Genomic DNA, 144,179 nt, shown 5'->3' on the forward strand with positions numbered 1-144,179 from the left:
ATAGTTTACTGTCAAATAATGCAAAGAGTACGCGACACGTCTTTCCCCCTTATTCTTGGCTCCTCAGACGTACACACTCACTGCACTCGCTTACGGTAATCGAACCTCGGACGTCAGCGCTAGAGGGGCTTCGCAGTGGTGAAGTATTGCTTTTAAATTTTAATTAAGAAGAAAAGAAAACCTTTTTAAATTAAGTCTTAAAAAGAGGTGTAAAGATATTGACAATAAGCTACGCAAACCCACCAAGAAATGCAATCGTTTAAATCAAGGCGCGAGTCGAAAAACACCATCCCATAATATTAGTTAACGATTAACACATTTCTATATGTATTGTAAGCATACTATACAACTGATAATATGTTGCGCTTATTTATCTGGTGTACCGACATTTTTGCGCGTTTAACGTCTGAAATCTAACATGGTTTGTGCCCTTCAGAATGAAAACAGTTTGCATTTACCTTTTTAATAAAAGGCGAGCTTTTAAGCCTGAGAAATCACCCCGTAAATGCACACGTTTAATTGCACATGTGTTAATATGTATGCTTACACAGTATTAAAAGACACTCAAAAATTAACGTCATTTACCTTCGTTCCCGCGTTTGACTCGTGCTGTAAATCTCTTCCTTGTTTTTAGTTCACGTGATTACGTAGGAGGCGTGATGACGCGATACGTGACTCCGCCTCCTCCATTAGAGTATATGGACAAAAAACAGGTTCCAGTTATGACCATTACGCGTAGAATTTCGAAATGAAACCTGACTAACTTTTGTAAGTAAGCTGTAAGGAATGAGCCTGCCAAATTTCAGCCTTCCACCTACACGGGAAGTTGGAGAATTAGTGATGAGTCAGTCAGTCAGTGAGTCAGTGAGGGCTTTGCCTTTTATTAATTAGTATAGATGTAATTCATTTTGAGATATCTCAAAGTGAATTTTTAAGATAGTAATTTGCCTTGCTTTTCGGTGGGCAATGTACTTAGACGTCTCTCAAACAAGGTATACAACGCAAAATCACAGTACTGAGCCTCTCATGGAGTACCACGTTTTGAATGACTACTATACCATATTGTTTTTTAAGCCTGCATAATCCTGAGCGGAGTCCAGCTGGAAAGCTTGAGTCTTAGCGATTTGTTTTTTAGCGACACCACCAGAATAACGAACTAATGAAAGAAACGCTCAGTGTACCTCATATCTACATCCTCTTCATCGCCTTGTCCTCCCCAAGACTACCACATTCGCTCATCACGGCAACAACCCTGGATTTTAAAATGTCAGTTTTCATCTCCGGGAAATCTGCCTATTGTCATTGCCATAATCCTTGGACATTTTTAATATAAGCCAGCAAATTTTGCCACAATACCTTAAAAAGTGTAAGTCATACTCATTTTCTTAAATGTTTGGGCGGCTGTTGGGAGGAGTCAGAAGTTTTCAGAGTTCATTTACTTAAATATAGAAAATGAATCGCGTATCTTAAAATAGCCGTTTATTACAGAGCTGTTGACATCTATCATGTATCATCATTGGAGGAAAATGATTAGACATACAGGGAAAAAAAGGTAATATAAAGCAAACGAGAAAGGGGGCTGTAAGAGGGGTGGATTAGTAAGGTGGGGTTCAGAGGGTGTTATTCTTGAAGTATTTTTTTTATTTGAATGTTATTCTTTTTAAACCTGCATATGATGGGTTCATGTCAAAGTGTCTGTTAATGACGTTTTCCTTTGATAGCCACAATTCTGCCACCTCTCTGATGCTTAGTGTTTGCCTTGAAGCTCATGTGCATTGTGACCCAGTTAAACGTGCATCCAGTTTAATTGATATGTGCAAATATCAGAGACCATGGATCATTCCTTCAAACATGAACAGAGGCTTAAGCCCCAATCTGTTGTGCCCAGCCCTTTTCTTTTTCTCGATGATATACGTACATGATCAATAGCAGTAAACCACTGATCTTTTTTTCCATTGTATGCAATATAGCCCCTGAACAATGTTACACTATTGTATGAACATGCGTGAAAATCCAGAGACTCCCCCTTGCTACTCTTCAGTTTTATATGCATTTAAGAACATGCATGACAATCATGGGGGCTAAGACCCTGATACCTGAAAATCCTAGAAATGATCCTAGACCAGGAGTTTTCAAACTCTGTCCTGGGGACCCACTGTGGCTTCAGGCTTTTGTTCCAAGCAGATTCATTATCAGTGATAACACTGATCTTGTTTAATTAGCTGGTATTTTTTGTCGTCTTCTACATTCAGAAAAGCACAGCAGCATGATTTTTACATTTATAAGACATTTAGACATTTTTCTGTTTTTGTTTTAGATTTAAATGCTTATATCTCTTTTGTCTATTTCATTATATTTTTTTTGGGGGGGAGGCATTGCCACTGTTTCTAAAAGTATGTTCTTTTGCTGGAGCCTAACAAGGGGTTTAGTAGCTTTGAACTGCAACTTTTCAAAGTGTGTAGCTCTTCCTTTTTGCTGTGTGCTGTAGTTTATAGGCCTCCTGAAAATTAATGATACATTCATTTCTGAATTCTCTGATCTCCTGGTGGATATTACACTCTCCTGTGATAAAATACTTATTGTTGGCAATTTTAACTTACATATTTTTTGTCAATCTAAACATTTGGTTAATGGATTTTATTGTTATTGGACTCATTTGATTTTATCCAGTATAATAACGCTCCAGCTCATGCTCTTGGTCACACCTTTGATCTCGTTTTTACACATGGTATTTCATTTAAAAACATTGATATATGTGGTGTTCCTTTAACTGATCATTTTTCTCTAACGATGGATTTGAATATTGCTGATGACTTTAATACTACAAGCTGTGCCCCACGCTATTCTTGCTTTTTAAATTCTTCTATTATAACTGATTTTAAAACCATATTCTCCAGTCTTGATATACAAGGCCAGTGTGATAGTATTGATGATTCTGTCTTATGTTTAAATTCATCATGTAAAACGATTTTAGACTCAATTGCTTCCCTTAGGATATGCTACAAATAAGGAAGACCTGCTTCTTGGTTTAATGACACTACACAGCCGCTGCGCCACGTCTGTAGAATTGCTGAATGGTGTTGGAAGAAAGATAGGTTGACTGTATCTAAGCAGATTTTAGGGCTACTCTATTCAACCTCCAGGATACAGTTAAGAAATCTAAACATGATTACTTCGCTGATTTGGTATCCTCTCATTCTGATAAACTTAGGGTCTTATTTAATGCAATTAATGCAGCCACAGACATATACTTCCTGTTGTTAATCATGGCATTGTCTTGGAATCTTTTGATGTTGTTTCACTTTCACAGCTAAAAAGTACTATTGACACACTTAAACTTACTTTTAGTCCTCTTGATGTTATTCCATCATGCCTCCTAGTTGAAGCTTTTGATGTTCTGGGTCCATTTTTGTTAGCTATTATCAATGTTTCTATTAGTGAGGGGGTTGTGCCCTCATTTTTTTTAAACATGTGTTGTTGCGACCTTGTCTAAAAAAGGTAGATTTAGATCCTGGAGTGTTAACTAATTTTTGCCTGATTTCCCAATCGCCATTTCTGGATAAAATATTAGAATTATTTATAATCAATTAGTTGATCATATTAACTCCAATACTTTATTTGAGATCTACCAATCTGACTTTTGGCATTTTCATGGTGTTGAGACCGCCCTCCTGAAAGTATTTAATGACATCTGTCTCATTACTGACTCAGGTGGGACTGCAGTCGTTGTTTTCCTTGACATTTCTGCAGCTTTTGACACTATTGACCATGAGATCTTGCTGTTACGGCTTGAACATCCTGGGGCTTAAAGGGACTGCTCTTAACTGGTTCAGGTCATATCTTACTGATAGACACTTTTCAGTGTCTTTCAATTCCTCTTTCTCTTCTACTGCTCCTGTTAAATGTTGTGTTTTTCAGGGATCTGTTTTGAGTTCTATTTTATTTTCTATACAGCTAATTTCAGGAAATTTAATATTTCTTTTCACTGTTATGCTGATGATACACAGGTTTATATTCCTGTTTGTAACTCTGCAATTAATCTGCTGCACAATTGTCTTTTTGACATAAGATCCTGGATGGCCGACAGTTTTCTTGATCTCAATCAAAATAAAACAGAAGTGCTGATAGCTGGTTTTCCTGCCAAAGCTCAGATTGGTTTTGAACTTCGTGGCTGTTTCGCTGACTTTCTGCAAACCTAAAGTCTGTAAGCTTAGTGTCATTTTTTACAGTAACCTCTCTTTTGAGAAACAGATCAACTCTGTAGTCAAGAGTTGCTTTTTCCAGCTTCATCTTTTAGCTAAGGTCAGACCTTTTTTTATCTCCTATGGAGAAAGCTACCCATGCTTTTATGTTTTTTTTTCGGCTTGATTACTGTAACTCTCTGTATGCTGGGATCAGCAAATCCCTGATACGGTTGCAGCTGGTTCAGAATACTGCTGCCTGCTTTTTTGGTCGAGGCAAAAAAGTTTGATTCTGTTTCTCCAATATTAGCTTCTTTACACTGGCTGCCTGTTGGTTCCAGAATTGACTTTACAATTTTGTTGGTAGTTTTTTTTAAATCATTACATGGGTATGCTCCTGCCCATTTATCTGAATTATGTATTTTACACCAGCCATACAAAGAGCTTAGATCTACTGGTCAGTTGCCTCTTACGGTCCCTCGCACTAAGTGTAAAACTAAGGGGGCAGGGCTTTTGCAGCTGCTGCACCTCGTCTGTGGAACTCTTTACCTAATTACATTAAAACTAGATTGAAGACTCATTTCTATTCTCAAGGTTTCAGTGACCTTCACTGATACTGATTGTTGCTCTACTCTTAGTCATCTTCTTTCTTTTTCTTTAATTCTCTGCTGGCTGTATTATGTTTAATTGTACTTTATTTCTATTAATGTTTATTGTATGTTTTAATGTAAAGAACTTCGGCTACAACATTACTGATTTTGTTTCCAATGTGCTCTATAAATAATTAAAATGGCAGAGAAGCATATGGTAGTTATTATGGGGAAGGAGAAAGGTAAACCTACTTTTAATGTGGCTGGGATTAAATGTGTCAGAATGTGTATGATAAGGGTGTGTATGTGGGGTTATGGATTATGTAAAGCAGGTCAGGATCAGCATATTGTAAGCATTAATAGAAAGAATATAGTGTTGTTGGAAAGAGGTTTGCACAAACTGGTCTGAATACAAATGGGGCCACTCTTAGGAAAAATGACAGTAGCAAGTGTGCATTTGTAAGTGAACAAGAACTGTAAAATAGTTCCATACTCTGTAGAATGTGAGAAGATATTTAGAAGTGTAATACAAGGTGTAGAAGTACTGCCATTGACAGACAGGAGTAAATGAAGTGTGTAACTGAGTATGTAGGGCTGTAGTTAAATGTTTCATTAAGACATGTATGTGGTAGAACCTGATTTTTGCCACTTCATACTCCTTTAAAGAAGATGGTGGTATTGCAAGCTACCATAATTACTCCTTTTCTTCCTTCTTTGTAGAGTACATATCTCACAAGATCCCAGGAGCCTGATGCTTGTAGTAAAAAAGTAACAAATGTTCACACTACCATTTGAAAAACCCATCAGCCAAATGTAACTAATTTGAAATTTAAATAGTGAAGCACTACAAATGGTCCAAGAGCCAACATAAGGTCTCTTTGGCATCACCTAAATGCTATTTGGCTTGCTTTTCAGCTATCACAAAACTGCCATTCACTTGTCAAAAACATTGATCTGGCACACATGGCTTGGAAATGTTTTTTTTTATTTTTTCTCAGATTTAAAGCAAATTTGATACACAATTTTTAGTGAAACATAATAAATTTACTCAGTCATTATTTTAATTTTAAAGGAAGAGGTAGCCTCTGTAGAAGTGTGTGCTTGGTGTGCTTTAACATTTGTTGTTGCCAGTCCATGAAGTTCTGTTTAATAGTGTACTTGAGATAATCCACAGCTGCCAACTACTGGTAGTTATAATGTAATGTATTCAAGGGGCTGCTTTGACCATGCAGAGTAATCTGGACCAAATATTTTGATTTTGTCACATAATACACCAATTAATGTACCAGCGTGCAAAGTCTGAGCCTGTTCAGTGATTTAGATCTTGAGCTATGTACTGAAATTTGATGAAAAAAATGATGCCAGCTAAAAATTGATCCAACGACCCCTCTCCCACCCCTTGGTAAACTGGCTGTATCTTGGAAAGTATTGATCTTACATCAAAAACATTTTACAGGGTGTCTCCTGATTAACATGGATACCACTGTTAATTTTTCCAGAATTTTTTGAATCCAAAGTGTATGGGCCATTTGGTTGATTTTTCTGTATGTTTAGCATTCGTTTGCTCAGAGGTTGATGCGTTTGCTGTTTCCTGAGCAGCTCTTCTTTTCTCCACACTAGCACTCCACTTCTTCTCTTTCTTTCGTCGGCATCTTTTTGCATTAAAACTGATTAAGTCAGTGTTTGTGTTGAAATTACTTAGTATGTTTTCTTTAATTTTTCACTTAAGCTGGCACTTAAGTCTTCAATCTGCCTCAGGAATGATTTAAGATATGAAGAGGTAGGGGAAGAGACAGTTAAGGTGGAAGGGATGAGAATGATGCCGTATGCATGCGCCGCACGGCCGTCCTGCTGGCTGCTGCCGAGAGTTGATTCTACAATAAATATAAAAAGAAAATTAAAAATAACCTTGGAGGTCAATCATCACCCTGAAAGATAGTAGACATCATGTAGTATATGTGTACCAAATTTCAGGTCAATAGCTCAAACGGTTTGTGAGCTACAGGTGATTTAAAATCCTTTACAGTCAAACGAACAGCCACGGTAGTGTATTATATATAAAGATGGTTATTTATGGAGCTTATTACTAAATTAAATAAATAAAGGATTTTTCTGGGCCATTTATATGGATGGCTTTTTTAGGAACCAAAAATGATTCTATTCTGGTATTGCTCCAAATAATCCCTCTGGCACCATTATTTTTAAGAGTGTAGAATAGAAGTGGGTCCCTACCTTGCTTATGTTCTTATTTTTAGATGGTATTGCTGCTGAAAATATTTACTTTATAGAAGGGTGGATATATATGCTGTGCGTACATATTATTTTCAGTTATTTTGTGCTTGTGTTGTTTTATATTATTCTATTTTATATTTAGTCATATTTATTTTAATTAGTAGTTATAATTATATTGACTCCTTAACACATTACTGAACTGTGCTCATTATTTTCATGAGTTTTGTACTCCAAAAACTGTTCTACATTGTAGGACCAAATATTGTGAAATGCTGAATAATGATAAAACTGTTTGCTAAACTAAGGTTTAATTATTGATTATTAGTTGCATTCTTTGTATAGCTGTAACTGAATTATGCAATGACAGGTTATAGCTTTATTGGCCATCTCTAAGCTATCAGTAACAATTTTGAAGGGACAATGTTTATTCTTCAAATGTAGCACCATAGTGTATTGTGCAAATCTTTGAAAACTCTGTTTTGGATGACTGGATTGGCTTATTGCAGGGTCAGCTAAAAAAAGATAAGAAAAGTAAAACATTTATCCCATCTTTATTCCTCATCTCAGGTGAACCATGCATGGTGTGTAAACTAAGTTTACTTGTGTTTCTACACAGAAAGATGCACTTATATGACTTTTAATTTACATGATAAAAAAGTTTAAATCTTTGGAAACTGTCTAGCACTTCAGCTGACCCCATTACTGATGTAAAACTCATAAAGATCACTGGTCATGCTAGTATAACAAATATTGGAAATTTTGCAACTGGTACTGGTGGCTTTTGATTTTATATACTGTATTTTGTCAGACATGCAGTGATCTTCCATCCATCCATTTTCCAACCTGCTGAATCCAAACACAGGGTCACGGGGGTCTGCTGGAGCCAATCCCAGCCAACACAGGGCACAAGGCAGAAAACAATCCTGGGCAGGGTGCCAAGCACACATTACAGCCAATTTAGAATCGCCAATCCACCTAACCTGCATATCTTTGGACTGTGGGAGGAAACCGGAGCGCCCGGAGAAAACCCACGCAGACACGGGGAGCACATGCAAACTCCACGCAGGGAGGACCTGGGAAGTGAACCCAGGTCCCCAGATCTCCCAACTGCGAGGCAGCAGCGCTACCCACTGCGCCACCGTGCCGCCATGCAGTGATCTTTGTGGAATAATTTGTTCTCATATGTTGTAACAGAAGAGGAAGCATATAACAAATTACATTATGACACTGAGCAATATGGTTTATAACCATTGCTATAGTACATGTTAGAGACTTTCTTCTCTTTTACAGTTTTTTCTTTGATTGTTATTTATGCCGAAACAGAACATTTATAGTCTGTTCTAGAATATAAATGGACAAATGCATGTGAAGAAGCACATTGTAAATGGCTATAAGAACTAATGCATGCATACTTTACACAATGGATGGAGTTTTTTAGTACTTATGTAGTGCATCACCCATGCTTGATGTCCAGAGGCATGCTGATCCAGTATTCGTCACTCAGATTGTGTCAGAATACTGCACATTCAAGTTATTATGTGCTCAGTCTTTACTCCTACTTGTGCATCTGTGTTTGAAACAGTTCAACAGTATGCTAGTATGGGGAAAAGAAAGCTACCAGTAGCTTTCACTAAACAACAATTTGATGCCACATGCCACATGTGGAGGTCACATGGACAGGTCATTTAGCCAATAATGCAGAAAGCATAACCAGATGTGAAAACGTAGTCCCAAGGGTATACCAAAAGGTGGAGAAACAAAGCACTGAGTGTGACAAAAGTAATTGTTTTGCTATGAGAACACACTTTAAAATTTGAGAAAACAAAGACACCAAAAATAGCTTGAAGCAAAAGATATACTGATAAGAAAAGAATGGGTGCAATTATAAAGAAATGCTTAACTCCTAAATGTAAAAAGCTTAAACAAGGTACTGCTTTTTGTGAATGAAGAGTGTTGCCCCTGTCCTCCACTGAAATGCAGTAGTTCTTTATTTTTACTTTGGAAGGGTTTATGCTGTTTGTTCAGCTGCACAGGAACATGTGAAGGGGAGGGGTAGCCATCTAATGGGATTTGCAGTAACTTTTACAGTGTGTGCAGGCACAGTACACAGAAAAAAGTTAAACAATTCATCAACATGCTCACCTCTTCATCTAAAATGTGAGTGCAAATCCATAGAAAGAAGAAAAGATGGTAAAAACATACTTGATAAATCGCTTACAGCTTGTATAAAACTGGCGAGTGTTTATACTGCACAGACCAACATATTTCATCAAGTGTAGTGTAGGTGGCAGCATTTGTGCTAGGAAGTAAGAGGGTGCAAAGTATTATAAGATACACCACTATATCCAATGTCTCAAGCTATTGAATTTGAACAGAGGAAAATTTAGGAAGCATTCCATGAAAGGAACAACAGTTGGATGCATGGCTATTACCCAGAGTCCATGCAGTGAAATGATGGCAAGAAAGGTCATGTGGCAAGAAAAATCATGCACATACATTTTTATCACGTTGAGGATGCAGTCCATTTTGATTACATGTCTCAAAGGGCTCATAGTACCGGCAAGTATTACTCAGATCTGTTTTGGCCTTTGCCAAATTAGGGAAAAGTGTTAAGGAAAGCTGTCAACCTTCTCCTTTCTATGGCATGACGATTTACTCGAATTAGAAACTTTGGGTCCTAACAGATATCACATCTGCCCTACTCCCCAGGCCTGGCCCATTATGACTACCATCTCTTCTTCATTCTGAAGAACTCCCTCAGTTGGATATCATATGCCAGTGACTAATTCACACGTAAGGGATGAGTATCTTCCTCAAGTAGAAGAGTTCAAGCACCTTGGGGTCTCCTCCTCTTCTTGATATCCAACGTCATCCTACACACCACCATCCTGTATCATCTAATTACACTTTCCCATCCCACCACTTTGCAGTTTCCAATCTCCTCCAGATTGACCCTCCTGCATAGGATATAATCTACCTGTGTACATCTTCCTTTACTCTTACACGTCACCCTATGTTCCTCCCTCTTTTTATAATATGTATTCACCACAGCCATGTCCATCCTTTTCGCAAAATCCGCTATCATCTGACCTTCTTCATCCCTCTCCATGACACTGTATCTACCCATCACCTCCTTATCCCCTCTGTTCCCTTCACCAACATGTCCATTGAAATCTTCTCCAATCACCACTCCCACTCCCTTGGGTACACTCTTCACCACTTCATCCAACTCACTCCAGAAATATACTTTTTCATCCATCGCACACCCTTGGGTCATGTGCACTAACAACATTCATCATCACACCTTCAGTTTCCAGGTTCATAATCATCACTGTCTGACACTCTTTCCACTTCCACAACACTCTTGACATACTGTTCCTTCAGGATAACCCCTATCCACAATTTGAACCCACGTCTGATACACCTGGCCTTTCTCCCCTTCCATCTGGTCTCTTGTACACACAATAAGTCAACCTTCCTTCTCTCCATCATATCAGCTATCTCTCTCCCCTTACCAGTCATACTGCTAACATTCAAAGTTCCCACCCTCACTTCCACTGCCTTTACCTTCATAAGTTTACAGATCTGTGAAGCATCTATTGCTCAAACTACAGACTCTGATGTGCTTATCTCCTTATGCCATTGTTCAACTGGGCCATCCCCTTCTTTTTCTCTCCTGGTTACATCCCGTTTTCTCTCTTCTCTCAGGACAATAATAAACACCTTTACATGAAATCTTCAATTTCGTGGCAGTTTGACACATGGAATAGCCGTAATTCTGCAGAAGAACAAAAGAGGGACATGTTTCTTGAGAAAGCTTTCATTTTGGCCATTTTTGAACTGAGAACTAAACATTAGGAATGTCAGTGCATTGTAAACCAATTGCACAGAATATCAGATTTCAGCAGTGCTAATGCAATTAGAAAGGTTTCTCTAACCAATTAGCATTTATGCATGACTAAGGATGAGGGAGTTTACCATTAGGACACTGAAGGAATAGCTGCTGAAAATGTGTCTTTCTAGTCATATGTGAAAAAAAAACCAAAAACAAACTATAAATCAGTAATTCAAGCAGTAATAGCCATTAGCAACTCTAATAATGTCTTGGCTGTATTTTTAAAGCAATTAATGATAAAAAAAGATATGTACATTTCTAGGTGTGCCTTTTGAATGGTAGTGTGTGTTTGTGTGTGTGTATATATATATATATTGTCGCAAACCTGACCACAAGTCATAGCAAGGTTTGGGGCAGCCACCCGTATAATTGGTATCCTGGCTGCAAAATCGTAAAAATGTTACACAGCACTGATGTGCAGAAAACTGAGTCCAAAACAGAACTGAGGGAATAGAGAAAAGGTGGAGGCTTTTAAAGGGGAATACAGGAAGTGAGGTCAGAGGGGTCGGGCTCATGAGGGTCTTCAACCATAGGCTCTAGCCCGGATGTGACATCACAGGGGCCGGAGCCAGCAAGGTCTTCTTCCATAGGCTTGGTCCCGGAAGTGACGTCAAGAGGACTAGGTGGAATCTCCCGTGACTGGTCTGCAGGAAAGGGAGAAAAAGAGTCAGTGCACTCTGCCACATCCCGGTCTGATTCGGTATTGCCCTTACTCAAGCCCTTTAGCTGCCTCCCATGCGCACATGTGTGACATATATATATATATATATATATATATATAATATTTTTTTTGGTTTGTTTTTTATACTTATGTGTGTACTCTGACTGGTGATGGGTGTGCATCCATGCGTCTCGATCTAAGACAGTAGACTATGAAGGAAGTCGCATGATGAACTTTACTCCAACAATATATTTTTTTTAATTAAAGTAGTCTTAGTTGGTTCTCTTTTAGCAGTTTTCTTAGTGAAAATCTTAGGGAGAATAAACACTTACCATAGCAGGATAAGAGTTCAGTGTTGCTCCTCATCTGGTGTTGGTGTTTTACTTATCTTAAGTATTTCACCTAGACATTTTTCCCCTTACATCCTCTTTTATATATGTCTAGGGCCACACAATCAGAAAGTGCAGTTCTCCTGCCTTTCCTCTGAACATCTGGTGTTGGACTCAATCCCTGATGTATGTGGTCATCCCTAAGGGGTGTGTCTCCTTCCTGACATACTTCTGGTCTGTTCTTGCAAGGTTAAGAGAACAAGCTTTGAGTCCAATTCCCTGTGTTCCCAACTTGGTTTGTGGCTATAGGTATACAGTAGTTATAGATGGATTTTACTTTACACCCTTTATTTTCTTCATGAACCTAGCCATTTTTTCAGTCGATTACATTAAGAAAGGAGATTATTATTATGGCACAACTACCTTTCACTGTATTTTGGAGAGTCTACCTGCCCTTAATTTCCCTTCACATCCTACAGATATGCAGTTTAGAGTAATTTGTGATTCTAATTTAGTGAGTGAGTGAGGGTATCCTTCAATGGACTGGTTTACATACAGCTAGTGTTTTGTAGTTACAGTGGTTAGATTCTTTTGGTATTAAACTAGCATGTTTATCAGGTTGGCACTTTATTGCAGTGCACTGAAGAGTCCTGTGATTTCAGTTTACTTTACATCAGGAGTTTCATGTTAAAGATATAACACTTTCATGTTTTCCCTACAGTTTAATTCTGAGACACTAAATTAGCCCACTGAAAGAATGTAATTTGAGAACATCGGAAAAAGTAATAAAACAACTGTAATCAAAAGTAACCTCTAATAATGGAATTGGGTTCTGTAAAACTACAGTCCTTCAGAATTTCAGTTTGAGGCTGTGGCTTTATAGGAAGGCTTATTTATTTGTTAGCAAGTTACGGAAAAGAAGCTCTTTTATTTATCTTGATGTTTCATTGCCCAGTACAATTGCAACATACCTATCCTTCTATTGGCTGACACAGATAAAGAGCCGACTGTCTGAGTTATAAATACAAAGTGCTGCTCCCAGGAGTAGCATTCATCCAGCTTCTACAACTGGTCAAAAATGATAAAGTTTAACCAGTGTTTGATTTTGATGTTAATTTTTGCCAGCACAGCTTATGGTGTAACAAGGAAATATTATTTAGGAATTGAGGAGATAGAGTGGGATTATGCTCCAAGCAAAATAAATCTGATTTTGAACAAACCTGTGGCAGAAGATGAGTGAGTATCACTGATTTTAATTTATAAAGAACAGATTGTTAATGTTGCTTGTGTTTATTTATTTTAAAATAGAACCAGTAAAGTAATATGTAATACTCTAAAGATAAAATATTTGATCATCCATCCATCCATTTTCCAACCCGCTGAATACGAACACAGTGTCACAGGGGTCTGCTGGAGCCAATCCCAGGGCACAAGGCAGGAACCAATCCCGGGCAGGGTGCCAACCCACCGCAGGACACACACACACACACACTAGGGCCAATTTAGAATCGCAAATCCACTTAACCTGCATGTCTTTGGACTGTGGGAGGAAACCGGAGCACCTGGAGGACACCCACGCAGACACGGGGAGAACATGCAAACTCCACGCAGCGAGGACCTGGGAAGCGAACCCGGGTCTCCTAACTGTGAGGCAGCAGTTCTACCACTGCGCCACCGTGCCGCCCTCAAAACTCTGTTACATGGCTGCCTCGGCATCCATCCACCCATCCATTTTCCAGCCCGCTGAATCTGAACACAGGGTCACAGGGGGTCTGCTGGAGCCAATCCCGGCCAACACAAGCAGGAACCTATCCCGGGCAGGATGCCAACCCACTGCAGGACACACACAAACACACCAACACACTAGGGCCAATTTAGAATCGCCAATCCACCTAACCAGCATGTCTTTGGACTGTGGGAGGAAACTAGAGCACTCAAAGGAAACCCACGCAGACACGGGGAGAACATGCAAACTCCATGCAGGGAGGACCTGGGAATCGAACCCGGGTCTCCTAACTGCAAGGCAGCAGCGCTACCACTGCGCCACCGTGCCGCTATTTGATCATTCATTTTTTAATTCATTTTTTAACTTTAGCATTATGTCCAACTGTGGCTTATTAAACCATGTAAAATAATATTCAAACTGCAAATTATAGAGTTACATTTATTTAAAAAAAAATCCCTCCTGGAGTGATTCTCTGTTTCTTGCCTGGTCAGGATGCCAAGATAGTGAGTGGACAGGAAAAAATTCAGGAAAGTTTAGCAGGAGACACCAACATAGAAATGGATATACTGGCAGTCTGGTGGGGATGGATGGAAGGTCCTTACCCGACCAGGAGGTCAATTTAATAGAGGGACGGGGGAGGCAACCTACCAGGACTATATGTCCCCCAAACACCCTAGATGGCAGCTTTCTTGGATCGTGGTACCCTTACACACACCCATAGGGATATCCTGGGAACTGTAGTACCATTTGCTTGCCTTGCTGTGTGCCATGGGTGCTCTAGGAATTAGCAGCCCCAACTTTGTAAGGCTTGCACCTGACCCAAATGTGCTTCCTACGTGCAACATCCTAAGCACCAAAAGTACTCCCAGGTCTTGTATAATCTTAAGTTTTATTCTGCTTCACCCGGGCGAGTTGGAGTTGGGTGAAAGAGGACTAAGTTCGTCTGGGAGGGAGTGAGGGAAAAGAGTGTATTTAATTGTGATGTACAAGAAGCTGTTTAAAGGTATTTTGTTAAAATAAACCTTTCACTTGAATTGGGAACATGTCTGTGAAAGTTGGGGTTTGGGGCTTTGTTGTGCCCCCCCTACATGTTTGTCTGTCTGTCTGCCTGTCTGTCTATAGACAGATATAGAGATAGCAATATAGATATAAATATAGAGATGGAAAGAGAGAGAATAAAAGTTAATGAATACACAAAGAAAAGAGTTTGAGAACAGCTTTTTGACTGAGAATCTCATTCACAATTTCAATGGTTAGAAAGTTTTGTAAATGCTGTGTACTGCTCTAATTTTTATAAACTACTTACCAGCCAAGCAGTGACATATAGTTACAATGGTATACAGTAATGTGTATCAATTGCCATTTTAGCTATTTACAACTATATTTTCCATAACATAAGGAATAAAATAATCAAAAAGGAATCCATGTATTTATTATTGCCCATTTTAAGTCACTGCATATAATGTAATTGTATGGTTGCAAAAGTAACAGAGCTTCCATGTCATGAATCCAGCTTTTAACATTCTGATCTTGCTCCTGGTGGTGGGCTGTTTTGACCTTGAATTGTTATTAGTGAAGTTGAGAACATTATGTATATAAATGTTTAGATAATGTAAGTGTAGCTTCCTCAGCCTATCAGTATTACTTTTTGTTATAATTCTATAGAATTTCATGTTTCTTCATGGTGAACAAATTAACAAAAATGTAATCACAAAAAAGATAAATAAAAATGCAGTGACATTTGGCTTGATTATCAAATTAAAATCAGTCAATGTTGAAAAGAATCCTGTATAGCATTACTTATGATGTCAGAGAATTCATTCATAGTAAAGATAACTGTTTAAGTTTAGTTAACTGGTTGGATTTTTATTATATTGCAGATTTGCCGGCAGCAAAATAGTTTTCTGACATCTGCCACCTGAGCATTGTTAGATGCTCACATTTTTGTTATATGCATATCAGAAAACATTTCCAGTCTGTCTCATCTGTGAATGGCCTGTTTATTCCAACCAGATGTTTCAAGAGTATGACTTTACACATAATAAAGGCTCTTTAGAATTTCATGTAATAAAAGAGGTAGTCTGTTCACTCAAGAGGCAAGTATTTGCAAATATTAATAAAATTATAAAGGATGTTTTCCAGGATCTGTTACTGCCTCTTAATCAGTTTGGTCCACGTTTAAGACTTCAGACCTCAGTAAACCTCCCTTCCTTCAGACACCTAAACTGTACTATCAAAATTGGAAGACTTTGTGGATGCAGGGCTTATTTCTGATTACAGTTTTAATTATTTATACATTTAAGACTCTGGTTGATATAATATGTGCATATGAATATTTTACTAGATATGATAACTTTTCTTTATGTTAAAAGCAATAATGGATTCTAACATATAGTATCTTGTTTTACTTTTGCTAGTTTTAGTTTTGCTGGTTTAGTTCTTATCTACAAGATTTAGGAATTTTTCCCTTTTGGCTTAATTCAGATACTCCACTTTGTTGTTGCATCTTAAAAGACATTCCTGTTAAATGAACTTAGTCTGAATTACACTGCTTCATATCTTCTTTCTGATGCCATAACCATAGATCTCATAGATCATAGATCCATATAATACAAGTCCAAAAGAGAGTATATGAAGAAGTAAATGTAAACTAAATGTTTGTAATATACAAAACTCACCACAATTAAAATATGAATAATATACAACAAATGTCATTTTCTGTCCTGCCTAATCAAGACAAGGGTCACAGAGAGGGGAACTGGAGCCTACCCCAGAGAGCATAGAACACAACGCAGGAACAAACCCTCTACAGGGCGACAGAGTTTATACTTCACATGACTTGACACATGCTGCAGCGGACGTTCCTGCTATGCAAGCGTTTTACTGTTTATACTTGGGCGCACATTTTACATAAATCTGGAAGAATCCACCAGGTGGCAGTGCAAGATATTATCATGGTGAGAACTGGTTCAGCTTCGCTGTGTTATGAATTACCTGGAACACCCATTAAATTCCGATGACACCTTACCGCAATATCTCTGAAAAGGATGTTTAATGATTAAATCCACCAATCCAGGGATGTGCCCATTCCAGTTGGCATTGGGCACGAGGCAGAAACAATCCTATCGCAAGGTGAATACCAGCACACACACACACACACACACTAGTGTCATTTTAGCGTTACCAAATCTGCATATCTTTGGAAGGAAACCAGAGCACTCTGTGGAAACCCAGCAGGAAAACATGCAAACTCCAGGCAGGGAATACCAGCAATGCGACTCCCTGCGAGACAGCACTGCTACCGCTCCGCCACCGTGTCACCGCCATGTGTGTAATTATTAACAGTATTCATTATTTAAACGAAATTAACGATTTATCTATAAAATGTAACATACATACGTTAATGCATTCCATCATGAAAATTGTATCAAATATAAATCTAAGAGTTCTAAATGTGCAGAGAGTTGGAATGTCATATACTAGCCAACCCGTGGGGTTCCATGTGCCGCATAATCAGGCCGCTTTTTTAATGGTTTTTAAGCACCGGGAGAAAATTAACATTTGAAAAATCGGTAATGTAATAAATCACCAAGAAAAGTAACATGGGCACGGAGGGTGGAACGGGAGGAGAGGGGAAGGACGCCCATTCCGCCCCCTCCGTCATGCTAGTCTGCACTATGCTCTGCCTGCTCATGTGCCCACCCCCAACTTGTCACCTGAGTCGTTTTCCTCTTTGCACTGTCCACATGCACCTTTGAGTCACGTAGACTTTTCATTGTTGTTTGCGGTTTTGGCTGCTTTTCTATATATAATCCACCAAGTCATCCGACCACGGTAGTAGCGAGGGGTGGGAGGGGAGTGTGTACAAAGGGCAGGGACGTAATCAGTGCGAGCGTATGACTCGCACTTACTGGGAATTCCCCGGTTTGCAGCACGAATGGGGTTCAACGGCTTACCCATGCCCCTCTGCGCCGGGTAGACACACGTTGATCCATTCAGTGTAGCGCGCGTGCAGTTACTTGATGCAGGAATCTGTATAACATTGAAAGAAGTGTTGTTTCCATGAAATACATTTGAAGCGGTGGCCATGGAAGGCAAATGAACAGTCAACGCGGCTTACAGCTGGATTGACGCTGTGTTTTGTGTCACCTGACCATGGTAGTAGCGAGGTTGTCACTAGAAGGTTATCACGTGTGTATTTGAGAGGCATGAGAACCTTGTAATGCCCATGATCCAAAGGACCACTAAAGAGCAGGGATATGGAGAGACGCTGGGCTGGATTGTAAACTCGAGGAGAGGCATGAGGACGGTCTTGGAAGTAAATACTGATAGTAGCTGGAAGGATTTGGGACATTGCCACAATTTCTGCCTCGCCACCATAGACTCTGGACGTATTCATGTAGTCAGTGTATTGTTGAGCAGACTGTATAACAATGCCTCTGTGACTAACAACAATGGACACCACATCGCCGAAGTTATCCCAATGTTGGCAAACAAAGCCAGCAGCCATGTTGTGAAGTTTGAGAGCAACAGTTCCGTCAATGACATTTTTCCAAAAAAACCCGACTGATAGAAACAAACAGTTACCTGATGCAGGAATTTCTATAACATTGAAAGAAGTGTTGTTTCCATGAAATACATTTGAAGCGGTAGCCATGGAGGGCAAAAGAACAGTCAATGTGGCTCACAGCTGGATTTGGACAGCAGCACAGAGCAAAGTGAGTGAGTATGTGTTTGATGAGCTGTTCGAGTTGGGGGGCAGTGCTCTGAGGTGCGTTCCCGATCACGTGGGAGGAGGGGTAGAGTTTCTGGGCGGGGCTTCGTTGTTCCTTTCCCAAGGTTTTCGATGGTGGACGCGGTCGGGTGTTGTAACCGAAAAGAATAATGAAAAGTCAACGTGGCTCAGAGGTGCATGTGGACTCCTAACACAGACGAAAGGGACTAACTGGGTGGTCGGTGAGTTTTTGCGTCCGGGCACATGAGCAGGCAGTGTGAATGCCTAGAGAGCGAGGGTAGACGCGGACCGTGGAAAAAGGAGTGTTGGTGGGCGGGGAAACGTCTTCCGTGTTCCTGCAGGACCATCTAAGAAGACGCATGTTTGTCGCAGATGTGAATTGCTGTATGTAGCGTGTAAAACAGTTTGCTATGGTGCACGCGGTCGTGCGTCGTAACCAAAAAGTCAACGTGGCTCAGAGGTGCATGTGTACTGTAGCACAGACGAACATAAATGACGGCGTTTTTTCCCAGTCGTCGCGTCCGAGTTGGTGGCCGTGGCTCTGCGAATTGTCGTCGTATCCAATGGTCTTAGAGTTGTCGGCGGCTTAGTGAATCCACGCCCCTTCCGGCATGCTTTCCATGGATGGCTACTTGTCGGCGGCTTAGTGAATTATATATATAGATTTAATGTGTTCTGTGTTGTGATCTATTGATGTTTGCCGCTCCTGTCAGGTCAGGAGGAAGCTTCAGAAAAAAAGACGGCACAAAAGATGGAATTTGAGACTTTTAAAATGTATGGTGTCATTACAATCGGGAATATGCAACGCTTGAATATAAAAGAACCATGAATGCATCTGAATGTCCGCATTTAGCTTCACCACATCGAACCATTCATCAAACATCGAAGTGCGGACATCGATCCCATAGGATCCGCAAAGCGGCTTTCTGTCACATGTAGATAGTAAACAGAGACTCTGATGTCACATTCCAACTTTTATCACACTGCGCCCCCCAACTTTTTGCTGGTACTGCGTTCATTTCTGAGGACCTGCTCTGAGAACGTGTCAAATGAATGCTGGGAACACGTGGCAGCCATGATGTGTGCACATACGCATTCTGAGCGTGAAGTATAAATGAGCCCTAAGTCAGTACAAACACACACACACACACACACACATTAGTATCAATTTAGCCTTGCCAGTTCATTTAACTTGTATGTCTTTGGACAATGGGAGTAAACTGGAGGACACCCACACAGACGTGGGGAGAACATGCAAACTCCACATAGGGAGGACAAAGGACATGAAAAACAAACATTTTGATTATTGTTTAAAATAAAATGAATTAATAACAGAACATAGGTATAGCATTATGGCTGGAAAATGACAAGATAAACAAAAATGTATGTTCAGAAACAAACAGCAAGTTATTAAGCTTAGGTAGTAAACACAGTATCAAGGCTTATAAAATACAATACCCAAATGCTGTACATATAAAAAGATTATGGAATGACTCGTAGGAACATATTTTAACACTTTTAATGTTTATTGCAAAAAATTAAAAAGGATCCCTGACATTCATTGGCCAACATAATTAAACCTTTTGTAGAGGAGTTAGAAGAAATCATGTTCACTATTAATAATTGCCAGTATAAAGTGTGAAAGTAAAATGGGCAAATAACTGAGTCTCTGGAATTTATTCTATACAATTTTCAAAAAAGCAGTTGAAGCACACCAATTTGCCAAAAGACAACAATATACTATACAGGTATATCCCAACAGAGTAAAGGTAAAGATGGATTTGGGTTGTTTCCATCCTGTCTTGGAGCAGTAGCCATTGCTGAACATACAGAACAAAAAAAAATGGTACAAGCTAAATCTACTGGAAAAACAAAGAGAGAAGTTATTTTAATAATTGACTTGTTTGGTCAAAAGCCTTGCATTTGATAAAGTAGCCGTAAATGACAAGACAATATAAGACAATTGTCAGATAGTATTATGTAATGCCAAAAAATATTATTTGCTTTTTGTAAGATAGAAAAATGTCTGGAAAATAATTTTTATAGTATTTTGTCAGAACGAAAGACAAATTAAGCCTTATAAAGCAAAGTTAAAAACATCCTGATACATTGGCGCAGGTAGATTGTCAAGGACTAGCTTGAGAATGTCATGTACATATTTGTTTTAATTTCATGCAATGTTGATAACTTAATTTCTGTTACAGCTTAATTTTACCATTATTTTGGTAACATTATTCTATCTTTTTGTCATTGATTGTTTTGGCACACTTGGCAATTTCTACATTCTTTCCATAGGCAACACAATATTACAATTTGTAATGTTATGTTGCTGGAATTATAAAAGTTGGTTGTGTGTGCAAATGAAACAGTTTATCTCAAGTATGGTTAAGAAAAGAGTAATAGTTAGAATTAGGACATGTGGTTAGTTTTAGTTTACACAATAGATTTAAAACAATAGTTCTTTTTTGTTTTTGACATCTTCACAATTGAAGACTATTCTGTTCAGCATTCCTCATAAAAGCCCTTCATTTCTCAGTAACCTTTTTTTAATGAATTAGTTGGACTTGCTGTTTATCATCTTGGCCTTGATAAAGATGAAGAAACAAATGACTTTTTTTTTATCTGATGCCTTTCTGTAGAGAAAAGTAAAGAACTTTAAAAGTACATAACTATAGTAAAATTGTTCATGAACCGCATGTTTTAAAGACAAGGTCAAACAGTGAGTCAGGACTGAATCAGCAACATTTTGGTTTACAGTTCAATACACTATTTGCATCCAAGGGCTAACTCACCATTTTTTGTAAATTTTATGAAATTCTAGCAAATAGAGGGTATATTTACACCTTGTTCTGGTGTGTTGACTCACAGGTATCCCACTTCAGAGATCATGGCCAGATTTATAAAGCCCTGAGGACCACTAGGTCAGTGCTCTCTGATGCCCTGTCAGAGAAAATGTACCACTTTTCACCTATAGTCAGGTTTTCCTAAGTCTGTAATTTAAAATATGCCAGTATATAGTGTACATATAGTTGGCAAGCAGCAGCAGAAATAGTGATCTGATGGTGTGGAACTCTGTTCCATTAGCCTATTTTTGTCTCGGCTTAACAGTAACAATAGACAATTATCAACACCATACCCCCAAGCTTTCCGTCTCATATTCTAGTTTAGAAAGAATTTACCCTGAGAAAGAAAATAAAGGAACTCTAAAAGCCAATGGGCCAATGCCTTTCACCAGTATCTTCCACTATGGATCAGCTATCATCTCTTTATGCAGCATATAAAAAGCTTTTATTTATCTTTGTGTATGAATTGCCTTTTTGTACAAAAAAAAGTGGTGGTGGAGTAGTTCTTTTTGTGCGTTTTTTTTAATTGTTGTCTTTATATATTAAAGGCATGCTGCCATTTTTCTTCTGCCTGGACCAGACAGGATTGGAAGCATTTACAAAAAAGCAGTGTTCCAGCAATTCACCAATAGTTCTTACAAAGAAAAAATCCAAAAGCAAGAATGGCTGGGCTTTCTAGGACCAATTCTAGCTGCCGAAGAAGGAGACACTGTCATCGTGCATTTGAAAAATTTTGCTTCCAGGCCTTACAGTCTTCACAGTCATGGAGTGAAATATGACAAGAAAAATGAAGGTAAAGGGAGGGCAATTTTCTTGAGTAGGAGTGAGGGCTGTTCTAATTTTTGCAGTTTTATCTGTTTTCTAAGTAGGCATCTCAATTGAGGCCTAAATTTTAACCATGCACTACTCTGGCCTGCCAGTCAGTCCTTTTTCCTCTCTGTCTCAAGTTTTCTTGCTGCATCCCAAACATGTGAATGTTAGGCTAATTGGTGACTCCAAACTGGCACAGTAGGAGTGAGAGTGGGTGTGTATATAAATGGTGACCTGCAGTGGACTTTAATCCCATGGAGGTTTGGTTCCCACTTTTTGCTCAGTGCTGCCACAACTCTGAACTGGATAATGAACACAAAATGTTTGAATATATGAATGGATGTTCTGTTAAAAAATGTATTTCTAGATTTATCCTGATGTCATTTATTTCAAAATAATGCCAATTCATAACTTTTTCTTCATATTTCTTCATGTGTTTTTCTTCTTTCTTAGCCATGACCCAAGTGAAACATAAAATGGGTAGCCAGCCTGCATTTATTTTGTAGTTTCTAAATCTGGGCCAGGTGAAATGATGGTACAATGGATGGAGCTTCATCTTTATAGCTTCATGGACCAAGATTCATATTTGGGCCTAGTCATTTTCTCTATAAATGGCATGCATTCTATAGTGTCTGTGTGGGCATTCTCTGGTGCTTTTGTTTCTCTCATTGTTCCAAAGATGTGCATGTTGGATGATGTGGCTTTGAAGGAGTGAATGTGCTCTGTGCTGTAGTGGCATCCACCTCACAGTAGATACCTGACTTGCTGTGACTCTGTGGTGGAATACATGAGTTCAGAGAATGAATAAAGGAGTGTAGCACATTTACTTATGTACCCACCACTCAGATGGACTTCTTTCAGATTCATTACTTACATGATCTAGATCTAAAAGTTGTATGTTTATTACAACATGCATTTAAATTCAGTGTCAATTAAACGCTATTGGTCTCTATGTGGTCTCTGTTGACACAGGAGTTTTGCTGTATATTCACTTTTTTATAATACTACAATCCAGTATTTTGTTGTCTTTTTCTTTTTGGAAATTTTAGCATGCCAAGGTATGCTAAGTGAGTTGTGATTTAAAAGTGAGTAGTAAAAATGGCTGCAGCATACTTGTCAACTGACTTATACTTCTTTAAACTTTGTATTGGTGAATTGATCATCTACTACTTTAAAATATGCTGTATTTCAAAACAGAACATTAAATAGGTTCTCAAATGTAAACATGGTATCCACAAGCAATTTCTGCTCTTTTATATCACATATTACATTAATTTGTTTTTTCTGTCCTCCCTGGCCATCGGACCTTACTTTTTTGTCAATTATCCATCCATCCATCCTCTTCCGCTTATCCGAGGTCGGGTCGCGGGGGCAGCAGCTTGAGCAAAGATGCCCAGACTTCCCTCTCCCCGGCCACTTCTTCTAGCTCTTCCGGGAGAATCCTGAGGCATTCCCAGGCCAGCCGGGAGACATAGTCCCTCCAGCGTGTTCTGGGTCTTCCCCGGGGCCTCCTCCCGGTTGGACGTGCCTGGAACACCTCACCAGGGAGGCGTCCAGGAGGCATCCTGATCAGATGCCCGAGCCACCTCATCTGACTCCTCTCAATGCGGAGGAGCAGCGGCTCTACTCTGAGTCCCTCCTGGATGACTGAGCTTCTCACCCTATCTTTAAGGGAAAGCCCAGACACCCTGCGGAGGAAACTCATTTCAGCCGCTTGTATTCGCAATCTCGTTCTTTCGGTCACTACCCATAGCTCATGACCATAGGTGAGGGTAGGAACATAGATCGACCGGTAAATTGAGAGCTTTGCCTTATGGCTCAGCTCCTTTTTCACCACGACAGATCGATGCAGAGCCCGCATCACTGCGGACGCCGCACCGATCCGCCTGTCGATCTCACGCTCCATTCTTCCCTCACTCGTGAACAAGACCCCGAGATACTTGAACTCCTCCACTTGAGGCAGGATCTCGCTCCCAACCCTGAGAGGGCACTCCACCCTTTTCCGGCTGAGGACCATGGTCTCGGATTTGGAGGTGCTGATTCCCATCCCAGCCGCTTCACACAGCTGCGAACCGATCCAGAGAGAGCTGAAGATCATGGCCTGATGAAGCAAACAGGACAACATCATCTGCAAAAAGCAGTGACCCAATCCTGAGTCCACCAAACCGGACCCCCTCAACACCTTGGCTGCACCTAGAAATTCTGTCCATAAAAGTTATGAACAGAATCGGTGACAATGGGCAGCCCTGGCGGAGTCCAACTCTCACTGGAAACGGGTTCGACTTACTGCCGGCAATGCGGACCAAGCTCTGACACCGGTTGTACAGGGACCGAACCGCCCTTATCAGGGGGTCCGGTACTCCATACTCCCGGAGCACCCCCCACAGGATTCCCCGAGGGACACGGTCGAACACCTTTTCCAAGTCCACAAAACACATGTAGACTGGTTGGGCGAACTCCCATGCACCCTCCAGGACCCTGCTAAGGGTGTAGAGCTGGTCCACTGTTCCGCAACCAGGACGAAAACCACATTGTTCCTCCTGAATCCGAGGTTCTACTATCCGATGGACCCTCCTCTCCAGAACCCCTGAATAGACTTTTCCAGGGAGGCTGAGGAGTGTGATCCCTCTGTAGTTGGAACACAACCTCCGGTCCCCCTTCTTAAAGAGGGGGACCACCACCCTGGTCTGCCAATCCAGAGGCACTGTCCCTGATGTCCATGCGATGTTGTAGAGACGTGTCAACCAAGACAGCCCTACAACATCCAGAGCCTTTAGGAACTCTGGGCGTATCTCATCCACCCCCGGGGCCCTGCCACCAAGGAGTTTTTTGACCACCTCGGTGACCTCAGTCCTAGAGATGGGGAAGCCCACCTCCGAGTCCCCAGGCTCTGCTTCCTCATTGGAAGGCATGTTATTGGGATTGAGGAGGTCTTCGAAGTACTTTTTGTCAATTAGAGTTTCCTAATTCTGTTTTCTTATTTATTTTGTCTTTTTTGTCTTTCTTCATCATGTAAAGCACTTTGAGCTACATCATTTGTATGAAAATGTGCTATATAAATAAATGTTGTTGTTGTTGTTAATTCATTTATTTATTTACATACCTTTTTATTTACCAATATTTAGGTGCATTTTATCCTGATAATACCACAAATGAACAAAAGCAAGATGATCACATTTACCCTGGACAGAACTTCACATATACTTGGGAGGTATCTGAAAGTCATGCACCTACCACAGACGACGACAACTGTATGACCTGGATATATCACTCACACATTGATGCTCCAAAAGATATATCATCAGGGCTTATTGGACCTCTGATTACCTGCAAGAAAGGTAATGACATTTTATAATTATGGTTGAAAACATGTCAGCCTGTTTCAGTGGGAACATAATTAAAATAAGTATATTAACATTGGTGGATTTTTCTCTTGACATCCAATGCTGCAAGTTCATTCACGTCCACAAAAAAATTGAGTGTGGAAATATGACTTTCAAATTAAAGACTGCTACCTCTAATTTAATGTGACTTGTCACTGATTCTGCATCTGTTCCATCACTATATGAAAGAGGCTAAGCCTCATGAGTCTAGTTATTCTGGTACTTTACTTTGACAGCTCGATAAGTATTTGTTTCATTTCAGGGTATCTGGACATATTTGGGGAAAAAGAGGCAGACTACATGTTCGCCTTGATGTTTTCTGTAGTTGATGAAAATTTAAGCTGGTATTTAGATGATAACATTAAAAAGTACTGTTCTTCTCCTGACAAAGTGGACAAAGACAATGAGGATTTTCAAGAGAGCAACAAGATGCATTGTGAGTAAATTATACCAACTCATATAAAGTGCAGACTTCAGCATGGGGTTGCGTTTCTATTACACATGTTTTGCAGTGTGCACAGATCTAAATTACTTTCACTTTTAAAATCATCCATCCATCTAATGACTATACATCTTACTAGCATAACATTTGATTTCAATGCAAACATCAACCCTTGTAGGGATGTTCGTCCATTACAGGGCACACATATCACACTAAGCAAGTTTAGAGAGTATGGGGTGTGGGAGGAAACTGGAGTACTTAAACAAAACAGATGTAGGTGCCAAGAAAACACCTCAACTCTGCAGAGACAGGAACTGAGCCCAAAACTCTTGAAGGTAATGTTGCATGCATTAAGCACGATACCACTGCGTCACCTTCTTTAAAATCAATCAGTATATTATACAACTTAAGTCATTTGTACCTGATCACTTAAGACAGTTCTGAAAGGAAAAAATCATAAATTCATATTCATGTACAAGAACAGGAAACAACATAGAATCTGAAATTGAATGAAACAAATAAAGGATAAAAATACTAACTGAGAAAGATCCTGCTGTGAGATCCTTGCGATGAACTGCTTTAATTTCCAGTTGTCTTCTATATTTTTCCCCATGAGTCCAGGTTTGCAAAATGGACTAGATGAGTAGACCATATATAGTTGTAAATGTTTACGTAATCTGTCAAAAAGAAGTTAATTAAAACCGTTCTTCAGTAATGATTTACTGTTACAAATCTAGAACTTTGAGGTAATGAGAATAGTTTTGGTATTTTACATTAGTTACAAATAGGTAATTCAATTTTATACAATAACTAAAAATATTTAGCACAGAATCTTATTCATTGAGTGCTGTCATCTTTATTTGATAATTATTGGTTAATCATGTCTTTTGGAACAGCAATAAATGGTTATGTCTATGGAAATTTGCCTGGATTGGCCATGTGCTCTGGAAGCAAAATCCGTTGGCACCTCTTTGGCATGGGTAATGAAGTTGATGTTCACTCTGCCTTCTTCCACGGACAAATCCTTACAGACAGAAACCATCATGTGGATACCATCAGTCTGTTTCCAGCCACATTTGTTAGTGCAAAAATGGTCCCTCGGAACCCAGGGAAATGGCTACTTAGCTGTCAAGTCAATGATCATGTTGAAGGTAAGAAATGGACGGAGTATTTTGTAGAATTGTTCACAACTTCTATTACAAAGCAATCAATAATGCATTTCAAAGCAACATTACAAGCTCCACTAGAAAATAGACTACTGTAAAATCAAAATAAATTTTATCCAGATAGATATAGACAATTTTTATTATTTCATAATATTTTTCTTGTATAATAATGCATCTTTTTAACAATTCACACTACCCACAATATTTAGTTACAATCAAAGAGTCCCCTCTCCCTTAGTTTTCCACCAAACTATATTTGTCTGACATGACTCCAGTGATAATTACATGTTCCAGATATACATGAGACTGAATCATGTTAAATTTTTGAAAGAGATGGGGTGATGTAGTGAACAGAGAAGGCCAATACAAGCTTGGACTTTGAGACACCCAAAGATTCTGACCTTGAGACATGCAAACAGGAAAATTCCTTCAGGTTTCCTCTATCTCAAATTTGCTTAGAATAATATGTATATATTATGTGACTGGTTTGTATCCTGCTTCTAGTGATTGGTAAGGTGCTAATCTGGGTGTGTGGTCTTACTTACAGTGCATCCAGAAAGTATTCACAGCGCATCACTTTTTCCACATTTTTTTATGTTACAGCCTTATTCCAAAATGGATTAAATTCATTTTTTTCCTCAGAATTCTACACACAATACCCCATAATGACAACGTGAAAACGTTTACTTGAGGTTTTTGCAAAGTTATTAAAAATAAAAAAACTGAGAAATCACATGTACATAAGTATTCATAGCCTTTGCTCAATACTTTGTCGATGCACCTTTGGCAGCAATTACAGCCTCAAGTCTTTTTGAATATGATGCCACAAGCTTGGCACACCTATCTATCCTTGGCCAGTTTCGCCCATTCCTCTTTGCAGCACCTCTCAAGCTCCATCAGGTTGGATGGGAAGCATCGGTGCACAGCCATTTTAAGATCTCTCCAGAGATGTTCAATCGGATTCAAGTCTGGGCTCTGGCTGGGCCATTCAAGGACATTCACAGAGTTGTCCTGAAGCCACTCCTTTGATATCTTGGCTGTGTGCTTAGGGTCGTTGTCCTGCTGAAAGATGAACCGTTGCCACAGTCTGAGGTCAAGAGCACTCTGGAGCAGGTTTTCATCCAGGATGTCTCTGTACATTGCTGCAGTCATCTTTCCCTTTATCCTGACTAGTCTCCCAGTCCCTGCCGCTGAAAAACATCCCCACAGCATGATGCTGCCACCACCATGCTTCACTGTAGGGATGGTATTGGCCTGGTGATGAGCGATGCCTGGTTTCCGCCAAACGTGACGTCTGGCATTCACACCAAAGAGTTCAATCTTTGTCTCATCAGACCAGAGAATTTTCTTCAGGTGCCTTTTGGCAAACTCCAGGTGGGCTGCCATGTTCCTTTTACTAAGGAGTGGCTTCCATCTGGCCACTCTACCATACAGGTCTGATTGGTGGATTGCTGCAGAGATGGTTGTCCTTCTGGAAGGTTCTCCTCTCTCCACAGAGGACCTCTGGAGCTCTGACAGAGTGATCATCGGGTTCTTGGTCACCTCCCTGACTAAGGCCCTTCTCCCCCGATCGCTCAGTTTAGATGGCCGGCCAGCTCTAGGAAGAGTCCTGGTGGTTTTGAACTTCTTCCACTTACGGATGATGGAGGCCACTGTGCTCATTGGGACCTTCAAAGCAGCAGAAATTTTTCTGTAACCTTCCCCAGATTTGTGCCTCGAAACAATCCTGTCTCGGAGGTCTACAGACAATTCCTTTGACTTCATGCTTGGCTTGTGCTCTGACATGAACTGTCAACTGTGGGACCTTATATAGACAGGTGTGTGCTTTTCCAAATCATGTCCAATCAACTGAATTTACCACAGGTGGACTCCAATTAAGCTGCAGAAACATCTCAAGGATGATCAGGGGAAATAGGATGCACCTGAGCTCAATTTTGAGCTTCATGGCAAAGGCTGTAAATACTTATGTACATGTGCTTTCTCAATTTTTTTATTTTTAATAAATTTACAAAAATCTCAAGTAAACTTTTTTTACGTTGTCATTATGGGGTGTTGCGTGTAGAATTCTGAGGAAAAAAATTAATTTAATCCATTTTGGAATAAGGCTGTAACATAACAAAATGTGGAAAAAGTGATGCGCTGTGAATACTTTCCGGATGCACTGTATACTAGGTCTCAATGCTAAAGCCAGCTTCATTTTATTCTTTTCTTGCATAGCATATGTGATCCCAGCTCATGTTTAAACTAATCTACTAGGTGTGCTCACACCAGTAAGGTGTCTTTTCAGTGCCAGTTGTACCCCAGTTTCTTATTAGGTAATTAGTCAAGTACTTCAATGAATTTAATGAAGGTCCAAGCAAAGCAGCTAAGAACTTCTCTGGCGTAGATCTTGTAATGTAAAGGTAAATAATGGTTTCTTCAGAATATTATTATCTGATTATATGATTGTCTTATGGTGTGCATGTCCCTGAGGATTCAACTCCCTTATTACTTGCAACCTGCCCACCAAAACATGGTTTTCTAGAATGGCTGAAGCAGATGCAGTCGTAATTACCCCTACTCCGAACTCTCCTTTTGGAACAGGCAGTCCAGCAGGCTGTTTTTCTGTTTCAAACCCCATATCAATATATTTTTAAGTGTCAGCCTACTGACATGTTTAATCTCTTGTCAAGTAAAAGAGGCAGCAGAACAGTTATTGCCTCTTCCATTCCTGCCTTAAGTCTCTTATCACCAAAAGGCCTTATGACACAGGTTTATGCTGAAAGCAAATAGATGCCTGTGTGGAAATGTGAGACTTTAAGCATGATTTCTGGATACCTAATTGGAGTCCTCCGAAATCAGGTAATCTATAGTGAGTCTGTATGTGGGCCAATTTACTTTGTCTGCCTTGGAGGTTGACACCAGCCATTCATTCTATTCATTCTCTTTATTTAAAATGTAGCCAGCCAGTCTGGAATGTTTGCTTTCTTCATTTATTTCATAAACACTTCTTCTCACCTTTCCCATTAGAGGATTAATGACAGCGAATGTTCTATTTACATATGCTGTTTCATTTATTATAGTAAACATTTGAAGATTACTATGTATAGTATATCACAGGTGCCTCCATCTCTGGTCCTGGAGCACTACTATGGCTGCAGGTTTTCATTCTAATTCTTTTCTTTATTAGTGAGCCATTTTTGCTGCTAATTAACTTTTCCCTTTATTTTAATTGACTTTTTTTTTAATTCATTCTTCTAAGTTGCTTTATTTTAATTAAATGACACCCAGACAGAATGATATGAAGTGAGCCAACAGATGACCAGCTAAACCGGGGCCCTCAAACTCCAAATTAATTTCACGCCAACCAGTTTCTTAATTAGGTGATTCTTGTTGTTAATTAAACCAGTTATTTAATGTAATGGCTTGTTGGTGCATTCGTTTTGTCACAGTAGGCATTTCTAAAACTATTAATTTTCTTTATTCTAAGAACACCATCAAAATATTTTGTGGACCTGAGTAGACCAACATTACTGAGATCTTCACCTTTGTTTATTTTGTTTATTTTCATGTGTTTAGCTCATTTTGTTTCTCATTATTGTCTGGGCGCTAATTAAGGAAAAAAATAAATAATTAAGGGGCCTGAGTCTAGAATTGGTTAAAATTAAGGAAAAAGAGTTAATTAGCGGCAAAAACTAGTCACTAATTAAGAACAGGGATAGAGTGAAAACCTGCAGCCACTGTGGCCCTCCAGGACCAGAGTTGGATACCCCTGATGTATAGCGTATTGTGATCCAATTTTTGTTATTAAAATTGTTTTACTATCCTATGTATTTGGAATTTAGAATTTTGGTACGCCTATTTAATTATACTTACAAAAATGCAGACCACCGCTAAAATGCACACATAAGTAAAACTAAGGGTTATTACATTGTGCTCTGTGCATTATTTAAAACTAGCAGATTATTCAGTAACTAAAAGAAATTCAATCCAAGTGTTTCTAAGTGTTTACTATTATGAAAGCTTGTATGATAAAGCATTTTGTGTAAAAATTGAAAGTGTTTACAATTTTTTTTTCAGCTGGGATGCAGGCATATTTTCAAGTAAACCAGTGTTTCCCTCCATGGCAACAAGCCAAAATCAATGGGGTAGAAAGGAGGTATTTCATTGCTGCTGAAGAGGTCCTATGGGATTATGGGCCAACTGGGAAAAACCTCTTCACTGGAGATCCATTGACTGTCGATAGGTAAAACAACAACAGTCGAACATTTAAAATGTTAGAATCATAATTTAAAGTGCCACTTGGGTCATTCCACTATTTCAGCACATTTATCTCTAAGCCCTGCTATAACTAATATTCGTTCATGGCCTAGTAACCACCAACATAAGATAATTTAAATCTGGAAAGACTGTAACATACGGCTCCATAACACACATCATGTATACAGTGTGAGCAATGACTATATGAAGGACATGTGTTCCAGCTCCGCATTCCCCATTTAACGATAAAAGAAAAATATAAATGACTAAAAAAGACAGTCTACAATTACCTGTATTTCTCATTCTCATCCTCTCTTTAACTTGGATCAGACCTTTTCCCTCCAGCGGGACCCTCAGATTGAGTGACTTTCTCAGCCGAAATTTATAGAGGCTGGCCCAGAAGGGTCAGGGCTTCCTGAGCCCAGGGCACAGTCACAGATCCTCTGGGATTTGTCCCTCAGGGCTGCATTCAAAAGGAAAGAAGTGATTAGTGCCCTCTCTAGTCCCAAGGTGGAACCTCTTACCTCAACAGAGTTGTGAAAATTTGTCCTAAGTACACATTTCTGACAAAAGTATGAGAATACACCTGGCATTTTACATCTCCGCACAGTAAGGTAGTTCTTTAGTGTGAAGTGCGCGGTTCACAAAGACAATAAGATGCCAATAGAAAGGAGTTCACCCTAAAAGTAAGATGCACAAGAGTGACAAAATTGGTGAGAAAGTCAGAGAAATCTGTTTGTAAAATTTGGCATTTTAAGAGGAAATCAAAGAAAGATGCTGATCTCGCTTCCTGTATTTCAGAGAGACTAAGGAGAACATTTTTTTTCAACAAGATATAGGTGTAAAAGTGAAGAAAGCCTGTTCATGTCTTATGTTTGGCACTGGCCAGACACGCAGATTCCTTTTCAGTGCTGGGTAAACATTCTCTCTATATTGTCCAGACAGATGTTGTATTCTGATGCCACAAGGTGGATCTTTGAACTTTTGTTTTAAACCAATACATAACCAGTTCCATGTTATCTGCATAGATTGCTAGCCTGTTATGCTCATGGGTGCTCCAGATACTCACATTGAGTTATATAAATGAAATAATGTCAAACATACTGATCGTTGTTTCAAACTGTGTCTTAAGAAGCAAAGTGTGAGGCAAATGCATTACAAAAGATTAAGCATTTTCCATTTAAAGACTTAAACGTATTTAAGACTTAAGACTTTAAGAAAGCAATAACCTAAAATATTATTCATAAGTCAATGTCAATTTAATACCAAGGATGGTAAATGAAATGCAGTAAAACAGATCAAGTTTTTAAAAAGTATCTTTGTTTGTAACATTTCTTTGAAATTTTAAAGTTTTCATTGTGCCATAATATGATTTACTTTTATATTTTAAACTGAACATATTTTGCTTTTTTTACCACATGCTTGTGTAATCAATTTTAATACAGATACACATATTTAATACAAAGCTACAGATATAGTAGTAGTTGTAGTATTCTCACAAGTACAGAAAAAGGTAGAATTCTTACTTGCTAGTCAACCAATATGCAACATGTTGCCCCTCTTTGGTGCCACAATATACATTATGTTATTAAACAGAAAACACAAATAAGATAATCTGATCTGTGAGCAAAACTCCAGTATAGTTAGTGGGTGGCAGAGCTAATAACAAAGTTGAGGCTGAGGTAACAACAAAAAAGTAATTATTCTGCAATAAGCCTAAAGTGATGTGTGCAAATTTCTTATTCGTCTTACACATGTGATTGACATTCATTGTGACAGGATTAGGATGAGTTTATGGCTTAAGATTTATTATTTGTGATGTAATGGTTTGGGTTCTGCTTCACAGTATCATGGCATGGATTTGAATGGCTGTTGCACTTTTTATGGCATAGAGTCAAACTATACTTTATTGCTGATATATTAATTTATTAATGGAGCATGTAGTACTTCGGGGCGGAGTGGTGGCTCTGAGGCTAAGGATCTGCACTGGTATCCCGAAGGTTGCTGATTCAAATCCCCGTCGCTGCCAAAAAAGAGATCCTACTCTGCTGGGCCCTTGAGCAAGGCCCTTAACCTGTAATTGCTTCAGGGGTGCTGTACAATGTCTGACCCAAAGGGGTATGCGAAAACTACCAAATTCCTAACACAAGAAATTGTATAAGGCGAAATAAATAAAAAAAAAATCCAGAATAAAAGGACATTTTTTTTAAAAAACCCATTCACACATATTTATGTGATATTATAAGGCACACAGAACACCAAAATATTCAGGTTGTGAAATAATAAAAGTTTTCAAATTAGGCAGATACTTCTAAACATTGAACAAAACATCAGTTTCAGGGTTGTTATATTCTGTCTACTGGCACCATACTGTGTGTTTCATGTTGTTGATTATGGCTCACTTAGTGCAGATAACAACAATTTTCTGTCTGCCTCAATTTTCTTATTCAGCCATTAGTTTTCAGGCATAGCTCAGCAATACAGCATCTTGATAGTCATGATCATTACCTATTTTTGCTGCATGATGAAATTGTAGCTCAGGAAGAGTCAGACCATCAGGCTTCTACATCAACTAGTTCACAGAAGATTATAAAACGGGTCAGGAAGTGTTATTGAAGTGAAAGATTGTAAATCATGCTGACAGCTTCTTAATCGGCCAATGGTCCTTTTCAGTTATGATCAGCCACACATTTTGTGTGTTGTTGAAAGCTTGAGTTAAAAAAGAAAAACATTTCATTTGGGGTTGAAAATGGAGAGAACAGTGTTGCAAGGTCCTCTTCAAAAGGACAAAGAAGATTTAAAAGATTTAGGTATTCAGATCAAAAGTGTCATTAAAAATACAAAAAATCCGAATACACTTCTAGAGAAGCATTCATTTACAGACTTCCAATAACTCACTTATGTGCTGACATTAATACACTATATTGTGGTGCAGTTTCAACTCACTTATCATATGCTGAGGTTCTGCTCCATCGACTTTGAGCAGCAGAGATTGAAACGAACTGGAATTGTAGCAGGATTCATTTGTCAAGTAAAGTGAGTGAGTGTCCATACTTGTTTAGCCTCATATGAGTGTATATACAGTACATATTCATTTAGTTAAACTACCTTTAGTAGCACCAAATTTGTAGTTTTTCACTTGTTTAAGGAAAATAAAACATATGTTACTCTCTTATACAAATATATATTTTTACCATGTTACTTTTTATCTCCAGTGAAGCACAAATATTTTTTGAAAACGGACCCCATAGAATTGGAGGAAAATACAAAAAGGCTGTTTTCACAGAGTATACTGATGAATCATTTAAAGCACGGAAGAAACGGAATAGTTCAGAAGAGCATCTTGGGATTCTGGGTAATTGAAATTTGGGCACTAGCCCCTATAAAAATGTACCATTCCATTGTGTATAATGTTATATGGTACCAGATTGCCATGCTATTATGGGTACTCTAATTGAATGTTAGATCTGTGCTATTGGATTTTAGAATGAATATCAAGATGCTAAATTACTATTGGGTTCATTTACCTGTTAGAAGACATACTGTACCATGGAACATTTACAATGGTTATCCTTATTGTATAGTCTATTAGAATACGATTACAGTGCTTGTTATATAATTTGCAATACCTCTTTATATTCAGTAACAAAGAGAGAATTTTCCTGCCATTTTCTCCACAATGAAGATAATGCCAAATATGATCTCAGAAATGTTTATAATGTGTTTATTTTGAAAAGTACACATAAAAGGAAAGGCAAATTAAGGGAGCAATCATTGTAATAAAAGTTGCATCAATGCAAGAATCACTGCTGCCCCTATGTACCTCCAGACATAGACATGAATTTCTTTTTGTCTGGTTGGGTGGTTCCCTCTTTTTCCACCTTTCAGGTGCCACCACAGTTATGTGTCATTTCACATTTCTGTCTTTCTTTCTGTGCCTCTCCTCTTCCCACCCTCTTACTCTCTAAACTCACAATTTTCTTGGCTTTCACCCAGACCCTTCTCCTAACTGGAAGTATTGACTATTAAACCCTGTTTTCACACTGCTGCTCAATTCTGATTGTTCACTCATAGGTCCAATGCTTTAGAGAAATGTGAACAGGCAAAATATATGGAATGATATATTTACAGATAGGATATGGACTACTTACTTACATGGAACTAAATCTAGTACAGACATATGAGATTTTAATATGACTTGAATTTGAATGCTTCAGTCTAGAAATTTACACTGTCCCAACTAATTTTACATGAACGTATATGTGACTTTTGTCATACCACTGCTTTGAAAATCAAACATCAACTCCAATGCTCCTAAGGATAAAAAGTGAGATGTCAGACTTAATAAACACTTGGGGCATCTGTCACCCTCTAATACAGCCAAATTTCTACATGTTTTGGAATGACACTGATATTTTACTAAGAGAATATTGTGGCCAAACACTGACATAAGTAATAAAACATCTCATCATTCTGAAATTGTCAAACCACTGTTTTGTATTAAAACCTCCACAAGTCCTGGATCTTGTCTTGTGTCCATGGGTTTCTACATACAGTACAGTTGCAGTGGTGATAATTGTACTGTAAGGAACAGCTATGAGTTTTCATTTTTTATTTTACCTCCTTGGGCATCATTAGCTGACAAATTTGCATACCCCTTGCAAAGGAGTGGTCTACGTAATATGAAGGCCATAAGTGCACATAAAAGCTAGCACATAAACCATACTGTCAGATTAAAAGTTTAAAGCAACACTTTTTATAATCAATAGAACAGCCTGATGGCAAAACACACAGAAAGCTGTTAAAGTGGAAAAGAACATTTATTATAATCAATAGAAGAATAGGTTACAGTCATGGCCGAAATTATCGGCACCCCTGGAATTTTCCTTGAAAATGCACCATTTCTCTCAGAAAATTGTTGCAATTACAAATGTTTTGGTATACACATGTTTATTTCCTTTATGTGCATTGGAACAACACAAAAAAACAGAGAAAAAAAGCCAAATCTGACATAATTTCACACAAAACTCAAAAACCGGGCTGGACAAAATTATTGGCACCCTCTACTTAATATTTGGTCGCACGCCCTTTGGAAAAAATAACTGAAATCAAGCGCTTCCTATAACCATCAACAAGCTTGTTACACCTCTCAACTGGAATTTCTGACCACTCTTCTTTTGCAAACTGCTCAAGGTCTCTCAGGTTTGAAGGGCGCCTTCTCCCAACAGCAACTTTGAGATCTCTCCATAAGTGTTCAAACGGATTTAGATCCAGACTCCTTGCTGGTCACTTCAGAACTCTCCAGCAATTTGTCTTCAACCATTTCTGAGTGCTTTTAGAGGAACTACTGGAACACCCATGACCTCTGACGCAGACCCAACTTTCTGACACTGTGCCATACATTGCGCCCCAATATCTTTTGGTAGTCTTCAGATTTCATGATGCCTTGTACACAGTCAAGGCATCCAGGGCCAGAGGCAGCAAAACATCCCCAAAACATCTTAGAATCTCCACCATGTTTGACTGTAGGTACTGTGTTCTTTTCTTCGTAGGCCTCTTTCCATTTTCTGTAAACAGTAGAATGATGAGTTTTACCAAAAAGCCCTACCTTGGTCTCATCTGTCCACAAGACGTTCGCCCAGAAGGATTTTGGCTTCCTCAAGTACATGTTGGCAAACTCCAGTCTGGCTTTTTTATGTTTCTGTGTCAGCAGTGGGGTCCTCCTGGCTCTCCTGCCATAGCTTTTCATTTCGTTCAGATGTCGAGCTGACACTATTGCACCCTGAGTCTGCAGAACAGCTTGAATATATTTTGAAGTTGATTGGGGTTGTTTATCCACCATTCCGACTATCCTTCGTTGCAGTCTTTTATCAATTTTTCTCTTCCGTCCACATCCGGGGAGATTAGCTACAGTGCCATGTGTTGTGAACTTCTTGATTATGTTGCGCACAGTGGACAAAGAAACATGAAGATCTCTGGAGATGGACTTGTAGCCTTGAGATTGTTGATATTTTTCCACAATTTTTGTTCTCAAGTCCTCAGACAATTCTCTGCTCTTCTTTCTGTTCTCCATGCTTAGTGTGGCACACTCAGACACACAACAGAACGGTTGAGTCAACTTTTCTCCATTTTAACTGGCTTCAGCTATGATTGCTATATTGCCAGCACCTGTTTCTTGCCACAGGTGAGTTCAAACGAGCATCATATGCTTGAAATAAAATGATTTACAGTACCCACAATTTTGAAAGGGTGCCAATAATTTTGTCCGGCCCATTTTTGGAGTTCTGTGTGACATGTCAGATTTGGCTTTTTTTCTCTGTTTTTTTGTGTTGTTCCAACGCACATAAAGGAAATAAACATGTGTATACCAAAACATTTGTAATTACAATACTTTTCTGAGAGAAATGGTGCATTTTCTGGGAAAATTCCAGGGGTTCCGATAATTTCAGCCATGACTGTAACTGCAAAACTCTAAGTTTTAGTGAAAATAAAAAGAGAAAAGAAATTGTGGATTATAAAACTTCATTAAAACAGTAGATAAGTGTGTGGGCATGTGAGACTGAAGAGCTGACTAAGCTTGCGCTTAGCCTCTCTGAGCCAGCCAGCGATATCAGAGATCCTGATTCTTTAATTGACAGTAAATTTCTCCAATTTCAAAAACTGCAAAAGAAGCGCCCCACACTGTCATTTTTCTCACTTGCCTATCCTTTTTCATTTGTATACAGTGATTAGTATTTACAGTATAAACTTTATTTTTCACCTGAACTGGCCCTCTCCTCCCCGGAGAACAGTGGTCTTTATTTGATAGCTGCTTTGGCCAGCGAAGAGCAAGGTTATCGTTCGTAATGGCAGTGATGCCGTTTTGGAGGGGATGAGGCTCACCAATATTTTCATCTGTTTTTTCACTGTTGCTAAGGAGAGGTGTACTGGTAATGTCAGTGTAAGCATTTTCACATTCTTCTGCATCTGACACTGCAGGAGAGGTGGCTGCTAGGGCTGCACATGCAGCACTTGTGGTACCACTTTGCGGGGTACACTCAGGAGCATGGAAGAAGGTGGTATGTTGCAGACGTTTCTCCATGAATTTCATCGTTTCCTATTTTTTTCTTCCATTTCTCTGAGTCACGGGGATAGCTACATTTAATTTTGTTGTAAGTCCATGCTATTAGCCTTTAGGTTTCAATGTTTGGTTTATGTGGTTGCTTTTCAAGTTCTTGCGATTTCCTTGCAACCAGGGTTGCCAGGTCCTAGAAATGTATCTCAAGCCCAATGACTGCTGAAAATGCCTAATTGCACTGTGGGCCAGCCCAGTGAATGACACTGTTGATGACTAGGGAGAGTTTGGGGGCTGTCAGTATCCCAGTTGAGTCCCCCTTGCAGTTGAAAACCTCTTTTGGGGGTCCCTTGGAGTTTTGCCGTTTGTACCTTTTGAAAATAGCACAAAAACACGCAGACCACCAAATCAAAATTTTTCACTGAAAAACAATTTCAGAAGTAGCCCAATTTGGTGTGGAAACCACATATCTGGCAACCCAAGGTCCAGGAATGATAAAACAATGTATTTTGTACACAAGGAAGGGGGTGTACATTCAAACCAGAGCTTAAACATGCTCTGTTGTTTATTTTTTTATTAATAAATCCAAGAAACATAAACAATAATAACCAGCTGATGTGTAACTTTCCTTGGCATTAATGCCTTTTGGTGGGGCCACTAATAGCACGGTGCCCTGAAAAAGGTGTTTACCTCATTCATATGTTAAGTCCCTTGCAATGAAAACAATGTTAAGAAATACTCAAGTCATAAAGCTGTCGATGTTCATGGTGGACTATTAGGTTGTATCTGTCTAACAAATTTGTACTTAGTTAATTTGTGAACGGGGCCACATTGAGGGTAGACATTAGAGGATGTTTGTATAAAACGTGTATTGGGTTTGGATTACTTACAGTTCAACATAAAAAGTAGATATGACCCAATAATCAGAATTTACTTTTAGCTGCATTGTAAACTTATCTGTGGTCACTTGGTTCTCATTGTGAGCTTTTTTTGTTTAGAGGGACACCAAACTAGTAGTCTCAGATGGTTTCTACGTTTCTTGACTTAAATAAGTAGCACAGTCACTCTTGTTAGTGACCCGCAAACTCTACTGAATTTGCTTCACCTCGACTTTGTCAAAACCACCAAAATAATTCAAGCACTTCTCCAAAATTAGCAAAATGCATTTAAGTCAATGGGGAAGGAGAAACTGAACTAGTTTTTGAGTGTATTATAATGGCGCAGTGGTCTTTTAAGTGTCCCTGAAGGCTAGAGAAATATCTGTCAACTATGCTAAATCAATTATTGTTGGCAAAAATGTGACTTGAGCTGTGAGGCAGCAGTGCTGACCACTTTGGCAACATGGCAAAAGAAGCAGGAAGCAGGAATTCACTGAGGCTTGGTTCCCACAGAGTCCATAGTAGGTACTTACCTCTCTCAAGCCGAAAAGTGCAGTTTGTACTCATCCACCCCTCCGCCCAATTCGCTTACATACTGCCAGTGCTAACAAATAAGCACAATGCTTAAGTATGTGGATTTTCACTCCTTCCAGTTTGTATGAACCCCACAGCAGTTGGGGCTATTCTATTAAGCAATGAAAAGTCAGTCAGTCATTGTCCAACCTGCTATATCCTAACACAGGGTCACAGGGGTCTGCTGGAGCCAATCACAGCCAACACAGGGCGCAAGGCAGGAACAAACCCCGGGCAGGGCGCCAGCCCACCACAGGGCAGACACACACACACACACCAAGCACACACGGGACAATTTAGGGTCGATAATGCACCTAACCTGCATGTCTTTGGACTGTGGGAGGAAACCGGAGCACCGCAATGAAAAGTGTTACTTTACAAAAAAATAGCACAGTGAAGACTTTTAACAGAGGTGAAAAGAAAAGTAGTATGTTATATTTGTAAAGAAAATGACGGTCTTCAAGCATTACAGTATACTTGGGCATTTTCAGGAAAGAAAAACATGCTCACAGTATTTCAGTAATTTCAGGTAAGGAATGAGAGAAAATCTAATGAACATAAGGAAACATGTCTCATAGTCTACATGGGTGAAAGGTTGAGTGTGTATTCTAATATAGGCATTATAATCATTGTGGCAGAGAATTGGAAAATATGCTGAAGTGTACATACAAATCAAGCGAAACCCAGCTGTACATCCCACTTCCACCTCTGTCCAGTATTAGTTTACAGAGAATCTCATCACTCTAATTAAAATCTAAGTTCTGAAATTTGAAAGGTAGAGGATTACACAGGACTGAGTTATAAGACACATTGAAGACCAGGTTCAGAAGTAAAGCATCACTTATTTTTTCCTTTAAGACATTCATATCCCAATCATTCTGTCTTCCTCAAATTTCTCTCTAATGAATTGCAGGCACTTAAAAACCTTTAAAAAGAATACCAAATGCTTAGAACAGAAGCCAACTCTGAATTGTGTGCCTAACCCTTTCTTTAGTTTTAAACACATTTTAAAATGTTGTGTTTTAATTTGCTGAATATTTTTCTGTATCAAGTACTGTATCAAATCATTTAGCATGTTACCTGGGGAGTAACATTTCAGTTGTAACTTCATGTTGAAAGACAAATTATTTTACTGGTAAAGAACCACATATAGGGAAATATTAAATAAACGAGCTTTCCAAGTGTTAAGATAATAAACTGATATTGCATTCATCAGATGGAGTAGTGCACAATGTTACAGAACTCAACATTGAACACCAACACAAGGAAGAGTGCAGTAGAACACTGAGAAACACTTAATTATTCAATCATTATACTTTTGCAAAGAATTTCAAAGGAAATTATTTCATATCAAATTTCAAGACATAGGTCTGTAGGTCATTAAGTTTTGAGAAAATGAGAAGATGCATACTTTAGTCTCGATTTTCAATGTTACTCTTTCAGGGCCAGTCATAAGAGCAGAAGTTGGAGACACCATCCATGTGACATTCTGGAATAATGCAAGCTATCCTTTTAGCATTCAGCCTCATGGAGTGCAGTATACCAAGAACAATGAGGGTGCTTTCTACAGCATTATTCCGGGGCGTAAGTACAGAATGATTCTGTCAATTCATTTCATTTGTTGTTTTGCATATTGACTTTGTAACAGATGTAACCAAATTACGATGCACACAAAAATACTGTATGAAGTCAAGAAAGTGCAATCTATATATATAAAATGCAAAGATGACTCATAATCAAGTTTGCAAAGCACAGTCAGGTGTGAAATGGAAAGAGAAAATTTGGCAAAACACAATGGTTAGCAAAGGCAATGAAGTTTGAATGCAGGTGGTGGACACTATTGCTGTGAACACTGATTTTGCTTCACTAGAAGCATAAAGGCAGGAAGAGAGAAGCAGAAGTAGAAGTGGCATCCTTGGATCCAGGACAAGGAGGACATAAGGCATAAGTTTAAACTTTTACTATTTCTCAGCAAAGTACTCCTATTGAAATATTCATTCGCATCTATGTACTTTGAATGGGGACCAACGATCGTTTTGGAAGCCTCCAAAACATGTAGTACCAGCAGTTATTTTCTTCAACTTAAAGTATTAGAGGAAATTACCTTAAAAGTAAAATCATTTAATTCATTGCATTAGCCCCATAAATGTACAACCTATAAATGTCACTGCTGTTTGTAATAAGTTAAAGTAAAATGCTATTCAGTGTTAGAACTTTATTGTCTGGCTATGGCAAAAAAAAATATCCAAAGCTTGAACGTACAACTGATTAAAGACAGAAAAATAAATACTTTAGTGAATGATATAAACAAATGAAAATAATAATATACTCAAATTTCACATTATTCCTACTTTTTAACCGTTGCAATTCAAAAGAATACACTTCATGTAAAATTTGTGTTTTGCAGTGACCATCAACAAAAGTCATTAGGAAAAGCAGAAATGAATCAAATGCAGGAGTTTTTCACTTTTCCTGTGCAATTGTCCATACTATGTTCAAGAGTGAGTAGCTCCAGTGACTTAATATTATTATTAAACTGTCACCTTTATCCAAGGTGATTTATAACATTTGAGATACAATTTCCAGTTGGAGGATAGGCAGGTGAAGTGACTTGCTCATGGTCACACAGTGTGACAACTAGGATTTGAACCCACAACCTCAAGGTCTGAAGTCCTAGGCCTTAACCACTGTACCGCCTGCCAACAATATTAGCCCTTGCTTAAAAAAAACTACAAATATTGTATGCAGAAAAGTACTTAGTTATATAGTACTTCGGATACATCTGATTAACTGATGGCACTACAACTGACACCCATTGTCTTATGAAATTTCCCAGGCAAAGCCAGGTAACACAGCAAGTCAATTAAAATTTAGTTTTGCCATAAACCCTATATTAGTTATATAAATAGTGGGGACAGCACACAAAACTAAATTTGAATTCATGGCCCATAGTAGAAGGTTGTAGAAGATTCAAAGGCTGATGCACAGCACAGCATGGTATACATGAGTATAGTAAATACAAAGAAATTTAGTCATAGAATAAAATGTCTACAGGTTTTTATGAGAGCGAATATGGAGTTCAAGGGAATTCAATGTGTTTGAGTACCTCTTACCTGTTTACTATGCAGTTTAGCAACTTTGTTTAAATGTAGATTCATAATATTTTCTTTTCATTAACAAAACATCCTTTGATGAGCAAATATATTAAATTGGAACCATTGATTAAAAGTCATTCTTCAGCTACTTGCCACTTCTATTAGTGGATTGAAAATATACATATTATGAAATAATGGAATAAATCAGAAAGAAATGACCTAGCACTGACATGGTTATCAATGGAGAAATAATCCTGCACTGATTCATCTATGTGCACTGTGCAACAATTAATACTTTTGCTTGGATTTGAGACCTTTACAAATTTGTATAGTGACAATACATTAGCATCCTTTGCAAATCCCACAAATATAACATTCGGATTAAATCATTTATTTTACCTAATGAAACGATAAAAAACTTTGCTGAAAGAAACTTGACTAACTTTTGTAACTGTCCCTCAATACAGTAGAAATAACACTTTCTAGTTACTGTAAGAAATGTAGGTAATATCTCAAGGCTATATCAGTACTTTAAAAAAAAAAAAACTACATTTATAGACAACTTAAGACAGCTTTGGGAACAGAACCTTAAAATTACAATTTATGGATACTGTATTAAAGTAAGGCCTTGGTAAAACAGTCTGCATCAGATTCTGTAAAACATGATCTATGTAAAAGTAATCCCTAATCCTCTACTGGCAGTGTTTGGAGTAATACCTGATGCCACATAACTGCTAAATAAGCAGTCTATTGTAACAGCTTATACTAAAATTCAATCTATTTACTGATTTCAGATCATTCAACGATACTATCAACACAAAAAATAATGATATAAAAATATGTATATGAGTAAATTACTATAGCATTTGATTGGTGCCTGGCTAATGAATCATATAATTCTGCTATTGTGACCACAATTCCAAATTTGTATATACAGGACACGAGACCCTGTCTCCTGCCTCCCATGTTCTTCCTGGAGAGAATTTTACTTATGAATGGACAGTCCCTGAAGACACCGGACCAATGCTTGATGATCCAGACTGCATCACTTGGTTCTATTATTCAGCAGTGGATTCAATTAAAGATACCAACTCTGGCCTTGTTGGACCTTTGTTAGTGTGCAAGAAAAGGACTCTGGTATCAGGCAAGCAGGTACAACAATGATGCTTTTAATCAAATCCAGAAATTAAACCTTTTTTAGGTGTTAAAATTACCTCCTGTCATTGACTCTGTTTACAGTATATACTATAAGCCTGTGGTACAATGGTTGGTGCATATTGCTTTCTGTTACCAGTTTTCTTGGATTAAAACCCAACCTGGCCATTACCTATGTGGTGCTTCTACAGGAATACAAAGATTTGGAAAAATAATTAATTCTTGTTTATATAAAGTGTGTTGAGATGGTATTCATCCTGCAAGGTAATATATGTGTGGATCTGAGTGTAAGTGTGAAAATATTAAATGAAACTTTACAGCAAATAAAATAGCAGAGTAATACAGAGCCATATCAGAGCAGTTATATTTTTATCATGTACTGGCCATCAAAACTGACTAACTGATATTGTTTGTGAGCATTTTCTGGATCATTGTTATGCATGAAATTGTACAAAAAAGAAGGAATTAGTTTTTTGAGGGAAAATGTGCAGTTTTGTGTAATTTGTATGCAGCTTTGAGTTTGTCAAAGTAGAGCTTTTTACTGAAGGATTCAGTGAGGCAATCATTATAACACTACTTCAAAAACCTTTTAGACTTTTTACACATATACTAAAAATCACTAACTTCTTTCAAATTTCAAATATAGTAAGCAATAGAAAATTGAGCATCTTTTTAAATTACATTGTAATATCTATATGTGATATTTGGTCATTGGGAATCACTTGACTCCTGATTGTGTTGGATTAAATTAATATTTTTATATATACATAATAGAGAATATATAAATCATTTCATATGCAATATTTTTAGATAATGTTCTCCAAGCTGGATGCATATTGTTCAGATGAATTACATGCATTGCAGACACACACCTGTTTGGAGTTGCACTGTTCTCAGGCTTCTCACCATGGGCCACTCCTTGTGTCTTTGTATATGCACCTTTAGGGTTCATTTTTAGATGGTATGGTATTTTCAAAGCTTTGTAGATGGTAGGCACATTTACTTATGCTTGAAGCACAGTAGTACAAATTATTTAAAACTTTTACTGGACTGCCCTGAAGATGTAAAAGCTTGAATGGCTATAAAATTTTTAAAACTCAGGCTCTGATGTTTGGGCCAATTAGTATCAATGGTGCTCCTCATATGGACTTGAGTTCCCTAAAAACTGTATGTAAGATCCATTGTAAAAAATTCTGGGTGTAATAATGGATAGTGATTTTAAACTAGATAAACTCGACAATTAAAGCTAGTTTCTTTCAACACAGGCTTTTATCTAAAGTAAAGCCCTTCTCATCATTTCATGAATTGGAGAGGGTTATTATACATGCTTTTATTTCATCCTGACTTGAATACGTCAATGCTCTTTATGTTGGTGTCAGCCAAGCTTCTATCTCACGTTTACAGTTAGTCCAAAATGCGGCAGCTTGCCATTAATTTATTTATATATTTTTTACATTTTTTATTGATTTTATTGAAATCACACAACATTCCATACAAATAGATCAATTTTACAAGAATAGGATTGAAAACAAATCGACCCCCACCCCTGAGAAAGAGAGCATGGGCAGCAGAATAAAACTTAAACCTAGTAAAAATAAGCAAATAGATAAATTAATAAGTGAATATAGATAAATGGAGAAGAAAAAGAAAAAAAAAGAATAGGGAGAGAATCTGCTTCCTCAGTGCTTTAAAAGCTTATTCTAACATGTTATTGATTAGATCCTGCCAGGTTTGGAAAAATTTCTGCACAGATACTCTAAGTGAGAATTTTATTTTTTCCAATTTCAAATACAGTAATATAAAACATCAGTTACCCACTGACTTAAAAGGGGAGAGTTAGGATTCTTCCAGTTGAGCATGATAAGTCTATGTGCCAATAGTGTAGTGAAGGCAATCACAGTTTGTTTGTCCTTCTCCACTTTAAGCCCATCTGGAAGTACTGTACACCAAACACAGCTGTTAGTGGATTAGGAGGGATTGTGACACCAAGGCTGTCTGAAAGGCATTTGGCAGCTCGCCATTTAACAGGAACACAAAAGTGAGAGCACATTTTTACTGTGCTAGCCTCTCAGTACTGACTTCCCTTTCATTTTAGGATTGATTTGAAGATTTTATTGTTTGCTTATAAAGTACTAAATGGCCTAACTCCCCATCCCCTCTCTCTGACCACTTACATATTCCATCAAGGTCACTCAGGTCTACTGATCAGTTCATCCGGTGGCCCCTAAATAAAGACTAATGTGTAGGGGATATTGTGCTTTTGCAGTTGTAGCCTCCAGACACTGGAATGGGTTACCACTTCATGCTAGACTGGCCCCTACTTTGCCTATTTTAAAATCACTTTGGCTTTTAGTTAATTACACAAGCTGAATTTGTCTATTTTATTATGTTATTGCTTATTGTATTTTGTACTGTGTTATTCTTGGATGTACAACACTTTGGACAGCAATTGTTGTTTTTAAATGTACTATATACATACATTTGGTATTGATATTGTCACGAAAGACAGTGAATTAAATAAGGGTGAATAATTATTAAGATTCAAATGTTTTGGTTTTACTATTGCAGAAAAATGTAGGGAAAGAATTCCATTTGCTCAGCACTGTATTCGATGAGAACCTCAGTTGGTATTTGGATGACAATATAAAGATATTTGCCCAGAGTCCCAATGATGTAGACAAGGAAAATGAAGACTTTCAAGAGTCAAACAAGATGCACTGTAAGTATCAATTGTTACAACAAAAATTGTTTGTCTGGTACTTAGCTTGTTTTTCACCGTCATACATCAACTTGTTATCCTGAAATAGAGTAGGAGCATCAGAAAGTGGGAATGTCTGAACAGAACATATTATTACCAGTCTTTAAAACAATTCCTCCAAATTTCTAATGCCTGGTAAAAAAGAAGAACTAGGAAAAAGTATAGTCATGACTCTATGTATTAGAAAATGGCACACAACCACATTGCGTTGTTCAGAACGTTGCCAGGAATATGCTCAGCTTAAGTACACTTTCAGTTTGTCCTGGCATGTGTTTTTCTACTTGTTCCTCATGTTCTAAATGACTTTTGAGCGCCCCCTGTTTTTATATGAACACAGTCATTTTTTCCTCCCACTCTCCAACTTGAATCCTTCAATACAGATTTATCCACAAATTTTAATGACTATCTAGTCACTAAACTGGCACAAACTCACAGTGTCGATTGCCTAACCAGAGGAGAAAAGTGATAACACGAGAGAAAGTGAAGATGCAGCCCAGTATGTGAGTAGCTGCATGTAGTTACCATCTATATTTCCTTGTTTGTTAAACAGCAATCAACGGATACATGTTTGGTAACCTGCCAGGGCTGAACATGTGCAAAGGGGAGAAGGTTTCCTGGCATATCACTGGCTTAGGAACAGAAGTGGACATCCACAGCATATTCTTCCAGGGCAACACTTTCTTGATGAAGGGAATGAGAAGAGATGTAGTCAGTGTCTTTCCTCATACATCTGAAACTGTCATTATGGAGCCTGATGCCTTAGGTAATATCAAGCTTTAGCACTGCAGTTTATAAATAATGTTGTGCTGGTAGAAACAATTCTAATGTAACATTCTACTTGCAAAGCATCATGAGATGTTGTGCATCATAGAATAGTACTATATCTGTTAATGAATTGTTTTGTTAATTTCAAAGAGCAGTGCAGTATCTTATAATACATTGAGAGTTAACATGTTAGATATTGTTTATGCATCTTAAATATATTTTTCACCTACAGGTCCTCCTGCCACCAACACAATTAAAAAGGGGAAATGACAAAGAAACATTGGTAGAAAATAGGCAGTCAAACGTTATTAATATTGCTAAAATGTTTTCAGATGTTAAATATGAACAGTATTTAAAGAGTGATGGTTAGCGGCTACAGCACAGTGGCAGTAGTAATCAACTCTACCTCACAACTCCAGAATCCCCAATTTGAATCCTTTCTCCAGTGCTCACTGTGTAGAGTATGCATGAATGCTTATGTTAGACAGGATTCTACTCCGACATGCTAAAAACCTGTGGATTAGTTTAACCTGGGACTCTAAAGTGACCACAGTGGGTGTGTGCCTGAGTGTACCCTGCTGTAAACTAACAACCTGTCCAGATTTAACTCCTGCTACTTGTCTTGTGCTGCTAGGATTTAGCCTCCATGTCCTTGAATTGAATTAGGTGAGTTTTAATATAGGGTGCTATACAAATAAAATGTATTATTATTGAATAGATTTCAGAATTGTATTGTAAAGGACTGCAATATCAAGTCAGTAACATCAGAGGCGTTTCCCAATGAGTTACCGTATTTTTCAGTCCATAAGATGCACCTAGGTTTAGAGGAGGAAAACAAGAAAAATATTCTGAACCAAATGGTGTACTAATATATTTCATAAAATATAGCTGAATAATATTTAAACCATGTAAAGTCCACAGCGGTATTAAGAACCATCATCACTGTCATTAACAAATGAGGAGAGACTTTAAGGTTCAAGCACTCTTCTAGTTTTCTGGAAACCCCAAGAACTCCTCATTGCTAGTGTCACAATTTATGAAGCTCAGTTGCTCACAATCACTGATATCACTTTCTTCGCTATCTTCATATATGATACTATCTTCAGTTCCATCTAAGGCATTGCTAATGGCAGCTTCCACCTGCACCTATAGACTCTTCAGTACATGAGCAACTCTCTACGTTAGATTTTAGATCTGGAAACAATGTGCCCAAAACATTAACATTTATGTTACTTTCATAAAAGCCAGATCGAATGTTATTTACCTTGATTTATTTACTGACTTCCTACAGTGTAAAGTCACAAGTAGCCTGCAGAGCTTCCTGTGTTTGATCAACACAGGCATGCTCAAAATATACACGTGTAATGCCACGAAAAGTGCACACTGACAATTCAGTTCGTAAGCAATGGTACGAGAATGCAGTCAGACTTGATTTTTGGGCACATACACCATCCAGATCTAAACACTAGTGTGGAGAGTCGCTTGCATACTGAAGAGTCTATAGCTGTAGGTGGAAGATGCCATCACTGTACTTTGTATGTAAGAGCCAGAATAAATGTTATTTACCTTGATTTATTTACTTACTTCCCACACCGTAAAGTCACAAGCAGACTGCACAACTTCCTGTGTTTGATTGACACGGGCATGCTCAAAAAATACATGTGTAATGCCACGAAAAGTACACGCTGACACTTCAGTTCGCAAGCAATGGTACAAGAATGCAGTTAGACTTCTTTTTTGGGCACATGCACCGTCCAGATCTAAACACTGCTTGTGGACTGAAGTGTCAGCGTGCACTTTTCGTGGCATTGCAAAATTGGACTCTGTGTCAGTCCAGGTTCCCAGTACAACTCCTCAAAAAAAAAAAAAATCTCAGGAGTCGTTTTTGGTCCTCAGGAGACTACCACACTCCTTTACAGCAACCAACAGCTCAGCGCTCCGGCACCTCTTAATTCTCTCCACACGATCCCCCACATTGCAGCCACAACTGTACTTATAAAGCCTTTTCCATTAGCAGGACCGGCTTACCTGATCATAGGGAGATACCATTTAAGACCTTCCGGGGAAATCGTACCATCCAAATACAAATCAAAATATCCGACAACCACATATACCTAATAAAACAATAAACAACAAAACAACAAAAACATTTATACTTAACCTCGAGGTTATTAACATACAAATTTAAACATTACGGTACACGTACGCTACTAATACTATTTGGACTTCTCTTACAGCTATCGTTGGACCTTCTCAGGCACCTGTGACTGCGTTTAGCATCTGCACCCCCTTTAAAACACCAGTCGGTAAAAATGATATGTTACGCGCGAGTCTTGCGCTCGAAGCCTACGGCGAAACCTCTGAAAAAAAAACCTTAACAACCAGATGGTAAGACCAAATATCTTACAAAAGTTAGAAAAAAAAACATTCCCCTTTTTTTTCTCATTGCAAACCCGCTAGTACAAAACTTATTGAAAGTCTTGCCTCGTAGCTATCCGTGCTATAAATAGATCAGCGTCACGGTGAGGCCATAGCGTCACAATGATTAGCATCACAAACTTACTCTGTTTAAACAAAGGATTAAGTTTTATAGTGTTTATAATCAAATTCCTTATTGTCTGCACCAAGGTTATTATAGTTTTGCCTTTATATATTAATTTTTATTTCTATATTTTTTCTGACCTTACTTGGAAATTCAGTTTAGTTTTAGTTTTCCTTCATCGTGTATTTTTAGTTTTAATTTAGTTTTTATTTTACAAAGACATTTCTATTTTATTTTTATATATGTTAGTTTCAGTTTTAGTTTTAGTAATTATAGTATGGTTAAAGAGCTACAATGGAGTTTAGTTTTTGTGTCACAATGAGACAAAACTGTACACTTAACGGATTTGGATATGAGTTTAATGTTAGTGGAAGCTTACTACACTACACAACACACTTTACTATTCGGTTTTGTTTTTGTTTGATAAAAACAAACAATCAAAAACAAGTACTGAAAATGAACAATTTTACACAATTTTATCATTTTTAAAATATTTTGTATGTTATTTGTGCTGAAGAAATCTGCGCTGACTGTTGGCACTTTTTTTCTTTTCCTTTTATTGCCTAGAATGGGCCAATTTGTAATGAAAACTAGGTGGATTTTAAGGTTTGAGGGTTTTTTACTCTAAATGTCTACATCACACAACATATACTGCTCCAACGACAATATGCTTATAATGAATGCCTTCAATTAGTGCTGGGCGGTATACCGGTTCATACCGAAAACCGTTTTTTATTTTTTTTATGATATGAATTTTTCTTATACGGAAACACCGGTTTAAATTGCCTAAACGACGTTCGGAACGTTGTGTAGCGGGAAACTGTTCAAGTGGAGACCTTTTTCACTGCTACACCGCTAAACACAGATTTGTTGCACTAGGTCTCTTTTTCACTGCTACACCACCAAATAGTGGGCGGTAGCATAGGAATGCCGCGCGGTGAAAATGGACAGAGAGCCTGGAGATACTTTAGTTTTAAAAGGTCAGATGTGTAAATACTGTTTCTATACTACTGGATAATACTGCAAGCCAAGTTGTACTTGTTTTATTTCTTTTCAATACAGCGTAATGTCCTGGCTACTGTGTAATAGTGTGACGACATGTTGACTTTATTCTCGCCGTTTATGTCAAGATTAAAGTCGTCATGTTGACTTTATTCTCGTAATTTGTCATTAAAGTAGAACATCGTAAACTAAACTTCATCGCAAAATGAATATTTAATTTACTAGATTTTCTCAAACCCCGTCATAAGTTATATAGCACATTAAATGCTTTGTGTTAAGTGATTCTTAAACTGACTTCTTCTTGCACTAAGAGGAGGCGCCGGCAGCGATCGCCGCACAGAATACATTCACTTCATGATCTTCCTTCTCTCTGAACATTTAGAATGCTAAAATAAATACTTAATATAATTTTCATGGTGAAATGCATTAAAGCATGCATTAATTATATGGGGGCACGGCGGCGTGCCTGCCTTGCATTTGCATGTTTTTCTGGTGGGTTTACTCGGCGTTTCAGTTTCCTTTCAAAGTCATGTAGGATGTGAGGTTTTGTTGTGCTATATTGACCCTGCTAGTGTATGTTTTGCTTATATTCATCCTTCGATGTGCTGGCGACTCGTTCAGAGATGGGTGCAACTCTGAATGGATGGCATAATTAAACATGTATAACGAAGATATTTTTAAAGTTCTGAACACTCCGTGGGCTAAGTTTATAACTAGTTTTAATTTCACAAAGACGTTTATCGTGTGGTGATTGGTTATGTGGTGAAAGAAAAAGGAAGGATAGGAACTGGGGTTTTTGTAGCCTACGTCAGATAGAGACAGCATGCATGCAATAAAGATAGCCCGCTCAGAAGAACATGCATTGAATTCTGTGTTCATGTCTCCGACCAGCAGATCACAAACCCAACGTTTACACAATATTTAAGTTAAACCTGTGCGATAGCCATTCATACATCCAGTTTTTTGGAGCCTCGTCACACCTGCCATAAAGTTCTCTACACTGAACATACACCTGGGGACCCCTTACTGCGAGGGAGCAGCACTACCGCCTCACTACCGTGCATGTGTAATACCTGCTTTAATGCATTTCATCATGAAAATGATATCAAGTATTTATCTTAGCATTCTAAATTTTAAGAAAGCAGGAATATCATGAAGTGAATGGATTCTGTATGGTGATCGCTGTCTCCTCTTACTGCGGAGGAAGTCAGTTTAAGAAGCGTAGTGATTAACAACTGGGTAGGGGAACGCAACACAAAGCATTTAATGTGCTGCATTAATTTATGACGGGGTAAATTTAAGTAATTGATTAAACATTGATTTTAGGAAGAAGTTTAGTTTACGACATTCTACTTTAATTATGAAGTAAACTATGAGAATAAAGTGGAAATGTCGACTTTAATCTCAACATAAACAGCGAGAATAAAGTGGAAATGTTGACTTTAATCTCAACATAAACAGCGAGAATAAAGTGGAAATGTTGACTTTAATCTCAACATAAACAGCGAGAATAAAGTGGAAATGTTGACTTTAATCTCGACATAAACCGCGAGAATAAAGTGGAAATGTTGACTTTGTTCTCGACATATAGTTTGTTTTTTTCTTCCCAGTGTAGCTTAGCAAGGTCCATAATTTAATGCAGTTTGCCTAAATGATGGTTCAGTTGGTAAAGATGTCATCACCAAGTTGCACTTGTTTTATTTTATTTAAATTTGGTGAATACTGTGTAATGCACCTGGGCTTGAAGTCTTGTAGTAATAGTGCAACTATCAATAATAATACTTTTATTTATTTTATTGTTATTATTTATTAGTTTAAATATTATGCAGTTTAATGATGATAAAGTTGTTTAAAAAGTCACTTTAACGTGTCAGTGGACAGAGATTGTTAACATTAACAGAAAGTGTAGTTGGTTTACAAAAAATATTTACTATTTATTCCTTTTCTAAGACATATTCGGTGCAATACAATTTTTGACAAGCACTTCTGGATATTTTACTAAGTCTAAATACCTCTTCGTATGGTTGAAAATATGTTGTCAAAATTATAGTTTGTTTTTGCAAAATTTGTTCAATAAAAAGGTTCTATATTTTGACTGCATCTGTAATGCAATGTGATACCTTCTCCATTAGTGCCACCCCCTTGAAAACTATCACTTTATGGGGCAATGCAAAACTGTATTAATACTTGTGTGCACATTAAAATGTTTTTTTTTTTTGTACAATGTACAATACTCTTGACAGTGGAATAGGTTATTCTTAGCCAGTAATTGCAGTGGAAAATGTGGTTAACATCCACTCATGCATGGGGAAAAAAATACCATCGAATACCGTGAAACCGGGATAATTTAGAAAAATACCATGATATAGAATTTTGGTCATACCGCCCACCCCTATTTTCAATATTGCATTCAAAAATCTCAAACACTGGGCTTTGTAATTTTCTACCAGCCATATTGATCTCTGATTCCATCTCAGGCACATACAATTTATAGATAGAATTTTGCACCTGCAGGCCTGAAAACATATAAAAAAAATAAGAAAAGAAATTCTACTGTGTTCTGACGGTGTGACCATGAAAATCATGGGGGCTAAGGAAGAACAAGGCTCTTAGGCTTGCATCAGTGTGCAGACCCAATGCAGTCTCAAAAAACAAGGCCTGCTCATGCCTGTGGTGATGTCACAATCGAGGTGCTACAGCAGCAACAGACGTATATAGAGAACCTGTCGCGTTGTACGTGTGTAAATAAATTATTCCCGTGTAAAATTAATTAATGCAATGCGTGAAATAACAAAGGCAAGTCAGTTGTGTTATGCATTTTATTTATTTTTATATAAAACGTCACACATACAGTGCATCCGGAAAGTATTCACAGCGCATCACTTTTTCCACATTTTGGTATGTTACAGCCTTATTCCAAAATGGATTAAATTAATTTTCTTCCTCAGAATTCTGCACACAACACCCCATAATGACAACGTGAAAAAGTTTACTTGAGGTTTTTGCAAATTTATTAAAAATAAAAAAACTGAGAAATCACATGTACATATGTATTCACAGCCTTTGCTCAATACTTTGTCGATGCACCTTTGACAGCAATTACAGCCTCATGTCTTTTTGAATATGATGCCACAAGCTTGGCACACCTATCCTTGGCCAGTTTCGCCCATTCCTCTTTGCAGCACCCCTCAAGCTCCATCAGGTTGGATGGGAAGCGTCGGTGCACAGCCATTTTAAGATCTCTCCAGAGATGTTCAATCGGATTCAAGTCTGGGCTCCGGCTGGGCCACTCAAGGACATTCACAGAGTTGTCCTGAAGCCACTCCTTTGATATCTTGGCTGTGTGCTTAGGGTTGTTGTCCTGCTGAAAGATGAACCGTCACCCCAGTCTGAGGTCAAGAGTGCTCTGGAGCAGGTTTTCATCCAGGATGTCTCTGTACATTGCTGCAGTCATCTTTCCCTTTATCCTGACTAGTCTCCCAGTCTCTGCCCGCTGAAAAACATCCCCACAGCATGATGCTGCCACCACCATGCTTCACTGTAGGGATGGTATTGGCCTGGTCATGAGCGGTGCCTGGTTTCCTCCAAACGTGATAAAGTAAGAAAAAAAAACTAGAAACTCACAGCGACGAGTGGTTGGCACCATATGAAAAATTAATATTTACATGCATCTCAGGAAATCACATATTCCTGGATTAAACAGAAGTAACGTGAAAAATAATGCAGATTTACCCGTTAATAATCACAAGAAAAGCTACATTTAACACTTTGTTAATGCAGTTAAATCTAAAAAACTAGGGGGCTCCGCCCCCTGCTCGCTTCGCTCGCCAACCCCTGGCGTTGGGGCATGACAAAGAGTGAGATGTATGAATTAGATATAGAATAGTGTGCAGGTTTGGATGATGCCTATATAAATACAAAATAGAGTGTTTGGCATAGAGTAATGTTTTATTGGAATATTTCTTTGTATACAACATTAGTAGTAAAGATGGTGTCTTGTCTTTGAATGAGTCTTCCTTGGCATGGATCATTTTTAACTTTAACTTTAACGTGAGATGAACGTCGAACACATGAGAAGGCAACATAAAGTTGTCCATGTCCAAAAACGGGTTCAGAGAGGTAGATGCCAACCTTGTCCATGGTTTGTCCTTGTGATTTGTTGATGGTCATGGCAAATGCAGGTTTAATGGGGAACTGTCGGTGTTTCAATGTAAAAGGATAATTCCAGGTCAGAACTCGTAAGGTCAATTCCAAGAATGAGAACAGTATTGTTAGCATGTGAATCTGAAAGAACTGTTGCTTGAATAACATTGTGTGTCATGGTGTTGACGACTAACCGTGTACCATTGCATAAACCCTGTTTAGTGTTAAGGTTTCTTAATAGCATGATTATTGTTCCGTTTTTAAGGGTAAGGTTGTGTTGTGGTCATCCGTCCGGGTTAATAGTGTTCAAATATTCTAAGGGGAAATTCAGATGTTCATTGTCGTCATCAGAGTCAACTTTGTCAGAGCTTAGAAAGAGCCGTGTCTCTCCAGGAAGTAATGAAATGACCTGGTTATTAAAGTGATTAACATTAATATTTTTTGGACATAATATAGAGCGTTGTGTTAACCACATATGCGAAAGCAGTATGGGCCATTGCCTTTTGGTGGCCTGATATGTACTCCGGTAGATGCAAAAGCAAATGAACTATTGTAGGATGTAATGCAGTTCATAAAGTTTTTACTTTCAGGCACATCCTTAGTTAGACGCTTCTGTAGATATTCAGGATATGAATGTAAAGGAGGCAGTCTAATCTGCCCCTTTTGACAACAACGTGTAAATTCATTATTTGTATTGCCAGTTGTTTATTCTGTGAAGTTAAGTGAATGACAATGATTGCAAATGACATTCATTAATCCCAATGAATTTTCCTCAATAGTGGACTCATTATTGAAAGCGTTGTCAGCCAACTGACGTAAGCGTTTAGCAGACGTCTGGCGTTGATGTCTGCGACAGGCATGTTTTGCTTGTGGTGTTTGAGTGCCGCGTTGTTGCATGTGCATTATTTGTGACGCGCTATTTTTGATTTTTAATTGATCCGCCTCCGCTTTGTGCAAAGTCCGTTTCACTCTACGTCGTGCATTGTTTGTATCGTGCCTTGTCCGTTTTTGTATGTCAGTCAGTTGAGCTTTCTGCTTTTGGAGTCCTGCTTGCTTGTTTTCTGGCCGGTCATATGCGCGTTGCTTTGCTCCCTTTTTTGTATGTCTGAGACGCGAGCTCTTTCTTTTGAAATCGTGCTTGTTTCGATGCAGCACTTTGAGACGCGCGCTGTATGCGTCTACGTTCAATGTGTCTGTCCATTTGGGTACGTCTCTGTAACGGGGTTACTTGAGCTTTGCGTTTTTTGATCCGAGACATTTTTTCTCACGTATTTTCCGAAGCGCGTTGTATGCGCCGCCGTGTATTTTTTTGGTTTCATTCGTGTTCGTGTGTTTGGTCCCGTTATCCGATCCGAATCGTTTTGTACCCGTGACCGTGTATGCATGACTTGTTTGTTCCTCAGCGTGTGAAATATGTATAAGTAATAAGGAGGATCGCACTCACTGTTAATATGGAGCCTTTTCTCCAGTTGAACGGTTAATAGTGCTTTATTTTAAGGAGATCCACCTATGCTGCCTAGTGTGAAGGTTTTGAGATGACATATGTTTAATATGGACGTTTCGTTTAGATATGTGGCTTTGGGTGTCACTTGTTATTGATGGGGGGGGGGGGGGGGGGGGGGGGGGGGGGGGGGGTGTGGGTGAGGATTGTTGTTGCGCGAGCGTCTTCTTTCGTTTTGTGTTCCAGGGGCTTGTTGAATCCCCCTCTTTGTGTGTGTCCCGTCCGTTGTTTGTAGGGTGTGTGTGGGCTGGTTTTGTGTTCTTTTTTTTTTGTGTTCCAGGGGCTTGTTAAATCCCCCTCTTGGTGTGTATCCCGTCCGGTGCCTGTAGGGGGGGGGGGCCTTGCTGTTGTGCGCGAGCGTCTTCTTTTTTTTTGTGTGCTAGTTTCGTGTGCAATGGGTTTTGTGCGGTGCCTGCCTTTGACTACTTTTTTCTTTGCCTTTTCCTTTTTTCTGTGCTTGCGTCGTCTCATTTCTTTGTCCTATTGTCGGTCAGTTGAGCTTTCTGCTTTTGGAGTCTTGCTTGCTTGTTTTCTGGCCGGTCATATGCGCGTTGCTTTGCTCCCTTTTTTGTATGTCTGAGACGCGAGCTCTTTCTTTTGAAATCGTGCTTGTTTCGATGCAGCACTTTGAGACGCGCGCTGTATGCGTTTACGTTCAATGTGTCTGTCCATTTGGGCACGTCTCTGTAACGGGGTAACTTGAGGTTTGCGTTTTTTGATCCGAGACATTTTTTCTCACGTATTTTCCTTAGCGAGTTGTATGCGCTGCCGTGTATTTTTTTGGTTTCAATCGTGTTCGTGTGTTTGGTCCCGTTATCCGATCCGAATCGTTTTGTACCCGTGACCGTGTATGCATGACTTGTTTGTTCCTCTGCGTGCGAAATATGGATAAGTAATAAGGAGGATCGCACTCACTGTTAATATGGAGCCTTTTCTCCAGTTGAACGGTTAATAGTGCTTTATTTTAAGGAGATCCACCTATGCTGCCTAATGTGAAGATTTTGAGATGACATATGTTTAATATGGACGTTTCCTTTAGATATGTGGCTTTGGGTGTCACTTCTTATTGATGGGGGGGGGGGGGTGTGGGTGAGGATTGTTGTTGCGCGAGCGTCTTCTTTCGTTTTGTGTTCCAGGGGCTTGTTGAATCCCCCTCTTTGTGTGTGTCCCGTCCGTTGCTTGTAGGGTGTGTGGGGTGGTTTTGTGTTCTTTTTTTTTGTGTTCCAGGGGCTTGTTAAATCCCCCTCTTGGTGTGAATCCCGTCCGATGCCTGTGGGGGGGGGGTAGCCTTGCTTTTTAGCGCGAGCGTCTTCTTTTTTTTTTGTGTGCTAGTTTCGTGTGCAATGGGTTTCTTGCGGTGCCTGCCTTTGACTACTTTTTTCTTTGCCTTTTCCTTTTTTCTGTGCTTGCGGCGTCTCATTTCTTTGTCCTCTTTTTTCTTTGCTCACTCCTTTTTTCTGTGGTCTTGTCCGCCTCTCGCGGCCCCTCATCCGCCTCTCGCGGCCCTTTCTTGCGCCTGCGCAGTACGTCTTTTTGCGGCTACGGCCCATGGCCGGATGTCCCTGCGTCCATCCGGTTTAGCATTCTCGGTTAGTAATATGGATATTAGTAATATGGATAACAAGCAACACCAGATAAAATACAAACAGCCATTATTTTGGAATGACTAATGATAAACAATGATTTTTTTCATACCATCATAAAATAAGCAAAATTAACAAATGTGCTGATATTAATCTGTATGAAAGCAGAACGTTATATCAAAAGAACTGGCTTATTAGTTACCTCTTTTTTGTCAATGTAGCCAGTTTACGTTTGGGGTTAGCTTTTTCCTTAAAAGTACCACGTTTATCTGCACTATATTGACGTTGTGTAGCAAACAACAAAGAAAACTGATCAGTCAAAAAACGTAAACGAGGGTATATATCACAGCCATATTCATCATCATCAGTCAGCCTGCTACACAAGTTGTCTAATTCTCTTGCAACACAAGCAACTGTGTCAGTATTTGACATGTTACCATCATCATTTTCCACCAAACCACACAAATGATTTAATAATGTTGACAACTGTGACCAGCTTGTTAACATGCAGTCAGAACCCAAAACCCATTCTAAACAATGCATATCAATCTGCAGCTCACCTTTTATATACATGAACATGAAGTGTTCCATTAATTATGGAGTGGAGTATTAAACAGTTTAACACGATATATGCAAATGCAGCCGTCCTTCTGAATTGTAATCCAGCCATTGCAGTCCTTAATAAATCCATCAAGTTCATCACATAGCACATCAAAGCTCGCAATAATGTCATCAGACAGCCAATCTTGAAAAGCCTGTTCATGTCTAATATCAACTTCATTGTGTCGACAGTCTGGAGCATTTCGCTTTTTTGGAGGTTCTGATGACAGGTATGCCAGTGTATTGGGGAACATTGTAGGAATAGCATCTGCAGTCAACTTGGGAATTTTCCGGTCAACACATAGAATTTATCCATCTGGTCAGGTCACGGTATCCACTCGAACAATAAATTGAGGTGCGAAGTGTTTCTCACAAACAACCGGCTTTTCACAAACATCCAAATTTGCTCGTGGTATCATGCGCTTCCATTTTTTCTGCATTTTGGGATCATCTGGAAATCGAAACACACTAACTTTCTCATATGGATGATCCTTTGTTGCTCGATAGTTGTCTCGACAACCAGGGACACAGCAGGTTGATGGCATCTTGTGACCTATATAAAAAATAAACTAGTTAAATTCACATATTTGCAACACTAAATAACACCATGCCTGCAGCTTACTGTTCATATACATTTTTACACAACTGTAGCTAAACATTCCTTTCTTAAGCCTACTCTCGACAATAACATAGGTAATACTGCACATGTATCAGCTGGTTTTTCCTCACCACTCAAACACATAACATTATGCCTACTAGTACTACATAAAACTGTCCCACTTTCCCCAGTTTATATTTTTCCACATACAAGTACATAAGTATAACTTTATTGTTTTTAACGTTATCACATAAATATATGCCTGTAAGTAACTGCAAAAAGATCTAGATAAAAATATAGAATAGACAGTCTACCACATAAACCAGTATTTAAAAAATATTTAAAACTACTCTGTATTATTGTATGTTTAAAAAAATTTGTCGTGGCAATACCTCCCATCATTTCACTAGGCGACACCTAACACAGGTCACAGAGTCACACCATTATACTGCATCACACACCTCCACTTGCAGCATTATCGATGTTACCCGGCACGCGGTGCAGTTGTTCACCATTAAAATCAACAAAACACATCAAAATATTACCTTGCACTGCACCGCAGACATCTGACCTTATAACCTTTATGATTCCAATAACTTTATATCAAAAACTAAAACGCCATTAACTTTCTTTACAACTTCAATGATGATCTTAGACGGAAAGTTCAGCTGGCACTGTTTGTAAACATAGCACCTCGATTGTGACATCACCGGACCAATAAGTAACGCATGAGCGGGCCTTGTTTTTTGAGACGGCATTGGCAGACCCCACCAAGCTGTATTGAGGGAAAGAGAAAAACAAGTAAGTGGTATGAAGGTTAGGGGCAGCAAGACTTGAACAACCCACCATAAGAACAGTAAACCCATAATGAGCAGAGCAAGAGCAGGTAATAAGAGTATGGACAGGCACAAAATGACAGAGACAGCATCTGAGATTAAGAACAATATATACATTATCTAAACCTGTTTATCCAGAGCAGGATCGCAGGAACCTGGAGCCTAAAAATCCCTGGTATGCAATATGTATGTTATGGCTGATGTTAAGAACAAAAAGAATGACATTTCAACTATCTGTTTTGAGAGAGAGAGAAACATTGAAAAAATGGGGACAGATATTTTAAAACATAATTCTGCTACTGGATTATTTTCACAATATCAGGTATTTTGAGTGGGCTGGCACCCTGCCCGGCGTTTGTTTCCTGCCTTGCGCCCTGTGTTGGATGGGATTGGCTCCAGCAGACCCCCGTGATCCTGTAGTTAGGATATAGCAAGTTGGATAATGGATGGATGGAGGTATTTTGAGCTGTGAATATGAACTAAAACATAAATTAATAAATATAGAATAAATACAAAATCAAATTAGTATGTTTAGCTTTTCATCACTTTGCAGACTCTCTCTTTGCGTACCTACCTGTAGTTCCGTGGAGACATTGCCAACTCAGGAATTTTACAGGGTTTGTATTGCTTCATTGTTAAATGACGTTTTAAAGCAAAAGTGATTGGTCAGAAACAATATGCTGATCTCGTATGATGACCTAGTCAGGCTCTCGAACAGTGCCATTTTATTTTCAAAAATCAGGAGTGGTCTACCCTGGACTTTCTCATATACTCAAATATGGGGATGGATATTTGAGGAGTAAACCACAAGACAATGATTATATTATGTACATTAAAGAACCATCAACAACAAATCAATTTAATAATATATTGAACAGTTATTATAAAAGTAAAGTTGAATAAATCGGACTCTGCAGCTGCATGAATAAAAAAAATGAGTATGTGTACCAGTAAAGTACCAGTTCCGGTTAATGGATTTGGCCCAACACTTAATACAGCTCTACAATTCTGGTGTAACAATCACATGCCAAATTTCATCCATCTATCTAGTTGTATTTTTGAGATATCGTGTTTACACACACACAATTCCGAAAAACAGTATTTTCGGACTCGGGGAGGTCTAAAATGTCAAGATTTATCAAAAGGTTGAGGTCGAATTTTTTTTTTCATGGTTACTATACTTTCTCTATACTTTGTGTACGAAGTGGCAGGTGATTTACTGTCAACAAAAAGCAGTCACCTAAGAAATAAACTGAAACATTACTCACTTTTTTTTTTTCTGTCCATAAGGTAAAGTTTTTGTTGACCAGCACATTCTGATTTCAGATGTTTGAATTACATCTTGATATACAACAATTGCAAAGAAAGGTGGCACGTTAATTTGCTTTCTATTCCACAGGCTTTACGCGCATATTCAGCTTGCTCTGTCACCGCAAATGCTGTGTGAACACCCATCCGCCATTCACTGGATGAATATATGCGGGTGGCTCGTGGTGGATGACTTTCAGTTTTAGAGTTAAAAGATATAAGGGTTAAAAACTAACGAAATTGAATATTCATTCAAAAACAAAGACTAAAATTATGTGTAGTAAATTATTTTATTTCAATTAGTCCTTCCAGCTACCTTAATAGTTTAATTTAGTTTTAGTTTTTCAATTTCAGTTTTGTTAATTATTTTATTTCAGTTTACGAAAATGTTTTTTTAATAACAGTTTCAGTGTTGATTTTAGTTTTCATTAACAATAATAACCTTGGTCTGCACCACTCTTCCTTCCTCAATTAAAGTAAATCCCATTGCATTAATTATTCTCTTACAATAATAGGATTTTAAAATATAATAATACTTTGATAGTATTTAATTGCTACTCCTGTGCAACATGAAGTTATCTAATGGTTAAATACAAACGTGTCACAAGAATGTTAAATGAGAACATAAGCTTATTCAACGATAACTATAAAGAATATAATACCAAAGAAATATTAAAATGTTATTATCTATAAAATCCGTTCCTTATATGAAAGTTAGTTAATACAAGGGGGCTTTGCCTCCTGCTCGCTTCACTCGCCAACCCCTGTGCCTGCACTATGCGCTAGCCTCTTTGCAGTTTTGCCACTCGCATATGGGGATACGGATGTACAATTTAAACAGATTTTTATTTTCATGGGAATTGTAACATATGCATGAACACCTGTGATTGAATTTCGTTTCTTTCTCTTTATTAAATATAAATGACTTTTTCGAATGTTTGGCTCTGAGATTTGTTAATTGTCTTTGCAGAAGCTGTTATAACTAGAAACTGTTAACATTTATAATTTGAATGACGTTCCAAGACCTCATTTGTTGTCTAATGCTAACCCACGGAAGATGTACTACATTACCTTTCTTGGATAGATCCTTCTTTCTACAGTAATTCATGCATTGTAAGACCGCATGTTGTTAACGGTTGTAGATATTTTTCGAGATATTGTAAGTTGTTTTCATCTTCCACACGATCACCACCAACTGTTTCAGCATAGTCTATTGATACGCTTTTAACCAATTTGATTTGTAACTGATCGAAATTTGTGGAGTTAATTCGTTTGACTTCCTTGTTTCTCGGTGCTAGGATTGCACGTGTACTCATTTTTTATGTTGATAACCCTTCGTGATGAAATTCTTTAATAAGATTTGGACATAATACGTCTTCTTTAATTGGGAACTTAAAGTGAGGAAAACGTTAAAATGTATAAGAACTGAGAGCGCAGGAAGTGTGTCTGACAAAAGCATTCACACAAATGAGAGCTGAGAGGACAGTGGTTTTGTTTGAAAATATTTGAGAGGAGGGTGTGACTTGAAAAAATCTCAAGGCAAAAAGTCTTGTCTCCAAAAAAGAGTGTTTTTTATATAATAGAGAGACAAGGTGATTCAAAAAGATTCATCTGATTTCAAAGTGCCATATTTTAACAACCTTGAGGCACCTAGGAACCAATCACATACTAATTGAAAGAGGGGGTCATAGAGTTTCTGTTATCGGAAGATGGCTCCCTTCAGTCTGCAGGGAGATGGCGACCCCTGAGCATAAAGCGTTTTGCGTTCTCCACTTCATTAAGAGTGAATCTGTCATAAATAACTGACTATTGCGTTGATGATGTCTGTACAGCTAGAGGAGGTCATATTAAGCACTTACATAATAACCTGTATGCTCACCTAAACCATTTACTGTACAATTTATTGCATTGTTCTGCAAAGATTTACAAGTGAAATAATTAATTTTGAAATCTGATGACTCTTTTTGAATCACCCTATATATTAGAGATAAATTAATTATGATATGGTAACTTCCCAAGCAACAGCAAATCATACAGAATAGCTTCATACTTTTAATAGAAAAGTTTCATCATGTTATAAAATTTGCAGTAAATATTCAAAAATACCCCTTTTCGTATATCCTGAACCTTTCACTATGTTTACTATAAAACATATTCTACTTTGGCTCAGACTTGTTGCCTGATTAATAGGGTATATAGGGTCATTAATTGTTACATATGCTACAGTGTTTCTAAAAATGTGTGTGCTTTGTGATGTAGTGGTTAATACACGTATGTCAAAGGTACAGGACATGGGTTCAGTTTTTTGTTTTTGTTGACTTACTCCCTAAGATATGTTGGTAAGGTTGACTGATGACTATAAATTGGGCCTGTATGAGGGACTGATTGATTTTGGGCTTCTGCATAATTGTGTTCTGTGATGGTTTGGTACTCCATCCCAAGTGGTACCAGCCTCTTACCTGATACTTCTGGGGAATACTCCAACTTCCAGTGGCATCGTGGTAACACTTCAGTTGAGCAGTTGCAAAAAAAGCCTCTATTACTCATTTACTCTTATGAAACAAGACATTAATAAAGGCTTCTTTTGCTATTAATAACAGAAAGCATCAGTCAAGTGGTTACATATTTCTAAATACCAAAATATTGTATACTTCAATATAAGACCTGTGAATTCTTCATATTAACAAGTAATTTTACTAGCATATCAAAGGGTCTTAATATGCCACACTGTACAGAGAAGAATAACCTGTATATGAATGTTTGTTTTATAAGTGCAACGAAGACTAAAGGAAGCCTTGTCTTGTTAAATAAGAGTAAATAAGTAAATACTGTACATGAACTTTTGCAGTATCTAAAATGTTATAAAAAATGGCTATAAAATTCAGTGTTTGTATGAATAAAGTTGCAACACAATGTGAACTATTATATTATTATGCTAAATAAGGTATAAACAATGTACAGTTATTATGTACCAAAAGTAGTACACTCGGTCCAGACTATAAATTCCAAGTGACCCTAAAATTGGAGAAATGGCATCAGTAAATGAGAAAATTGGACCATTGTACAAACAAATAATAGTCTTTTTCTAATGTCAATATTTCAGGAAGGTTTAATGTGAAATGCAGGACCACAGATCATTTAATAGGTGGAATGAAACAATTCTATCAAGTAGAAAAGTGTCAGTGGTGGAACATTCCTTTCAATCCAATTACATTTCATGAGAAAACCTACTATATAGCAGCAGAAGAAGTGGAGTGGGATTATTCACCTGACAGGACCTGGGAGACCGAAAGACATCAGTTCCAAAATGAAAGGTACGAATAGTGCAAGAGTGTTGTGTTTAATCCTAGGGACAAATCACTCTTATGTTTGAATAAGCTTTCATATTAATGCCTAAGAACAAATAATGCTTTTGGCTGGCTTTCTACATGTTTACCTTCAATAAAAGCCTTCTTTGTGTTTATCTATTCTTGAAGCATGTGTTTTAAAATTTACAATCTGCCTGTTATGTTTATTTTTATTGTATCCTCCTAGACACTCAGTGTGTCTGAGTTTTTGCTGTGAGTCAGTGCTTAAGTATCTCACTTTTGACATTTAAAACATATTTAATATAACTCAAGGCCACTGGTGGTTAGAGCAAATCACCCCAGCAACACAAAACAAAAGGAACCAAGCCTCCAGCGGAGCCAACACATTGCAGAACAGAGACATGTACACATGGTGACAAAATAATCATTCACCAGTATAGTGTCACCATTCAACCTATCTTCAAATCATTGAAATGTGGGAGGAAAACCCTGGGAAACAAGCAAACACTATATAGATGGCCACTTACCCATGATGCATCAGTGCTAACCTTTGTACAGCCCGCAGAATACTTCATACCAATAACAGACAGCTTAAGGGATTGTTACTGTGAGCTGACTAAAACATGGCCTCTTTAGACAATGAGTCAAGCAAGAGTGAAGTTGGATACCTTTGCAAAATATATAATGGTGAGAAACATTTTACATTTTATTTTGGAAACTTTAGTTCATGCTGATTGAAATTACTGCCATTGTTTTCATTCAATCATAAACATTTAATTAGTATACTATACAGACAATAGGAGTGTTGTATATAATTGTGTTTGTGAATTTGAGAGAGAGTGTGTGTGTGTGTATATATAATATATATATATATACTGTATATACATACAGTATATATAATGTTCCTTTTACTGTTTTGCACCTTTAATATCATTTCATTGTTTATTACTTTCTCCTGTGCTTTTGTGATGTTCAGGAGAACTGAAGTAACGGGGAACCCAAGATTGAGCGTTTCTCCTACAATGAAAGGGATAATGGTTGTACTAAAAAGTGCTACTTCTACACTATCGCCACTTGACACAACCATTTCATCTTCCTTACTGAGAACAGCCGGAGTTTTGCTGAGCTACCCTTCCCAAGTTGTTGAATGATCATCCTTATGTATGATGTAAAAGTTATTCTTCATAGCCTCAATACCCTCATCACACCCATGGACCTTTGTTATGCCCACTGCTGTAATTGCTGCCCTTCTTAGCCTCCCAGTACCTCTATGAACATGATACTTTTTGGATAAAATTGATGAAAGACTTCTTTCTTTACTTTGAAACCTTTCTTCAATATTGGTTCCAACCACCAGTCCTAGGGTTACAACGATGACAAACACCATCTTTTGGCCACAGTTATTTGCACCTCAGACATTTATGCAAGATAAAAATAGCAAAAGGGAAAAGTTATTTCCCCTCAATTAAACTGTTTAGTTGGGTGAATGTTTGCTATATATAAAATAACGCATGATTTTTATTTTGTTTTCAATTTGTTGTATTTTTGTGTATTTTTGTTTTTAAGCCCTGGAAATGCCTTCATAGAAAAAGAGGACAAGTTCATTGGCTCTAAATACAAAAAGGTTGTTTATAGAGAATATACAAACAGTAAATTTAATACATTGAAAGAAAGAGGAGAAGATGAAATGCACCTGGAGATTTTAGGTAGGAAAGAAAGAAAGCAATGTTCTCAATTTTAAAGAGCATGCAAAGACATTTGGACATCCCCTGGAGGGATTTACTTGACTAGAGTCAAAAAGGCCAGTGAATGTGGACTGTAAACTGTTTGTTGTTTCTCTGCAGGACCTCTAATCCATGGTAATGTTGACGACAGAATAAAAATTGTATTTAAGAACAATGCCAGTCGCCCTTATTCTATACATGCACAAGGTGTGAAAACAGAAAGCCCTAAAGTTTATACTACGTCCCCAGGTAACTTCTATAACAACAGCATCTCTAAATTAGAGTGTACTCCATAAAAAATACAAAGCCTATATGGTTTTAAGGATACAGTGAAATTGAAAGCTATTAAGTCTAGTAGAAATAAGACGTGTGGCCTACCTTCTGTACGTTTTGTGTAGCATGTAGGTACTTCATTTGTGTTTACTGGAGTTTACGCCAAAGAGTGCAGTTCCCTCCTGCAGTCTAAATAATGCTGTTAAATCAACAGACATCTCAAACGTTTTACAGTTGTCAGTGCTGTGTTTCACTACTGATGTCACATTCGTGATTAATAATATCGCCCAAAATGTAAACTATAGACCAATCACCTTTTCAGTGAGCTGATGTGTTTTTAATGCAAATCAGCAGCACAGGTGGATGTAAAAACAGAAGCCATTTTCAAAACCTGCAAATTGATTTTATTCAGATTGCAGGAGTGTCAGACACTTGAGTTGCAAGCAGATGATTACATAGAGGTTAAAAAACAAGCAAAACACAAGTTTGGAGGAAATAGGACAAAAGTCTAAATAATAAGCAGGACAGAAGGCTTTCATAGTGGCATGACACACTATGCTATGGAAAGAAGAAAGGAGCTGCTCCAGCTCAAATATGTACACTCCTCCAGTCATGTGACAGACAGGTGATAGGTAAAGCCACATCTTAAAGGAGAGGAAACTGGTGGGCCACGTGCTTATGCTTCACTTGGGCATGTTAAGATTATGTGTAGTAGGCATTTAATTGCAACAAGAGTTAAAGGTACCTATTTTATTTGAGTAGAAGTCTTCTTCCAGACATTTGCTGTAAACTGGACATAATTGTTCATTTAATTAATGGACAGATATTGTTGGTTTCCATTTATATGTAATTGGTTTCTACCTTTTTCGTTTTTTTTTAACAAATCTGTATTTATATATGTACCTGTTCTATATTTAGTAATTGGTATAACCTTTACTTATGTTTTAACTGAGAATTGTTCACAGTGCTGTGTGCCTGCACTCCGTGAAGAGTGCTATACAAAAATAAGTAGTAATTGTAATTATAATTTGAACAAAACAGAAATTAAAACTAATTCCCAAAGATGTCAACAGCTCAGGTTCAGACATTTGTGATTTAAATTATGAGTTATCCGAGATCTTTGTTCAGTTTCACATGGTTGCATTTTCTTTCAGGTGAAGTGCATACCTACACGTGGTACATCCCAAAGAGATCTGGTCCTGGAGATAGTGATTTTGATTGCAATGTATGGGCATATTTTTCCACTGTGGATGCCGTCAAGGTATGTCTTGTGTTTTAGAAGTCAAAAGGCCAGACATCATTCACCCACATAATTCACATCCTTAAAAAAATCACAGAAGGGGTGTACACATAGGTTTTCTGAAGCTCAGGAAGAGTATACACACTCAACCCCTGGTCTAGGACATGGAGTATCGTCACTAGTCGTAACTGCTCTTTCCTAGATGTTGCGAGACAGAAAGGTAATTTCTCTAGCCAAATATTTGTTGGTAAGGCAGTGGCGGGCCATCGTTTTTGAACTGTTCTAAACTGTTCTGGGGCCCTTTCGCAACCAGCAATGAGGTCTGGGTAACCATTGTTATCTTTTTCAGTGGGGTTGTTTCACAGCAGATCACCACAATTTAAAAAAAATAACCTCTACATGTAGGGGTTTTAAAACCCCTTCCCATACAGTAGACACCCAGAAATTTTAAGCAATGTGAACTTATAGAACACTTCCAGGATTAGGTGCCCTGAAGCTTAAGCTTCATTAGTTTCAGAGTAGATCTGCTTCTGGTGTAGGGCAGTAGATGCATCCTTGCAATAAATCTGTGTTTTTGGACTCTTTAGACAATTTTTGGACACATTTTTATGATTGATTATAAATTTTATCATTACTCTAATTAAGTCATTTTGTTTCTTGCTACAGAATGGCTGCCACCATTTATTTTTGATTTTTGCATTGGCATAACCATGTTGTTTATAGTTGCTGTTCCCTGTTCTGGTCATGCAACATGGAACTAGTGTGACCTATTGTGTTGTCTTGTCCCTGCTATTAAGACAACGGTGTAATATTTGTAGCATCCAAGTATTGGATCTTTTTCCTTCACATATGATGAAAATTGGTGTGTGTTAGGGACATTGCAATGTTACTTTCTACTATGTATTTTGTGTTATGAATTTGACATTCTATTCTGATGGGTCCTTTCGTTTTAATTACTATTGCTTGTGCCTAGATAATTCTGTCTCCCCCCATTCACTCCTTCCATCTAGTAGTCATTTTTTGTCATTCCAAAATTCATCTGAATATCAGTCTCTTGCCAAGTAATCATATTGGTTCTGACACACACTAAGAGTGTATCATTGTATATGGCCAGGAATAGTGAACCCGTATGCCCTTTTAGAAGGAATGAGCATTTCATTTCACATGGCATGGCGACACATAGTCACTGGTTCATGGAACATGATCAGCCTCTGATTTGAGAAGTTTGCTCAAGTACATTGACCTCACATAGAAGTGGGAAAAGATGAACAGAACCTACCTACCACATATATACAGTAGTAGGCTAATGAACCAGTGTGTGGAATAAGCAGGCATTTGAACCATCCTACCATCTTCACTTACTGCAACCACATAAATGTTGTTTTAGACAGGGGTTTTCAAGTTCAGTTCTGACTTTCCAATATTTACTCCAAAGCTCTTTATCATCTGCTCTGACAAGTCTGCCTTTACAAAAGAACATGAATATTCCTTTTAAATGCTACAATGTCTCATCTGGTAACATCTGGCAATTTACACTCTGCTGGACTTGGATCAGTGCCTCCTTATTCTTGCTGACACACCTAGAAGGTGTGCAGGCAAGCTATTTCACAACAACTTGAAACACAGACCTCCCAGAGTCCAATTAGTGACTAAATGCAGACAAATGGTAAGTGAACAGCATGCACAGGTAGATTGAATCTTACTTATGTAAAGTAAATACCATGCTTCAATATTAAGTGCTCCTTTGCTATGTTTTAAATTAGACACAAAACATGAATATGCATTCATTTGGCTGGCAACCTGTAAAGTATCATTGGATATAAAATGTACTCAGCTTTCTGTTTTAATTAGATGTTCTCCTGCATTCTTTTTTAGGATATGTTTAGTGGTTTAGTTGGCCCTTTAATTATTTGCAAAAAAAGAATCCGTGAAACACTTGGGCTGAAGAAGAAGCAAAAGGAATTTGCTCTTTTGTTCATGATCTTTGATGAAAATCAGTCTTGGTATTTGGATGAAAATATTCAGACATATATCCATAACAGTACCCAGGTACAGAAGGACAGTGAAGAGTTCATGGAAAGCAATATGATGCATGGTAGGTTTGTGAGGATGCTTCTTTGTAAGACAACTTAACAATCAAGAAAATGTGACAATTGAAGTGCTCTAGGGCTATGCACAAGTGTTACTCTATTTTTCTTTAAATTCGGTGTTATATTACTGCAATTTCTAATAATCGTCCTCTGCACGTCCAGAGACTTGATGCCATCTTCAACTTACTTATAACTTATCAATTTTAGCTTTCCTAAAAGAGTTGATAAAGAAAAAATGTTTTGTCTTAAACAGTAAGATCATGTACTCTTGTGTTTTAAAATGTGGAGTTCTAAGTAATAATTCACAGCACATGAGCTGTGTGGATATACAACTTGCTAAATTCTTCTGTATGCGTCAGGATATGCTGAGGCCTTTGATGGCTATACAAAATACAGAAGGATGATTTCTGCCCCAAACAAGAAAGCATAAATTGTCCAATTAACAATTAATTTGAGTGTGATTTTTTTAACTAGTCTCACATATGAAGGAAGCATAGGAAGCTCTTGGAATAAAGCACACGGATTACAGTATCCACTTACTGTTACTGTTGGGTAAGCCTCGCCAAACTTAGCAATTCTCTGAAAATACGAGGACTATAACTGATACCATACTAGAATGAATTTAGACACAATAGATGAAAGGAAAAAACACAATGCCAAAATATGCTTAATCACAATATGGCGTGAAATAAAAACAGGAATTTATGAAAAATTAAGCTTTGGTAGTGCAAAACTCCAGCAAAGGAGCATTTACAAAAAAAAAAAAAATTTAAAAATGAGTGGACAGGTACCTTGGCATAGAAGCTGCCTGACTCAATGGCTAAACTGTTAACACTTAAACATCAACCTCCAGTTCTTTACCTAACTCAAGGAGTTTCATTAACTAGAATTTTTTGGTTCCAGTCTTTTTTTTTAACCAATAAAACCATCTGCTGTTAGGTTTATTTTGCTTATGTTGGCTAAATTTTACTTTGGTATACTAAACTGGTGTTCTTAATTTTTCCCTTTAGGTTCAGTTTATAGGATGAAGAGTTTTTTAATTACTTTTTTAAAATTTTATTTTAATAGAGAAGTGTGCTTAATCACTTTGTGAACATTGTGGACACTAGAGGGCACAGTTGCTCCTCAAACCCAACACAACTGACACAGGACATCAGTTAAAAGCACAAGGATCTTATTTTTAGAGAAACTGTTCACAAAGTGTTCCACAAGTAAATACTTGGCTACTTAAATACTAAATTCTTCTTCTCTATTTGTTTCTTTCTCCTCCACTCCACCCACAATCTTTGTCTGTCTTCCACCTGACTCTGGCTCGTCCCTGTGAGGTCAGTCTGGTCTTTTTATATTGTGCAACCAGGAAGTGCTTCTGCTCTTCTGCCCATGTGATCTGCCGGTTTTTCTGAGTCAGGCGGAAACCTTATGCCCCATGGTTCTTCTACAGCACCCCAAGGCTGCACCCACGGTACCCAACAGGGCTGAGATACAGAACTCCAAGTCCCATGGTGCCTGGTGAGAATCCGGGACACCGCTGCACTCCAGGGAAGCTGCCATCTAGTGTTCTGGGGAAGCAGTGCCCTAAAGAGGCTGCCTTTCCCCATCCTTCCACTTCTTGACCTTCCTGGCCAGGCCGGGCTGGGCTGCCGGGCATCTCTTACAATGTATTACTGGGAATGTCAGGTTGAGAACAGCCTGAATTTGAACAGGCAATTGCATTAAGTTGAAATCCCTCTCATATTTCTGGAACTATTTCAGAACTTTAATAGTGTTGTGGCATGAAATACATACCCTGCTGAATAGCTTCTTTCACAGATGAGTAACAGTGCTGTCAATAAAAAAACACCATATGTGTTTTAACATAGATACATTTCAAAGATTTTAACTTGGTCAAAAGTTCAGTTTTTCAGGACAGGTTTATATGTGTAAAGGTCCACTCTGTCTATATATCTTATATAGCATTACAGTATTTCTTAAATACCTGTATGTTACTTTTCATTTTGTTCATTGACTTTATTTCAGTCTGCATTTTTAATTCCTAAAAAATGGCATTCTGAACTTCCTTCATATGTATTACAAGCTAACCTGCTGCTTTGTATTTTTAATACTTTTTTGTTCATCATTGTGCCAGAGATTGTGAGTAGAATTTCATTGTACTCTATACACCTGACAATAGTATGAATATTAGTACAATTATCAATTTACCCAAAAACCATCTGGATATTTGAGGGTTTTTTTTATTGTAGCACTGCTTAGCCCAAGGAAGTCCCACTAACTAGAATGTCTTGTCATTTGTTCAGCTATTAATGGAAAGATATATGGAAACCTAAAAGGTCTGACCATGACAGCAGGGGAAAAAGTATCCTGGTACCTCATGGGGTTTGGGAATGAAGTGGATTTACACACTGCCCACTTCCACGGACACAGCTTTGATTACAAGGTAACCCCTTTATTTATAATTTAATAGGACGTGTAGCTATAGCATCAATAAAATGCTGTAATAAAGTTAAATCTGCCAATAATATAGCTTGCAGGATTACCTCAAGTCTGCGTTCTTTGTGCCACACTCTGTAATTTTCAGTAATATTTAAATTAGTGTTTTGTGGCTCAAAAGAACTAGTCCGTACATTACAAATGTTAACAATAAACAGTATATGTGTGAGTCTCTAAACATGAAGATTACACAAAGACTAATTAAGCAGGATGAATATTACACTCAAGATGTGCCCAACACATTTTTTTCTTCAATGATATTTTTTCACATCGTTTCACACTGTACAACATTGGACACCATGGACTTGTATTATATCATAACCTTTTTTTTAATCTTTGTTTTCCATGAACACATGAGATTAAAATTTTTTCTCAGCCACCACTACAAAAACAACACGGGGTAAGAAACATCAGGGGCTGCTCTGCCATCTAGTGGAACTAGGCAGTTGCTTAGGGCTACCAAATCTGGGAGGGCAGCATATTTTTAAACAATACCTACTCTGATTTAAGAACACTTGGATTCAATACAACTGCTGTTTCCATGTACCCTGTTGTATTTTTATATTATTTTCGCATACTAGCAATGTTTGGTCTTAATGTCTGATGACCTATAAAACCCTATTATGGGTGGTGTTCCAAATCCAAGGATACACCATACTCAGTTTCTTAGATGTTTTTTATGCGCTACATTCTTGTTTACTTATTTTCTTAAGGGGTAGGGTTCTAGTTTTAAGTTTTATTTTCATGGTTGCTGCCTTATCATGAACATTGTTTGGTAAAAGTCACAAGCCACAACATGGATAATCATCTTCTTCCTCTTCATCTTTTCCCACTCCTATTTGGGGTCAATGTGTCTAATGAACCTTCTCCAAACAGCTTCGTCCTGTGCCAGTCAAACCATTTTCCTTCAGTTCTTCTTTTATTTTATCCATTCATCACTGCTTTGGTCTCCATTGCTCTCTCTTCCAGTGTATAGTACTTCCATTCCTATCACTCTTTTGACCATATATTTATTGTCTCTCCTCCTCTCAAGTCCATACCTCTTCAGCCTACTTTCCTGTACTTTCTTAGATATCTCTTCCATTGTTGCTGTACCTCTGTTTGTCTCATTCCATATCCTTTCCTCTTTTGTAACTTCAAACATCCACCTCAACATTCTCATTTCTGCCACGTCTAACTTGTGCTTCCTTTACTACACATGTCTCTGTGGTATAGCGGGTCCACAGCTCCCATCAAAGACCCGTTTTAAAATAAATAATCACCGCGCTTGCGGCTTAGCAAGGAGAGAAGGAGGGGGAGAGAACGAGAAGGAACGGAGGTTGTAGGAGAAAGCAGGATGCAGGGGAGAGAGAGAAAGTCGGTGCGGGAGAGAGAGTGAGCGAATGCAGGCTCGCGTTGCAGCTGTGCAGGAAGCCTGGGTGTTGGGCCAACACCTGGGAGTAGTAGTAGTGGTTGCTCCCGCTGAGTGATCATGTAGCGGGAGTGACCAGTGACGCAAGGTGGGTGACTCTCCGCGGAAGGCAGTGGGAGTCAGGACTTGGGACGTGGTGTCCCCAGCGTGAGAGCCCTGGTCGTTGGGGAATCCCAAGTCGCTGTTTGGAGGAGCCTACCGGAGCCAGGAGTCAGTGAGGCAAACCGAACAGCTGAAGTAGGCAGAGTGAAGGACACCTGCAAGTAGGGCGACTCTCCTGTTGAGAAGCCCAGACGGGGGAAGCAGGGGGGCCACCAGTAGTAGAAGGATGCACCGGATTTTTAAAAGGACAGCTTTCTGCATTATTTTAACCTCGTTGTTTTTAGAAGACCTAGATATTTAAATGTATCCACTCTTTTCAGTAGCTTTACTTGCAGGCTAACTTCTGAAACCTGATCATCATTAAACTTCATATATTCTTACTTCTTCCTATATATTTTCAATCCTCTATCTTCCAAATCCCTTCTCCATTCTTCCAACTTACTCTTTTCTGGTGCTACACAACACAGTGTCTTCAGCAAAATACATGCACCAGGAGGACTGATATTTTATCTCATGACTCAACATACTCAAAACTAGATCAAAGAGGTAAGAGCTTAAAGACAATCATCCCTCATGCAGACCTACTCTAACTGGGATCTTGTCTGTTGGCTCAACACTGCTTTTAACCTGAGTCCTCGCTCCCTTGTATCCTGGACAATCCTAACATACTTCTTTGGTGCTGCTTTCTCTCTTGTACACCTCCAGACCTCTTGATGTGGCACTCAATCATAAGCCTTCTCCAAATAAATAAACACCATATGCAGTCCTTTCTGTTTTTCTCCATGTTTCTCTATGAGCTGTCTCAGTGCAAAGACTGCATCAGCTGTTCCTCTCCTTGTCATAAAACCAAACTGCTCCACTCCTATAGTGGTCTCTTCCCTAAGCATTCTCTCTATAACCCTTTCCCAAGTTTTCATTGTGTGTGACATCAACTTTATCCTTCTGTAGTTTCCACAATCCAGAATATTACCCTTCACCGTATAAATGGGTACAGTCATACTGTTCCTCCACTCCACAACATGGATAACAAAAATAATAATCCTCAAACTGACGTAGCATTGGACACACAGATGTAGCAAGGTAAAATTAAACAATTAAAATGGCGACAAGGCTGCAGCTCTTAAATTCATTGCTTAAATTGGATTCAAACTATAAACATCTCTCCAATTAACTTAACTTGGCAAATATTGTTCTGTGTTGCTCATGTCATAGAAGAATATCTCCTAAAATAATAATATCCAAAGCCAGGAAATAATGCAGAGTTGAAAAGCCTTCTGGTTTTAGTTTAGACGTTTGTTAAAGATAAACCGCTGTGCTCTGTCTGCAGAGAAAGGTTCTAGACCTCTTTTAAGGCATTGTTATACGTTTCTTTAACACAGATAAGATGTTTTAACACTCCTAATATGCTAATGGACAACACCTACTGGCACTCTGCCATCTTTGTCCAGGTGCCCTTAGGCAAAGCCCACACCTCATTAACATTATGCTAATGATTATCATCTTTTGGAATTTTGACATCTTTGTCCTTTACCCTTATTACTCATCCTCCATCATGTCTTTGGCATCACTTTTTTACGATGTCAGTTCACTGGTGAAATTGATACTTGCAGGATTCAGTGCATATTACTGCATTCCAGTTTTTTGAGATTATCTAGACATTCAATGCTATTCAGTGCTTAACAGCATTTAAACTATATTAGTGAGATTACAATTATGCATAGACAATTTAGAATCGCCAATGCACCTAACCTGCATGTCTTTGGACTGTGGGAGGAAACCGGAGCACCCGGAGAAAACCCACGCAGACACGGGGAGAACATGCAAACTCCACGCAGGGAGGACCCGGGAAGCGAACATGGGTCTACTACCTGCGAGGCAGCAGCACTACCCACTGCGCCACCGTGCCGCCCAGTGCTTAATTAACAAATACAGTAATCCCTCCTCCATCGCGGGGGTTGCGTTCCAGAGCCACCCGTGAAATAAGAAAATCCGCGAAGTAGAAACCATATGTTTATATGGTTATTTTTATATTGTCATGCTTGGGTCACAGATTTGTGCAGAAACACAGGAGGTTGTAGAGAGACAGGAACGTTATTCAAACACTGCAAACAAACATTTGTCTCTTTTTCAAAAGTTTAAACTGTGCTCCATGACAAGACAGAGATGACAGTTCTGTCTCACAATTAAAATAATGCAAACATATCTTCCTCTTCAAAGGAGTGTGCATCAGGAGCACAGACTGTCAGAAAGAGAGAGGAAAGCAAACAAATCAATAGGGCTGTTTGGCTTTTAAGTATGCGAAGCACCGCGGCACAAAGCTGTTGAAGGTGGCTGCTCACACCCCCTCCGTCAGGAGCAGACAAAGAGAGAGAGAGAGAGACAGAGAAAAACAAACAATCGAAAATCAATACGTGCCCTTCGAGCTTTTAAGTATGCGAAGCACCGTGCAGCATGTCGCTTCACGAAGCAGCTGCACAGAAGGTAGCAACGTGAAGATAATCTTTCAGCATTTTTAGACGAGCGTCCGTATCGTCTAGGTGTGCGAACAGCCCCCCTGCTCAATCCCCCTACGTCAGGATCAGAGAAAGTCAGCGCAAGAGAAAGAGAAAAGTAAGTTGGGTAGCTTCTCAGCCATCTGCCAATAGCGTCCCTTGTATGAAATCAACTGGGCAAACCAACTGAGGAAGCATGTACCAGAAATTAAAAGACCCATTGTCCGCAGAAATCCGCGAACCAGCAAAAAATCCACGATATATATTTAAATATACTTACATATAAAATCCGCGATAGAGAGAAGCCGCGAAAGGCGAAGCGTGATATAGCTAGGGATCACTGTACTTCATTATATTATATATTAGTTCTATATATACACATCTCAGATAAATATTCATGTAGATACAGTGGTGTGAAAAACTATTTGCCCCCTTCCTGATTTCTTATTCTTTTGCATTTTGTCACACAAAATGTTTCTGATCATCAAACACATTTAACCATTAGTCAAATATAACACAAGTAAACACAAAATGCAGTTTGTAAATGGTGGTTTTTATTATTTAGGGAGAAAAAAAAATCCAAACCTACATGGCCCTGTGTGAAAAAGTAATTGCCCCCTGAACCTAATAACTGGTTGGGCCACCCTTAGCAGCAATAACTGCAATCAAGCGTTTGCGATAACTTGCAATGAGTCTTTTACAGCGCTCTGGAGGAATTTTGGCCCACTCATCTTTGCAAAATTGTTGTAATTCAGCTTTATTTGAGGGTTTTCTAGCATGAACCGCCTTTTTAAGGTCATGCCATAGCATCTCAATTGGATTCAGGTCAGGACTTTGACTAGGCCACTCCAAAGTCTTCATTTTGTTTTTCTTCAGCCATTCAGAGGTGGATTTGCTGGTGTATTTTGGGTCATTGTCCTGTTGCAGCACCCAAGATCGCTTCAGCTTGAGTTGACGAACAGATGGCCGGACATTCTCCTTCAGGATTTTTTGGTAGACAGTAGAATTCATGGTTCCATCTATCACAGCAAGCCTTCAGGTCCTGAAGCAGCAAAACAACCCCAGACCATCACACTACCACCACCATATTTTACTGTTGGTATGATGTTCTTTTTCTGAAATGCTGTGTTCCTTTTACGCCAGATCTAACGGGACATTTGCCTTCCAAAAAGTTCAACTTTTGACTCATCAGTCCACAAGGTATTTCCCCAAAAGTCTTGGCAATCATTGAGATGTTTCTTAGCAAAATTGAGACAAGCCCTAATGTTCTTTTTGCTTAACACTGGTTTGCGTCTTGGAAATCTGCCATGCAGGCCGTTTTTGCCCAGTCTCTTTCTTATGGTGGAGTCGTGAACACTGACCTTAATTGAGGCAAGTGAGGCCTGCAGTTCTTTAGACGTTGTCCTGGGGTCTTTTGTGACCTCTCGGATGAGTCGTCTCTGCGCTCTTGGGGTAATTTTGGTCGGCCGGCCACTCCTGGGAAGGTTCACCACTGTTCCATGTTTTTGCCATTTGTGGATAATGGCTCTCACTGTGGTTCGCTGGAGTCCCAAAGCTTTAGAAATGGCTTTATAACCTTTACCAGACGGATAGATCTCAATTACTTCTGTTCTCATTTGTTCTTGAATTTCTTTGGATCTTGGCATGATGTCTAGCTTTTGAGGTGCTTTTGGTCTACTTCTCTCTGTCAGGCAGCTCCTATTTAAGTGATTTCTTGATTGAAACAGGTGTGGCAGTAATCAGGCCTGGGGGTGGCTACGGAAATTGAACTCAGGTGTGATACACCACAGTTAGGTTATTTTTTAACAAGGGGGCAATTACTTTTTCACACAGGGCCATGTAGGTTTGGATTTTTTTTCTCCCTAAATAATAAAAAACATCATTTAAAAACTGCATTTTGTGTTTACTTGTGTTATATTTGACTAATGGTTAAATGTGTTTGATGATCAGAAACATTTTGTGTGACAAACATGCAAAAGAATAAGAAATCAGGAAGGGGGCAAATAGTTTTTCACACCACTGTATATTTCCATATTCACCACCATCTATAACATTTGCTCTAGTCATGCTAAAACAATTCTCCATAGTTCATCGTTCTCTGGAAAAAAATCTCTTTGCGGTTGTACATTATTTGCACCTTTTTATCAAGGAGGTGGTAAATAAGAATCATATGCAAAAATTGAAGATAATTATTATACTTCAATTTAATTGAATTTTTGTTATTATACTAAGCTTGTTAATTTATTTCAGTAACCTAAATGAAAAGTATATGTTTATGGAGCGACCTTGGTGAGATTGTACAGTAATTATATTGTCACCCTCATTATAAGTAGTAATGAGTGAACTCCACGGTATTTGCTTCTCGTCTAGTTCGGAGAAATCATGGGAGTATTTGCAAATATTGCCAAACTCTGCAAAATGCTTTGAAGTCAATGGAAAACAACTAACTGAATGAGATTTGACAGCATTACAATGGTGCAATCATCTTTAAAGTGCTCCTGAGGGCTAGGGAAATGTCTGCCACCTATATTGGACTGATTATTATGGCCAAAAAAGATGACCTGAGCTGTGTGGCAGAAGTGCCAACCACTGCACCACCATGCCTCTGTGAGATCAAAAAAGAAAGAACACAGTCAGAGACATGCAGTCATATATTTTGTCAAAACAAAGAGGAAATACCGAAATCATAGTCAAAAGTGAGAAAAAATACATAGGTTTTTTAAAGACGGAAAATTCAAAGTGGTGTGTCATGGTTGAAGCCACTGGGCCGTTCTGTTTTGTTGTAACATGCTGAAGGCTTTCCAAACTGTCTGTGCTGATGCTTTGCATTTTTTCTTCTATCAAAAAGATAGAAATGTCTTGTAAACAGTAATAAACGTTTCATTATTATTGTTATTTCATAGAGTCTCCTGTGTTTAGGGGTAGGGGAGGGGTGTCATGCTATTTCAAGGTTTGTTTTCTATCTCCACGTGCCTTATTATTATGCATGCATAGGGCACACGCCTCCTTCTCTTATACTGACATGAAATTCAAAGATCGACCTCCACATTTGGGGACTCGTTATTTGTGCTGTATGTTTCGTAAAAATAAAATTTTGAGAACCTGCATTATTTACTTATCTGTTCTACCACTAAGTCCCACAGCGTCTGTAATGCAAATGATCAGCATTATACACCCTGGGAGACAGTCCCATCCAATGTTGGCTGTTACAATTCTGGGGGATGTCGTGCTAGCCTCACAAAGCATTAAGGGGGTCTTGGGTTTGTTTTCCTAAACTGGACGAATTATCAGTAAATAATTTGATGAACAAGGATGCAGATTTAGGAAATTCACTGCAAATAATGCTTTGGTGAACTTCACTGATGAACACTTTCATAAGCAACCTGTCTCCTTTAGCTTGTGAGGAGGGGCAACATTTCCTACACTAGGCTTCAGTTTATTTGTTTGACCCAAACAAGTCATGGCCACTCACCTTGAAATCAGACTGCAAAGACAAAAAATAGTTTAGCCATTTTTCTCTGTCAAAATCAAAAATTTATCAGATTTTGTTTTGTTCTAATATTAATGTCACTGTATTTTCAAGTTTGGCCTGTGTGCCAACTCTTCAATAATTCTCTTCAATAATTTAACAGATGAGTGGGACCCATCGTGCAGATGTGTTTGATTTGTTCCCTGCTACTCTACAAACATTGGAAATGACTCCTCAGTATCCTGGGAATTGGCTCTTGCACTGTCATGTGACTGATCACATCCACTCTGGCATGGAGACAACATACACAGTGCTAGAGAAAGAGGGTAAGGCAGCAGAAGTTTTTGTGGCTTTAACTATATGCGGCATGCGTCAAGCTGACCTGGGCTACAATACTTTATACCCTAGATTTGACTAAGAGGCACCGTAGATTGTGTATTGTTAAGAGTGAGGACACAAGTCAAAAACAAGTTGTTAGGTTAATGGATGACTGTTAATTGTGTGGGTCTGTCTTGTAATAAAACAATTTGGCTTCTCACAAACCTAAACAGGAAATTAACAGAGTTAAAAAAAAAAAGAAAAAAAAATCGTGAAGAAAGCATTTTTTTTATTTATACATACATTTTATTTAATAGGCACCCTTCTTAATACTCATGGTCACCTTACAATGAAATTAAACAACAGTAATAAAAATATAAAAACAAATAAGACGATAAAATCAAATAACAATAAGGGTACAGAGGTGGTAACAAACATCAAAAGGTATCTGGCTGTAACAGTGGAAAAACCCATCTTTTCAAACTTGCATACCAAGTATATGTTTTGAAGGCAGTTTTAAACTGTGTTATTGAGTCTACTTCACAGATATGAGAGGGAAGAGAATTCCACACTTAAGGGGCACTATGAGAGAATGCTCTAGCTCCCATAGAACAGAGTTTAATGCATGGTACAGAAAGTAGAGCTGCAGATGAGGATCTGAGGGAGCAAGATGAAGTGCACATCTGTAGGAGATAAATGAGTTAGGGAGGAGCAAGACTGTGGAGGGCTTTAAATGTTGAAAGCAGTGTTTTGTATTGTATTTGGTAGTAGACATAGAACCAGTGGAGCTGGGAGAGAACACGTGTGATATGTTCAGTGGACTTAGAACAGGTAATTATTCTAGCAGCACAATTCTGAATACCGTATATGCTCACATATAAGTTGGGTCTTGAAACCTGAAAAATCGTTCATAAAATCAAACCGACTTATATGCCCGTTCAAAAATGTGACACTTTATTTTTTTTACATCTTTCTGCCTCCTCCAATCTTGCATCAGTTTCTCAGACACATCAAATTTTATTGCAGCTGCGCAGTCACCAATTTCTTTCACTACTTCAACGATGTTTAATTTAAAACCAGCTTCATATTTTCTTCAGATCCAACACTCCATCGTAGATAAGGGATTGTTCTTACGATAAAGGTGTATGAGTGTGTGAGATACAAAAAACACAAATCAGTGCAAAAGTTGCTTCGGAATAGTCTGAGTATTACCGTGTGGTCACGTAAGCACAATAGAGAGAGAGGTTAGGATCACGTGCTGACACAGCGCATTGCTGCTCCCACATAGGAAAAAAAGGCAGTGTGCTCTGTGGTTACTTTCTCAGGTGGGCCTTAGCATATTATAATCCCTTGTACCAACAGCATGAGTTTTCCGCATTCGACTTACACGACCGACATTATAAAATACCAGAAATTATACTGTAAAATCAAGATCTGACTTATCCGCAAGTATATATGGTAAGTTGTAAGCAATGGATGTTTTTTAGGGACGCCAGATAGAATAGCATTACAGTAATCTATACATGAAGTGACTAAGGCATTAACCAATACTACTGTGTTGTGTAAGAACAGGATGAAGTCTAGAAATGTTTCGGAGATGGAAGAAAACAGTCTAAGAAACATTACTTATATAGCAAGAAGAGGAGAGGATGCTGTCTAGAATGACGCCCAGGCTCTTACTGTAACCTGGGAAGAGATGATTTTGTTACTGTTGTTAATTAAAATGGAAGAACAGTTAACCTTAGCGAGTGTAGATTTAGAACCAATGAGGATAACAAGACTTAAGAGTAACTAGGGAGCACCCTGTAGTCTAACAACGATGGTGTTTTCAGTGATAGTGCCACATATGTTTGGATATTTAGGGGCCAAAACATAAAGCTCCACACAATTAGCCTATTTTTGGAGACATTCAAGTTTGGTTCATTTTAGGGTTATATAGGATTAAGGTATCATTGTTACAAGCTGCAGCATATACCTCGGTCTTTGTACATACAGTATAATACCTTAACCACCAGTCTAAGCGAGTGTTGAAGTATAGGCCAGAACATAACATACATGACTGAAGTACTGACAGATACAATCAGTTACTGAAAGAACCTGCAGTGGAGTTGTTGTTACAAGTGCAGCTCTGTAGCTCCTAAGCCATATTGCCAAACAAAAAGGGGATGTCACCTGGACATTCACCAAACTCATGAATAAAATTACTGAAGCTCTAAAAAGATCTGTGACTCCAGCTTTTCCAAACAACCATATAGATAACAAGGAGAGTTGAGCTCAGAAAAGAGAGCGCTGAAATGGGTTTACATGGGAGACTTAAACTGATACACTGTGCTAGAAAATCCTGAATAATGTGCCACACATCTTTCTTAACTGTACTGCTTTCATTCTGGATGTGAATAACTGACATTTACATTCTTTACAGAATCAAAGAGCACTTTCAAGAATATAAAATCATTTTTAAAAGAAAAACTTGGATAAGAAGAGACGAGGCAACCAAAGTAAGTTTCTGTCTTGCAAAATGACCGTGATGCTGATAGGAAAGATGGATGACTGCATCTTTTAGGAGTGCATAGAAATCCTTCATTTTGTTATAATTACTTTATAATCATTTTAAATTAACTAAGTGGTGATGGTTGCACATACATCCAAGCAACAATACAGGAGCCCTTTGCGAGGTGGACATTTTACTAGACCAGTGTCTACATTTCAATACATGACTGCTTTAAAATAAGCAAAACTCTTTATCAAAAGTAAGGGGACCAAGAAATAGAAATTATATTTCCTTATTTTTGCTAAGTACTGGCAATGATATATGGCAGGTAACTAATAAAGATTGAACTTGGGAGAGGTACTGGTGGCAACAGCATGGGAAACTGAAAAAGAGTAGCTTCTTCTTCCTCCAAAAACCTAATGTAAGGAATATTTGAGCACATTAACTCAATGTGTACGGCATAACTAGACAACACAGCACACTTATAAAACTAAAGCACTATATTGATTAAGCATTCTTTGCCAAAAATAACTTTTAATTAAAAATGACAAAATGTTTTCTTTTTTTCATTCTGTTTAGATAATCCACACATTTGGCTGGCTTCTGTTATCAACATTGTCTTTTCCCAGACAATAAATCTCAGAACATTTTCAGCTGTTCTCTATTATTATTAAAAATAAACTTTTTTCAAAATATGTTTTGTTACTTTGTTTTAAGGACTTTAGCATGGGAAAACTGGTAAGAATGATACCAATGGTTTGGGTGCAAATTCACTGCTTTATGCAAGTGTTGGAACTTTCCGTCTTTGTGAGAAAGGTGGCTAAGCACAAACAAATTGGTGTGCTCCATACCTCAAAAAGTATTCCAGTCTATCTATAAATCGATCAAGCATACACAAATTCAAACTGAACTAGACTTTTATCATTCCCGTTTATGATGTACTAGGGGGCTCCGCCCCCTGCTCGCTTCGCTCGCCAACCCCTGGTGTTGGGAATGACAAAGAGCGTGATGTATGAATGAGATATAGAATAGTGTGACGGTGTAGATGATGCAAATAGAAAGCAAACAATAAAGTGTGTGGCACAGTGTAAAGGTTTATTTGAAAATTTCTTTGTACACGCCGTTTAAGTGTAAAAGGTAATTCCAGCTCAGAACTTGTAAGGTCATTTAAGATGGTTATTGTTGTGATCAGAGTCAAGTTTGTCAGAGCTTAGAAAGAGTTGTGTCTTTCCAGGAAGTAATGGAATGACTTGGGTATTTATGTTTTCCACATTAATATTTTTTGGACATAATATAGTGTGTTGTGTTAAAAGGGGCATTTGGTCTAATGAGATTGCTGTTCCAAATCTCTCTGTAACTAAGTCGTCGCAGATAAAGGCTTGAGGAATTGTAATAATATGTGGCTGAAGTCCATCTGTATTGGTGAGTGTACCATCTCTCACTTGTAATAAGCAATTGTTATGATCTGGTTCTGGACATCGTATCTTTTTTTACTAACTGTATCTTTTGAAAGCAATGCCAATTGTCTGCGTATTTTAAGGTGCACTGAACAATAGCTGAGTGCATGGCATCTGGAAGAATAGCTAATCACTGTCTAAAATCTCCTCCTCATAAAAGTGCCTTTCCTCCAAATCGAATATTATTATTCATAAACGTTTGTTCATGCCATTGAACATTCAATAAGCAACATTTTTTCAAGACGGATGTCACGTGCAGTGCCACCGTTAATGTTCATAGTGGATTCCGATTTGTAGGATCTAATGAAGTTGATAAAGATTTCACTTTCAGGTACATCGTCAGTTATAAGCTTCTGTAGATATTCAGTATATGAATGTAAAGAAGGCAGTCTAATTTGACCCTTTTGACAACAACGTGTAAATGTATAACTTGTATTGCCAGTTGTTTCTTCAGGGAAGTGAACTGAATGACAATGATTGCAAATGACATTCATTAATCCGAATGAATTTTCCTGGTGTATGTTTTGCTTGTGCCGTTTGAGAGGCGCGTTGTTGCATGTGTAGTATTTGGGACGTGTTGTTTTGGAGCTGTAATCGATTTGCCTGTGCTGTGTGAGAAGCCCGTTGTAGCCTTCGCTGCCATTAGCGTATGTCTGAGACGGGAGGTGTTTCGTTTTGAATCCGTGCCTGTTGCGATGCAGCACTTTGATTGATAGTTTGCGTCATGTGGATCTAGGATGTAGATTTGTGCATATTAAATGAAGTATTGTAGGATCTAATGCAGTTCATAAAGTTTTTACTTTTAGGCACATCGTTAGTTAGAAGCTTTAGTTGAGCTTTGCGTTTTTGGAGTCGAGTCATTTTTTCTTTTAGAAATATGGATAAGTAATAAGGAGTATTGCACTCACTGTTAATATGGAGCCTTTTTTGCGGTTGAACGGTTAATAGTGCCTTATTGTAAGGAGATCCACCTATGCTGCATAGCCGTCTATTTTGTTTGCGCCTGCGCAGTACGTCTTTTTGCAGCTACGGCCCATTGCCGGATGTGCCTGCGTCCATCATCCGGTTTAGCATTCTCGGTTAGTAATATGGATTGTTACACAATAATAAGTGACAAAATCAAATTCTGATAAACAATGTTTTCTTCACTATATAAAGTACATGTTCTGTTAAAGATTTTAATTACCAGATACAAACTATCCACACGATTCTGTTAATACAGTTAATAGCAGACAGTAATGTATCAAGCACACTGTACATTGAGCCTTCAGGCTCCTCATTCTTTAGGCATGTTTGCACATTTTCACTGTGTCTGACCAGGTTATCCTTCGGGATGTCCAGTTTTCCTCTTGCGTCACCCAAAGACATGCATGTTGGGTCAACTGGTAATTTCAAAGTGGCCCCCGTGTGAGTGTGTTTGTTGGCACTACCATTGACTGTCAGCGTGTCCAGGGTTGTTCCTTTCTTGTGCTCAAAGGTGCCTGTAACCCTGGATGTGATATTATGTTAACTGGAAGATGACTTAAGGTAATGTACAAAATTGGGATACATGCATAACACAAATTAACTGTGAAAATAAATAACAGTTAACTATAGAGGTTAGTTAAATGTTATTCATTCACAAGGTAGCTGTCAAAATAAGTATGTTTGTCATTTGTCACTTGTAACCTTCTGGCAATGGCTCTTAGATGGCTGGGACCACTGGTATTTATTTATTTGGCTGACACATTTGTTTAAGGCGTCATGATGAGTTAACATTTCCTTTGCTGTCCCAGCACAGGCAGTTGAAGAGACATGCTCATAGTCACACAGTAGCAGTAGTAGGACTTGAATCCACAACCTCAAGGTCTGAAGTCTAAATCACCATGCCACAATATTATATTAAAATATTCATTATCGTCAAGCTTGAGTTAGCATAAAACAGCACTCCACACGCCTGTATTGCTAATACTTTATTGTGTCACTTTAGGGGGGTGAACACCTTGGGTTGGTTGATGTGGCATGCTCAACTTCAAGACTTCCCGATTTTTTTTTTTTTTTTTTTTTGTTGCTGAAAACACCTATTGTTTTACTATTTATCATAAGGGTGTTTAAAAAAGGGCCTAAAAATTAGTGTTATTCAGGTCTAGACAGCCAATAGTAGGGGAGTACCCCAAAAAAATTTGACATCTTGCATCAGTCACAGTCACAAATACAAAAATAAATACAATTCATGAACTTAAAATGTTAAAGGCATGCACATGTTTTGAAAAGCACTCAGAATTTAATGTTTCTATATTTAATAAAGACAACCTTAGTAAAATATATCTTTAAATTTGGAATTGCAAACAAAAAGATTTCATGGAAAATAAGAAAGCAAGAAAGAGAAAAGATAGACCGTATGAATTGAAATTCTTTTCAATATTAAATATTGTTTGTGGTTATTCTGAACATTTACTGATGATAAAGAATTCATACAGTATTTAACATTATTATTCTTACACACACTGTACATTGATATTTTTTAGCTTATATAGATGTAAATAAATAGAATTTCAGACTTAACAAAAACAGTAGTGGAATCTACAAAAGTATCTTTGGTCACTCCATTACAATAATCCATTACAATAATAATACATAGGACGCTGAAAATATACTTCAAAGCTAACATTGCACTGACCTAAACGGGCTCAGTCAGGTGGTGCAGGCGCTGGTGAACAGACATACAGTGCTGTCATCTCTGGCCTGCCACGGTAGACCCTCTACTCAGTTACACTCCCCTTGAGTTATTAAACTCTTCTGACTGCATTCAAAGAGATAGGGCAAAAAAAAAGCTGCCATCCCGTCGTCTGGCATAAGGCGCAGAAAATCCAGTGGATTCAGTTCCATAGCAATAACTGATAAGGTTTCTGTAGGGAAGAAGGCATGAACAGCAGTTTATCAGCAAAGCAAAATGTATTTCATATATTGTAGCATCTTCTATGAAGATTATTATTTTAAGGTACTTGAAAGTCAAATAGGACAGGAGATATTAAACCTGCACCATTAAATTCACCAATTCAGAAGAAGGGTATGAAATGTCGTTTGTTTTTAAATACCCGTCATGTTCAGTGCAAGTTGGAAACGCTTTATTTTCTGTTCTATCATTTACAGATCTTTTCTGGAAAAATGCCATATACCCTTTCGTACAACTAACCAACGTAAGCAAACTCAGACATTGCAGTGCAGTACGCCAGTCTACTGTATCAGTGCACAAAATATCTCTGGAATCAATAGCAAATTCAGATTATTCTTTTTTTGCTGAACATTGTAGTTCTTCACAAGTAAATTTTCAATTTTTACATGTCTTCTGTAAACTGAAGCATGTTGCCTCATTACCACTGAATCGCTTTGGATGTGTTGTTACCAGTGAACACAGAATGCCCAGGTCCCCATGTCTTCATATTGGTTTAAATACAGTGGTAGCTGGCTGCTAGCACAGGGAGTTCTGTACACATTTTCCTTGACAGGCAACAAGTTGCATTAATATGAACAACTCATAAATGACAAAAAAAAAAAATCAACATACATTAATTACACATTTCCCAATACTGACATGGCACTCCAAAAACCACCACCCAGGATTCCTCTAAGGTTAATTTTTTTTAAACCATTTTCTATTCTGTTCACTGCACACTTCAATGGCAGTTACTAAAAAGTCACAATCAAAGTGAACCTCTCATCATAACCACACTCACCTCCGCATTGTTTCTATAACTTTTATAAAGAAGCGTTTTAACTTACTAATAAAACTGTACACTCTGGATCAGGTATTTCTTGCCTTAACACATAAGCTTTGCACGGAATATGTTGAAATAAAGGGAGAAGAGTTATGTATTCTGGAAATCCTGATTTATATCTTTTAAATTTTTCAATATATTTTAAGAATGTAAATTTTGTTGCATTCTCTTATCTACTGTACGTCTCATAGTGTAAATCAGACTTGTTCAAGGCTGCATGCCGCCCTGAAACAACAGTTAAGTTGCAAGCAGCTTCTACTATAATTGTATTAAAGTACCTTTAAGTGAAAAAAGTAAAATGTCACTTTTGTCTTCACTGGATTTTATCCTCTCACAGACTTCTGGTAAAAGTTTCTGCCACCAAAGGGCCTACAAAAGACAAAGAGATACATAATTAAAAGTAACTCTCAATGGGGATAACACATTTATTCATATCAGTGAATTTATTTTATGAAATACCTTTTCTTGACAGCTATTTTCTACTAATCTAAAATCACAATGCAAAAAAGATATATTTGCATTAAAATCAATGTGGCGCAGTGGTAGTGCTGCTGCTTTGCAGTAAGGAGACCGTGGAAGATTGTGGGTTTGCTCTTCGGTTTCTCCCTGTGTGGATAGCGCTTTGAGTACTGAGAAAAGCGCTATATAAATGTAATGAATTATTATTATTATTATTATTAATGTCACTAAGGACTTGCTAGGAGGATTTATCATACATTGTAACTGTCAGTCTCACCCCTACTGGTCCCCTGTAGTAAAATCTCCTGTGTCTAAAACTACTGGAGGTTGCTCAGTGATGCTAAGAGAAATATTACAAGAAGCAGACGTTTTGTCAGAGACCTGCTTATCGTGGTGGAGCTCATGATTTGCATAAAGCATGATGGCTTCTGGACACGTATCCAATAGTCTGACGATTGCGTGTTCACACTGTCCTTGCTTAGATGCACAGAGTACATGTATGCTAAAGCCGGCGTTGTCTTTATCAGATAGATGTTCCAGCAATGGGAATATTGAGGACACCTCTAGAGAAGGGCCACACAACAAGGCCTGAAAAGGAAAAATACTTTCAGATTAGTACGTTACTACATAGTATGTCTATGGGTATACTATAAACATAAAAAAGAAGAAATTGCTAATTAAATGAATAAAGGGTCAGGCTGATGGTTTTTGCTTCTGCTTTAATCTTCACTACACGCACAAATCTTAAGATAAAGATGTAACTTCTGTAAGAAAGATAAACGTTTAAAACTAGTTCTCTACACTACCAGATGCAGTTTTATTAATACCTGAAAAATTCTTCTCACATAAACAAGTCTGCTGAGAAACTGTAATATTAATCTGTTCTCACAAAATGAAGTTAAATGTAACACTATAACCTAAAGAGGATTTCCATAACTAATTTTAAAAGGATAAAACTCTAGCAGTCCTATGAAATGTCCCCTCCTTAGGTTACACGGCGTACGTTCAGGTGAAGGTGTACTCACACACCTGCAGCTTTTGTAAATCCTCCTGGTACTCATAGGCAATGTTGAAATGAGCTGGGGTGATGACAGTCACCCACGGAAATATAAGCCCGTAGTGTGTGGAGGAATTTATCTGCAAAAATATAAATAAACACATACAAGATATTCTCCAAGTGCAAGTGTACTATAAACAGCAAAATGAACACTCGAATAAAACATCACAGAAGTACAAGTACTGTAGAACAGAGGACTACACATAAAGCACAGCTCAATTTCTAAAGAAATACTGTCCCTGTTATAACTAGGTGAAGGGAAGACAGGCATGATGGGAAGGGGCACTATATAGCATAATGGTTTACATTTGTGGAAAAAGGAGCTTAAGGACACAAAGTGAGGGAGAGGAAGGGCAGCAGAATTCATGATGGTCTCTCAGTTCACCACTGCAACTGGGTCTGGTGAGTCTAGGCTTGGTCGTGTAATGCAATCCACTTCATGTTTTCAGTACATAAAGGAATCCCCATAGAGAGTGAAGTGGTCATGGTTTACATGGCTTCACTTTGTAATAGTATTCTTTGTCTTGTGCAGATGATGTGTTTGGGGGAAGGTAGTTCTGGGGTTTGTTTACAAAGAAGACCGCTGCGATTTACATTAAGATGCTTTCACAGGTATTTACATGCCTATTTGTTTTGAGGGCAGGTCTTTTACCTGATGTACAAGAAGTTGATTTTATTATATTTTATGTGTTTTAAAGCGTTAAGGAGGATTATAAACCAAATTTCACAAAGCTAAACTGTAATCTTTTATTTTGTTTAGCGCTTTAAAACTTGCTGCTTTTAAAGATGTCGAACGTTAAACACAGAAAGGACGTTTTAGTCGAGATAGAAGGCACTCTCACGGAAAGGATTTTTCTGCGATGAGAAGAGCAGACAGACACCTTTTACAGACAAGTAGGATTTAGAGAAAGGTCAAAACTTTAAACATAGCAACATTATATTTTAAGAAAAGTCAAGTGCTAATGGACATTTTCTGGACTTTCAACATTCATAAAAGCAAAGGTCTCCAACCACTGTACGTCTTTGTACAGTGGAACCTCGGTTCACGACCATAATTCGTTACAAAACTCTGGTCGTAAACCGATTTGGTCGTGAACCGAAGCAATTTCCCCCCATAGGATTGTATGTAAATACAATTAATCCGTTCCAGACCATACGAACTGTATGTAAATATATTTTTTTTTTTAGTTTTTAAGCACAAATATAGTTAATTAAACCATAGAATGCACAGCATAATAGTAAACTAAATGTAAAAACATTGAATAACAGAGAAAGCAAACACTGCAATAGTTCACGCTATAGTGCTAGGAACCGCTGGCTAAAAACACTTTATTTTTTTAATGAGTTTTAAGCACAGGGAAAAAAATGAACATTTGAAAAAATCCATAATTTAATAAACCACCAAGAAAAGTAACATTGCAACAATGCACGCTACGAACCGATCGCTGTAAACAGAAGTGAAAACAAAATCAAGCCCAGTGCATTCTTTAACTGCCTTCCTACCTTATGCGTCCAGCCCCCTCTGTCTCGCGCTGCCTGTGTGTGTGCAGGTCTCTCTCTCTCTCTCTCTCACACGCTGCCTGTATATCTCCGTCTCTCTCTCGTGCTGCCTCTGTGTGTGTGTGTGTGTGTGGCACGCTCTCTCTCTCTTGCTCGCTCGCTGCACAGGAAATGCACTGGGACAGACTGAACATGTACAAACCGAAAGGGAAACTGGCTTGTTCGTATACCAAGTGTGTGGTCGTGAACCGAGGCAAAAGTTTGGCAAACGTTTTGGTCGTAAACCGATTTGTACATGTACCGAGACGTTCGTGAACCGAGGTTCCACTGTACATGGATCCCTCGTGAACATATGCTGATATGGTCTGTCAAAAGAGATGGGCTAGGGGTGTTCTTTGTTGTCCTGACAAGCTTTAAAAAACCAGCAAGGAGAGACAGAACCAGGAAGGAGGAGAAGAAGGAAGAACACAAGCACAAGGAAGACCCATAATGTGTGAGACAGCAACACTAAGAGATTGAACATCACACACATGTAGTGTGGCAGCCAGCACTGTCTAGGACGGCTCCTGAAATATCCAGGTTGTATAAATGATTTTGCCACACTTATTTAAATTTTATTTGTTTTTGACACATTAAGAATATTTACAAATGTTAACAAGTATAATTCCATGTTTGTAAAGTCAGTTTCAGTAGCCAGGGATCAATCTGCTAGGCCATTTGCTTTTGCCTGCTGCCCAAGCCACAAAGCACAGGATGGGCCCACTAGAGGATGGGCACATGATACTTCTTTGGACTGTGCCCAGCCATGTTCCATGCGTAAGGGCCTGACCACTAGTGACAAGCTCCCCTTTCCCAGGCCTGGTTTCCCTTTTCTGGGCAAGGTTACTAGGTCCTTGTTAATTTTCTTCATAACCTTGGATCAGTTTGCCTTTCGTGACCCTACCAGAGCAAAAGTCCAAAACAACGTAGCTTCTAGGATCCTTGGGACACACAATCCTATCCGCCACGATAAGGTGGCTATTAACAGAGAGGCTGGTGTGATGGTCTCCATCTTTAAGGAAGGGGACCAGAGTGTGTGCTTTAGGGGGATCACAATCTTCAGCCTCCCTGTCAAGATCTATGTCATCGTTCTGGAAAGAAGAATTTGGCTGTTGTTCAAGCCTTGCATTCAGGAGGAAAAAATGTAGACTTCATGCCATGTGCAAAACACTAGGCCAGCTTTTTACCCTCACAAGGATTCTGGAGGGTTCATGGAAGTATACGTGTTGTGGACTTGGAAAAGTTATATGACTGCATCCCATAGGGTGTCCTGTGGAGGGTGCTTCAGGAGTATGGAGTATTGGGCTTGTTTGGTTCCTATACAACCAAATTGAAAGTCTGGTTCACATTGCCCGCAGTAAGTCAGACTCATCCCTGGGAGGGGTGAGGCTCTACCAAGGCTGTCCTTTGCCACCGATTCTGTTCATAAACAGGCACAGTCAAGGGGTTGAGGTCGTCCAGTTTGGTGACCCAGGCTCTGGTATGTGCATGCGTATCATAGCCTGGGTCATGTATAGCCAAAAGCATTAAAATAATAAGTTAAGTTTCTGCTTGCCTAATGTGTAAGATTAAGTGAATATTACATACCAGGTCTTCTGCTGTTTTTAAAGGTTTAATGCTGAGATTTTCTTTTACGGAGATCCGGTGTATATACACTGAAACCAGTTTAAAAAGAAGGTCTTGAATGATAGATTCCTGAGCTGAAGCCACCAAAAGTGCTTCCCAAAAATCAACTAGCAACTGAGGTTCACTTTCTGTATGTCCAGTTTCTTTGCACATCACCTGAAACGTAAAATAGCAAACAAATTGAAATTTTACATTTAACAGGAGAAATTGCCAAATACAGAGAAATGTACTTGAACCTGAAACGTTGAAATAACTTGACTATCTTTAAACATGATGAAGACATTAGTTTTACAATTATATAATGAATTTGCTGATTTGCTCTACATTGTCTTAATGCAAAAGTAACACACCTTAAAGAAGACGTCTGCTTCTGTAAGCTTCATTTTGCCATTTTCATGAAGTGCCACTGTGGCAGCTACCAGTAGCCCATCCTGTGTCTCTCTCAGATGACATGCCAGGGCAGTTGGCTTAATACCTTCTGCTGTACGATGAATGAGTAACTTTGGCTCTTCAATAAAACCGTAGACCTGCAGCATCTGGAAAGTACAATTTTCTATCAATGTGTACTCCATAAGGCTACTGGAGAAAATTCCGGATGTCTCTTAGGCAGAAACGTTGATAAAACATGATCAAGTTTTATGCATGATTATAATACGGGGCATACTGCACTACAGAACTACCATAAGACAGGATGATGCAGACTCCATGTTCACGGTTTAATCCAGCTTTCTGTATGCTAATGTTGTATTATGAATTGTAACATACTGAGCAAGTGCAAATCAATACAGCACTGTAGCATAGCAAAGACGTTTTAAAGGGATTTACTTGAAATGACATAAACTATAGACAAGCGCAGGCAATTCAGCCAAACATTAGATTATCACTTCTTTCTTGCCTATCTTCAGCATAATTCCAGCAGTTGATGTTTGACAATACCCAGACCACTAATATATACCACAATACTTGGTAACTTATTCCATACATCTAGGATTCTCTGTGTGCAGAAATAATAATTCATTTTAAAAGATCATCCATCCTTACTAACATCTTTCATAATTTTAAACACTTCTATCATGTCACCTCTTAATCCTGGGTTAGTCCAACTGTAAAGACTCAAATCCTTCAATCTCTCCTTATAGATTTTTACCCCAAACACCTGGAATAAACACTGTCTGAAATTTCTTAAGCACTATTAAAATGTTTTTGTAATAAGGAGAAATGCATTCATTTTTCCAGAGGAGGCCTCACAAAGGCATTAAGCAGTTTAAGCATAGAGTCTCAACTTTAGTCAACATTGTATGCCATTCAACTTACAAAATTCTTATTCCTATTTATTGCATTTGGTACACTCTTTAGATCCAAATCCTTGTCAAGCCATCAAGTTTAAGACCTTCCTATCACTTAAATATATCTAATATTTAAACTTCATTGTAGCTACAATAGCACCCACTGCAGGAGAACATTTATATATTCTTAATAGAGAAGCAGTAAAGTGTTTGACTGTTCTAGGGTGAGGTTTCAAAATGCTAAATTGTACCACACTATCTGCTTGCAGAATCCATAATAAACTGTCACATTTGGCTATGGTGTGTTGAGCTGAGGGTAACAAAGAAGTGTCTTATTATAGGAACATGGCTAGACAGCCCACGTAGTATTGTCCCAGACTGTCTGGTATTTCTCCCTTACTTATAATATGGTGTGTGTTAATGTTAATCCTCTCTTTAGGGGGAAATAATCTGTCTTTACCATACATATAAAGTTTACCAATAAACATCTACTAGCTGCCTGTGCGTACCCCAACCCCACCGTCCTTACCTCTGCATGACGATCCATTTGCCTTTTGTACAGCTGCAGATCCTTCATCTTCAGTGCAGTTGCTGCCTTTGTCAGTGTAACGGTAACACTAGGGGTTATTGCCTCCCACCTTTCCAGACACATGAATGTTGTAGCAGGGTTGGCGTTAATCATGCTGGGACTGCACACAATGTGTGGAAGCTGACTAGGCTCGGCAGAGCTGAAGATGGTCAATACCTGCTCTGCTATATCCTATAGAAAGACATCAGATTAAAATAAAAACAATGTGAAACTAATTTTTAAGAAAGGCTTTTCACATCTTTTTACTGACTATTATTCCTACAGGAATAATAATATTGTGCCTGGATATCTGAACATTCATTTCTTCCTGTTCACAAACTACTTAATCCAATGCAACGGTTTCAGAGAACTAGAGCCTCACTGGGAGTCAGTCGTCTGACCAAGAACACATCTTACTTATTTTTGCACAAATAATTATACAAAAAACATTTGCCAGCAGCATTACTGCATGTCTAAAATCTTGTAGTAGTGATGACCCTGTCAAGGAATGGATGAGAAGCATTTATTTAGTGTATGTAGAGAGCTGCACTAATAATTTTACAAACAACTATTTTTGACACCTATGACTTCATTTTGCTTTGGGAAATGGATATTTTATTTTGGAAGTCTTGTATAGCTGCTAAATGAACAGTGAGTGGTCTAAGGGCTGGCAGAAAGCAACTGGAAATGTGTGTCTAATGAGTTTGAAGTATGGAAGGATGGATAGCATTTGTGAACATGAAAATGATTACAATGGTAGTATGAATTTCTTTTCCTAGATTTAAGTGTATGATGATTATGCAAATGTAAATTAGTTATTATCTAATGATCAGCCTGTTGATTAATAAGGATGCTTCAGAGATTTGTTCCAATGTGTCCTTCACACTAACACAGTTGGCCTCACTTGATCTCCTAGTTCATCTCCAGACCTTCACTTCTGTCTCTGCTGGGGAATCAGCTTTAATTAGACAATTCACAGAAAAGCTGTTAGGTCAGCGTATGAATACAAGTTACCCCCATACAGCTATCTAAATGTGATGTCCCATTACAATACCTCTGTTCAAACTTTAACAAATGCAATTGCTGATCTCGTCACCTGAGCATGTCATATTACAAACTGCAGACTTTCCAGTACAGTTTCACATTTCCCAAACATTGTGACCTTGCCTCTTTTTCTGACAGCCAGTGAAATGACAAGAGTTGGTATCAGACCAAAGGCTTTACAAGTACAGCGAGTTCAGCTACAATCTCTGTCCACCCCCCCACCCCCACCCCCCTCCATTCTGTCATGATATGTAGAACATGAAACACTAACCAGAGAAGTTTCTCTTTAGTTTGTCAGGTCCAAGACACCCGCATTCCTTATTCCTCGTAGTGCATTTTAGGGTACACACTCATTGGTTGTTAACTCTCATGCACACAGAAACCACCCCTATAAATACAGTTTGATTTTGTCCGGGCAAGTCGCAGACTGGTTGGATGGAATCACTGGGTTGGTCAAAATACCTGGCCAGCCATCACGGGAGCACAATGCAACTGCCTCCGACTATGCAAATGAAATCTGTCACTGAAAATGACTGGAAAAGTCAGGTAATGTAACAAGATCAATGTATCAATTAGAGGGAAACATCCCTGGCTGAGTTGAGGGGGAAACTGCTTGGAACAAAAGCCTACAGCCACAGGAAGCCCCCAGGACTATGGTTGGGAACCACTGGTCTTACAGGATATGTCTGTGCCATGTCATGGGCTACCTTCTATGTTGCTTCCCTGGTAACTCTATGATAGCAGAGAATACAAATTGATTTTTATTTGGATGTAGGACAAGGCCCAAAATAAAAATTATGGCCAGTCTGTAACATCTAATTTTTGAGGAAATTAGATACAGAGAACACAAACTTAATGCAAGTAAATTATATATGTTTCAAGGTGAGCACGAGGGGCAATGCTAGTGAAGACGAACTTGTTTAAGCCTACAGCCTCTGAGAACTGATCTGTTTTCAAAATTAAGCTTAATCTGTACTGCAGGTACTGAGTTTGGTTAAAGAAATTAAAAACTCAAACTCATGCTAGTTGTTATGAAATTGACTGCAGTTATCCACGTTGGCACAGTGAGTGTGTTTGATTTATATGGTGTCTGTTTATTAACAGTGATGGCCTGGCAAGATTCTGGCTCCTAACAATTTTGTAACGGAAAAGATTGGCTTAGAAAATGGATGGCGAATACAAGAAAAATGTAAATACAGTATGCCAGCAGAAATTATGTCGACTCGACTCCCAGGCCAAAGCATCTTATACAATTAAGAGAAGCGATACCAAAAATGTAGGGCCTCACATACACATTAATACCCATCTGATCTAAGTTTATAACCATATAAAACTGCAACTGTTTTTTTTTATTGCATTATTAAAGGCCACCTCACATTAACTCACTCTCTTTCAGTGACTTTTGGTCATAGACTTCATTTATGTAATCCTGGCATGTCTGAGGTAGTTGCAATTTACTCTTATGACTGCTAGCCATGCAGTCTGACATAGTCAGTAACCCAGTCTAAAACTTGCCCTGACTAAATCAGACCTCAGTTTGATTTTGTCTCTAGTCATAAGGGCTTGAACACATGACCACCACTATACATACACTCCGGTACAATGCATATAATTCAGTTACGAGAAATAAGGTTCACGGGTCTTTTAGTCCTCACAAAACAGAAGAGAGATTCATCTGTCTGACATCTGACACCCAAAATATCAACACGCCCCAGAAGTTAGTAGAGAATCTCAAGCAGCACATGGTTTGTTAGGGTCAAAGACATTAAAATGTTTTAAGTTCTCATACATGTGACCCAGCAATTGGAATACAGTCAAGTTACAGATGGACTTACCGTACTTAGCTCTTCACCCGTTTCATCACATAAAGAATTCTTCAGGTAAAACATAAAACCTTTCCCAAAAGTGTGTGCTTTTTGCGAAAAAGTTAAATTTCTATTAATAATGTCAGTCATACTCCACCCAGACATTTTGTAATAGGGAAGAGCAAGATGAGACTCTCTAGTATCAAGCCTAAAACATAAAATAAAAAAAACAGATGAAAGCAAATTGATTTATTTAAAATATGTAGATAATGCTATATTGAGGACATTTAAATATCATAAAACACTTTTAAAAGTTAACAGTTTTGCTTGAAATACCATATTATACACCCAAGAAAATAGTTTTGAAGTTACTTGTCTGCATCCTGTTTATTTGCTCATGAAAACACTATGTAACAACAGAATAAACACAAATGTAAAACTGAAGCAGTAAACTGCTGTGTAACATTTTCAAGTCATCCTGTGGTATATTCTTCCAAGCTTCATGCAGGATTAGGCCTTAACTCTTATTTTTACTTGGGCTTCTTTTTGTTCTTTTTTCCCCATCAAATCACCCCACATAGTTTCTGTTATGTTCATGTTGGAGCTCAAAGTTGTAGTCTTCTGCTCAGAGTACGTCATTATCTTGGTGAAAGATACTTTTGTTTTCTTTCGCTAATAAATCAAAGCTTGCTTACATTTTCAGCAAACAAGTTTCTCCACATCCCCTACACGGTTGGCTGAAACGCAACACCTAACAATGACAGCGCTGCCTCTGTCACAGACGTCGACAGTCAGGCATCATTTTACTTCTCAAAAACTCTTCTTCCTGTGTACTGCCACCTTTTTTAACCACAAATTTAAAATTTGGAGCCATCGTTCCATAAAACTTCCTGCCACTGGTTGTCACCGTATGCTTTAGAGTCTTTTATGTACTTAATAATTTCTGTTTGGTTTCAGAACACTTTACAAGATCACTTACTTCAAGACTTCTTTGTTGCCAGATGACACTTGCAGATGCTAAGCAAGCACTTCACTGGATCTCTCTTAAGAATGTGTCCTTTAAGTGCTTTTCTTTAGATGCAGACAGCGTTTTTAGATCTTTCACTGCGTTTTCTGTCCTCAGCTAGCCCAGCTTCTCCAGATATCTTTATGACAGCATGAACAATCAGGTTTGGTGTGCTGTTACTCACTGGCTGTAGCCTTCTTGATACAAAACTGCGATTTTATGTATGTATTAGCCGAGATATTTCTAAAACTCTCCTCTAGGCACCCTGTTGTTGTGGTTATCATGCAGTACACCACAGTATTTATTAAACTGATCCTCTAATCTCGAACCTTTACTGATTTAATCACATGTGCTGTTCTTGGAAATGACCAAATCCACAAAACAGATGGGCCTCGAGGACAGGTTTAGGAGCCAAACTGGTGCTGTTCCAGCCACCTCACAAGATATATCAATACAGTTTTGGAAAACACAAGAAAATTCTTGTTACTCTTCTTTGTTTCGTGTATTTGTATTACTTCCTATGTTATACAGTGTTTTTGTGAGCAAATAAACACTGTTCAGACGACTAGCTTTAAAATAAAATGTTCTTCGGACTGTACTTGTTTTTAAACAAACTGTTTCGCAGACCAGGTTTCCTTGAAATTTAAAATTAATAAGGCAGCAAAAATTAATGATAGAAAATATTAAAACCAACTGCCAACAGTTTGTGCTTTGCAGGACTTGTGTTTGTGGCAATCAATACCTGCTGTAACAATCTCCGAGAAGGATGCAGCTCTCTCTAAACGCCGCCATAAGCTCTTCTCTTTCATCTGTTTTCGTCAGCATTGGGTCCATCAATGCTGCCCTCAGGAGAAGGTGGGCTTCACACAAGAGGTGGACGCAGTTCTGGGATTGGCTATTGCTCGCACTGTACTTTTTACTATAATCAATCTACAATCAAATTTAAGAAGAGGATATTGTAACTCTGTCCTGTCCTGTATGCAGGATTCGAAATGATCAGTAAGGTAAATACATTACCATTTCTCTGTAGAGCTGAATAACTGGAATGTTATCCACAATGTACAGATTCCAGCCATGGCCGCCCTCAGGCGTCTTTTTTTTAAAGCTTGCTTTTTTAGACCTATTTGAGAAGTTTAAAGAAATGGTTAACGTAGATGTATTCAAAAGGAAAATCTGTGCATTTATTTTTGACATATAATATTGAAGAGCATTTAATGGTGAGATGGATTGACAGAATGATTTGCACAGTTTTTCCACTCTTAAACATATTAAGCATGTGATATAATCTTGTCTGTACTATTAAATTTACCAGAAATTAACTCATATTTGACTCCTAGACTGGAATCTGCCCTTTTTATGTATATATATCCTTCCAGTGCTCCACTTTCTTCACAAATCCCAAAAATGTCTATGTTCTGTTGTTTGAAGACACTAAATTTTCCCGCTGTAGAGTGGATTAGCATCCTGTCCAGTTGTCCCAAACGTAGTCGGGGAAAGGCTCTGGTTTACGTAACCTTGAGATGGAATAATCAAGTTGAAAGAAAGGGTGCAACAGGAAGAAGGCATTCATGTGGCAATGTGAAGACAGACCAAAGTAATATAAAAACTATAATAAACAGAGAAGAGAGGTGAACAAAGTGATAAAAAGGCACACAAATTAAACAAGTAATCCTGAAGCCTCTCCATTTCATCCTTGACACACTGGTAACCCTGACTAGAGTTCTTCACCTTCCACATCCTAAATAATTATTCCTTTCTCCTCCTCTCTCTCTAATGGACAACTTTACAGCCCTAAATCCCCCAATCCGATCCTATGGTAACCGTTCATGTTTTTTTTTTTCTTCTTCAGTAAAATATCTACTGAAAATGGTCTACTGTATTTTGTATTGTTATAGCATAAGAGTTCACATTAAAAATACTGAAAGGATAAATAGGTATACAAATTATTGTCATGCAGAAAATTATGATGATGTTCAAGGGGATTGTACACTTTTGCTCACCACCGTAAGCTACTCTGTAAAACTACTGTATCTTTCTAATTGTTTAAAATCAATTGATCTTAATTTTTTTTTTTTTTTTTTTAAGAACTGAACCTTTTTATCATGATTCCACTCATTTTATACAGTATTTGTTTCCAAGTGACCAATTTTTTAGGGAAAGGATGATGTATAAATTACTATATTAAATCATGACTTGCACTTACAGTGTTGATCTGGTAACCTTTCCGTCTCTTCCATCACTGTCAACATCAACTTTAGTTAGCAGGATCAGGTGGTTTTTGCAAAGGCACAAAGCCTGAAGACCAATAAAAAGTTGTATTCGTAATGCACACACTTCCAGTGAGGTGGGTGGACAGGTCTAAAAAACAAATCATTGGCTGCTTACACTCAAAATAGTGGCTGAATCATTGTCAATAAGGACAAAGTTTAGAGAAGAAAGAAAGAAAGAAAGAAAGAAAGAAAGAAAGAAAGAAAGAAAGAAAGAAAGAAAGAAAGAAAGAAAGAAAGAAAGAAAGAAAGAAAGAAAGAAAGAAAGAAAGAAAGAAAGAAAGAAAGAAAGCTATTGTTATCAGCTGTAATGTACATAATCTCTTTGCAATCCAGTCAATGGAGAAGAAATAGAAATTACAGATTAAGAGGAAATGCTCAACAAACATAGTGGACATCAGTGAAGCCCCTCAGAGATCTGCATAAGGAGAGAACACGTAATAGTTTATAACAATATATTGTGGTGAATCGCTATACTGTTAAGTCATGCTTTTGTTCATAATAAATGACAAATTTGTGTACACTTTAGTAGGTCACAGCTTATGAAGTTAGATGATCTGCCGAGGAAACTTCAGACAAAGCATGTGGTCAGACAGGTGATGTTCAGTATTAGAGATGCGTAAGATTAACAAAAACTGTCTAGAAATTGATTTTTTTTTTTTTAAATAAAGCACTAATCGGAAACCACAGTAAAGAAAAACTAGAAAATAAAAACCAAAGCGAGCTCAAATCAAAGTACTGTACCTCCCTGTTCTGTATGGCTTTTTAACCTGCAGTACTATCATGAGAGGAACTGAACTTGACGTCACAGCAGACCTGGATTCAAACATCAACTGAGGGTGAAGATCTAAAGGGTTACTGTTTAGCTTTGATTGGCTTAGCTTCAAAAGGATAGCAAGACAGCACATTTGTGAAATTTGCAGATTAAAAACAAAATTGGAAAGATGCAAAATGTGAAAATGCAGAAAATACAACTCGGACAAAAAAGAAAACATTAAGCAATAAGCTGTCGAAGCAGATCACTGGACAATATCCATCATTTTAAGACTCGACTACAATCTCTAACTTCTAGTTTTAGTCCACTGTCTAAAAACTTTGTACTGTTATAGAGAGGGTTAAAAAATGAAGAAGGGATGAGGTAAACAAAAAGTAAAAGGCTGCTAAACTAAACAAAGCAAAATAAGGATTTAGTTGATCTACCAGCACCTTCATGTCCACACAGTGTTCCTGTGGCTCATTTACCGTAATTATTATGAAGATCAGATATATTTTTAGTACAGAGTATTTCTTCACACAAGATGGCACAGTGGCACAGTCAGTAGTGCTGTTGCCTCACAGAACCAAGATCTTGGGTGTCAATCCCACGTCTAGTTGTTGTCTGTGTTCTGACTGCACATTCTCCACTGTCTGTGTGAGGTTCTTTCTGGCTACTCTGGTTTTCCTCCCACATCTCTGAAGTAGTACTAGTTAAAGTTGTTCAACAATGTAAAGTTAACCCGTGTAAGTGTCGCTGTGTGAATAACAGAACCCTGTTATTGATGAGCACCCAGTCCAGGATACAGTGGAACCTCGGTTCACGAACAAATCGGTTTACAACCAAAAAGTTTGCCAAACTTTTGACTCAGTTCATGACCACACACTCGGTATACGAACAAGCCAGTTTCCCTTTCGGTTTGTGCATGCCGATGATTTCCGCACGTGTTGCATTGTTCTCGGTCAGACGTGCATGCTTGCACGTGCGTGCTTTTGCTGTGAACTCTTTGTGCTCTATTTCATTTCCCTTCTGGTTCGTATGCGCCGATTACTGTATTTAAGCACGTGTTCAGCCTCTCCCTGTTCATTGTTCTCAGTCAGACATGCGTGCTTTTCCTGTGAACTCTTTGTGCTCTACAGTATTTCGTGTGCTTTTGCAGTTAACCATGGCTTCTAAGCAAGTGAAGAGTGGTGAGAAGAAAATTTTGCAGAAAATTGAAATCGAAGTAAAGAAAGAAATTATTGAAAAGTATGAGCGTGGCGTTCGTGTTACTGATCTTGCCGCCGAGTACAAGAAGTCAAAATCGACAATTTCGACTATTCTAAAGCAGAAAGAATCTATTAAAGCAGCTGATGTTGCAAAAGGAGTTACAGCGTTAACCAGGCAGAGGCCTCAAGTGCTGGAAGAGGTGGAAAAACTGTTGCTAGTGTGGCTGAACGAGAAGCAACTTGCAGGGGATAGCGTAAGCGAGGTGATGTTATGCGAGAAAGCGAGGAAGATTCATGGCGATTTGCTGCAAAACTATCCTTCTACAAGTGGCAAAAGTGAGGAATTTAAAGCCATTAGAGGATGGTTTGAAAAGTTTCGCAAGAGAAGTGGCATTCATAGTGTGGTAAGGCATGGAGAGGCTGCTAGTTCCGACGCTGAAGCTGCGAAAGAATTTGTGAAAAATTTCACAAAATTAGTGGAGGACGAAGGCTACATCCCGCAACAAGTCTTCAACTGCGACGAGACCGGATTGTTCTCCACCCAGTTCCTCCTCACTTCATGCCAGAACTCGACTCATGCAAGGTTAGTTTTCTTGGTGGTTTATGGTTAGTTTTTGTATTACGGATTTTTCAAATGTTCCATTTTTTTTTCCCTGTGCTTAAAACTCATTAAAAAAAAGTTTACAGAGAGATCGGGTTGTAATGCTATTAGCGTGAACTCCTGCAATGTTACTTTCTTGGTTGCTTGTGGTTGGCTTTTAAATAAAGTTCGGATTTGTTCAAATGTTCCTTTTTTCCCTGTGCTTAAAACTCAAAAAAAAAAAAAAAAAAAAAGTTTACAGCGATCGGGTCGTAAGGCTACAGTATAGCGCGAACTCTTGCAATGTTAGTTTTCTCTGTTGTTCAAGGTTTTCTCAGTGTTATTCAATGTTTTTACATTTAGTGTACTATTACGCTGTGCATTCTATGGTTTAATTAACTATATTAATGCTTAAAAATGTAAAAAAAATATATTTACATACAGTTTGTATGGTCTGGAACAGATTTATTGTATTTACATACAATCCTATGGGGGAAATTGCTTTGGTTCACAACCAAATCGGTTTACAACCAGAGTTTTGAACGAATTATGGTCGTGAACCGAGGTTCCACTGTAATTCTGTGCTTTTTGCACGGTCCTGACAGGATAGGATCCAGCTGCAGGCGACCCTGAGAATATTATATGAGGGGGAGTCAAGCTAAAGTTAGAAAATGGAATGAACCTTAACAAAACTGATAATGTCATTTCTCAATGTAGTCCCCACCCTTCTCAATGCACTTGCGCCACCTGCCTGGAAGTGCCTGGATTCCTGCAGAACAAAAGGTTTTGTGTTTTATTTCAACATTTTTATTCTGCTTGAATCCAGGCACTTCTAGGCAGGTGGTGCAAGTGCATTGAGAAGGGTGGAGATTACATTGAGAAATGACATTACCAGTTTTGTTCATTCCATTGTCTAACTTTAGCTTCACTCCCCCTCATTTTACGCTATGTATTTCTTGAAATATAAAACTTTGTTGTGTTCATAAACACAGATTATTACATGATTGTGATAATTCAGTTTTACATATAATGCATTGTAATTCCCTTTGTAAAATACATTCTAAATAATCACTAGCATTAATAGGTGTGTAGTGAATATGAATGTATTAAGAGTACCTCTGTATCTATGTCAACCAGTCTGAACTTATCTGCCAAGTCGGAAGTAAGACTACAACAGGCTGCTTTCACTTTATGAGATTCCATTTTAAGCATTCCCTCAAAGAAACTCAAAATGTAGCTTGAAAGATGAATTTCATTAGTTTTATTTTTTGTAACCTACAATATGCAAGCTCAGTTTTCTAACTTTTATATTAGTAGGGACAGTGGGTTATTTATTAATAAGTTCACTTTTCTTACCACACATTTAACTGAAACTCTGATGAAGCAGTGCAAAAACGTATTTACAAAATGCAATCTGTAAAATATATAGACACGTACCCTCATAGTAGTGTCCATGTATGGATCCTCAAGCCGGGCTGCCAGTGCACTACAGCGGACAGTAAAACACTGCAAATCATGACTGTAAAAAAAAGAGGGATTAAAGGTGATTCAGAATTTTGAATAATATTTAGCATAGTGATGGACAGACTGAAACTTTTCAATATTTTATAAAACATAACATCCTCAGTCTCATTCACCAATTCCGGTTATGAAGCACCAGTGCCTAATGTTGACAGAATCTCTAGCTGTGTGGCAGGTAAAAACCATAGATGGGGTACCAGTCCATGGCAGGGTTCACTCATGCACACCCAAAACAAAGACAACACAGTTAACTTGCAATATACAACTTTGGAGAAAAAGCAAACTCCACACAAACAATAAAAGGGCATGGAATCTGAACCTGAAGCACAGGATCTATGAGGCAGCAGCACTAACCACTGTGCCATCTGACTGCATATTTAGTTTTACAATAAAAAAAGGGCATAAATAAATTAAATCTGCATACCTGGTGATGACATATAAAAAGCGAGTGCTCAAAACTGCTGCAAGGGCTTTTTCTGGATATTGGTAATTAGAGATAAGTTCCACTGGGCTTTTCAAGCTATACAAATAGCCAGTGTTGGGAAGCGAGAAAAAGCACAACATATTTAAAAGCTCCCTTGGTCTGGCATCACCACAATGGTTAGAGTTACCTGAAAATATAAATAGAACCATTCATGAATTCTTTGTTATCTTCATCTTGTGCTCTTTGTTTTCAACTCTTTTTGAGAAGTATCCTTCAGTAATCCCCCACCCATTTCTTAGAAATGTCCTTGAACCATGCAAACTGCAGGCAGTTATCACAACTTATTTATTTGTTGTACATTAATAATACACAAATTGAGGAAACATAAAATAAGTGTATTGTACTACTGCCTCCAGTTTTTAAAGCAAGAAATTATGTTTATTGGGGTTAATTTTGATATAGCCACAGGTATTATATGTGTGTCTGTAAATAATGTTAAAAGAAAAAAAAATGCACTGTGTATTAGGCCTTTTAACCATACAGCAGAGCAGGTGAACAGAATTGTTCATTTTCAGTGTACAATAATCCTCTACCGCTCCATAAGTCCAAAGTACTTTTCAGAGGCTGTAACAAAATGTTTATCTAGTGTTTTGCATTACAACATAATAAGGTTTTTTAGGTTGCTGGAAAAATGTACTCCACTGGCGCAACCAGATTCCTAAAAAGCCACGATTAGATTACACTTGGCAAGCCATATCCATCAATGATACCAAAGAGATCTCTACTTATTGTATAAAGAACACCCATTTCTAGGTGTCAATATGCAACCAGTCAGTACACAAGCAGAAACAAGCAAGTAAAGAATTGGGTTATGCAGCTTCCACCCCAACACTGGACTGTGGGGAGTGAAAGCTATCAAAACCTCTATCCACCATGACAACAAAGAAGACACCTCATCGTTGAGCTGCAGCTGACAATTTTATTGTAGTTTTGGAATACCAAAAATGAATGCAAGGTTAAAACACTTAATTCAAGACCAATTTAAGAGAAGGACAAAACATTGGTGAAATCACTTGCATTAAAAGTGCATACTAAGAACTGCATCAACAGGATTCTGCTTTGGACCTAAAGCATGGAAACAGAGGACTGCATCCAGGGTACAAGTGTGCAAAATTTGGACAGGTAAAGTGAATCAACACTTGATAATAAGTAACAGGAGCACTAAGCGAGTGTATTAGTATGTGTGGCCTATGGGTGAAAATCTACTATGAACCAAAAGTAATAATACAGTTTGGATGAATTATTCAGCCTTGTCAAGCAAAGTTTTTCTTTTCTTAACACTATATGAATTATATCCAGCAGACAGACAGCTCTATCATTCAAAGTTGGTAAGTGTAATTCCTTCCTCTTTTTTACTAATGAATTATATAGTTTAAACACAAACACAGTATTATTATCTTGACTCAGTGAACCCACTGGCAGGTACACATAGTCTTGTATGTACCTGTTTAGTTAACAGATGACACATAAATGATCACCACCAACTGACTTTGGCCATCTTTATATACTGTACATACTCGCGGAGAAGTTCTCCCAGAGATAAGTCGGGACTTGATTTTATTGTATAATTTCTGGTATTTTATAATGTCGGTTGTATAAATCGAATTCGGAAAGCTCACGCTGTTGGTCCAAGAGATTATGATATGCTGACGCCCACTTGAGAGAGTAACCACAGAGCACACTGGCTTTTCTTTCTATCTGGGTGCAGCAATGCGCTGTATCAGCACGTGCTCCTAACCTCTCTCTCTACTGTCCTACGTGACCACACGGTACTACCTGAACTATTCCGAAGTAACGTTTGCACTGATTTGTGTCTTTTGTATCTCACACCCTCATACACCTTTATTGTAAGAGTAATCCCTTATCTACGATGGAGCGTTCGATCAGAAGAAAATGTGAAGCTGGTTTTAAATTAAACGTCATTGAAGTGGTGAAAGAAATTAGTAACTGCGCTGCCGCAACAAAATTCAATGTGTCTGAGAAACTGATGCGAGATTGGAGACCCGACTTGTATGCAAGTATATACAGTATTTATTGCACTTCTGTGAAAAGGTCAGTTTCCACCTTAGGACTAAGTTAAGTACTATCTGTTTTTAAGCACATCAAATAAAATAAATTGCATTATGGTACACAACTGTTCGGTATAACCTTTAAGCTAAGGAGTTGGAAAACTGTAGGCTGTCCATACAAAATGACGGAAATGAATGAAGAAAGTTAACTATCCAAAGCTTAGGTGTGCTAAAAAGCATACTTATAATCTTTAACTATCCAGTTTCAACTTCTAAAAACACTGTCCACTTGATCAATGACATATACAGTTAGGTCCATAAATATTTGGACAGAGACAACTTTTTTCTAATTTTGGTTCTGTACATTACCACAATAAATTTTAAATGAAACAACTCAGATGCAGAAGTGGAAAATTCTTGAATGGCCAAGTCAGTCACCTGATCTTAACCCAATTGAGCATGCATTTCACTTGTTGAAGACTAAACTTCGGCCAGAAAGGCCCACAAACAAACAGCAACTGAAAGCCGCTGCAGTAAAGGCCTGGCAGAGCATTAAAAAGGAGGAAACACAGCATCTGGTGATGTCCATGAGTTCAAGACTTCAGGCTGTCATAGCCAGCAAAGGGTTTTTAACCGAGTATTAGAAATGAACATTTTATTTCCAGTTATTTAATTTGTCCAATTACTTTTGATCCCCTGAAATGAAGGGATTGTGTTAAAAAAATGCTTTAGTTGCCTCACATTTTTATGCAATCGTTTTGTTCACCCCACTGAATTAAAGCTGAAAGTCTGCACTTCAACTGCATTGGAGTTGTTTCATTTAAAATTCATTGTGGTAATGTACAGAACCAAGATTAGAAAAAAGTTGTCTCTGTCCAAATATTTATTGACTTAACTGTATTTCTGATTGTTCGTATGTGCAAGTGCGGGGGTGCGTGTATTAGTGTGACCTTTGGTGGGTAGGTGGGTGTCACACCCAGGGTTGGCTGCCACCTTACAGTTGATCCTGCAGGGACAAACACCTAAACTGGATAAGTCACTTGGAAGCATCATGTCAGAAGAGTCAATGCAGACATACAACGGAGGAGGGCAAAAGTGGATGCCATCTAGCTGTAGGACAGGACATCCAAGTTAAAGTTTAATTCATTTCTGAAGGAAGAAATAATTATTTTTTTCCCCCAAAATACCCCAGGAAAAGTGTTTTCATATCCCTTACGATATGCTTTTCAGCTTAAAAGAACACGAAAAGCAACATGAATTTGTGAATTCACTTCTACTATCTCCTCCATCACCAGAGGATCACTCTGCATTCACTATGCCAGAGCAAACTTAAATTTCTAATAGAGCTACTCACCTGTTCGATAGATAGGCAACAGACTAAGAGAACGAAGTCGTGTTTCTTCCACAGTATGGCCTTGGAAAAAATCTGGAGCAAATCTCCTGTTTAAGGAAAAAGAAAACCTGGTCTATATATTAGTAAGAAGAACAGGGTCCTTAACTTATATCAATAAAGACTTCCAAAAACAGGAAGTAAAAAAAAGCTTATTAGAAATTAAAATGATTCAAACTTAACAATCGCAGTGATTTTGAGAAATACTGCAAACAATCTGTAGGCACATTTCTGCAGTATAACAAAAACTACCTGTTTGAAATAGTAAAAGGTGAGGAGTATATTTAATGGTTGAGTGCACAGAGTATTTACCTAAGACGTTGCATACAGTTACTGATTTAACTTTACTGTAAAAGTACAATGGCCAGAAAAAATATAAAAAATACCTTTGTCAATCAATCATTTAATGCAAATACAAAGAACATTTAAAATGGTCTGCAGTGAAGGCACTTAGCACTGAATAAAGAAAATAAATAAGTTCTGTTTGCATTAAAAGTGTAGCTCATAAGACTAGAAGATCACATTCTCAAACCTGCTTACACCAGCTCAATTCCTAATGCGACCCAGGTTAAAGTTACCGCATGGGCACAAGTTCATGGCAGGAACCATCTCATGTACACATTGGCTTACATTTGGACCATCAAATAATTAGACATACATGCTTTTGGTAATGTGCAAGGAAAACCAGAGCAGAAAGAGGACCACCTACACAGACGCGGGGGAATATGCAAGCTACACACAATCGATGACAGCAAACCCAGAAAGCTGGATCCATGAGGCAGCAACAGCAACCGCTGCATCAGTGTGCAGACTCAGTTTACAAAATATACAAGGCAAACATAACGAAATACAGTATGTATCATTTTCTACTTCATAAAGGTGTGGAAAGTGAATATGTGTCAGACCTGTCATGGAAGTATCATACAAGTAATACATTGACCCACAATTACTGTAAATGCAGAGTTACTGACAATGCAAACATACCTGGTTCAAGTTTTCTTTGAATTACCAAACACGTAGCCACACCAAATAAGAAATATACAATAAAATTCCATTTTATTTTCAGACTTTATAGATACATAAACATATAGACACTTGGTGTCTGTAGAGGAACTTCACGTGGGGTAAATGAAATGTTACAGTGTACTTAAAAACAGAATATATTTTCTTTGGTGCTGGGCTGGATTTTCACAGGCAGTTACATAAATCAGCACTGATAAGTTTTGGAAACATTTGCTTTGAACTACCAAGTTGTCATTTTATTGCAGAAGAGTGACCCAAGTGCCTGCCCCCAGGTCACTGTGTGTTTCATAAATCACTGAGACAGACTCTTGTTACTTGGATTTTAAAGCTCCTTGAGACTGGTGTGGCAAATTTGACAGTTCTGAATTAAAATCTACTTTATGGAAAGCCGCTATATAAACAAGATGACACAATGCACCTCACGGCAAGACAATAAGAAATGTTTGGTCAAGAAGTACAACAACAGCTAGTCTTTTATCTTCAGATATTTTGGAAATGGAGTGATGCTTGAGTGATGCAATGGAGAGGTGCTGCTACTCAATAAGGCTAAAGTTCTAGAGTTACGGGTTTAAATCCCAGCCCTGGGTTCGCTTCAGATAGATAGCTAGATAGATAGATACTTTATTAATCCCAAGTGTAAATTCACACAATTCATGTCTGCATTTCTTGTTTCTCCCTATAATCTAGTTTGTTTTACTTATTCCAATGTTGTACTTGTTTGTTCAAAATCTGTATGGAAAATTAACAATAACAAAGAACACCTTTAGGCAAATTACTTTTCAAGGGGCTCTTCAATTCCACAGTAGTAACGTTGTTGAGTAAAATAAGTTACTCAAGCCTAAAAAAAAATTGTTTTGAAATTTTTTTAAACATTTCTTTTTACCCCCCCACCTAGTACTTATGTAATTTTCAAACATTAAGTGCATAAAACGGTAGCACCAGTAACAAAGGGTTATGAAAGAAATTCACTGAACCAGCTAACAATGCATATTTAATAAATAAGAGAATAAACTAGTTACAATTAAACAAATGCACCCAACTCACAGATATTCCTGAATGGCAAATATATTCTTAAGGAAATCAACATTAACCAAAACATTAAATCCACGGTTTTCAAACTGTGGTACGCGTACCACTGGTGGTACTTCAAGTCATGCCAAGTGGTACTCGTGTGGTCCTTTATTTTCCACGACTCGATGTTGCCAGAATGCCAATATGTTGCATATAATCATATATAGTATAAGTATACTACTGTAAATGCGTGGAAGACTCCAAGTTGGCTTTTATTAGCGCGGGCACCCATTTCCTTAATTAGTTTAATATCACTTTAACGTCATAATTATAGTCATTATAGTGATTATAGTGACTTTTTCCTCAAAACAACATGGTTGTACCACGGTCATTGACAGTGGTACTTCAGTTTACTGGTCCTCGCTGAGTGGTACTTGTTCAAAAAGGTTTGAAAACCGTGGCATTAAATCACAGGTATGTGCACCCAAAAGGACACATACAAGCGTTCTTCATATGTACACACAAAAGATCATTTTCACACTAAACCTTCCTTGACAGCTTAAGAGTAAAATGTACAGGACAAGCGGCCAAAACCTAAAACCACCCGTTTCTGTTATTGCAGCTTCCATGGAACACTCTTCCCAGGTTTCCCAAAAAGGCTTGCTCAGAGCCTTCAGAAAATAAAACTTGTTCTATTTCTTTCATGATAAAAGATTTTTGTTTTAAACTGTCCTTGCCAGAAACTATCCTTGCTATGAAAAATATGACCTGTTGCTTTAACATACCACTTGCTTAAGCCAAAAGTTTAAGGAAATTGTTAGGTGGATGATTGACGTTTACCAAAACATCAAATGAAGTAGCTCAGCTAAAAACAGGCGTGCCTGAAATAATAAAAATCAGATAAATTAAAAAGATGTTTTACCTGTACAGAATATACTGTATTTTGATATCTTCATCAAAATCCATTCCAGTTTTCTCTGGTGTCACAGACACTCCACACTCAACAGCCGCCTGTCCCAACATCTCCTGGTGCTTCTGAAAGATGCAGAAGTCGTCCGTCTCATTCTGGGAGGCTTGCCTTTTTAGATCTGCATTATGTAGGCAGAGGGCCAGACAGACATCAGCATATTACATACAACAGGTTCTCTTCTGAGGGCTCAAGCATTTATGTAGTGCAGTAGACTAACGTTTGTTGAATTTCTACTTTTTATTTTTTAGGATATTTTTTCTTTCATCAAGGAAATTCTACAAAGGCAAATTTCACCTTAAAATTATAATTACATAACAAAACAGAAGTCTAAATCGATTTCAGAATAAAAGATTAATCCTACATAGACTGACAAAAATTCTAAATGACTTGGGCATTTATACTGGAAATGTAGCTTAGTGGTTATGGCTTTGGACTTCAAACACGGATGTTGTGGGTTCAGATTCCACTACTGACATTAAGTGACCATGAGCAAGTCATTTCACCTGCCTGTGCTCATATTGGGAGAAAAAAGAAAGGTAACCAACTGTATCTTAAAAGTTGTAAGATACCTTGGATAAAGATGTCAGATAAATTAGTGAATTGAAGTTAAATGTAAATGTAAGATGTCCTGCTTTCAAAAGTAAAATAATCTTAACTACTTACACAAATAATGAAAAACTAAAGGAAGAATGCAATTGTATTTCAAATGTACGTACATAAAAAAAAATATGAATACATGAAAAAGGTTGGTTTGAATTAATACTTTCAACATCAATTAGTAGATACATCTGCTCATTAGAGGATTTTGAATTAAGAATTTCTAACATTTCTCATGGAAAATTTAATAGCAGCTTTCACAGAAGACTTTCTGCATGATTTAAAACTTTCACTTCTCAGTGGAGCTGGGAACTTCCTTTTCATATTCTTCCTCATTTCTTTTATTTAAAACTAGCCGAAATACCCAGGGTTGCTCGGGAGGAAAATAAAGCGTTTTTTTTTTTTTTATTTAATTGTTTGAGAAAAAATACAATAAGAAAAACACAACTTTAAAAATTAAAATAAATTAACAAACAATGAAGACTCACTAATGTACTTGTCTTGCAGTCTTGTATGTATGTTATCATCCCGTTAACGCTCAGAACCGGCCAACCAAAGCAACAGGGGAGCGGTGGCACTCAAACATGAAGAATGCTGGCTGTCCACTCCAGTTCGCCCTCTGGTGGTCGTTCCGAGTGTCAACTGAATGATAACATGCATACAAGACCGTAAGCTCACCCCAGCCTACCCAGAAAGGGTGGGTTAGGGCTGATTTCACCCTACTGTATTTTTAGTCGACCATTGAGAAACATGTGTACCAAGTTTCATGAAAATCGCTCCAGCCGTTTGAACGTGATGCTGGAACATACATACACACATTGACTATGATGTATATATATATGTATATATATATATATATATGTATCATATCTATATCTATAGATAGATAGATAGATAGATATAGATGACTTTAGTGAGGAAAAATTGAATAATGACCTTAAATAAATGACTAGATACAGACAAACAGAGTGATACTCCTAGATAAAACCCTGCTGTAAGATATCATAGATACTGTGATGCAATCAATATACAGTACATAACTAACAAACAAGAGCAAGTCTGTGCATTTACCTGGTTTATCATCAGTCCGCTCATCCTTACTCAGCATAATACTGACATCTTGTGATGATTTCTGAACATATTCTAGCTTCACTACTAGTACTTCCAGGTCAATCTGTACAGCAATATAGCCAGCACAGTAGCAAACTGCTGTTGGGATCCAGCCCGGCACATGCAAGATGAGGAAGCGTTCAAAGTCAAGGGCTGAGAGCTGCTCGTGCAAAACTTCATTTTTCAACTTGAAGATAATTAGATTCTTTTCACATCCCACAAGAAGATCACCAGTATGTGGGCAGCATGAGATACAGAGAGGTGTTTCAGAGAGTGGGATCTCAATAATTTCCATCTGCTCCTTGGGAGATGAACGAAAGGATGAGTTTCTTACAAAATGTCCTAACAAACGAACACCAACTCTTGTTTTTTCTGCTGTTTGGCATCTCCAGTTTGTATATGCCCTCAAATATATGGAGCTGCTCTTCTCTTCTATTGTAACCAGATAATCCCCTAGGATAAAGCAGATGTGGAAAAACTGGAAAGTAATTCATGAGTTATGCACTTATTGAAAATACTGAACAAACATTATCACAAGTAAAATAGCAAACCCACCACTTCTATGTGATATAGCAAAGTAAAGAACCAGAAACGCAAGTAGACTTAAAAGTGCACTTAGATGGACAAACATCTCAGAACACAAGTGTCCGGGAAGCTACACACACACAACAACAACTATTAAGGTAACACGTTATGTTTTAGATCTTCAAAACCTCTGTATAAGATAAGTACGTTTGTTTCTTTATTTGAAGGGATAGATATTTTGATGATCCCGTATATGTTATTTGTGAGCCATTTGTGAGGCCTGTGTTTACACAACCAGGTCTTGATGCCTCATTTGGAATTGGTGAAGAAATCCAATTTGATGTCTTTGCCATTTACATTACGTGGTGAAGATGAGGAAGGAGCACTTTCCGAATGTATACGCTGGGCATGTGTTGTAATATGGGTAGTAAACATGGATCACTGCATATGTTGTTTCTGCTGATGCTCTTCACTTATCTACATTTTCAGAAGAAAAGCTTGTTTTCCAATATGATGAATCAAATCAGCACCAAATGTTTGTGACACTACATGCGTTAGCATTTTTCTGTTGTGGTTTGCTTCACCTTCATTCAGTAAAGAATATGCATATAAAATAAAACACTAGTCAAGAGTTAGGGGATTATATTGCTAACAGCTCTGATGCATCCCAACGGTTTGAGAACTTTTGAATGAAAAAAAATGACATTATTATATCTGTAATTTTAATATATGTGAAACAGTCTTTCATCCATCTCTCTCTAATGTGTTGCATGTTCCACAAAAATGACATAATCAAGCCTCATCCTTCAGTGAAAACCCAGTCTATTTAAACTAAACTAAACCAAACAAACAGGATTAAGTACTACTGAATGTATAAATGCAGTCTATATTTGAACACAAAAAACTGGATTCCATGTGGCTTTTGGATGTTGACACCAAAATCTGATCTGTGGGGGGGGGGGGAAAAATCTGAATGAAGTCACATCAGAGTGGTAGTGCAAACACGGCTACATTTAGTTTTGAAGTCCAGAACTGGTGCAGACCCGAGGTGTTTTGCTGTAGAGAATGACATATCAGATTTATCTGACAAATGTCACAATTATATTGCAATAATTCTGTGCAATATTCAGTTTATATGACAAATGTCTCAGTTCTACACCAAATATTCCAGTTTTATGGCAGACTAGAGGGCTTCACCACCTGCTTGCTTCGCTCGCCAACCCTCCCCCTGGCCTGCGCTATGTGCCAGCCACTTCATGTCCCTGCCGCTCACGTACGTGGATGTCACTTTCACCAAACAACAAATCTTTTAGTTCTCGAGGACACGCCTCTTCATTGTGAAGAAACTCTACTTTTCCCTGATGGCAACACAAATTAGACGATCTACAAGTCTCAGACTTAAAGTTTAAATCTGAACAATATATTCAATCTTTTTTCGCTGTTCCGTTATTTCACTGAGTAATAATTTCTGTTCGTTTGAGCTAATGCAATCTTTACTTTCATTTTTTTGACTTTCGAATTTTCGTACTTTCATTACATCTAACCTGCTCTGCATGTGTATCGCGCCGTTTTTTAATTCTTTACGACGCTCTACTTTGTCATCTACTCTTTGTCTTTTATTTCCGGCCCCGGGTGTGGTTAAATCTCTTAGCACAAAGTCATGAAAGTATCTCTCTGAAAAAGTCACGTCTCGTCCCAGGCTCAAAAGTCTCTTCTTGTCCCAGGATTTTTTTTATTATAATAGAGAGATGTCTTACTTATAGCTTATATATGGTAAATCTCTGACTTATATATCAAAGTGCTAATTTAATGGAAAATAGCAGTGGTGCTGGGTATATTATCTATATAAATGATGAATGCTAGGTGTGCATATTAAATGTGGTCACTAAAAACTTTTTAATCATTTCTACATGTTAAAATGTCAAATATAAATTTTAAATCAATTATAGAGGGTTAATGTATGACATAAATCTAAACATTGAACTGAAAATTACACATATACTTGCTTCACCAGTAGTATTTGGCTTCCAGAAGGTTATATATATCTGCAGCTTTTTATTTTTTGCTTACACTGTGAATTAATCATTGACAGTGCAGTTGAACCCATCTTAATAACAGGTCTCGATTTGTTTGTAAAGGTAGACTGGAACCAAGTTTAATGTTGACAACATTTTTAATGTTGCCATTAGAACAAGGGTTAAATGCTTGTTGGGTCAGTTCTGTCAATTATATAATGCTTTTTACAATGAGCACTATGAGAAAGGTCTTTGGCATTTAACAGTGGGTTTCAATTGTAGCTAACTCTCTCTAGGTTTTCCTTGAGATACTCCAGTTTCATGCCATATCCCAAAGACACACAGGTTAGGTTGGTTGGCATGCCAAAGCTGGCCCAGTATAAATGGGTATGGGTGTGTGGGGCAATCAGAGTGGATCTGCCTCAGGCACATTTGTGCCAGGATAGGTTCTGAACCTATCAACTCTTTATTGTAATAGTCAAGCCCGAAAAAATATGAACAAGTGACCTTAAAATGTGTTTTATTTTATTCATTTGAATTGTAATCTTGTTTGCTTAGCACCTTCTGGAGATATGCTCGGTGAATGGTGCATTGGGCTCTTAATTTATTTAATGCTTATATGTGGCATTCTAAGAAGCAGGTAAAGAAGCCTGAGACAGGGGGAAGAGTTAGGCTTATAATGACCAATATGCTTTAAAATAAAATCAAGTTCAGAATGGTAAAGCCCAGTGTTTATCCTGGGTGCCCTTGAGGTAAAGGTTGAAAACAGCCACATGCTGGACATACCAACACTAAAACATGTTTATAGTCGCCAGTTAATGGAACATAATGTATCTTGGTGATGTGGGAGAAAAACTTTAGTATATGGAGAAATAAGAGTGGAAATATGGGGAGAACATGCAACCTCCACACTGACAATGTAGAAGGAAAACTCCTCAGTGGTTTCCATTGTTTCTTTAATATCACAGTATCTTTTACATAAACAAATTGACTAGATGGAATTTACGGGTTGTTATTATCGTTGAAGTGTTTGTATGTTGATTTAATTGTCATTGTCTAAAATGAGGTCTGGAAATCCATCATCAGAGTATTATCTCAGTAATCCTGTCCTTGATCCTCCTAAGCCCATCAGAATGAAAGTAACGCCGAGGAAAATGCAGGACCAGACAGTGAAGATCCCGACACATTCATTTATCTAGATTTTTTCTCCACCGTTCCTACATTAAGTAACGAACGGTGCAGCAACTAGGTAATATTCTGGGGCCCAGAGACCACCTCTTTAGAATTCTTTCAGCCTAAGCAAATTTATAATTCACTGTTACAGCCACTGTCGTTTCATGCTGTTACTGTAGTTCTTACCTACTTCACTATGCGCTATCCTCAGGACATTCCCCATGGTAGAAAACCGGCAGAAGGGAGTGCAGCTGTCCTCCTGCAGCGAGAATGCCTCAATCTTGCAACCACCAGCAGATACAACGAAGAGCACATCTCCGCCGCAACAAAACAAGCCGGGCTCCTGCTCAGTCGGGACAATCTGCTGCGAAGCAAATGGGTGACAGTTGTACACGTGCACCATTCTTCGCTCCGCTTCATTCCTCCTTTTTTTATTACTATTGTTTTAGTCCGACGACCGATCAGAATTTCCACATCTCAACAGCAGTCGCCTCTTCAGAACTTCCGCATTGGCTCGATTAGCGTATCACATGCCCCAGTCTTGTGATAAGGGCAGACAAAGCGCAGCAATCAAAGCCCGATTGGTCTGTGAGTGACAGTTGGCCAATGAGCTTCAAAATAAGAGAACAGTTCTACCAACAAGAACGCTCCTCTGCGCGATCGTCAGTTTCACGTTATTTGTAGTTAAGCAGACGTCAGGAGATTGAGGTCTCTTACTATGTGCCGCGGGCCACTAGTGCAAGGTTTTCTCTCTTCAAAGAATTGATATCCTCCAGATACACTGAAGAAAAAGCTTTTTGAAACTGTTGCTGTCTTCAGTCTTTTTCGATCCAGCTTCGTCCTCCTGGCGTCTATCCCAGCTAGAATTGGGTGCAATTTGGAATTCCAATTTGGAATCGGCAGTTCACCTAAAACCAGAGCGCCTAGAGGAAACCCACACAGACATAGGGAGAACATGCAAACTCCAAGAAGGGAGGACCTCTGGTCTCCTTTTAAAAGATTATTAAAACCATATTGTAATGTTCCCCAAAAATATTTAATAACTGCAAGCTAAGAATATTGTAATGTTGACTAAAAAACTGCAAAAATATTTTTTTATACATAGTGCCCTCCATAGTGTTTGGGACAAAAAACACATTTTCCTTGATTTACCCCTCTGCTTTACAGTTTATAATTACAAATCAAACAATTCAGACTTGATAAACATGCACACACCATGTAGAAATTAATGACACTTTTTGTACATGCGCCCCCAAACCCACCCCCCCCCCCCCCCACTTCAGGGCAATATAATGTTTGGGGTATAGCAATGGTAGCTATATTAAAGCAGTCATATTTAGTACTTTGATGTATATCCCTTGCATGCAATGAATGCTTGAAGTCGGCAACTCATAGACATAAACAGGTGCTGGGTATCGTCTCCGGTGATGTGCTGTCAAGCCCCTAATGATGGCTGCATCTTCAGCCCCTGCTTTTTTTAAGGGCTTCTCTTCTGAAGGTTTTTCTTCATCATATGGAAGGCATGCTCAATTGGACCTGAAATTGGGTGACTGACTTGGCCATTCAAGAATTTTCCATTTTTAGCTTTGAAAAACGCCAGTGTTGCCATAACAGTATGTTTGGGATCATTATCTTGTTGTAGAATAAAAGCACCATCCAATGAGTTTGCAAGGCATTTACTGGAACTTGAGCAGACGAGATGTTTTTATACACCTCAGAATTCATTGTGCAACTGCCATTAGCAGTTATATCATCAATGAAGAGAAGTGTGTCACTACCTGTGGCAGCCGCACATGTCCAAGCCATAACATCCCCACCATGTTTAACAGATGATGAGGTGGTATGCTTTGGATCATGAGCTGTTCTTTTTCGTCTCCATGCTTTGCTGTAGCTATCACTCTGATACCGCTTAATGTTTGTCTTGTTTGTCCACAAGGCCTTTTTCCAGAATTCTGCAGGCTCATTTAAGTACACACTGCAATGTGGCCATCCTGTTTTTGTGGCTAAGTAGTAGTTAGCATCTTGCAATGTGGCCTCTGTTTTTCTGTTCATGAAGTCTTCTGCGGATGTTAGCCTCTGACACACACATATTTGCCTCCTGAAGAATATAATAATACTAGTGGGCTTACCCCCTATTCGCTTTGCTCGCCAACTATGCCTGCGCTATGCGCCAGCAACTTTGTGTCTCTGCTGCTTGCGTTGTAAAAAGGGGGGCTGAACGCACCCCAATGAGACATGGTCACTGCTCTGAAACTCCCTCTTAAATGGTGATACAATGGGAAACAAATACAGTTGTTGTTTTTTTTACCTCCTCTTTGCTCGATCAGCTGGTGGCTTGCTGCTGCGGCCGTGCCACATGATCTGTATATTTAAAAGCCTGCACAGCAACTGTCCTACTCTTTGTCTTTTATTTCCGGCCCTGGGCCTGGTTAAATCTTTTGGCACAAAGTCTTCTCTTGCGGGACATGAGTTCTTGATATTTTTTAGTTTATGGTTTAAAAACGGAATAAGAATCTGAAAATCTAACAACATCACATTAAAGTTCTATAAATTCTGAAAAGAATGATACCAAACATATATGTGTTGGTTTTAAAATAAGCCAGATTTAAAGCGTGACAAGAAAGTAACATAAAAACTTCACCATTGCACATTTAGGCTTAGGATTTTATATATATAGAGTAGATATTAGTGAAAATGGTAAATAAAGAGAATGAATGGATGAATGGAAATATCTTGTGTTTCATATGATAAAAGCAAGTATGAATCACATCTGTTTGACTGAGTCTTCACTAAGTATGTGCCTTTGCCCTGAAAACAAGATGGCTCATTTTTGAAAACAGAAATTAGTTGCTTATGTCAGCTATGTATTGGGTTTGCGTAATTATTTACTCAAACCTTATCTGCAGTAGATATCTATTCTCAGTTTATCAGATAAGAAAATGTAAATAGCTTGATAAAGTTCACATCACATACAAGAATCAGTCACTTTTAAGATGTGTATCACTCAGTTTCCCAGAAGTTTGATGCAACTCATAACATTTAACTAAATACTGCCTTTAAAGATTGAGTGAAAATTATTGTGGATTCTAAATAAATGTTGACAGATCCCGTTACAAAGCTGGAATAGTGAGCTAATGCCTAAAACAAATGCTCAATAAGTGTGAAAAATAGTCATGGGCTTATTTTTTGCAACCAGTTATGAACTGTTCAGTCTTCCATCCGTTTTCTCACTCTATTTTTCTTTATGAAAAATGGAGACAGAGTTGAAAACAGATCTGAATGAGATGCCTGTCCATTCCCACTCATAAAATGGTGCCAACTCCATGTCTTGTTTACTTAACAAGTACATCTACAAAAACAGGAGCATATAATGGATGGATAGAGAATATACAGAATCCACATAGACAATGACTGACTGGAATGGAAACCACATATTTGGAGTTATAAGACAAAAGTGCTTACTACCATCTCACCATGCCACCCATTTCTTTATTATTTCCTTGTTTTATTCTTAAAATCAAAATTCTAACTAAGCACTGTTATTTTAATACTGGGACATAACATCTTCATTCAGAGGATTGATCCATATACTTATCGGACAGCTAAGGCTCTCTCAGTCATCTTATATGTCACCAATTAAAACAAATAATGCTCATCCTACGTGTGTTATGATTTACTAATGATTTCACAATTGAGCTACCTTGGGAACACGTGTTAGCTATTACAGTCATAACCTTACTGAGATAAATACAACTACACCAGCTACCTCTGCCATATCAACAGGGCTATCAGTGCAAAAAGGGCATATAAATAAAATGACTCCTTCTGTGAGGCCTCAAAAAAGTTATTTCAAGAGAAATGATTACTTACTACCTCTCGCCAAACCCCTCATCACCTCTACTGCAGCAACAGTTATTTATATCAAAAGTATCAGACAATGGATACATGCTTGATGACAAAATACAATAATGATAAAGAGAATTAGTTGTCCAATTTGAATTAAAAAATGGCATGTGAAATTACTATTGACAGACGAGGAAAGGTGATCGCCTGGATTGCGCCAACTACAGGGTGATAACACTGCTCTCTGTGCCAGGTAAGGTCCTTGCTAGGGTCGTCCTCAATAGGATCCGTGATCACTTGCTCACCTATCAGCAGCCACAGCAGTCTGGTTTTACACCTAGGAAGTCTACCATTGACCGCATCCTGGCACTGAGGGTTCTCATGGAGTGCAAACACAAATATCTGCAGAGTTTCTTTGCAGACTGCTGATTTTCGCAAAGCGTTCAATTCAGTTGATCGAGCTGCCCTGTGGGACATCCTGAGGGTTCGCGGGATCCCCATGAGGTTGCTGCATATCATGGCCGGGCCTGTACACTGGTACTGTGAGTGCTGTGCAGAGTGGAGGCAGAACCTGTTTTTCTCAGTTGATTCTGGGATTTGTCAGGGGTGTGTTCTTGCTCCTACTCTGTTCAATGCTTGTATGGACTGGGTGTTGGGCAAGGTCGTGGGGTCCAGTGGCTGTGGGGCATCTGTTGGTGAAGAAAGATTCACGGATCTTGACTTTGCCGACAATGCTGTGATGTTCATGGAGTCAATGGAGATGCTGATCGGGGATCTCGAGAGACTGAGCGAGGATTCTGTGTCTGGGCTTGCGACATGGACGCTATTCAGTGACCTGAGACGAAGACTTGTCTCCTTTGGTGCTGTGTCTCTTTGGAGAATCCTTGGGTACCGCTGGTTTGACTTTGTATTGAATGAGTGGTTGCTCATGGAGTCTCAAATGAGACAGATTACCTGCATTATGAGGGTGGAGCATCAGTTACGGCACTATGGCCATGTGGCGCGATTCCCCAAGGGTGATCCAGCTTGCAGAATCCTCATTGCTGAGAACTCGAGCAGCTGCATCTGGCCAAGGTGACGCACATATAACACCAGGTTGTGGCAGATAGAGAGTCATATCCAGAGGGTGAGACTGGACCACATGTCTGCCTTGTGGGTTGCCAACCAGGATCCCAAGCTGTTTCGTCATGTGGTGGGTGCGGCAACATGCTGTACCAGTGCCTGCTCTCCAACCTGACCTGACCTAATCTGACCTGCATGTCTGTAAACCACATGGTCTACTCTACTGGGCCACACCACAGAAGGTGGTTAAATGGATTTGGTCATAATGGTAGGACCTACAAATGCTTCTGTGGTAAGTGTTTAATTTGTTAGTTGTACAAGTGAGTTAGTTCAATTAACTGTGGCACTATAAGCCTCTGACAGTGGGTTGATGCCAGAGATAATAGTTTCAGTAACACCATGGGGACACCATGGAGGGACTACAAGATCATGGAACAGGCTGTCATATTACACAGCAACACCATCTATAGAAAAGTTGTATTTTCAATGGATTGACAATTACTGCTGCAAACTATGTCCTAATATTTCAGAGAGTAGGTACTTTCTCCACGCAAGAACTTCGTTTTCAGGAATGAATGAGCCCGTGTAAAATGTAGGCCCTGGGCCATTTGTGTTCCCTGGGAACATTTGTGTGCTACATTCCCACAACAAAGGAACTGTAACCTTTATGAAAAATATGTGACATGCAAGGAACAGTGATATGGTGCAAAGTAAGGCACATTCAGGAGTATGTGGGGGAGATTATTGCTTCAATGTGCTTCATGGCATGACGCACCAGGGAGGCTGCTATGAAGAGTGATGTGGTGCGAAGTGCAGCTCTTCATCTTCACCAATAGCTCATAAGGCCAAACAACTAACAGATTTGTAAGAGGGCACCAGTGCTTGTTGACCAATCAACACAATTCATTGCTCAAGTCCCACCCACATTAGTTCTTGGTTGAATGAAAAGTACCAGGAATTAAAAAATGTCCAGACCTCCTGCAGTGGGTATGCTACAAAAGTTCCTGAGTTTCTAAAAAGTCTCTGGTTCCTAAAAAATGTGCCTGCAGTGGGAAAACACCTTATGGCTGCTTGACATCAAACTACACCTGGACAATTCAAACTACACTACAATTTAAATAACAGAAATATTTTTAAAAAATGAAATAAAATGATCACAGAAAGTAAGTAACTGCCAGAAAATCACTGCTTGTAATGAGCAAGGATATCATCATCATGACTAAAATGCAACTTGAATCTAAAGTGCCACAGATTAAGAATGTGAATGACATTTTACAAAGTAAATAATTATGGTGATGATTATTAGTCTGGAATTCTGAAATCAGGCAAACCCCAAACCTTAATAAAAACTTTACAACTCAGATAGGAAAGCTAACAAAGAGCCACCAAAAGGGTGAAGACACATAATGTGGATCAAGGCTCTGTAAACTTCAGTAAAAGAATATGTGATCATGTGGTGAGAGATATGGCCTTTTGTATTTAATGGGTTCTGATCACCTAATTTATGAAACTTCTTCAAGCTCTTCAGCAGCCAGCTTCTTATAACATCAGTCTATTCAATAAAATTACAAGCAACAGCTTAAAAGTAGAAGAGACCATTAAAATGAAATATGCAAACTCATGATATGAATAAAGTTTGACCAACCATGCATGTCTCCTTGTTGGTGGAAACTGGTGGGTCACACCAGAGACAATGGATTTAAAACAGGAAGGGCAACCTGAGGGCAGTGAGACACACAAAATGTGCTCCACTAGATAAGACTGAAACATTTGTGTGTCTTAGGTTTCAACTGAAGGTTGGTGGTGTGTTAACTGTTTTTGAAACACACTATAATGTGAAAATCATTAAGTATGTATGCACATATGTATTTCTTTCACTGCCATGTTAATACACTGTGTAAATTGTTTATTGGTTATGGATACAGTACATTTATTCATTTTACCTTTAAGACCTGATGTGTATTCTGTATAGTTTTTATATTAAAATAATTGATTTCTGTTAATATGAGTAGGCCACTGTTACATTGAGGCTGATCCTCCAATTAGCTGTGAACCTCCCAATCTCACTGAGATGGCACAGGTGGTGAACCAGCTGAGGGGAGGAAAGGCTGCAGGGATCTGTGGTATCCTGGGTGAACTACTCCAGGCTGGTGGTAAGGCTGTCCTCATGGCATTGCAAGCAATCTTTGCTTCCATTTGGGAGACTGGCATCATCCCAACTGACTGGAAAATGGAACTTTCTGGAAAGGCCTGGATTGCAGCAACTACACGGGGATAACACTGCTCTGTGCCGGATAAGGTCCTTGCTAGGGTCGTCCTCAATAGGATCCGTGATCACTTTCTCACCTACCAGCGACAGGAACAGTCTGGTTTTACGCCCAAGAAATCTACCATCGACCGCATTCTGGCACTGAGGGTTCTCATGGAGCACAAACGCAAATATCGGCACAGTTTCTTTGCAGTCTTTGTCGATTTTCATAAAACATTCGACTCAGTTGATCAAGCTGCCCTGTGGGACATCCTTAGGGTTCGTGGGATCCCCTCAAGGTTGCTGGATATCATGGCTGGCCTGTACACTGGTAATGTGAGTGCTGTGCAGAGTGGAGGCAGGACCTCTTCGTTTTTCCCAGTTGATTCTGGGGTTCATCAGAGGTGTGTTCTTGCTCCTACTCTGTTCAGTGCTTGTATGGACTGGGTGTTGGGCAAGGTCGTGGGGTCCAGTGGCTGTGGGGCATCTGTTGGTGAAGAAAGATTCACTGATCTTGACTTTGCTGACAATGCAGTGATCTTTGCAGAGTCAATGGAGGCTCTGATCGGGGATCTTGAGAGACTAAGCGAGGAGTCTGAGTGTCTGGGCTTGCGAGTGTCCTGGATAAAAACCAAGACCCAGGCCTTTAATGACCTCTTGGGCATAGCCATCAGCAGTGTGTCTATATTAAAATATTTAAATAAATATTTTTAAAGTATCCAAATATTTTTATAAGCACAGTAAACTAAGGTTAGTCTTACTTTATTAGCACATTAAAATATATTAACTCCAGAAAAATTGCATGAATATGTACATTGTGTAAAACTGTTTATCAGCTATTAAACACATCTCCTATATATCTAGGCATATAAAATAAAAAATATTAATTTTTTCATTCATTTCTTTTCTGAAATGTCTAAAATATAAAGAAATGCAAAAACACTGGTGGTCACTTAGCAGGAGGATAGTTCTCAGAACTTAGGGGTTCCTTTTCAAAAAAATATTTTAAAAAAAGCTTGTGAATGTGTATGTCTATGATAGTCATTTTTGGTTTAGTGAAAGATACAGGAGATGGAAGAGAAACTAAGTTTGTGAATGCCATTCCTTATACACTGCCTGTATGTAGTCATGTATTCAGGGTCATTACTATATTTTTTCATCAAGTCATCCTTGCCCCAATGCTTCTCAGATGCGTGGCTGCAAGACTGGACTTCTCAGCTAATCACCTTTATAAGGTAATCAAAAATATCTTACTGTGTGGAGTTTGCTGATCAGCTGACATTAGTGTCTGCACCCACTACTGGACCTAAGAAGCTACAAGGAGGTATCTACCTGGGCTGGGTGCAATGTGAGGAACAGTGCAGTGGAAGAAAAAAACTGAGTGTGGCTGTCCCACTACAAAAGTTGGTACTACTCCACCAGCCACCCCTTCACTGCTTTACATACAGTATATATAACCTGAGTTAGAACTTTCTTGGCTATATCTGTAGAGAGAGAGTGATAATTAACCCTGTGAAGAAATAGTCCTACTGTTAGCATGGACTGTTAGATATGATTGCAAATAGAACAGGAAATTACAGTTTTCTAATGTGTTCAACTTGCTTAACATGCCTTAAGCATGACTATATGACCAAACTTAAATAAATGAAACAAGATATATAAGCCTTAAACAGAACTTTCTTTTTTCAATACCAATTTTTTTCTCTATTTTCTGTGAACTGTTTTTCCTTGAAATTTTCCTAAATCATTTAAAACAAAGATTTTTAGTGTGTGGAATGTATTGGTATTTATACTGTATACATGTAAATATATTTAAATGTGTGTTTTGGCAGATTGGAAAGTACTTCTCAATACAGTTAGATCAAGCGTTTAAAGTTTGCCTGGCTAACTGCAATAAGACAGATTTTCCAATTTGCCTACATATATACGTAAATGTAAGAACAGCTAATGAAACCACAATGTACAATAAAAAGAACTTTTAGTAATTATTCACAATAGAGGAATTAACATCGAGAAAACATAAAGTAATAACTAAATATAAAACTACGGTCTCTCTATATTTACCTATTCATTATTCAGTCCCTGTTAAACATGTATTTTCTTAATCTGAGGCCATGTTCTGCCTTTAATGGTAGTTTTTGTGTCCACAAAAAAGTCAGCAAAAATGACATGCACTTTGTACGTTCTGTCCGTGTCTGCATGTTTTCTTTATTTTTCTGTGTAGTTTGGTGAGTAAATGGCTATACCTTACAATGACCCGCTACCAGATCCAGGTGTTCGGTTTCCAACTTATACTGGAATAAGCTCCAGTGGCTTTAGATGATCGCCATAATGAGAAAACTGTATTTTTGGTTAATTTCTTAGAAATGCAACCCCTTAAAGTGGTGTTTTCTTAAACTTTTCATTTCTTGCGACGGGTCATCCAGGTGATCCATTCCCCCTTGCGGAACTGACGTTCCCCGTTGGAGAATTGCCACCATTCGTCGTCCGCGTTGATTGTGGGGGGCATCGCAAACCGTTCATGAGTCAGCGCGACCCAAGTGCGGACATCACGCGACCCATATAGTTTCAGAAGCACTGCCTTATAGCTATAGGACCCAAAAAGCACAAATGAAGTGTCTGAATAAACGAACCATTCTGCCGAAATGAGGGTGCTGGTCATGGTTAAAGAAAACTGTGTTAAAACAGCTGTCACAGACGTCCAACAAGAATAATATTATCCATCCATTTTTTAATTAAACGAAAACTGTAACGGTGAAAAAATAAAGATTGGTAAAACTCTTCATCTAAGAGAGCCCCTATTAATTTTCACAACTCTTCTTTGAAAGAAATGTAGGGAAATAGCAAAGTGACATTTAGAATGCTCCTCTCGTCAACCAAATAGCGAGACACTCCACTTCAAAGCAATCAAAACAGCTTCCATCATGATTGTTTGACAAACGGATTTGTTCATCAGAATACAAACCAGGGCCGAAGTCCACAAAAGGAAAGGCTTGAATTTCCCCCGTGGCGCCCGAGTCTGGTGGCAGCCCTGCTGGGTCAGCCACAACGCCCAAATGGACATTGGTCAAAGCTAATATTTACCCACCTGTTGTGAAATCCCTATAAAGACAATCAATCGAAAAGCACACAAGTCAGGCAACAGCAGCTTCGTTCTGGGTAAGTCAGGCTAGTGTTTTCATCTCTTATATTGTCTGTTTCACTGTTGTCGTAAAATAGTTACGTTTTCCAATTTTCTTTTTTCTACAGCAGAATGAAGCTTCTAATTGTGACCGTTGTTGTCACACTGCTGGCCAAAGCCCGCTGCCAGACGCCGGTAGTTGAGAATGAGCCTCTGCGAGAGGCCTCGTGTAACGACTCGTTGGTCACCATGGCGGCTGGGATCGCAGTGCGGGAAATTAATAAGCGGCAAGATGAGGGCAACATCTTAGCCCTTTACCGCATTAATGATGCACACGTTCAGAACAAGGTGAGTCCGGTCGGAACACTCCTTCATAACAGCTGACAGTGATGAAATAAGATTATCTTATGGACATTGGAGCATATTGCACCGATGCTGATCGCGCTATATTGAAGAATAGTACAGCATATATATATATATATATATATATATATATATATATATATATATATATATATATATATATATATATATATATATATATATATATAAAAAACCAGGCTCTTCAGTGCAGTCTTGGAAAGTGAGAGGATACCTGAGGAGTGGAGAAGTGTACTGGTGGTAATTTTAAAGAATAAAGGGGATTTGCAGAGGTATAGTAACTACAGAGGGATAAAATTCATCAGCCACAGTATGAAGTTATGGGAAAGAGAAGTGGAAGCTAGGCTAAGAAGTGAGGTGATGATTAGTGAGCAGCAGTATGATTTCATGCCAGGAAAGAACACCACAGATGTGATGTTTGCTCTGAGGGTGTTGATGGCGAAGTATAGAGAAGGCCAGAAGGAGTTGCATTGCGTCTTTGTAGACTTGGTGAAGCATATGACAAGGTGCCTAGAGAGGAGTTTTGGTATTGTAGGAGGAAGTCCAAGATGGCAGAGAAGTATTTAAGAGTGGTACAGGATATGTATGAGAGAAGTATGACAGTGGTGAGGTCTGCAGTAGGAGTGATGGATGCAGTCAAGGTGGAGGTGGGATTACATCAGGTTCATCTCTGAGCCCTTTCTTATTTGCAATGGTGATAGACAGGTTGTCAGATGAGATTAGACAGGAGTACTTGTGGACTATAATGTTTGCAGGTGACATTGTGATCTGTAGCGAGAGTAGGGAGCAGGTTGAGGAGAGGAAAAAGAAATCAATCAAATGATTCAGGTTTAAATATTCGTGCCAGTTTGAAACACAATACAAAGCATCCATTCGAGCACACCCTGAACATGCTTTAACTTAAAAAACGATTAAAAGCCTAACTCAGAAGAAAGGTTAACAACTTTTCTAGCATTCAATATCTAACGTTGCTGTTTGTGGTAACATTAATTATATAAAAAAACAGCCATCATTCAGCAACCCTTAGGATCATCCAGGCCCCTCATCCATTCCTTGAGGATACAACGGATCAAAGAGCTCTGTTTCAATGTTAGGGTTTTACATCACCAGCAAAACATTATTAAAGAATGGCATGCACATGTCCCATGGGATTTCATGATGATTATAGATTTGCAAAAAACAACTTTTATTTGAAGCCATACACTGCAAAATCAGCTTGACGCAACAAATGCTTAACCGTTCTGCAAACAGTTTGCATTCATCTGCTTTTCTATGCATGTGGTGCTTTTCTGTAACAGTGTTGAGTGATGCAGAGAATCTTAGAAAGGTATCGCTGTGTGTCGCTGTGGTTTGTAGAGTGCAGCTTTACATTTAATTGCTAAACACACAATACATGTTTGCATTCTTGCAATTCAGAAGTATGTTATTGATTAATTGCTCAACTGTTTCATTATTCACACTGCTACTGAATAAATAATTATTTTAAGTGTAATATTCACAAACTAGTACATTTACACTCCAACAGGGCAATTCAAATGACTTTTTTTATTAATTTAAGATATCATTAAAATGATGTACTGCAATGCAGTTAGGTATTTAAACAGTCTTCTGCAGACTGTCAGACAACCCCTTTCACATTTCCTTTTAGTATTATTATAAATCAAGTAGATCTATTACTTCTTTTTCAGCTGCTTTAAAGTCTGACACTTTCTCAGTGTTATGTTTTAACATCAATTAAATAAAACTCTAAAGTTTGATACCATGCATCCCGTCAGTTTCACACTGACAGTCGCAGTTGTTCAATCTGTAGTGTACATGCTGCAGTCTCCTCTCTGATGTAACATAATTAAAAGCTGAAAGTGATTGTTTAGGGGTTTCTTTAGTCTCTTTGTTTTATATCACAAAAGCACATGTCTACATTTTTTGGAGGCCAAGTCATCTATCAGTTGTTGTTCAAGGTCTGAATTGATGCTGATGATATCCAAGCTGCTTATACGTTCTTGTGCTATGGATGACCTCAAGTATGTCGTGATGAACTTAAGTTTTGAAAAACTCTGCTGAGCAGATGCATCTGTAACTGGGAGGGTTGCTGCAATCTGGTGGGCAACCCATAGATTTGGACTTCAATGTTATTTAATGGCAATGATAAACTCTTTGTTACTTAATATAGCCAATAGTATCACTTGTGACATGTGATACAATACAAAAATAAAAACAACAAGTTTAATACTACTATTACTACTAATAATAATATATAAAATGCTACTACTATTAATCATAATAAAAATCAACCAATACTACTAATGAACATTCTTAATAAACTTACTTAATGTAGTAAATACAGGGTCAAAAATAAGGCTGAATATTTATTTAAAAAATGAAAATGTGAATATAACACCTCTACGTATGAATTAACTAAACTTCATTTTGTCCTTCCAGTGTCAACAGATAGCAGAAATACATTATCTTAACTAGTAATGTTAACTACCAATAAAATTCAACAACAATTAAAGTTTATTCTGAGCTAATAGCTCTAATTGTACTGTATGTCAAAGTTGCCAGCATGGCTATTTCCACAGTTTAACCAGTCGCTAACTGGTAACTAAGAGAGCCTGTGTATTGGTGAATTTTACCAACTTGTCCTCAATGCAAGAACACTCAGAGCACTTCATATGTTGACTAGCATTAGCAGCCTTTAAACAACGTGCATAGGGCCTGAGGTCTATATGGCGGTAAAAAATAACCCCCAGTCATGGTTCAGGTGGGTACTGTAACATCAGATAATATCTGTTAATAACTCAAAAATATTACACATAATGCTATTGTTACTCCATTGTCAGTCAGTCATCATCCAACCCGCTATATCCTAACTACAGGGTCACAGGGGTCTGCTGGAGCCAATCCCAGCCAGCACAGGGCTCAAGGCAGGGACAAATCCTGGGCAGGGTGACAGCCCACCACAGGGCACACACATGCACACCAAGCACACACTAGGGACAATTTAGGATCACCAATGCACCTAACCTGCATGTCTTTGGACTGTGGGAGGAAACCAGAGCACCCGGAGGAAACCCACGCAGACACGGGGAGAACATGCAAACTCCATGCAGGGAGGACCCGGGAAGTAAACCTGGGTCTCTTAACTGCGAGGCAGCAGCGCTACGCAACACGCCACTGTGCCACCCCTTACTCCATTGTTACTCCAGTAAACCACTAGTTTTAGTGTACAGTTATGGCAATTGATGTAAAGTTAGCTCAATTACTGGATTTTGATTTCTAAGCACACCTGCAAGTGCAGCAAAAGCTTTTTTTACGTGTTGTCATTATTTTTTCTTTTTTGTGACTGATGTTTACTTGAAGCCAGCTTTCTACTTGCTAATGGAAAATTGTCACAACCGGTGACGGTCAATGATATTTGTTTAACAACTCATAAATAAAGTGGCACTGCGCATGCATAGACTCTGTCTAGCCGTCTAGCTGTGATCACGTGCTGCATGTACAGTGAGTGATGTGCGTATAGGAAGGGGGTGCTGTAATTCACATCATCAGCAAAACAGAAGTGTTTCTGATGGAAGCTTGCGTAGGGAGATCAGAGTCAAGTAAATAGAGTGCAGTGCCTTTGGCTCATCTTACCTTGCATTAAGCAACCTAATTCTCAATGGGATGCAAGCTCATCAGTCTTTTTAAAGACATTCAAAAAAATATCTCTGCCCAGAAGTGATCTGGAGAATATCAGGTGTCTATTATAATTCAGTGGTGAGGAGAGCAGTCCTGTTTTAGACACAGTCTTCATGTGAATGACTTTCCACAAAAGCGAGCTGCCAGCCACTTTTATTGATCTAACAAATGATTTTGTTTTTTTCAGTTTGCTCATTATACTGCCATATACAATAGGATAATATTATTTTGATTTTGAATTTAATAAATTGTTTGTATTTTTCATTTTAGGGAATGGGCAATACTTTCTACCTTAATCTTCATGTTTTAGACACAGACTGTAATGTTTTGAGCAGGAAAGACTTTACGCAATGTAACACCAAACAGTTTTTTGAAACTGTAAGTATTACCTTTAAGAAACACCTGTCTATATTCTTATCATGTGGTTTAAGAAAAAAAGTCTGCCTAGTATATATTTTGTGATTTTTTAAGTTTATATTTATCTAGTTAAAAACCAAGATAATAGACTAATGTCGCTGAGAGTCCATATTTGGTTCATGTACATATTTATATCTGAATGTCTGCCATCAGTCAGTCATTTTCTAACCTGCGTAATCCTGAACTGGATCATGGGGGTCTGCTTGAGCCTCTCCCAGCTAGCATAGGGCTCAAGACAGGAACAAACCCCATCGCAGGGCAAGTACACATATCCACACACACACACCCCTGCCTGCCACACACTACAGCTAATTTTAGGAAACTCCAATGCACCTAACCTGTAGGTATTTGGACTGTGGGAGTAAACCGGAACACCAAGAGGAAACTCCCACAGACATGGGGAGACCATGCAAACTCCATGCAGGTAGAACCCAGAACACAAACCCTTGTCTCCTTACTGTGAGGCAGCAGCACTACCTCGGCACCACCTTGCCACCTACTGTATATCTGAATGTTTGCTTGCTATTTGTCTACCGTGTTTTTGTTTGGGGTGGCTGGGTGCTAAGGCAAGTACTAATAGCAATAAGCGAGACAGCACAGTAGTCCCATCTAGATCGGACACCATTCCATTGCACACCCCTACATATGTACATTTGTTTATTTTCAGTCCCTAAAGAGGTTTTATTTTTTTTTACAGATTCACTCTAATGTGTAGTGTGTGATCCAGCTGACATGACCCAAACATACCAAAATGCATTACACACACAAAACGCAGAGTACCTGTTTATTGATTAATCAACTTTTCTCTTATTTCTTGCATAGTTTTGATGAACATATTTAAAAGTAAAAATAAAATTTAAAGGATTAATGCTTTACTGTTACATTTTGTTTAAAACACTCACTCCGCTATACCATAACTATGTAGTTTCAATGCCACTAAAATAAATAAAGCTGTAATTTACGGATGTACTGTACTATAATTTTACTCTCTGTCCAATATGCAAACCTGCATATCCTATGAAAATGTTTTCCTTTGGAAATCTTTCCTTTTAATAGCTTGTTTTCCTCTTTATTAGGTTTATGGCACCTGCAAAGCTGTTATATACATTAATAGAGTTAACCGAGAAATTGACCTGTACAGCTATAACTGCTCTCTTGCACCAAGTAAGTCATTATAAAAACATTATTTTTTGACTTGGAACAACCACCAATGAATTTGTCTAGAAGTATTTGCTCTTCTAAACGTAATCCTATGATTCTCATGCAATTCAAAAATAATTAAATTCAAAGAAATGAAACCAAATTTAAGGGTAAAAAGAAATTAAACCGCAATAATGTGATAAGGGAAAAAATTAAGTATTAACACTTTAGAAAGTGGATTTCAAAAAGTATAGCGAAAAGTCGTGTATTTACTATGCATTTAAAGGGTATGTGAGTATCAAAGAAATTTCTTGTACACTCAAGAGGATACACATGTGAAGTGAATACATTTTGACTTTAGAAAACCTTTTCACACTGGAAAGGAAATCAGAAAATTAGAGGATGGAGACAATTTCATCTTGCCTACTCCACCTTGACGGTACCCTCCTCTGTTTGCTGTGTCCTACAGCATTACTACAGAAAGGAAAATTACACTGGGGACTCAAATTCAGATTGTAATGAACAGCCTCTCTAAGCACTAATGAACCTTTAGTTTCAGCCACTGTCGTGAAAGCTTTCAGAACTCCTGTCCAGGCTATATTATAGGTTTATAGGGTCATTATTGTCACATGTACAGAGTATAGTGAAATCTTTAATTGTATGTGCTGATTAATATGCAACAAGTTGCCATTGGTTGCAGTACATGAAATATCACTGTCTCATTTCACAAAAGGAGCAGCAAAGTCACTTTATCCAAAAGTCAGATACAACAAGGTTGTTGGGTTAATGCATCCATTCATTCAAACATTCATTCTATAATCCATTTATCCAGTTTGGTTGAAGGTACCCAGAGCCTATCACAAAAACACTGGGGACAAGGTAGGAAACAACATTTACACCAAGCCCATTTAGAATTACCAGTTTATTTTAATATCCATCCATCCATCCATCCATTTTCCAACCTGCTGAATCCGAACACAGGGTCACGGGGGTCTGCTGGAGTCAATCCCAGCCAACACAGGGCACAAGGCAGGAACCAATCCCGGGCAGGGTGCCAACCCACCACAGAGTTTATTTTAATATACAGTATATATGTTTTTGGGACATGGAATGAAAACATAGTTTACCTGGAGGAAATCATGCAAACGTCCTGGCCTCCTTGCCCCACTCTTCCATGCTTTCATACTGCAGCACTGCTTTATTCTGCCTTGCCTAGCTCTGCCTGTCTATTCCCCAGCTACCTGCCCCATCACCCCTCGACCAACTATACAAATTGTGTTTTTCTATACTTGTCTTTTCATAGTGTGTTTATAATCCAAAGCAGCAGAACTTTCATCAGTGTTGCATATGACTGCAAATATTCAGTGTTTTAGCAAGCAAAAGACCAACTTGAAGTAACAGAACTTATGGCTTTCATGTTCGATGCATCAACTGAAAATAATTTCAAAAAGCATTGCCTGTTGCATTCATGGCAATGCTCGAGTTTGTGTTGAAATTAAAAAGCAGTGTTACTTAGAATTCAAATACTGCATATACTATGAACCCCTTACATTCTTCATATAAATTAAACAACTGTTAACTATCCATCCTTGTCACACACAGTGCAAATCTTAGCATCTTTAACTGTGCCACCTCCAGCTTTGTCTGTTTTTGGTTTGTGCCACCGTCTTCAACTCATATAACATAGCTGCTCTCACTACCGTCATGTAGATCTTCCCTTTCACTCTTTTCACCTGTCTGACACAAATCACTCCTGACACTCTTCTCCACCCACACTACTCTGTCTGCACTCTCTTTTTCACCACTCTTCCACACTCTCTGTTACTCTGTACTGTTGATCCCAAGTATTTAAATTTACCCTCCTTCACCAACTCTGCTCCCTGCATCCTCATCATTCCTCTGATTTCCCTTACATTCACACACATGTATTTTGTCTTGTTCTTAATGAACTTCATTCCTCATCTCTCTAGAGCATATCTCCACTTCTCCTGGGTCTCCTTGACCTGCTCCCAACTCTCGCTACAGTTCACAATGTCATCCGTAAACATCATAGTCCACGAGAACACCTGTCTAATCTTATCTGACAACCTGTCCATCACCATTGCAAATAAGAAAGGGCTCAGAGCCGATCCCTGATGTAATCCCACCTCCAACTTGAATGCAACCGTCACTCCTACCGCATACCCTCACCACTGTCACACTTCCCTCGTACATATCCTATACAACTCTTACGTACTTCTCTGCCATTCCTGACTTCTTCAACAATACCACAATTCCCCTCGAGGCACCCTGTCATATGCTTTCTACAGGTCCACAAAGACACAATGCAACTCCTTCTGTCCTTCTCTATACTTCTCTATCAACACCCTCAGAGCAAACTTCGCATTTGTAGTGTGTTTCCACGGCATGAAACCATACTGCTGCACACTAATCATCACCTCCCTTTTTAACCTATCTTCCACTACTCTTTCCCATAACTTCATGCTGTGGCTCATCAATCTTATCCCTCTGTATTTGCTATAGTTCTGCACATCTCCCTTATTCTTAAAAATCGGTATCAGTACACTTCTTCTCCACTCCTCAGGCATCCTCTCACTTTCCAAGATTGCACTAAACAATCTGGTTAAAAACTCCTCTGCCATCTCTCCTAAACATGCTTCCACAGGCATGTCATCTGGACCAACAGCCTTTCCATTCTTCATCCTCTTCATAGCTGTCCTTACTTCCTCCTTGCTAATCCATTGCACTTCCTGATTCACTATCTCCACACCATCCAACCTGTTCTCTCTCTCATTCTCTTCATTCCTCAGCCTTTCAAAGTACTCTTTCCATCTGCTCAGCACACTCTCCTCACTTGTGAGTATGATTCCATCTTTATCTTTTATCACCCTAACCTGCTGCTCATCTTTCCCCACTCGGTCCCTCTGTCTAGCCAATCAGTACAGGTCCTTTTCTTCCTCCTTAATGACCAACCTCTCATACAACTCATCATATGCCTTTTCTTTAGCCTTCACCACCTTTCTCTTCTCCTTACGCCTTATCTCCTTGTACTCCTGTTTACTTTCAGCATCTCTCTATCCCACTTCTTCTTTGACAACCTCTTCCTCTGTATACTCTGCTGTAATTCTCCATTCCACCACCAGGTTTCCTTATGCTCCGTCCTTTGTTCAGATGTTACACCAAGCACCATTCTAGCTGTCACCCTTTCCACTTCTGCTGTAGTTGCCCAGCTATCTAGTAACTCTTCATTGTCACTCAGTGCCTGTCTTATCTCTTTTCAACTTCCACCATTTGATCCTTGGCTGTGTCCTCACTCTCCTCCTCTTCTTGATATCCAATGTCATCATACAGACCACGATCCTATGCTGCCTAACTACGCTTTACCCTGCCATGACTTTGCAGTCTCCAATCTCCTTTAGATTGACCCTTCTGCATAGGATACAATATCCCTGTTTGTATCTTCCATCACTTTTGCACATCACCCTGTGTTCCTTCCTCTTATAATACTTATTCACCACAGCCATTTGCATCCTTTTTGCAAAATCTACTACCATCTGACCTTCTTCATCCCTTTCCTTGACACCATACCTACCCATTACCTCCTTGTCTCCTCTGTTCTCTTCACCAACATGTACTTTGAAATCCAATCCAATCACTACTCTGTCTCCCTTGGGTCTCCCTCTCCACCACTTCATACAACTAACTCCAGAAATCTTCTTTCTCACCCATTATACACCCAACTTGTGGGGCATATGCAGTAACAACATTTCTCATCACACTTTCAATTTCCAGTTTCATAATCATTACTCTTTCTGACACATTTTTCACCTCCAAAACACTCTTGACATACTGTTCCTTCAGGATAACCCCTACCCCTTTCTCCTCCTATCCACACCATGGTAGAGCAAATTGAACCCACCTCTGATACACCTGGTCTTACTCCCCTTACATCTTCATCTTCCATATCCCTCTCCAATGGTTCAGCTAATCCTTAATTCTCAACCATTTCACGTAATTTCGTGTCATCTAGCAGCTTAACCATCTTATATATACTGTAATATACTGTGTATACACTATAAATATATAGTGTGTATATAAATAGGAGACAGTTCTGGACATTGCACCAAACTATTACAGGACCCACTCATGTACACACCCATACATGACAATGGGAAATATGAAATTCCCAATTAACCTAATGCTCATATTTTTTGGAATGTGAGAGGAAAACCAGAGTACCTGGAGGGAAACCCAATTGGAAACACTTAGGACATGCAAACTCTAGTGAGCAACTTCTGGTCATAGCATTCAAAACAAAAATGCTGGATCGTTGATTCTGCCACAGTGCTGCACACCTTATTGATATCCAGATGATAAGCTATTATATATAATGCCTGTCACTTGTACACCATTACAAAGCACAGAATAATATCAAGACACATCGAAGAACAAGTTAATTCTAATACATAGTAACATAGAGGAACATTAATGCTAAAAAGAGATGCAAAGATTAAAACACCACCAACCTTCTTTGCAATATTTACAAATTAATTTGCTCATTTACTGCCTATTACATGACTCCATTAAAATGTGGGGCATTCAGCTCAATAATGCCACTTCAGGTGTTCATGGTCTCTGGACCGTAGCAGCAAGATTTGCAACCATTAGTTAGCATTTAGTTTTGGATGACAGTCTGAAATTACTGAACAGTATTGTTGTCATTGGTATGAGACAGGGTAGATCAGCAAAGGAAAATTATTACTCAGTGAATGCCAAAAGTTTTAAATGAACATAATGAACATGAGAAGTCAAGTACATGTCCAACCAGTCGATCTCCAACATTCAGGGCTCCTGAATTGTTGCCATTTATCGTTTAAATCAAAAGTTTGCTTACTCCCAAAATTATATACCATAATGAAATATCTCCTCCGTCCCCTCAAGGGGGCAATCTCTTGGAGCACTTTTAGCCACAGGTTCATTCCACCATGGTGTGCTACAAAGCACCTCTGAGGATCTTTTCTGCCCACTGCTATCAGGCAATTCAGTGCTTTCATCTGATGTATTCATTAAGTTTACTGTATTTATTTATTACTTATCGAATGATTGGCTGTATTATCTGTCCTGTAAGTCTGTATCCTTGTTTCTTATGTTTCTGCTGCTGTATACATCTGAGTTTCCCCATGGGTTTACTAAAGTGTATCTAATCTAATCAAATCAAATTGAATCGAATAACTAAAACTATTTTTTATTGCATTAGTGAAAATAATAATTCTTTACATTTATATAGCGGTTTTCTCACTATTCAAAGTGCTTCAGTGAGTGGGGAGCCATTTCAACCACTACTAATGTATAGCATCCAACTAGATGATGGGACGGTAGCCATTTTTGCACCAGTACGCTCACCACACATTAGCTATTAGGTGGTGAAGTGGTGAGAGAGATAGCCAATTAGAGACAGGGGATAATTAGGAGGGACAGAGTGACTAGGTCATGGAGGCCAATTAAGCCTGGACATTAGTATACACTTTTCTCTTTACGAAGGATGCCCAGGGTCTTTTATGACCACAGAGAATCAGGACTTCAGTGTTATGTCTCCTCCATCTCAGTGCAGTGTCCTTGTCACTGCACTGAAGCATTGGGACCCACATTCATACCACAGGGTAAGCGCCCCCTGCTGGCCTGGCCAACACCTCTTCCAGCAGCAACCCAAACTTTTTCCTTGATGGTCTCCCATCCAAGTACCGGCCGGGCCCAAACATGTTTGTTGTTGGTGAGGTCAGCAGGGTTCGCTTGCCCTGTGGTCTGAATGTGCATCCAACTGCCCCATTGAAGTTCTCTGGACATGTTTCAAGGAATGGTACTAGGATAAACAATGCATAATGCAATTTGATACAGTTAACTATATTTAATTTTTCTTCTTTTTTAGTTCCAAAAAAAACAGTATTAGAAATGTGTCCAGACTGTCCCCTTTCAGGCTCCTCAGAAAACAGTGAATACCTTGCTACTGCAAAGAAAACACTTTTAAAATTCAATAAGGAAAGTAATAATACCAAACTATTTGCAGTAAAGAAGATCACAAAAACTTCTATGCAGGTAAATATTTTTATTGCTTGTTTTCTTTGTTTTTCTATTGACGCATGAACTGTCCATCCATCCATCCATTATCCATCCATCCATCCATTATCCAACCCGCTATATCCTAACTACAGGGTCACGGGGGTCTGCTGGAGCTAATCCCAGCCAACGCACGGCGCAAGTCTGGAAACAAACCCCGGGCAGAGTCCAGCCCACCGCAGGACACATGAACTGGATACTGAAAATACTATTTAAATATTTACTGCACTTCTGGCAATTAACCGATACTGTAATAAAGTTTTCTTCACAGAATACATTTCACATTTTTGACAAAACATTTGTGGCATTTTAGTTTTCAAGAACATTTCAATAAAACTGAATAATAATTCTTGAGTTAAAGGAGATTAGCTTTGCCACAGGAACACAATGGTACATAACAGTGCTTGGATTTCTAGCTGGAGTGATGGACTTTCTGTGTTCTTCATGTATTTCTCTGAGGACTCCCCTTTTATCATCAATAACTAAATATCCTGGTATGTAGGTGAGTCATGCAGTGGGCTGGAGTTTCATGCAGAGATGGTCCTTGCCTTGTACCCCTTGCTTTTAAGGATGAGTTCAGACTCCCCACACCTGTTCACTAGTAAAATCAAGAAATAAACATTAATACAAGAAAGTGAAACACTTTTTATTTAACAAACAAGCTTTACCTTATATTGTGCCTTTTTGAGGGAGTACAATCATTGTCTTTTCATACAATTCTGAGCACAGGCTAGATGAATAATGTAAGAGTCCCACAGTGAGGAAGCTGGAAAAAACAAACCTGTAACCTCTGCCTCTCAAGTCCATCTCCTTACACACTATGCCTCACTGTTTAACTCACAGCTGTTGACTGCAATGAAATGTAGTTTAATATCTTGTGTTTTTTCTTTTCCTCCATGGGAAAAACACATGCTTTGCTGATAATGTCATTAGTGCTGTTGTCTCACAGTTGCACAATTCTGTATTCAGTGGCCAGTCTGGTTGCTCATTGTATGTGTTCTTCTTGTATCCATATGATGTTCTCTTATTACTCTCTACTCTGGACTAATTGAAATTGAGATTGAATGTGTTCCCATTGAAATGCACTGACATACCTGCTTTCTGGCTAATGCTGCTAGAATTGGCTCCACATCCTTTTGACACCATAATGGGAGAATATGCTTTAGAAAGGGTTGACTGGATGAGATGGTACTTTACCTTTAATTAAAAGTAATATTAAAATATGCATTAAACTTAAAGTGAATAATCTTCTTTTTTTTTTTTTTTTTTTTTTTTTTTTTACTATGTTTTCGTTTTAGTGGGTAGTTGGTGCATCTTACTTTGTCAGTTATGTAATATATGAAACTGGGTGCGGTAAGGAAATTCTGACTGAAGATTTCATCTGTGAGATTGAAAATCCTGACGGGGTAGGTCAATTTGGAGTTTACTTTCTTTCATTTAATGTCCTGGAATAGTCATTATTACTCAGATTATCTGCACAGTTTAACCTCTTAATGTCTGAATGTTGAAAACCGTTTAAAGAATTAACAAACATTTTAAAGTCAAACATATATTTAAAAAGTGCACAAGCTCTGTCATTCTTGGGCAGAAAATGAGTATCTTCGTCTTTTCTGAAGTGTTTCTTTGTCATAAACACAGTCCATTCATTCTTCTTACCTTTTATACATTTATTTGTTTCCATTAAAGTTTGTTATGAAAGCCCATAGTGTCTTTAATTGCTGTGATGAAGGAAGACATATGGATTAAATGCCCTGGGTGTTTAACTGGAAGTATAATTTATAATAAAACTAATTTAAATTTAACAGAGGTGAACAAAAAATGTAAGTTTATTAATGTATGGTATGTACAGTGCATCCAGAAAGTATTCACAGCGCATCACTTTTTCCACATTTTGTTATGTTACAGCCTTATTCCAAAATGGATTAAATTCATTTTTTTCCTCAGAATTCTACACACAACGCCCCATAATGAAAACGTGAAAAGGTTTTTGCAAATTTATTAAAAATAAAAAAACTGAGAAATCACATGTGCATAAGTATTCACAGCCTTTGCTCAATACTTTGTCGATGCACCTTTGGCAGCAATTACAGCCTCAAGTCTTGTTGAATATGATGCCACAAGCTTGGCACACCTATCCTTGGCCAGTTTCGCCCATTCCTCTTTGCAGCACCTCTGAAGCTCCATCAGGTTGGATGAGAAGTGTCGGTGCACAGCCATTTTAAGATCTCTCCAGAGATGTTCAATCGGATTCAAGTCTGGGCTCTGGCTGAGAACTCAAGGACATTCACAGAGTTGTCCTGAAGCCACTCCTTTGATATCTTGGCTGTGTGCTTAGGGTCGTTGTCCTGCTGAAAGGTGAACCGTCGCCCCAGTCTGAGGTCAAGAGCACTCTGGAGCAGGTTTTCATCCAGGATGTCTCTGTACATTGCTATAGTCATCTTTCCCTTTATCCTGACTAGTCTCGCAGATGCTGAAAAACATCCCCACAGCATGATGCTGCCACCACCATGCTTCACTGTAGGGATGGTATTGGCCTGGTGATGAGTGGTGCCTGGCATTCACACCAAAGAGTTCAATCTTTGTCTCATCAGACCAGAGAATTTTCTTTCTCATGGTCTGAGAGTCCTTCAGGTGCCTTTTGGCAAACTCCAGGTGGGCTGCCATGTGCCTTTTACTAAGGAGTGGCTTCCATCTGGCCACTTCACCATATTGTCCTGATTGGTGGATTGCTGGAGAGATGGTGGTCCTTCTGAAAGGTTCTTCTCTCTCCACAGAGGACCTCTGGAGCTCTGACAGAGTGACCATCGGGTTCTTGGTCACCTCCCTGACTAAGGCCCTTCTCCCCCGATCGCTCAGTTTAGATGGCCGGCCAGCTCTAGGAAGAGTCCTGGTGGTTTCGAACTTCTTCCACTTACGGATGATGGAGGCCATTGTGCTCATTGGGACCTTCAAAGCAGCAGAAATTTTTCTGTAACCTTCCCCAGATTTGTCTCGGAGGTCTACAGACAATTCCTTTGACTTCATGCTTGGTTTGTGCTCTGACATGAACTGTCAACTGTGGAACCTTATATAGACAAGTGTGTGCCATTCCAAATCATGTCCAATCAACTGAATTTACCACAGGTGGACTCCAATTAAGCTGCAGAAACATGTCAAGGATGATCAGGGGAAACAGGATGCACCTGAGCTCAATTTTGAGCTTCATGGCAAAGGCTGTGAATACTTATGTACATGTGCTTTCTCAATTTTTTTATTTTTAATAAATTTGCAAAAATCTCAAGAAAACTTTTTTCACGTTCTCATTATGGGGTGTTGTGTGTAGAATTCTGAGGAAAAAAATGAATTTAATCCATTTTGGAATAAGGCTGTAACATAACAAAATGTGGAAAAAGTAATGCGCTGTGAATACTTTCCGGATGCACTGTAGTGGTCAGACCACTGGCCAAAAAGACAAAATAGTTCATTCCAATAGGCTTGGTTTTCTTTATGACTAGGGGGCTTTGCCCCCTGCTTGCTTCGCTCGCCAACCCCCATGCCTGCGCTACGCACTAGCCTCTTTGTGGTTCTGCCACTCGCCTATGGGGATGCGGATGTACAATTTCAACAGATTTTAATTTTCATTTGAAGTGTTAAATTTGCATCAACATGATGTATAACTGCCCGTGATTGAATTTCGTTTCTTTCTCTCTATTAAATAAAACGACTTTTTCGAATGTTTGGCTCTGAGATTTGTTAATTGTCTTTGCAAATCTATTCTAACGGGAAACTGTTAACGTTTTAATACAAATGGCATATCAAAATCTCCTTTGTTGTGTAATGTTATCTGCGGAAGATGTGCTACATTACCTTTGTTGGATACATTTCAACAGTAATTTGGGGAGGAGAAAACCGGACGGTGTTAATGGTTGTAGATATTCTTTGTGATATTGTAAGTTGTTGTTTTCATCTTCTGCACCATCACCACCAACTGTTTCAGCATAGTCTATTGATACTCAGTTAACCAATTTGCTGTGTTACCTATCGACATTTTTGGTGTAAATTCATTTGACTTCATCGTTTCTAGGTGCTAGGATTGCCCATGTACTCATTTTTTCTGTTGATAACCCTTCGTGATGAAATTCTTCAATAATTAATTGGGAACTTAAAGTGAGGAAAACGTTAAAATTTATAAGAGCTGAGAGTGCAGGAAATGTGTCTGACAAAAACATTCACAAGACTGAGGGGTGAGAGTACCGTGGTCTTGTTTGAAAATGGTTGATAGGAGGACGTGACTTGAAAGAATCTCATGGCAATATTCTTGTCTCGCCGGACTTGAAAAAATCTTTTCCAAAAAGTCTTGTCTCCTAAAAAGTCTTGTTGCGTCAAAAGATTTGTTTTATATAATAGAGAGATGTTTAGAGCATTTGTGTAACTGTCAGTGAATTCAATCAACTAAAATAAATTCAAGGCACCAATCAACTGAAACAACTAATGCTGAACAGTTAGGCTGCAGTCTTTCTGATAGTTACACTGATTACAAATTCAACTGTTCAATTAATTTCAGATTGATATAGTGCATTTCACATTAAGTGCAATCTCAAGGCATTATTTATACCAAAGAGGATTGCAATACGTATAGCAATGTATCTTCATCACTGGTTTAAAGCCATTTTCAGGTTTACTGAGGTTAGTTTCCAAAATTCTCTGTGTCTTCTGCATTGTTTGGAGTCAGGCCCAATTCTTTCATTAAGCACCAATTTCAACCACACCTGTTTCAGCCTTCCTCCGGGCCTCATCCCCTCCACCCCCATCTTGGTGCACCTCTTCAGTTAATCACCCTTTGTCTTTTGCTCCACTTGCCCAAACCAACTGTATCATCTCTGCATTAAGTCTTTCTCATAACACAGCATTCATCATCCTCTTGCA

The 144,179-nt window shown here is 38.5% G+C and overlaps 3 protein-coding genes across 5 annotated transcripts in view; 2 read left to right on the forward strand and 1 right to left on the reverse strand.

Annotated features, from left to right (window-relative positions):
- The first annotated feature begins 12,925 nt into the window (after nt 1–12,925).
- cp (ceruloplasmin) lies at nt 12,926–83,723 on the forward strand. The gene is made up of 20 exons (XM_028794559.2): nt 12,926–13,124; nt 21,741–21,985; nt 25,128–25,340; nt 25,648–25,821; nt 26,724–26,978; nt 31,053–31,218; nt 34,448–34,587; nt 41,181–41,321; nt 43,770–43,984; nt 46,556–46,706; nt 47,296–47,508; nt 64,727–64,937; nt 66,498–66,637; nt 66,776–66,904; nt 68,083–68,189; nt 70,044–70,263; nt 72,553–72,692; nt 80,383–80,545; nt 82,960–83,035; nt 83,608–83,723. The coding sequence occupies exons 1-19, from the start codon at nt 12,967–12,969 to the stop codon at nt 83,013–83,015; spliced, it is 3,237 nt and encodes a 1,078-aa protein (XP_028650392.1). The 5' UTR covers nt 12,926–12,966; the 3' UTR covers nt 83,016–83,035; nt 83,608–83,723.
- On the reverse strand, nt 83,709–117,781 carry hps3 (HPS3 biogenesis of lysosomal organelles complex 2 subunit 1). 3 transcript variants are annotated; one of them, XM_051923919.1, is made up of 18 exons: nt 117,457–117,781; nt 113,519–114,010; nt 111,803–111,968; nt 108,811–108,896; nt 105,388–105,574; nt 104,880–104,961; nt 100,837–100,991; nt 99,651–99,753; nt 99,376–99,563; nt 97,658–97,835; nt 94,740–94,970; nt 93,275–93,460; nt 93,050–93,080; nt 92,886–92,953; nt 89,732–89,839; nt 89,084–89,290; nt 88,522–88,612; nt 83,709–87,373 (listed from the first exon to the last, which is right to left on the reverse strand). In XM_051923919.1, exons 1-18 carry the CDS (start codon nt 117,671–117,673, stop codon nt 87,231–87,233), a joined length of 2,919 nt encoding a protein of 972 aa, XP_051779879.1. In that variant the 5' UTR covers nt 117,674–117,781; the 3' UTR covers nt 83,709–87,230. The 3 variants fall into 3 exon arrangements, with proteins under 3 accessions (XP_051779879.1, XP_028650393.2, XP_051779881.1); XM_028794560.2 differs by having other exon boundaries at nt 92,886–93,080; XM_051923921.1 differs by having other exon boundaries at nt 92,886–93,080; nt 117,461–117,595.
- A 9,645-nt stretch (nt 117,782–127,426) lies between these two features.
- Nucleotides 127,427–144,179, forward strand: part of LOC114646386 (fetuin-B-like) — a 21,319-nt gene continuing 4,566 nt past the window's right edge. The window contains exons 1-6 of the mRNA XM_028794562.2: nt 127,427–127,582; nt 127,673–127,892; nt 131,874–131,981; nt 133,097–133,184; nt 139,087–139,253; nt 140,573–140,680. Of these exons, the coding sequence (XP_028650395.2) occupies nt 127,677–127,892; nt 131,874–131,981; nt 133,097–133,184; nt 139,087–139,253; nt 140,573–140,680 (687 nt within the window). The 5' untranslated portion in view covers nt 127,427–127,582; nt 127,673–127,676. The remainder of the gene's footprint in view (nt 127,583–127,672; nt 127,893–131,873; nt 131,982–133,096; nt 133,185–139,086; nt 139,254–140,572; nt 140,681–144,179) is intronic.

This window comes from Erpetoichthys calabaricus, chromosome 2 (assembly GCF_900747795.2).
Source record: "Erpetoichthys calabaricus chromosome 2, fErpCal1.3, whole genome shotgun sequence".
Taxonomy (NCBI): Eukaryota; Metazoa; Chordata; class Cladistia; order Polypteriformes; family Polypteridae; genus Erpetoichthys; species Erpetoichthys calabaricus.

Coding starts and splice junctions, on each gene's coding strand:
- cp (XM_028794559.2), top strand. CDS start 12,967: ATGATAAAGTTTAACCAGTGTTTGATTTTGATGTTAATTTTTGCCAGC. Junction 64,938..66,497: donor CATCAGTTCCAAAATGAAAG/GTACGAATAGTG, acceptor TTTGTTTTTAAG/CCCTGGAAATGCCTTCATAG. Junction 72,693..80,382: donor GACACAGCTTTGATTACAAG/GTAACCCCTTTA, acceptor ATAATTTAACAG/ATGAGTGGGACCCATCGTGC.
- hps3 (XM_028794560.2), bottom strand. CDS start 117,673: ATGGTGCACGTGTACAACTGTCACCCATTTGCTTCGCAGCAGATTGTC. Junction 100,992..104,879: donor ACATGGACACTACTATGAGG/GTACGTGTCTAT, acceptor TTTGTTTTTTAG/ACCTGTCCACCCACCTCACT. Junction 99,564..99,650: donor TTCAGCTCTACAGAGAAATG/GTAATGTATTTA, acceptor ATTTGATTGTAG/ATTGATTATAGTAAAAAGTA.